General features: G+C 41.1%; 2 protein-coding genes across 5 annotated transcripts; one reads left to right on the forward strand and one right to left on the reverse strand.

Moving 5' to 3' along the window:
- The first annotated feature begins 25,438 nt into the window (after positions 1-25,438).
- On the forward strand, positions 25,439-39,456 carry MSH6 (mutS homolog 6). Its single transcript, XM_031504224.2, has 10 exons — positions 25,439-25,536; positions 27,028-27,230; positions 29,637-29,809; positions 30,943-33,475; positions 34,767-35,032; positions 35,581-35,698; positions 37,834-37,923; positions 38,445-38,599; positions 38,762-38,961; positions 39,302-39,456. The coding sequence occupies exons 2-10, from the start codon at positions 27,071-27,073 to the stop codon at positions 39,381-39,383; spliced, it is 3,777 nt and encodes a 1,258-aa protein (XP_031360084.2). The 5' UTR covers positions 25,439-25,536; positions 27,028-27,070; the 3' UTR covers positions 39,384-39,456.
- Positions 39,423-108,823, reverse strand: FBXO11 (F-box protein 11). Of its 4 annotated transcripts, none has more exons than XM_077781930.1 (23): positions 108,480-108,823; positions 73,893-74,020; positions 73,694-73,775; positions 69,062-69,206; positions 67,703-67,832; positions 66,595-66,678; positions 66,375-66,507; positions 61,193-61,299; positions 60,993-61,104; positions 55,954-56,060; positions 55,731-55,868; positions 47,643-47,860; positions 47,248-47,333; positions 47,072-47,166; positions 45,915-46,037; positions 45,727-45,812; positions 45,260-45,336; positions 45,008-45,151; positions 43,998-44,108; positions 42,744-42,851; positions 41,341-41,449; positions 40,832-40,930; positions 39,423-40,756 (listed from the first exon to the last, which is right to left on the reverse strand). In XM_077781930.1, exons 2-23 carry the CDS (start codon positions 73,998-74,000, stop codon positions 40,627-40,629), a joined length of 2,532 nt encoding a protein of 843 aa, XP_077638056.1. In that variant the 5' UTR covers positions 74,001-74,020; positions 108,480-108,823; the 3' UTR covers positions 39,423-40,626. The 4 variants fall into 4 exon arrangements, with proteins under 4 accessions (XP_077638056.1, XP_021395855.1, XP_021395854.1 ...); XM_021540180.1 differs by having other exon boundaries at positions 69,062-69,203; positions 108,400-108,823; XM_021540179.1 differs by having other exon boundaries at positions 108,400-108,823.
- Between the last annotated feature and the right edge of the window lie 35,356 nt (positions 108,824-144,179).

Genomic DNA, 144,179 nt, shown 5'->3' on the forward strand with positions numbered 1-144,179 from the left:
GAAAAAGATAATAGTTCAAGAATCTGAACATCAGTTTTGGCGAAATCAAGCTGTCAGTACTCATTAAGAGCAGGCTGGGATCTGAAAGAACTAGAGAGTCTTTCCAAATAGGAAAAATTAAAAACTGCACTTTGGTGAGTGCTTCCTTGATGGGGGACTGCATTTGTCAGCATCACACAAAGACAAAGGAGAGGGATTATTGTGTTCCTGGAAATTTTTCATCTCTTGCTTGACTGAACATGCCAGGCAGCTTGAACCTCTGGGTGTGCCTGGACCAGCATCCAGGCATTCCAAGTTCCCATAGGAATATTGCAAAGGGAGGCTTGGGCTCTCTGGAATGGTGTGGCTCTTCTTTTATTCTCAGTGCTGTCGCAGAGCGTGACAGGACAAGGCCCTCCAGGATCCCCAGGAAATGTCCCCTGTGAAGATGGGACCATCCCATGCCTGCCAGTCTGTGGCTCCTTGAAATACCTCAGGAGCATCTGAGCTGACACAGTGGGATGCACCCAGGAGACACTACCCAGTTTCTTGCAGCCCCTGCACTGTTTAAATGACTTACATTCCTGTCAGCTCTTGCACTGGTAGAGCTGTTCTTCTGTAGGAACTTTTAGGGAATACTTTAAATCCTTCAGTAATTTTATGGTCAAGGCGGTACAATGCAGTTATTTTAGGTTCCAGCTCACAGTGCCATACAATTACATCAGATTCTGCATTCTCATGAAAAAGAAATTGCAAGTTTCTTGCCCTTAAAGAAAGCTTTAAGCTTTAAAATATGAAATTGATGCAATGTTATGTGCCTGAAGCCTGAAACAAGAGCTCTAGGGAGACTGATGCAATGTGATATGCTTGAGAACCTGAAATGTGCTCCAAGGAGTGTGAACTCTTGTATGCAACTTCATTTCATTTCATATTTATTCCTGAATCTGCGGTCCCAGAAAAAACACTGACAACCATCCCTGCAAAGAGCAGTGAAAAGGCAGGAACAGATAATTGTGGAAAGCCCTGCCTACTCACTAAGTCACTGTGCCCTGAAAATTAATGTAAGCATCACAGGTTACCCTGCTGCTCTTCCTTCTTCTCTTGCAAAAAAAGAAGAGGCTTTTATTTTCCACTGCTACTTCCACCAGGAGCAGAAGGCTCCTGAGTAGAGAGTCATGGAAGGCTTCTTGGCAACACTTATGGACTCTGAATTATTTTATTCCAGCCACCACATATTGGGAATGTCATTTAATAAAAGGGTCTAATGAAAAGTAATGTTGAAAGTTCATGAATGTTGCAAAGCTTGGTTAACTGTTATTTTTTCTGTGTAAAGAGCCCTGGAAGTACACATGGGGATAAGGGAAAGCTGAATCTGTCAAGAAACCGTATTGCACAATTAGGCACTTAAGGCTAGCAGCAGAAAAAAGCCAGGACTCTGCAGAAAAATAGAATTAATGAAAGCCATTCTTTCCTTTGAGCCATAATGTTATAAGCCTGCTTTACTCCTATTTTACAGAATTGGCTCATCTCCATTTTTTAAACTCAATTATGTGATATAACAGAAAGCATCATCTGGTCTTTTGGTACCTGTTACTATTTTCATCTGTTAAATCATTGAAGTATTTTTGTAATTAATAAAGGCCTTTAAGTGGGTTTTAAGGTGTGGGAGGGCCCTCTTTGGGTAAAGCTGTTGTAATTGCTCAGCTTCTAATCAGCTAACAGTAGCTGGTTTGAATATTTGTGATCCGACAGTGTAATCTCAAGGGACTGAAAATAAGCCACTTACTAGAAGAAACCATGACATTTAACTGACTGAGGTCTCTATCCCACTGTGAACTCAATATAACCTTTGGTATACTACTGGCTTGCAGAATAAAGAAAACCTTAGCAGGGAGTTAAAAGGAAATAGAATGGAAGGAGGGAGTCATAGTAAAGCATCTGGAATATGAATAGAAACAGAAATATAACTAGATAATATACCTAGATTTGAATGCATTTCTACTTCTCCCTACTTCTCTCTCAGTAGCCCCATTTATCTGGCTACAATTCTGGGGAAAAGAAGCTGAAATAGAGATGCTCAGACTTTTTTTTTTTTTTTTTTTTTTTTTTTAGGAAATAAGTGAAATAAATTGTCAAACAATAGAAGCAGAGAGAATGGAGACAGCAGTGTAGGCTACAGCCAGATTTCCTGCTGTGACTTCAGTTAGGTAAGAGGTTACTGCTGGAGCTCTGCACACCACCTCCCCCTCAGTGCTACTGCCTCTCCAAGATCTGCAGGCGTCTCTGAACATGCAGATTTGAGTTTTGTTCTCTGACTTTAGGGAGTCGCTGAGTGTGCAACCCTGCCAGCAGCTCCAAAGGCAGCACTGCTGCAGGGGCAGGAGCACCCACTCAAGGATCCCCCCTTGGGGTGCTAGTGACCCCAAAAACCCAACTCAGCTGCCAGGACAGCACTTCTGACCAGCTCCACTGGTGTCATGCCAAGCCCAGCAGATTTTTGCTACTCCAACAAGAGCAGAATGTGACGCATAAAAGCTGCAAACAGAACGGGAGCGAAAGTGCATCAGTTTGGGGGAATAGGAAATGAAGGAGAAAAAGTTAAGAGGAAAAAAAAAAATGAAATGAGACAGAATCTGGCTCAGATGTATAAACCATCTGTAGTGTGTATCAGTGTAGCAACAAAGATCACAGAATCACAGAATATGCTGAGTTGGAAGGGACCCAGCAGGATCATTGAGTCCAGCTGCTGGCCCTGCACAGTGTTCTCCAAATGCTTCTGGAGCTCTGTCAGGATTGGTGCTGTGACCACTGCCTTGGGGAACCTGTTCCAGTGCCCAGGGTGAAAAACCTTTTCCTGATATCCAACCTCCACCTCCCCTGGCACAACTTCAGGCCTCAGGTTCTGTCAGTGGTCACCACGGAGGAGAGACTGACAGCAGTACGAGCTTCCAGGGCACGTGGAAGATGAAGAGATGACAACATGCAGTGGTTTATTTATAAGCAAGACCTGCTCCAGGGGTTCAAAAGGTTTCAGGCTACCAGAGGAGTCTTTGGCAGTACTCTGTGCTGCACAGGTTGTCAGTGAGTCTCCACATGCAACTCAGGTTTAGAGAGGCTTTTTTTGATCTTTAAAGCTAGAAGAAACATTGCATTTGCCAGATAAATATCTCCTCTCTAAGATGCAGCACAATTCTGCAAAGAAATCCCGGCTTATTTTTTCTGCCTGAGTGTGGATCTCACGATTTTGTCAATAAACCATGAAATATCTCAGTTCACCCTGCACAGAGGAGTGTGAATGGAGGTGCTGGGGTGAGACACTGAGAGACCACTTGAGCATTAAATCTTCCAGTTGTGATGCTCTCAGGATACCTGCTCCAGTGGGAAAAACAACTGCTGAGTGTTCTCTCAAGAGCCAGTCGAAATGTGGGAGGGTGCTTAGCATCGAGCTAGTCCTCAGCACAGTAATCCTATAAATCCAAATAAGTTGAGGGAATAAAGAGCTGTTTTTCATTACTTGAGAGCCCCCTGTGGCTGCAGATTTGGCAGCAGCATCTGACTTCATGTTCCAGAAATCTCACAAAAAGTCTTTATGGTGGAAAAGCAAGGCACATTAGATCCCTAAGCCTTTAACACATATTTCTCATCATAAACCCTAGGGGGTTTCTGTCCTTTTTGCAGGCTTGTGGATTAGTTTTGAATGTCTTACATAAAGACTGTAGCCTAGTCCTCCATATTATTGCGCCCTCAATGCAGACTTGCTTTTTATCTCTTACAGACAGTATTGGCACCTTATTGGCAATCAAAGCACTTGACATTGTGGGTTGGCTTTTACACCAAGAGGGAAGGAGTCTTGTGCCAGCCCAGTTCTTTTCTGCTAGTCACTCCTTGTTATCTATTAAGAATCAGTACTTTTCAAATTGGCTTCCACAGTTATGAGCCTTTCCAGCACAACACAGCTTTGAGATGTCATTTGGACTGGGCTGGTGACTCAGAAAGAAGTGTGTCTTTGCTAATTCACAGTTTATTCTGTATTTTAAAAAGCTCCACAGAAGGGGCTGTCACTGTCTGTGAGAAGAGACTTCTGAGAAGTGACTACTCCCTGTCATTTCATGACTTTCACACACAAGTAAAAAGCGTGTTCTCGCCTCTATAAAATAAAGGTAACATGAGAAAACTTTAGACTGTGCCCAGGAAACCTGTGAAGATGAGCAACTACAATTCTCCCCAGTTTAAAAACCCCTTAGTCTGGTACTGAGCTCACCTGCACTGGGGTGACAGCTTTACTGAGCTGCTCTTAGTACTGTAGGGATTGACCAGCCCAGAGTTTACTGAAGATGTGGAATACAAGAATAGAAGAACCTCCTGGCTGGGTCCAGCTGCTGGGACCATCCAGACCAAATGCTGTGTCTCCAGCAACAGGAGAGACCCCCAGAGGAAAGTACCTGAGCTTGGGCACATTGTGCAGCACATTCCCTCAGCTGGACTGGGGGCTGTCCTGGTTTCAGTTAGGATGGAATTAACTTCCCAATGACTGGTACAGGGCTGTGTTTTGGATTCAGAAGGAGAATAATTGTAGTAGCACACTGATGTTTTGGTTTCTGCTAAGTCATGTTTATCCTAAATCAAGGACTTTTTTTTTTTTTGTCCCATGCTCTGCCAAGGAGGAGGTATGGAAAAAAAAAAGCCTGTGAGGGGGCATAGTTGGGACAGGAGATCCAGGCTGGCCAAAGGAGTATTCCACACCAAACATAATGCCCAGAATATAAACTAGGAGAGTTTCTCGGAAAAGGGAATGATCTGAGTTCAGGAATGGGATGTGGCATCAGTCAGTGAGTGGTGAGCAATTTTATTATGCATCACTTGTTTATTTTTTTCTACAATTTAAAAATCATTATTATTTACTATTTTTATTATATTTTACTTTGTTTTCAATTATTAAACTGTTCTTATCTCAACCTAGAAGTTTTATTTTTGAGTTCAGACCTTGCTATGGAGAGCAGTACATCTTTCATCTCTTTTAAACCCATCTCCTGTTGTTTTCAGTTAGTGTCCCTCAGCCCCCACATTGCACAACTTGCTGAGTACCAGCTCCGTGTCCAGCCTAGAGTGACTTTGTAAACCTCAGCTACATCCCACTCCTCCTTCTCCTTTCTACACCAAACAGCCCCTTTTTGATCTTTCCATGCAAGGCAGTGGCTCCATCCTTTGAAAACCTTGTTGCTGCATCCAGTGTCTCTCTGCCCATGCTGAGGTGCTGGGAGCAGATCTGCCAGCAGGCAGAGCACAAGCTGTGGGTTTGTCCTGCTCCTTTGTGAAGGCACCCAGGTGCCACCAGTTCTGTTTCCAGGACCATTTCTGATGGTGTTTTGTTGCTTTTCTGGCTGTTGCTGTGTCCTGAGCCAAGGATTTCAGTGACCTGCCACTGGTGGCTGCAGGAGCCCTTTGCCAAGGGCTCTAACTGCCTCTTTGGAGCTCAGTTTTATGTGAGAGTGACTTGGACACACAAAATATACTTTTATCTGCTCTAAAGCATATCTGCCACCTTTTTGACCTTCATCATCTGCCACCTTTTTGACCTTCAGGGCCTTGTTTGACTGCTAATCTCCACAAACTTGGGGATATTCATTCCACCAGCCTGCACAGTTTGAGATGTTGAATAAAGTCTGCCTTACATCCAGTTTCTGAGAGAGCTACTGTTGACCTTTCTCTGCCCTGAAAATGATGGTTTTGCCTTTCCTTTTTCTTTCTTACCCCATAATCAGACTTCAAACCATAAAAGCCCATGGAAACCTAGTTTTTTTAATACCTTTTAATGAGGAGCCTTGTCAAAGGCTTTTTGAAAAGCCAAACATATCATGTCTACTAACAATCTTTCCTGTAATTCACAAAATCTTCCTTGTCCTTTTAAGTCATCAACACACAGGATTTCCACATGAGAAATAAGTCCACTTGGTTTCAGAATTACAGAATTACAGAATTACAATACAACTTAATTACAATTAAGTGGAATACTTTTATTTCTCAATTCCACTGTGCAAGGAATAGTCCAGGTTCCCCTCCCACGTGATGCACCTGCAAGAAGAAGGTGAATGACAGAGCCTCATTTGTTTACTGGCAGATCAGAGATTTTCTAAAATGAGACCTAAAGAAGCAAATACATTATTTATTTAAATTAAGAAGTGGAACAAATATATGGGGTTTAAGGGGTGATTATTTAAAGTCTGGTCAAAAGCATAATCTGGGCTTTCACACTGATCAAAACAGAAAGTAACAATGATTTTAGGTCAAACAAAATTGTTTTGAAATCAAATACCATTATTTTGGTATATTGGTATATTTTAATATACTTTCATGCCATCTTAAATAGTTAACTTCAAGGTTAAGCATTATTTTAAAATGAAAAATGGCACACATCATTAAAATGTATTGTACTTTAAAAATTTTAGGATGTTTTCTGTATTTGTTGATGAAACTTACTAGCCAAATTCTGGTCTGGATTTACAAATAATTCCAGTTGATCCAAAAGTGCATTATCAGCAAATGAATTTTTTGTATGAAAAATTTCAGCAAACTTTATATACAGATCTCCCAGTTTGTAACCACAAACAAAATTCTGTGTACTACAGTATCATGTGTTCTGACTGCATATCAAACTACAACGTTGCAATTCATGCACAGAGAAGTCTTGTTTGAAAGAAATTCACACTTCTTCCTCTCCAAACTCAAACTGCTCCTCTCACACCTTCCCTGACACCTTGCTCATGCTGACCCATGGTACAGAACTGAGCTGGGTTGGTGATTTGATGCTCAGAGGGCTGGAGCCCCTCTCCTGTGCAGCCAGGCTGGGAGAGCTGGGGCTGTTCAGCCTGGAGAAGAGAAGCTCTGGGGAGACCTCAGAGCACCTTCCAGTACCTGAAGAGAGCTGGAGAGGGACTTTTCACAAGGGCATGGAGTGACAGGACGGGGCAGTGGCTTCAAACTGAAAGAGAGCAGGTTTAGCTTAGATATGAGGCGAAATTCTTTACTTTCAGGGTGGTGAGACACTGGCACAGGTTGCCCAGGGAAGCTGTGGATGCCCCTTCCCTGGAAGGGTTCAGGGCCAGGTTGGATGGTCCCATCTTCCATCTGGTGGAAGATGGCCCTGTCATGGGATGTTGGAACTGGGAGATCTTTAAGGTTCCTTCAAACCAAAACCACTCTATCATTCTATGGAATTGCAGTAATTCATTTTTAGATGTCAATCCTCTTAAAAGCCAGCCCTGTTTTGTGCCATAACTATTTTCCTGTCCTTAAATCTGAAAATCCCTGGAGTGTCACCTCTGAATATACCTCATACTACATCTAAATTTTGAAAAAATTTACTTATAACATCTTGGAAATCCAAGTTACAAGATGTTACCATTGATGCTCAAATCAAAAAGTCAATCAGAAAGGGGAATTTGCACAGGGTGTAATTGTGGTATGAAGTCACAATCAACTATGTATGAATCTCTCTTTCAGAAGACAAATGCAGGTACTTAGTGATCTAACCACATGCCTAAAGGAAATTTGCATGCCAGCGATATACTCTCCAGAATTTAATAATCCATATGCATCATTAATGTGCTACTTAGCAAACCTAGGAAATATAATTTCTCAGTCAGGCAGAATTTTTCTTAGCTTCATTTTTTTTCCTGCTACCTCACACTACAATTCAAAATGAACAATCATCTAACATTTTTACTTAATAAAAATTAATTTTAAAATATTTTTAGTGTTGGTAGGGGAGCTCTTGTTTATCACACAGCAATTTGGGGATATATTGAACAGTAGAGATATTAACTGGCTTACCTTTTACCAACAGCAAAAAGACTAGGGAAAGTGGGGACAAAAAGTTAAGACTGTCAAAACATGTAAGCAAAGAAAAAAAGATAATTTCAGCACAGAAAAAAAATAGAAACATTTCAAAGAATCCACTACTGACTGTGCTTACTGTCAGGATTTGAAAACACCATAAGAGGGATGCTCCCCCTGCAAACTTCTTTACAGTACTATGTAAACTTGTAATTTTCCTAAAAAAAGATTACAGAATTCTGCAATATTACTGTTTTGGTTTGACTCATAAAATCTTTCTTTTTTAAACAAAACTCTGGAAGAGGGGGAATATTGAGCAATCAGGCTAACTGGTAGCCTCAATGTGTTATACAGGGATATGAGAAAACACAGTTTATAATATTGTGTAAAGGACAAAGAAAAAGCCTATAATTTTTTCCAAATTTTTTTTTCTTTTTTTTTCCCTCTTTTTTGATTCTTAAATGTCTTTAGAAATCCAGATCTTGGACAATAATAATAATAAAAATATATATTACTGCAAGACACTGCACCTACAGGATCAGTTAGGGATGGTGATGGTGGGGCTCCCTCTACTGCAGTATCCTGGATGGTGTTGCTGGTCCCTGCCTCGGATCCTGGCCTGAGAGAACAGAAGCAGTCCTTTAAATAAAAACACACCCACCAAACAGTACACCAGCAGATTTTTGCTCACTCAGAAATAGCTTTATGATTCTCTGGAGCAAGTCACAAAGACTCATTTCAGGCAGCAGGGCTGGCAGGAAGACACAGACACTGCTTAAAAGAGATTCAGGTGCAGTTGTTGCCTTGTGGCTCCTTTGAGGCAGGGAGGTACCTTGGAGAGATGGGGTATTCCTCCAGAATCATGTCTTAAGATTCCTTTCCCTCCTGCTTCCACTGATTTCTCTTCTCTTTATTCAACTCCTTTCCTTTTTCTCTCATATGTCCTGATTCTTCTTGTCTCATTTTGTGTGTGTTGGGTTTTTTTTTTTCCCTTGCTTTATTATTTTGGGTTTATTCATTTTGATCTTTTTGTCTCACTACTTCTTTTATGGCAAAATGCTTGGATAGGAGTTGTTTTTTCTGACAATAGCATAGACCATTGCCACAAAATCTTTAAAGTGGAGAAATATGCACTGGCAGCTCAAAAAGAAACTGGTTCAGCATCCTGATGCTGCATTGTAACAGTGCACCAACATCATGAGAATTAAGCATTAACCACATCCTTCCACCCACACAACCATGGGAGGAAGGCTGCTGGGGCAGATCTGTGCCCCATCTCAGTGTGGTGTGACATCAGTGTGGCCTGATGTCACATCCCTGTCCTACACAAAGCTGCACTCAGTCAATCAGGTGGAAGCAAGAGATGAGGGCTGGGGGCTGCACTGAGAACTGATGTGGGAAATGGCTGAATGGCAATTGGACTTTAGGCAGACCTGCTTGAAATGAAGCAGTGAATCCAGACCTGCTTTGCAGGCCCCTGGAGTGACTGTAGTGCTTGCACAGGAGGTCACTGCTTGCACAGTGAGGCTGTGGAAGTGCTGCTGCTCTGATCTTGGCACTACCAGGGAACATCTGTGATTTGAGCTTGCATCTGCCTGTGTGGTGCAAATAACTGGCAGAGGAATGGACCACCTCCATCTGAAGCAGGTGCAGAAGGTAACAACCATCCAGCTGGTGGATGGCTGTGAGCACTGAGCCCTTGTGCCCTTCCCAGCCCCTCCAGGCAGACCCACTGGATGAGGTCCAGCTGTCCCCTCAGGCTGTCCCTGCCTACAGGTACTTCCAACAGCTCGGTGGAGAGTTAATGGAGACAGACTCTCCTTTGTGCACTTCTGGGAAGTTGATCCCTTTTTGGGAAAGAGAAATTTCTGAATGCAACACCTGGTGTCTGTGTGTACAGACACTAATCCATACCCATGGGCACACACAGTAGATGTACCCCAGGAGGGTGCAGGACTCTTCAGCTGCACAGTTAAAATCTCAGGGTTTTTGTTTTTTTTGGTTTCTTTTTTTTTTTTTTTTTCCATGAGATTCACAACAGATAACACCTTTTGTGAAACCTTGGCTTTAAAATTCCCAGGATTACATGAGAATTTATTTGAAAGGAAGGCAAATCCTTGACTTTCATTTTTCCAGGGAAATATTTGAAAATTAGACCACTCAGTGCCTTGGACTGAAAAATCACCAGGCAAATTTAAAAGCTCATTATATTTTAAAGACTTGTTATTTTTTAATGCCCAGAGTTGGCAATGTAGCATAAGTCTGTTGTCAGCTCACAGATTTTACCTAAATTAGATACTAAAGGACTTCAGCAGTCCTTACAAAAAAATATGGGGCCATCTGTTACCAAAGAGTTTCTTCTAAAATTACAAATCTCCATTGCAAGTGCTGCCCAGCTGTAATTGGCTGTGAGGTAAGTAAGCCACCACCTGAGGGCAGAGAAAAACACAGTGAACAGAAACTTCACCCAGAAAATTATCAGATTTTACTGCATCTATTTAGTCATTTTTCCAACACAAGATGCTTCAAACTAATGAAATGCATTTTCCAGGCATGGAAAAAAAGACATGCAAAAATATTTGCATTAAAAAGTACCAATTCAATGAGCTCGTTTAAGTGTGAAGCAGGATTTTCTCCAAGAGACCCTGTGTTAAGATTTAAGGAAGAATGTAGGAGGAGACAGCAGATGCTCAGAGACAAGTGAAAATTATTTAGGTGTACTTCTATTAATACAAAACCTGCACTGCATTATTACTACGAACACAGGATGTTCAGGACACGTGGTAACAGACAAGTCAAGCAGTGACGTGGGAGTCTTCTGGCTGAAGTTGCCTTCCTGAAATCAGGAATAAAAGAGAATGTGTCAAACAGAAGACCATTAAATGTGAAGCTGAAAAAAAAATATTAATGAAAAGGAAGTGTGTAAAAATGAGGCCTTGTTTCCTGTTAACCTTGTGGAAAAGTCAAATTTAGTGATAGAGATTATACCTTAAATGATGCACGAATGAATGTCACAACTATAAGCTTTAACTTCTGAAGTTCAGGCAGCACTGACAGCATCAGACTTGCCATGTAACCTCCCAGCCACTCTGTCAAATTTGTGAAAAGGAGAAATATAGATATTTGCTGTCTGGCCCAGACACATGAACTCCCATTTCTGATGAAAAACACAGTTCACAGGTTATGGAGTCCCATAGACAAGATACTTATTCATAAGTATCTTGATCATAAGATCAAGATACTTATTCTTGAATAAGTATCTTATTCAAGATACTCAGTTCTGCTCACAGAGAGATAATTATCCCACTACAATTCAGCAAAAATACCTAAAACCCTGCAATTTTTTTTCAGAACTATATACTTTATATGTTTTTGGCACTTGTGTCATACATACAACGAACAGAGGTGATGCCCATCATTTTTTAACACCCAGCTATGCTGTGCCATCAGGGTGAGCTGCAGTGGGTTCTGCAGAGCAATGGAGGAGCCCATAGGAACTATGGGGACTGCTCCTCGGATGAGGAAGAGCTCCAGCAGGGCCATCCAGTATCTGAGGAGCAGAGCAGCCTGTGTGGGGTCTGCATCACACCAAGGGGCTGCCTGAATGTCAGCCTCAAGGTGAGCACGTGAGGACTGGCTGCACATCCTTCTCAAGATTTCACACGGCAGGCTACCTTCTCTGTCCTGGCAAAAAGCCTGACGTGTGTCCCTTCCAAATTCTCCACAGGAAAACAGACAAGAAAATGCTGCAGTGATCCTAAAAATGAAATTTGAAATAATGGTTTTGCTCAGTGCAGACCATCAGGGCTGCAACTGTCAGTGCAGGACTGCAGAGTTCGATGGTAATACAAATGTCACTGGATTGTGACTGGATTGTTGGCTTTAGCAGGCAGTTAAAGGAAGGGGTGGAGGAGGACACCTATTTTTATTAGCTTATTTTAAATATCAATCAATCTTAGGGTTTTTTTAATTAAAATAGAAACTTGCTTGAGAAAGAAAATAATTTTTCGAGCTGACCTATAGAAAGGATTAGTGTATTTGGCACTGTCCCTAATTTTTCTTTATGTGAAATGAATTCAGTTTTAAATTCTCTTCCTCTCCAAAGTGTGTATGCCAGCTGCACAAAACGATCAAACAATTCTGTACTGGAGGTAAATTGTTCCCGTGTCACTCCTTGCCTCACTGCTTCCCCAGCCTGCTTAACTGCCACATCATGAAACAGCTGCCATCCAGGTACACCTCATGTATTTTTACTTTCTTTTTACCACTACAATAGGAGATTATGAAACTGATTTCAGGTTGTAATAGAACTTACTATGTACCAAAACAGTTATACCAGCAACTGTTTTCAATAATAATTATTAGGGACCCACTAGAAGTGCCAGCTTTAGCATTTGATGCTTGGATATTTTTCCAAATATTAAAGCAGCATTGAAAAATAATGAGCTGGACTTTATATTCAGATGTGATGGTATTTGTCTGCAGGATTTGCTGCTGTTTCTGTTCAGTTATGGTGGTCAAAACTTTGTGAAAAGTAGGAGGGGGATGAGGACAGATTGATAACCACCTACAGCTCAACACCTTACAGCATAACATTGTCCTCACGTCTGTGAACAGCAGCTTGGTGGAGAACATAATATTAGCAGCCTGCATGTCTTCCTTCTCAATGAGAAAGAAAAGAAAAGCAGCCCCAAGAGGAGCTCTTGGCAGGGACTGGAGAAGCCTGTAAAGAAAAGTAAGAGCTGCAGGAAAAATTAAATAATGGGAAAACTTGTGTCTGAAGCATGTAAAGAGGGATACGTTGTATGCAGCAAAAAAAGGGAGCCAACCACAGAGAGCATCCTGCACTTGCGAGGGGTGGCAAACATGGTGTGGACAGGAGCAAGTGAAGTGACACACAGAGCACTGCCATGTACAGGAAGGAGAACGGATCTACCACCATGGAGATGAGCAGCATGAAAGCCCTGGTAAATCCATGGTGAGCTCTCAGCCTTCACGTTTTCCCTGGTTTATATTCTACCTCACACAGCAGGGAAGGATCCCTGCTCTACCTTGGGCCAAGCATGACTTGTTCCAAGGACAGGTCATTAGTGCCACCTCAGAGATCTCAAGCCCTGTCTCCCTGGAAGATTCGTGTTATGTGGCTCCCAAGCCCATCTGCTGAAAAATAATGTGATGGTGAAAACCAAGCTGCATTAAAATAGCCGTGTTATAAAACTGAGGCATCTTACAGAGTGAGCTGCCAGGTTAGAAAAACGAGTTTTGAACCAGCTCCTTAGTGCACCTACAAGCACACAGGCAGTGAATTTCATGAAAACAAGCTCCTATTAAGCATTTGAAATCATGTTGTGAGTACCCCTGCCCTTCTGCCCTGCTTCACAAGCATTAACCTGACCATGATGGGGAAAATTCATTTCTAGATTCACTTCAATCAGTGAATTCTCGACTGTCACAAGCTCAGTGTATGCATGCTTAAAAATGCAGTTACATAAATACAAAACTGCTAACAAACCAGAAACTTCAGGAAAGAGACCTCTCAGAGTATGTGCACAAAGAAGTCTGCAATAAAGGGCTCAGAGTAGTACTTCTAATGAGCTATTAATTTCCACTAGGATGACTGGTTACCATTTCCTTCTAAAAGCATACTCATTCAGAAAAGGCTCATAGTTAAACTCTCTCTCTTGCTAGGAAAACCAGTAATCACCTGAGGTCTGAGTCAGAGGGTGGATTTTGTAAGGACAGGACTCACTGGGCACAACGCTCCTCCAGTGTGAAACTCAGAGCACCATGTGACAGCAGAACAAGCCACCTCTCCCCATGTCACCTCACCCTTGTCCCAGCCTGCGCCTGCATCAGAAAAACAACTTTTGGACGACATTTCCCCAGATTTAGTGCCAAAGTCATTTGGCAAAAGATCAGCCTCATATAAGGAACAAAGTTATAGATTTAAAAAGGAAATAAAGAAGCCTCTTCTTGTTTTTTTGCCACGTTTTAATTAGTGGGAACCACTATTCCTTCAGCTCTCTGAGAAGTATCTGGCGGGGATGCAGGAGTGAAGCCTTCAATGTGAGCATTCTGGTTCTTCATCCCCAGGCTGCTTCCCAGTTGCTTCTCTCATGCATCCCCAATGTTGACAGGTGACAAGTCTGAAGCAAAAGGACATAGGAATGCAAAATACACATAATTTATTTTGCAGCACCGATTTACAGATTCAGTGCTGGGGAAAAGCTTGGAACTCGTTTAACCCTATCCATCCAGCTCTAATTTTTGTCCCTTGCCCTGACAGCTGCAAATATCTCATGGTACTTTATTAACAGACCATTGGCATCATCAGTCTCTGCAGACCTTTAAATCAAAACTCTTCATTTTCCACAAGAGATCATCTGATTTAAACAGGGATTGACTCAGGGAAATTCAATGCCAGGTGCTATACAGGTCAGACTCTTTGATTACAGCTGGTTTTTCCTCTGGATTTGCAAGATATTTTTTCCTTGCATATTGAAATTATCAGTGAAAAATTCACAAGTGTTCATACTGTTAATAGAAGCACAATAAAACAGAAGGCAGGAAACAGGATAACTGTGGGTGGCTACTACACTTTGAAATAGCAGGAGCATCTTGAACCCAACAAAATCAGCAGATGAATGTTCCTGTTCTGTGGGAGCAGGATGGAATCATGGAGAAGAGTTTGATCATCTTCAGCCCTGGCCCATTTTTATTTTGATTCCTGCCTTTTTTTTTTTTTTTTTTTTCCTTTCTGATTTTTTTAGGACATTCTATTATTATGCACAGATCTATACCATATCACATGAAAAACTTCCGAATTGGAGATGCAGTCTGTGTGCAGTTCTGGTTGAGAATTAATTTCACAGGTTATGTTTAGACTCTTCTGGATTTTTGAACTCCTGTTTCTGGTAATTCTGCTGCATGCTGTTCCAACAGCTCTCATCTCACTTCAGATCTGCTTCTATAAGAAGGCACAATATAAGCAAAGCATCCTAAAATGCCATTTATTCAGAAATCTTACAGTTCCATGTCTTCTTTTTGGTGCTTTGTCATGTTAAAAAAAAAAACATATTTGAAAGGTTTTAGTCATACAGTGACATTAAAGGGACCCTAAATAAACATGCAGTTCTTGCTTCATTTCTCACTGCTGTACAAACTCTTCTAAAACTAGTGCAAGGAATCTGCCTGTCTGCAGATATGCAAAAAAGCAAGCAAAGAGGAAATTAATCATCCTCTGCTACTAAAATAAAGGTGGTTTCTCAGCCCAATTACAGGACAATGAGTTGCTGCATGGAGTCTCTGATTTACGTATGCTGGATGGTGACAAGTGGTAAACCTAATCTGGGAGAAAAAATGCCCTTTAAAAACACTTTTAAAACATGCTACATTTTTCCAGGACTATACTGCGGATGTGACAGCTTGGTCCGAGAGCAAGAAAACGAGATTCGTTTTCTCACAGTGGACTTGTGAGACTTATTAGGGAGTCGTGGAGAAACAATAATCTGTTAGTATAAACAACCTGCAGGTGGTGTTTTCCTACGCTGTTCTCCTGCTCTTCTCAAGGACTGTTTGTGAAAAAGATGTTTTTGTTAATTAGCCAATCAAGTGGAATGTGTCAACACTGTCTATAAAAGAGGAGAATTTTTGCATTAAAGCTGCTGTTGTGCAAACCAGCTTTCTGTTGAAATCTGTGTCACTTCTTGTTCAACGGCGACATCTGGTAGCCAGCGACATGTATGTCACTGATTGGCCTCAGGGATCATGGGGCAGATGGAGATGCCCAGGAACCCTGCCAGGATCCCGTGGTGCCTGTGTGGTCCGCTCACTTTCAGACACCCCCTGCTCCCCTGGAGAGGTAATGACCTTTCCCTGCGTCCTTCTGAAAGAGGCTGAGCCCACGGGTTTTGCCCTGATAGCTTGGGCCAGTGGGTGGGGATGAATCCCCAGCTGGTGGACAGTTTGTGCTTTGCTGGGGTTGGGTGCTGGTGTTTCCGCGATGGGGAACCACACTTCTAAAGACGAGTCCGTGGTTTTCTCCATGTGGAGTAACTTGGTTTCTTCTAGGGGACTCTGTGTTGAATGATTCGCTCTGTGATTTGCTAGTATGGGCCTAGGCTCACGATTTCCTGGCAGGTCTGAACGCTGCTTTTAGTCCGACCCTGTGGGAGGCATTGGGCAACCGGCTTGCAGAGGAGTTTTCTGGAGGGGATTTCACCGTGTTTCGACTCCTGGCTGTGTGGGAACCCTTGTTCAATGCCATCCCAGCCTGGGACAGTGCATCAGAGAGGGAGAGTTCAAAGGGTGGGGGTGGTACCGGCACTTTGGGGAGAAGGTCATCAGACCAGCTGGCTACCAGTTTCTCTCCAGCTGCCAGCTTCTGTCTGACTCCACGTGGGTCAGTGGGAGGCATGGAGACTCTTCGCAGAACCCATCCCTCGTCTAGAGATTGTGTTCCACCGACAAGCCCTGATCCCTACACTTTTGGGAGGTGGCTGTCTGCTCTTTCTCTGACATCAATGCCACCAAGAGCAATAGCCACATCTCGGCCGTGCCTGGAAGACGGGAGTTCTCCATCTCCGCCGCTTTCAACCCCTCTGTCCCTGGCAGGTTGGTTCCCTCTTTCCTGTGAAAAGCAGCCAGGGGATCACTGCGGCGACCGCCCCCCCTTTGCCCCCACTGCGCACAGGAGACACGGGGTTGGCTCTGGCATCAGCGGTCGCCACGAAATCACTGGTCACCCCTTGCTGTCATCCACGGGGCCTGCGTGGCTGCACCAGCCATGCCCATCGTCAATGCCTGTCGGCGAGTGCCCGCTGCATCCGACGTCATGCCCCCGGCCGGTTTCCCGCTCCTTTTCCATGGCGCCTGCGCAGGTGGCAGCGACTGTGACCGTGAATCACACAGCGGGGGCTGTGTCTTTTTTTGTTCCCCTGCCTTTGGTTGCAGGGCGGCTGCCTCCTCCTCATCCTGGCACGGTGGCCAACTTGGTTGACTTAATGTCTTTTGCACCTCCGCTGGTGCAGCCCCCCTGCATCTAGGCTTGTAACTAGGTCTTCGGTTTCTCAGCCTGCAGTTGGCCTCTCGAATCCAGACCCTTTGGCTGATCCCACACCCACCGTTAGCCACTGGCTGTCCTCCCCATCCCTAGATGGGAACCCGGACAATGATGACGGACAGTGGCCAGTCCCCTGGCCGGGGCGTGTCCCGGTGGTAGACTGCTGGCACCGACAGGTGGAATAATCATCCATAACCTCTGGACTTTGCCTCCCTGTCGGGTGACTGTGCGCCCCAAGAATCCCCACAGCTTTTGGGATGCAGTTAAGGCACAAGCTTCATAAGCTGGGGGTGGGGATCTGTTGGGCAGGGCAAGAAGACCACAGTGTACAGCTGATAACACCACACTTGTCTCAGGGGGTGGGGCCACAGGTGTCAGGTGGCTTGTCTGACGTCTGAAGGAGGGGCACGGATGGTTCAGGAGGACCATGTTCTGCCACAAGGCGAGGTGCAAGGTCTTCCTGTGTTTAAAGCTGTCCCAAATGCAGGACACACTGACAAGCATAGTGTGATTGCCTGGCAGGTGATCCAGGATCTGTGAGACCAGGCTGCAAAACATGGCCTTAGCTCTGAGCAACTAATGGAGGCTCTCAGAGTGATAGCCTCAGACCTGCTTGCTCCATTTTATATTAAATATATTGCTCAGGCACTGTTCCAGTCTGTGCGATATGCAATTTTTATGAAGTACTGGACACGGGCTGCTGCAAAGGTTGCAGCAAGAAACAGGCTTCTGCCCCAGGGTAACCCTAGTTATGGTCTGGGGGTGGATGCTCTCCTCAGGGAGCAGGCCTTTTCCAGCCCTGATTTTCAGGCTACCTGGGACTCTGTTGTTCTTGAGCACTGTCAAAGTGTAGGATTTGGTGCATTACCATTGAGGTGGCCTCCCCCAGGCCCCAAAGCATAATGATAATTCAGGGACCAGGAGAGCCTTTTTTTCCATTTGCCAAGAAGCTTGCTGCTCCCTTAAGGGAGACCTTATTCATTTGGTCCGGTTCAACTTGAACAGTGAGTGCCAGAGGATGGTAGATGCTCTTCCCGGTGAGCCATCGGTAGCAGACATGGTTGATGCATGTATCAAGACAGGTGCTGGTTCCCTCTGGTGGTTGCTACACAGCCAGGCCAGGTACCCTTAGGGGGTGGACAATGGAAGACGAACAAAAATAAGGGCAAGAAAAAGCAAGGTACTCCCAAGCCAATAGGTACAGGTGCCACTTTCTTGTGCTCTAGATGCCTAAAGGCAGGTCATTATTCAAACCAATGCAAATTTCACACTAATGGTCAGCCTTTGGTAGGCCCCAAAACAGGAAGAAGAGCGTACAGGGGAATTGCACTCTGACACAAGTGATTCCTCACAGCACAGTGCTGGCTCAGGTTTGCTCAGCCAACTTGGAGGCATCACCCATGGCTCTGCTGGTGTGGGTGTACATACCGCTGGTGCAGTCACCTTAAGTCCTGTCATGAGCATAAGGTTCCTTTGGACATGTTTGGACCTTTGGGACAGGGAATGGGTGTGCTGCTTGTGGGGAGTCTAATGTCTAATCTAATGTCACCCACCGAGGAATCTTTGTTCACCTAGGAGTCATTGACTCTGACTTTTCAGGTCTGGTTTTTGCCACGGTTTTCACACCCTCTCCCCCTGTCACTATTCCGGCAGGAACTCAAATTGCTCAACTTGTGCTTTTTCAGTCATGTGTCCCCAGGACTGACCTGCAGACTCGTGGGAGTGGTGGCTTCAGATCCATGGGACTGCCACGAGCCTTCTGGTCTGTGACAATTTCCACTCAGAGACCCCAGATGGTGTGTACCCTGGCCCTACTGGGTGCCTACCCATTGAAGATCGAGCTGCAAGGTTTGATTGATGCGGGGGTGGACATGACTATCATCTCCCTCTCAGTGTGGCTTCCTGCATGGCTTTGACCCCTGTGGGAACATCCATTGTAGGGGTGGGGGGTCCAGCACATACCTTGATGAGCCAACACCTCGTGCTCATTGGCAATGCGAGTGGACAGGTGGCTGCAGTTTCACCCTATGTTGCTTCAATCCCGATCAATCTGTGGGGGACTTCTACAAGTCCCTGGAATACTCCCATCTTTGTGATAAAGAAAAAGTCTGGGAAATGGAGATTGATACAAGACCTCTGGAAGATTAATGTGGTGATGGAAAGCATGGGATGGTCTGCGTCATTTCTTGCTCAACAGTGACACTATACAAATTAGTGTATTAGAATATGTGATTTTTAGCAGCCTACCAGATTGATTATATTTAGGTCAGAATGACCTCAGTACTCATAAACATTTTGTCATGGTCGTATTTTTCTAAAACATAACATTTTCACTGGTTGCCTTATTTGCAGCGTTCACCTCATCCTTAAATCCTCCTTTGGGGTGACTTCTGAGAAAGGTCAACATTGCCTTCAGGCCTGTCTATATCAGCATGATGAAACTGCTCCTGTGAATTGTTCCACCTCACAGTCTAAGACTGGCCTGGCAGCCTCTGTCACTGAGGTAAGGCCTGCAAAGCACTTAGGTTACCTCTGATCACCTCACCTCTGTGGAGACCAAGTCAGCCTCAGAGAAAAGACACACATTAATCAAATGAAGTAGTGGACTCCTCTTCCCACTCCCCAGAAGCTATTTGCAGGCCAGAGTGAATTCACGTTTTTTTAAATAATTACTAGGTGTTTGCAGCAGCCCCATAAAGCCAGTTAAATCCCATGATCTTTGTCCACAGTAGTTTCTTGTGCCAAAAAATGAAAACAAAAGATATAAAAAATTCTTGAGAAATGTGTATATAATAAAGGAGAAAAGTGAAAAGTGTTAGAGTTGTCACAGTGGGACAGCTGCAAAAAATTGGGATAATGAAATTGTAACAGTTTAGTTCAAAATGAGAAAATTCTACCTATAATAGCTAGCCCTTGGGTTTTTTTTCCCCCACTTTAAGAGCTTTCTCTTAGCTCTGGAAGCAAATTTGTCACTCACCTCAGCAGACACATAGAGAGGGATAGTGCACACAGCTGGTGCTTCCAACACACACCAAAGTGAAATTTCCTAGACTGCTCTTGACACTGATTCTCACACATAAAACTCTCTTAGCAAATTTCATCTGGAATTTGCTTTTGAAAGCTTTTTTCAAAAGTTTTCAAAAGTTTTATACCAACGTTTCAAAACTTTGATATCAACATTTTTTGTTTGCCTTGAGGACCCAGCCCGTGCCTGAGTGATGCTCCCTGCAGCTGTGCCTGCCTGCAGCCCTTCCCCCTGGACTGACCCTGGATTTGATCCATGAGCTCACCCTGCCTGGGGCTGTTGAGGAGACCAGGACCCTGTGCTGCCCACACAGCTCAATGCCCATGTGGGGAACTCTCGCGCTACAACACCAAATAACCTACGCACTCACTCTAAGATTTAAAAGAACAAAAGGAGGAAATTTTATTTCTGACCTTGCAATATATAGAATTCTAAAAGTGATAGTGGACTGGAGGATGAAATTGTCACCTCTCCAGCCACACTGGTGAAACCAACTCTATTAATTCTCTCTTCCCACATAGAAGGATGTAAAACAATCATTATTTACACAAACAGTGCATGAGAAACTCTAGTAGAAATATGTAAACATCAGAAAACATAGAAAACTTTTAAAAGAACCTTAAAACTTTTAAAAGAACACAGTGACAGGGAACCAGGAGTGAGTGGTGTCCCCCAGACTGGCACCAGCGGTATTTAATACCTTCAGCAGGGACATGGACAGTGAGATCAAGTGCAGCAGCAGCAAATTTGCAGGTGGCACTAAGATAAGTGGTGCAGCTGATGTGCCTGAGGGACAGGGTGACATCCAGCGGGACCTGGACAGGCTTGAGGCCCGTGAGAGTCATGTAAAGCTCAGCAAGACCAAGTGCAAGGTCCTGCACAGAGGTCAGGGCAAACCCCAGTGCCAGCACAGGCTGGGGGATGAAAGGGTTGAGAGCAGCCCTGCCATGAAGGACTGGGGCTTCTGGTGGATGAAAAACTGAATGCTGTCCCTTCCAGCCCAGGTAATTTTGTGATTCAGATGCTGGGGGTCTGCATCAGCTGGGTCAGCAAAGGCTCTGCCTCTGCCAGGAGCAGCCTTGCTCCTGCTGCTCCCTAAGCCTCATCAATTTGCTCTTGACTGCACCTGGCAACTTCAAGAGCAAGACCCCTGACACAAGGAATGACTTTTTGTTCTTGTTAAATGCATCTTCCAAAGAATATTGAGAGGTAGCAAACAGTACAGAAGATAAACAACCAGGCACCTGGCTTCAAGAGCACTTTGCTTTTCTGTTTTAGGTATTAAGTATCCTTCTTGATATACATGACTTCATTTTTTTCCAGAAAGACCCCACAATTACCTTGTAGCTTTTTCCTTATTCCAGCAACTAACAATATAGAAATGAATTCTTCTAAACTCTGGATGAAGGCCTATGTATAGCAGATGGTCACTGAATAACCTAGAAAAGCTAGGTATAGCCAAAGTTGTTTCATTTCAAAAATGTTGAGCTCTAATCTTGAAAAAAAACCAAATCCGTTCCATTTCCACTGTTTCTAGAATGGAAAATGCTCAGAACCACTTCAGGAAGCTAAAAAGCTTGGTTGAGAGCTGTGTGGGAGTATATATGTATGTATTTTCAGGGGGAAAGAGAGGAAAAGAATTATGATAAATACAGCATTTTTTTGTGTTCAGCTGAGTTTCGTGTGAAGTCTGTACTACAGAAACTTTATAATTCCCAATGGCTTTCTCTTCAAAATTAGGAAATTTTAAAATAGGGAGGAGGATAGAGAAGTTCGTAGAGTTTTCAGTAAAAACACCTTTTGTAACTTCCTATCAAACAACTTCAGACTTTCATGTTTTAATTATTCTAGAACCTACCCTGCTGAGATTGGTGGAAAACCAAGTAGAATTATGTCTTTTACTAGGGAGAAGATGAAGACCCTGTCCTAAAAAGCCCCTCAGCTTCAGTTAGTGTGAATGGCTCTACCAGGCATGAGTGTGGATGGAGAAATTGGCACCAGGAACAAGCAGGCTGAAGAGAGGGATGTGTGTGCCAAGCAGTAGCATCTGAGTGTCTGCCAAGAGCTGATAAGCTCCAGAGACTTCACAGTCCTGCTGAATCCACAAAAACTGATAAACTGAGCACAGTTTAAATCTGCCCAATCTGTCCAAACCCACTGGCATCAGCCATGGGTGTTGCACAACGCAGGCAACATCCATGAAGGATCCTATATTCAAAACTTCAAAAGTGTCTATCTATGGATATGGATATATAAAACACACACACACACACACACACACACACACACACACACACACACACACACACACACACATATATAAATGGTGAAACAAAATGATCTGGAGGGACTTCCTGATGACATCCTGACACATCAATACACACCTCTGCTTTTAAGTAACCAGCTGGGGTTAGTCTCCCAACTCCTGCTCCACCTGTCAGTGCAGATGTTTGTGAACCATATGAAGGAATAAATGAATGCAGTGTGTAAATGTATTTGTAAATTAAATATTTCTATTAATAACAGCATAACAAAAGATAGCTAACAAATGCTGTTGTGTTCTGTGTTTCCCCCAGCCTGATGATCCCAGAGAAAAAGGGGTATACAACAACCCATTACTGCAAATTTAAATTTCTACATTTTTGCAGCTATCACCTTAGCAAGGGTGTCCAATGTTGGATCCAGACTTTCTAAATGACAGACTTAGGTGTGTTTCCAGTGTGACATTTTTCAAGTGGCTGTCACCATAAACGGAGGCATGCCCAGACACAGACACGGGGACACCCCAAACCTGGAGAATGGGTATGGTGGAATGGGACATTAAAAAGTTGCCAGGCTCCTCAAACTTTTGAACCACGTGGTCTGTGAAGTTTAAGGTTCACAGTCTCTTCTTGAGACATTTACAGTGTTGTCAAATCAGTAACCTGCCCCTCTTCTAGCAGAGTCACCAGGACTGACTCATGCTCCTCCCAGCCTGAAGAAACCCCAGGGCCACCAAACTCAACCCCAACAATAAAATGACTTCTGGGCCACTCATACTATCTTGGCTCAGGAGGCCACCAAATTCAGATGGCCCTTCATGTTTTCCTGTCAGCTCCATTCCTCATATGAGCATACAAGAGTAATCTCCAGGGAGAATCTATCAGGAGTCTGTTCAAAACAGTCTATCTTTAAATCTGAGCCTGTTTTCAGCATTCACCCAAGTTTTTCCCCTTCCTGTCTCATCCCATCTCCCTGCTTCTATCTGCAAGATGGATGATCACTGTCATTTTCCAGAAAAAATTAAATTGTGCTGACTATTTACAGCAAAAAAATTGACAAAAATGAGTCACCCAAACACTTGTGCAGGTACTGGTCCTGGTGAGTGTTTTTGATAGGAACAGCAACACCTGCTGAGGGGGGAACACCTGCAGCATGTTCCACTTCCATGCACTCCACAGGCCACATGCAGGGGAATCTGCTGCACTTTTCTCTGGAAAATAAATGCCTTTGCTTTTTTACTTCAGTTTGAGACACAGACCACATCAGACTGTTTCTGAATTCAGTAGATGACAAGTTAAATGGAAGTTATGCTTTGATGTTAAAAGCAAATAGTTCTTTTAGAAGGAACAGACTTTCAAAATTCTTCCATATCGGCTGGATTTGCAGGACCTCTTGTGGTTAAAGCCCTAACTTGCAGTTCCACGTTTTTGCTGGCGGTGGGAGCGCACCTGTGGCTTTGTCTCCTACAGCCGATCAGCAGGGAAGGAGATGCTTTGACCTGAAATGTCAAGCAGCAATGTTAGTGACAGGAAAAGCTGTGCTAACTGGCATCTGGAGGCAAATAATAATTTGCAAAGTAATACTAAGGAAATAATAATTATTTTTATTATAATATTTGCAAATATTATTTGAGGGTAACACAATTTTATTATAATATTTGCAAAATTATAATAAGCAAATAAATTTTCTGTGGATTTAAGCTCATAAAAATAAATTGTTCTTTTTTGTTGGTCCTCCTGTATATCTCAAACATACCAGCCAAGAACCATGGAATGGAATTGTCTTACAGAGTCACAGAACCACAGAATACTCCCAGCTGGAAGGGACCCACAAGTATCATCGAGTTCCAGCTCCTGGCCACGCACAGGACAGCTCCAAGAGTCACACCACCTGTGCCATGTGTAATAATGCATTAAAAAATTGCTTTTAAAGGACACAGCCTCACCAATTCATATGAAAAAAAAAAAAAAATCATGGGAAGTGATCTTGTTATTTAAGCTGCCACTTCTTAGCTCTGCTGTGCATCTGCAGTGAAACCGGCTGAGAAGTGGGGACAGCAACTGCCCAAGCTTCTCCTGCAGCCACGTAGCAGCTTCTCCTGTTCCCACCACAGCGCTGCAGGGCAGGAAGGAAACTGCCCAATGCCACTGCCACAACTTCTTCTTCCCTGAGGATGTTTTTCTGGGAAGACTGCAGCTCATGCAGTCACACCACTGACCATAACAAGCCCTGTGGCCCCATGGCAGGCAGGGAAAGGGATTTGGGGGCAATAGCTGTTGTCTCAAAATATATTTTTGACTTGGCATGCGAGAGGCCAATCCACACACAGAGTTGAGGTGTTTGATTTATTCTCAGTTCTGCACAGAAAAGGGTGCTGGGTGGCAAAGCCACAATGCCAGCACAAAAACTACCAAAACCTTTAAATATTTATACATTTTATTAAACAATTGCACAAATGTTCACTGGCTAAAAGTTACATAGTTTTCTTATTAATTAGTATTCTGTCTTCTGGTTATTAATGATTGTCTCGCTTCTCCTGCTGACTAGTCCCATACTCAGTCTTCCCCTTCTTTTGGGTCAGTGGTTTCTTGGGTCTGTGCCTTGGTGAGATGATGGTCACCATGTCCCCCTGCCAGAATTACATTTTACCCAGTTGGAGCTGGTTCAGCACAGTTGCCGAGTTGTCTTTATTAGTTTCTTCCTTATCTTTGGGGTCCCGCCAAATGTCCTCGTGGCCCATAAATTCTGCATTCTTCGTGGCCACTATCAGCTGCACATCGTTCTCCCCAGGCTTTGTTAACCTCCCCTGAGGTGGGGAGATCACTTCGAGCCCTGAACCTTCACAAGGTAACCCTACCCACAAGTCATTGTCTTTTTAACACCCGGACATCACTAAGGGGCTGTTCCTCAGCGGCTGTTTCACGGGTTAAATCCCCTTCCCCGTTGATTAGGGCAGGAAGCAGGCGAAGATCAGCCATCCCGAACGTCCTTCGCACGGAAGTTTCCAGATGTCCCGGCTCCGCAGCCCCCGGGGGCAGCGGGACTCAGGGGCCGGGCCGCCCCTCAGCGCTTCCCGCCAAACCCGGGGGCGGGGCGGGGCGGGGCGCGGCGCGCGGGTTTGGCGCGCGGGGCGGCGCGCGCTTCCCGCCGCGGCCATGTCTCGGCAGAGCACCCTGCTCCGCTTCTTCCCCAGGGCCGCCCCGCCGCCGGCAGCCGGCGGCGAGCCCCGCGGCGAGCCCCGCCGCCGCTCCTTGGGGGAGCGGAACGGGCTGCAGGCCGCCGGCAGCCCCCCGGGCGGGGCGGGCCGAGCGGCGGCGCGGCGCGGCGAGCACGGCGAGAAGGGCGCGGGGGGCGGCGCGGCCGCCAAGGCCCCCAGGTACGGCGGGGACGGGGAGCGGGGCGGGACGGAGCCGCAGCCGCCGGCGGTGCGGGCGGGACCCCGGGGTGCCCGTGTCGCGCCCCGCCGCCGCCGCAGCCCCCGGCATTCCCTGGCTGTGCTCCCGGCCGGGCCCGCGGCCGGCCCGCAGCGGCCTGTGCTCCCGGCGGGGCCGGGCGGCGGGACACTGGGACGCCCGCGGGACGGCGTTCTGCTCTTTGGAAGTGGTGTCGTACTTGTGTGTCAAATTTGCCTTCCGTGCTGTATCGATGACACAGTGGTCAGGCTGGAAGGGGCCCCAGTGGGGCATCTGGCCGAGCAGTCATCCCGGAGCACATGGCACAGCATTGTGTTCAGACGGTTCGAACATCCCCGGTGAGGGAGACTCCACCTCTCTGGCCGGGCAGTTCCAGTGCTCAGTCACACACGCAGCCAAGAAGCTCTTCCTTGTGGTCTGGTGGAACTTTGTGCTCTTTGTCTCTTGTCCTAATGCTTGGTATTACCAAGCAAAGCCTGGCTCCGTCTTCTTGGCAACCCCTCAGTTATGTATTTGTACATATTGATCAAGTCCCCTCTCATCATCTCTCCTCGGGGCTGAACAGGCCCAGCTCCCTCAGCCTTTCCTCTTAAGAGAGATGCTCCATTCCCATAATCATCTTTGTTGTCCTCTGCTGGACCTGCTCCAAGAGCTCCATGTCTCTCTTGTGCTGAAGAGACGGCAAGTGTGCCACATATCAGCAAACTGAGTGTCACTGGTTGTTGGGCCGCAGCCTGCAGGAGCATCCCCAGCCATCATCTGTGGCACTGCAGCAGTGGCTGAGGTGAAATTGCTCTCTCCTCCTTCTGTGGGAAGGAGGAGAGAGCAAATAAAAGCTGCATTAGGTGCTTTGCAGTGCAGGTAGAGTTTTTTATTTATTCATTTTTTTGTAGCCTGAGGGGTTTTTAAGTCTTACTCTTTTCTTTAGGTGCCTGGTTGAAAATTAATTTCTACAGGAAAAGGGCATGTAGTGATGGGGCAAGGGGGAATGGCTTCAAACTGAAAGAGAGTAGGTCTAATTAGATATTAAGAAGAAATTCTTCACTGTGAGGTTGGTGAGGCACTGGCACAGGGTGCCCAGAGAAGCTGTGGATGCCCCATCCCTGGAAGTGTTCAAGGCCAGGATGGATGGGGCTCTGAGCAACCTGGGATAGTGAAAGGTGTCCCTGTGTGTGGCAAGGGGTTGGGACTAGGTGATCTTTAGGGTGCCTTTGAGCCCAAACATCTGTGATAAAGCTCTGTCCCTGTGGGAATCCAGCAGAATTTGGAGGAGCAAATAAAAAAAGGCATTGGTGGTGGTATGGGAGAACTGTGTAATCCAGGTTGCACCCCCTGGGAGGCTTCTAAAGGCCATAAGAGGGCAAAATGCTCAGCAGCAGTGTGCAGTGACATTTATGAAGAGAGCTGTTCCAAGTGTTTGTGTTCCTTAAATGACACATTTGTTATCTCTGCAGTGTCTCCTGTGAGTATTCTCCTGGGGACTTGGTGTGGGCCAAGATGGAAGGTTATCCCTGGTGGCCATGTCTCATATACAACCACCCCACTGAAAGAACAATTCTCAGAGGAAAAGGAAAAGCCACTCGTGTCCACGTGCAGTTCTTTGATGACAGCCCTACAAGGGGTTGGATCAGTGTTAAATACCTGAAGCCATATAAAGGTAAGAGGCAGAAACAAAACTGTTTGAAATGTAAATATATCACTTGTTTTGGAATATAGGATATATTATTCTCCATAGAGAAAGAGCAGCAAGACCAAGAGTAGAATTGAACATGCTTTGTGCTTTGTAAGAGACAAGTTTTTGAGGGTTACAGGTACATTTGTGTTGATACAGTTCTTGAAACATAGAACACTAAGCCCTTTCGTGTATTGGATTAGAACAACTAATTAAGAAACCTTAAAGCTTGCTGAGTTTGGAGATACTTTCTTTATTTCAGTATAAAAATTATGTAAAAGATAAATCTAGTATTTCCACTTTTAGCCCTAATATCCTTAATATATTTGAGTGTAAAACGCAGTTTTTAAGCAGCTATTTAAGAACTGCAGTATTTCCACAATTAAAAGGCTGGGTCTAGGATATTGGGTTAATAAAATTAATTCTGCTGCAGAAGTGTTGCTTCTCAGCAGTGCAGCAGTTTTGTAAATAAAAGATATAACTTGAGAATTGGGTGTTGGTGAGGGCAGTGCTTGTAGTTACAGATGAGAGTTGGTGTTTGTGATAGTGAAGAAATGACATGGCTAACTAGTGCAAATCAAATGTAATGAAGAGTTAATGTTTTGCATAAGTCTCACTTTTTAAATAAACATAATCAGTTTTCCCCTTTTTTTCATAATTTTCCTGTTGCTGAAAACTAAATAATTGTCTGTAAACTGTTCTGTTCGTCAGTTACTTCATATGTAATACAGTATTTCTGATGCCCTGTAGGATTTGCTTGTGTCACTGAAAAAGACTGAATTTAAATAGTTTCTCCCTTTTAAGAGTCAGAGTTCCATCTCGTGACCACGTGGCCACGTTTTTGTCTCTGTACTTCAGCATACTGCACAGCAGCCATAGTTTCTAATTAAAATGGTAATATTATTGACATGAGTGTTATTAAAATTTATTGCAAGTAAATTGGTCCATGGTTATATGTATCTTTCCTGAAAGTATTTGAAAACAATCAAAATATTGTGAGAGCTTGTAGTTGCATGTAGAAGCAAATACAGGTAAGGGAAATTTGTTTACCAAAAGAAAATCACCAAAATGAAGCTTAAGCACAGATATACAGGTCTGTCACAGGAGAAGTGTTGAATGCAGAATGGAGTAAAAATATTTAAAATACCTGGTTTGCTTTAAATTCAAACAAAAAGCATCTTTGTATACAAAGGAAAGGTGTTAGAGTCTTTGAGTAAGAAATTTGATAGGTGTCTTGGGTTGTGTTATTTTTTGTACCTGAGTAAATGTGGACAGCACAGGGCCAGACCTGTAACAGGTGGGCATGAGGAAATGGAGGTGCATAGCAGCTGGTTAAGTGAATATGCAGGTGTTGCACCCTTGAGTGTGCAGATCAACTACATGAGAAGATTGTTCTTCTGACGTTGTTCAGTCGCATTTAATATTAATGCAAAATATTTTTAGACTGCCTCATTGCATTTGGAAAACCAAAGGGGAGATCTGGATTGTTAATGTGTTGCCTTTGTGCTGTAGAAGCAGCTACTTGTAACTCCCTGCTTTGCTACTGCAAACTCGGAGTTGATAGTGAGTAAGGATTTTGTTTGAGTTGTTTCTGGGGTGTTTGGCCTCCTCCAAGTCTGGTGCCTTTGCCTGCCACTGGTTTAGAGCTGAAGCAGTGATGGGATTCACAGGAGTGGGGAAAAGGATCTGAAATCAGTCTGTGGACTGGTTGGCTTTGGGTTTGTGTTGTGTGCAGGTGGTGGCAGGAGGGGCTGTGCAGGAGGAGGAGGGCATGGAGCAGTTATTAATAGCAGGCTTTGTTCACTGCCCTGTAGTGTCAGGCTGAGTGGCCAGTGTGATTGGCCATCAGCTAATCTGGCTAATGGGCTGGGGCTGCACTTAGAGCAGCAGTTGGAGGCCAGAAGAGCTTTGAGGTCTGTGCCATAGCTGGCTTGTGCCTAGAAAGTGGAGATAACTCTGGCTGAACTTACCTGCCATTGCTAAAACAGCCCTGTGGTCTTAGTCAGGTCTGTCTGCTGCACTGCCAGTGTTGAATTCAGTACTGACTACAGTCAGTGTGAGTCAGAGCTCAGCCTAGGAGTGCTCACGTGTGCTAATGAGCTACAGAAATAGAAGCAATTCTTCGAGTGTTCATGTAGGTAGGCATTTCATTTGTGAATGTGTATTCTTTCCCCAGGGGTAGTTCATCAGGATGAAGGAGTGATAGGTTGCTGTATTTAAGATGTGGTGGGAATGAGTGGTAGCAGCACAGAAGTTTAGTTATCTGAATATGAATGCTAGTTGTCTGAATACATTTAAAAGTGGTCTATGAACACTGGCTAAATTCTAGACTTAACAAATATTAAGTCTAGCATTTGGCATTTGTTCTTAACAAATCTGTGTTTTTTACAGGTTCATCAGACAGGGAGACAATGAAGGGAGGTATGTTTTACAGCACAAAGCCTGAAATTAAAAGAGCCATGGTACTGGCAGATGATGCCATGAAGAAAGATAAAATCAAGAGGCTTGAACTGGCAGTATGCAATGAGCCTTCAGACACAGAGGAGGAAGAGGAAGAAATAGAGGTAAAATGTTTCTTAATTGCTGTCATTTGCAGAAATATTGTTAGAACTTAGAAGCTGTAACTTGGAGCTAAGCATGGAATATCCTGCAATTCTCTGGTACAGTAATCACAGCTTATCTCCTCATATGTATCCATTTGTCTTTTTTTTTTTATTGCTTCTGTGTTGTCAGGTCATATGCTGGTCTCTCATCTTTTCTAGTTGGAAACACAAGTCTGTTTGGTGTCCTGTATGGTAAGGACTGACCTCAGAGTCTACTTAACTTCTCTGACTCTCTTCACTCATCACTTCCTGGTGACCTACTTTTTCACTCAGAAATGCTTTTTTCTCACGCATCATTTTATCTTCGCTATCTGCTATTCATAGTCCAAGTTGCCCTAAGTTTGATCTGAAGTTTTACTGTGTCTTAATGTATAAATTTATAGCCTTCATCTAAGGCATTAAACTGAATTTTTGGGGCCCACCCTCATCTTGTGGAGTAGCATTAAAATACCAGTTCTTGCACTGTTAACAGCAGTCTTGGTGGGGTAACTAAAAAGTGATGTTTTATTCTACTGTATTTGTGTTGTCTTGATTCAGCTATTATTTCAGTAGCACCATATGCCTTGGGATGGATTTCTTTGGAGAGAAATGGTATGAGTAAACTGTCAGTGGGGTGGTGTTTTCCCTTAGCTCATATACTCAGTCTCCAGTGTGACAGTGCCCTGAGGGACAGGTCCTCAATGCCACTTCAGGCATTGTGTGCAGTGGCACTTTGTACTCACTACAGTCCCTCCACTGCTGGTTTTCAATTAAAGTTTGAGGCTGAAAAGGTAAATAAAGAAGTGGCTTTTCTTTCTCCTACATATGCCATATTCTTTTTTGTGTAGTTTAAATGCTTTGTTCATCAGCATCACATAATTACAGTAATGAATGAGTCTCTAAAGAATACAAATAAGAGTAATTATTTCACTGGCCAGTAGCAGTTAGTTATCCAGAAAAAAACTGACATCTGTTAAGATGGAATTGACTGTGGCTCTGCTGTCTCTTGCTTGAAGCATCATAAGTACTGTGTTATTGCACATTTTTGCACTTCTTTATGCAGCAGTATCTTTGTAGCCAGAATTATCTACAAACAAAATAATTTATTTTTCCAGGAGATGAGTGAAAATGCATCAGGCAGTAGTGAAGACTGCAATAGTGAGGAGGACGTGAAAAGCAATAAGCGAGTAATGAGCAGGGAGAGAGCTGTAAAAACCAAGAGAAGGAGAGTGTTGGATTCTGACAGTGACCACGATGGCTCTGATGTGGAGTTCAAGCCTGATGGGAAAGAAGCAGCAAGCAGTGAGGAAGCCAGTAGTGGGGTGGATGAAAACGAGTCTTCTGACGCAGAGACAGAGGCAGAGAGCCCCATAAAAGTCCCTGCTAAACGAAAGAGAAGAGAGGTGAAAAAGCCTGCTAAAAGGAGTAGCCTGGGAAATGAATGTTCGGAAACACCCAAAAGAGCAGCAACAGTCTCTTCAGAAGCCAAATCTAAGCTGACATCGTTTGCAGCACCTGAAAGTTTTGAATCTCAAGCAAATGCTTCCAGTGGAGGCACTGGTGGCTTCTCAGTGTGGGAACACGAGAAGCTTGACTGGCTGCAAGAAGGGAAGAGGAGAGATGCGCACAGGAGGCGTCAGGGTGACCCCGATTACGACCCCTGCACTCTGTACGTGCCCGAGGATTACCTCAACAAGTGCACGCCGGGCGTGCGCAGGTGGTGGCAGCTCAAGAGCCAAAACTTTGATGCTGTGATTTGCTACAAGGTCGGAAAGTTCTATGAATTGTATCACATGGACGCAGTCACTGGCGTCAATGAGCTGGGCCTGATCTTTATGAAGGGCACCTGGGCCCACTCAGGTTTTCCAGAAACTGCGTTTGGCCGATTCTCTGACGTCCTGGTGCAGAAGGGCTACAAGGTGGCGCGCGTGGAGCAGACGGAAACGCCTGAAATGATGGAAGCACGCTGCAAGTCCAAGGGCCAGTCCACCAAGTTTGACAAGGTGGTGCGCCGGGAGATTTGCAGGATCATCACCAAGGGAACCAAGACCTACAGCGTCATGGACTGCGACCCCTCCGAGAACCACAGCAAGTTCCTGCTGTGTGTGAAGGAGAAGGAGGACTCAGCCGGGACGCGCGTCTACGGGGTCTGCTTCGTCGACACCTCCATGGGGAAGTTCCATGTTGGCCAGTTCCCAGACGACCGCCACTGCTCCAGGTTTAGGACTTTGGTAGCTCACTACACCCCTGTGCAGGTGCTGTTTGAGAAGGGCAACCTGTCTGTGGACACACAGAAGATACTGAAAGGCTCACTTGTTTCTTGCATTCAGGAAGGGCTGACCTCGGGTTCCCAGTTCTGGAATGCATCTAAAACACTAAAAGTCCTTCTCGAGGAAGGATATTTCAAGGAGAAGCAGAATTCTGAAAATGGATGTTCTCTGCCCTCTGTAATCAAATCTCTGACTTCAGAGAGTGACTCCCTGGGATTAACTCCTGGTGAAAACAGTGAATTAGCTTTGTCAGCTCTTGGGGGATGTGTCTTCTATCTCAAAAGATGTCTGATTGATCAGGAGCTGTTATCACAGGCAAACTTCGAGGAATATGTCCCTGTGGATATTGCTACTGCAAAAACCATGAGTTCAGGTAGTTTGTTTGCCAGAACTGGCCAGCGGATGGTGCTGGATGGAGTCACCCTGATGAACTTGGAAGTCCTGCAGAATGGAACCAATGGAAGCACAGAAGGTACTTTGTTGGAGAGGATTGATTCTTGCTGTACACCATTTGGGAAGCGACTCCTGAAACAGTGGCTCTGCGCTCCACTTTGTAACCCTAAATCCATCAATGATCGTTTGGATGCTGTTGAAGACCTCCTGGAAGTGCCAGATAAAATGTCTGAAGTCAGTGAGTACCTCAAGAAACTACCTGACCTTGAAAGACTGCTCAGCAAAATTCACAGCATTGGATCACCACTCAAAAGTCAGAACCATCCTGACAGCAGGGCCATCTTCTATGAAGAAATCAAATACAGCAAAAAAAAAATTGCTGACTTTCTGTCTACCCTGGAGGGATTCAAAATAATGAATGAAATTGTCGAATTCATGGAGGAGTTTGCCAGTGACTTCAAATCCAGAGTGCTGAAGCAGCTGGTCACTCGCAAAGCCCAAAATCCCGATGGCCGCTTCCCAGACTTGACTGCAGAGCTCACAAGGTGGGACACTGCCTTTGATCACAACCAGGCTCGGAAGACAGGGGTGATCACCCCCAAGCTAGGTTTTGACCCCGATTATGATGGAGCACTAGAGGATATCAGAGCTCTCGAGGAGGATCTTCGGAGGTACCTGGATAAGCAACGCAAGCTGCTCGGGTCCAAATCCGTGCAGTACTGGGGGACAGGCAAGAACAGGTACCAGATGGAAATCCCAGAAAGTGTCATATCCCGCAACCTGCCCGAGGAATACGAGCTGAGGTCCAGCAGGAAGGGCTACAAGCGCTACTGGACCAAGGAGATAGAGAAGATGCTGGCTGCGATGGTGAACGCCGAGGAGCGCCGTGACGCCGCCCTCAAGGACTGCATGAGGCGCCTCTTCTACAACTTTGCCAAGAACAGCAAGGACTGGCAGACAGCTGTGGAGTGCATTGCTGTGCTGGGTAAGAGCTCTGCCTCCTGACACACAGTAAAACTGTCCCTTGTGCTGATGAAATCTGGTCTGGGGAAGCTCAGTCCAGCTCTTGTCGTTTGAAAGCTCTTGGTTGTGGTAGCAATATGATAATCAACAGTGATTCCCTTCTTTCCTTCCTGTTGCTAAATAGCAGGACATTTGCTGGGACTTGTGATGTTTGCAAGGTATTTCTCCATTCCTGTTGTGTGGCTGTAGATGTGCAGCCAAGTGTTTCTCCCAGTTTGGTGTAGCCTGGTAGGCCTCACGGCTTCCAGAGCCTTGTGTGTGGATTGGTAGCTTCTTATTAAATGGAGGTGTAAAAATCTAACCTGCTGGTAAATTCCTTTCCATCTGAGCAAGATGCTTTCTGGCCATCCTTTAAAAATAAAAGTGCTCAGTGTCAAGCCTTGAAGAAGGCTTCCCCAGATCCTCCTTACATTTCTGGGGTAGAACAATCTCCTGTATTCCCTTCTCAGGACTGGCATACTTTTGTGGATTTTCTGCTAAGATGAGGCACTCTGGGATGTCTTTGTTCCAGGGAAAAATGAAAGCACTCTCTGAATGCCACTAGAGCAGAAAAGGGAGGGCAGGCAGGCAGGGAGTGTTGGCTGGGAATGGATTTGCTGGGAGAGCTGAGAAGCAGTCACATCAGCTACACCACAGCTCAGGGCAAGTGCTGAATTTGTTCCCAGCAGAGAGGAATTCAGTGTCCAGGCTCAGCTGTAATGTGTGTACATAAAGCCTCTAAAATCATGAATGGTCTCATTGTGTAGGTGATCAGTTTTCTGAAACTCGGGGCTCAGCTAACTGAGGGGTCTTGTGCTGCTGTTTCCTGCTGGACACACAGAGTTTTAATATTTTATACAGTTTTCCTCTGGCAACTTTGAAGCAGAATTAGGGTTCTTCACAAAGTAATTCACTGTCACAGAAGCTGATTTCCTCCTTACTTGTTCTAAATGAAAAACCAATGCAATAAAGTAGTATTTTATCATGTACTTTTGAAATTAAATTATGTGGATTTTAAAGACTTTTGAACTAAAAAAGCTATACAGGAGCATTTTTATAATGACGTGTAGAAATCTGGAAGGAATGAGGAAAGACACTGTAAATATTCCCACCTTTTACTTGTTCTGGAGCCCTTTGTGGGTATTTCTCTCATGAGGAAAATGGAGTAAAATAGAAAATTGTTTCTACAAAATTGCTGTTCAATGAGTAAATGAATTCCAGTGTATGAAGAAATTTGAAAGTGTGACTGACTGGGATTTCTCTTAATTTTCTAGATGTCTTGATGTCCCTTGCTCACTACAGTCAAGGTGGTGATGGACCTCTGTGCCGACCTGAAATCCTGCTGCCTAGGGATAATGCTCGTCCCTTCCTGGAACTTAGAAATTCCCGCCATCCATGCATCACAAAAACTTTCTTTGGGGATGATTTTATTCCCAATGATATCGTGATAGGCATCAAGGATGAAGGCAGCAGCAGTGAGGGCTCCTGTGTGCTGGTAACTGGCCCAAACATGGGTGGCAAATCTACTCTCATGAGACAGGTGATTGTCATGTGTCCTAGGGTACCTCTGGGGTTTGGGTAAGGGAATTACAGGGCCTGGCTGTCATGGGTGTCACAGGAGGTCCCAGAAGTGGCCTTCATGGTGTGCAGCAATTGCACAGGCTGGTAGAAAGTGCTCACATTCAGAGATTTTCTGCTTTAGGGAGGGATAAGTTTTATTTGTTCTAGGAGAGCTGGTTGGGAAGAAGTGATAGAGTATCATTTCTCTTTTTCAAGGGACTTACCCAGGACTTGACATCAGTTAGCAAAAGATGCTGCTGCAGGTTGAACAAGATGAAACTAGATATCAGCAGGGAGGTTGCTTTATAAACACTGCTTGCTGTGATAATTTGTGTTTTGAAGGCTTTCAGAGTAGTTCAGTCCTGCCAGAGATGCTACTGCTGCAGCCTGGAGCTATTAAAGCAGCAGGAAGCTTTATGTACTCCAGTCCCTGTTTTAGGGGAAACACAGCTTCGTGCCCTCGCTGTGTGTGTGGAACTGAAGCTGCAAGCACCGGTGCCAATGTGAATGTCCCTGTTTGCTGTGCAGGCTGGTCTCCTGGTGGTCATGGCCCAGCTGGGCTGCTACGTGCCCGCGGAAGCCTGCAGGCTCACACCCATCGACCGCGTGTTCACGCGGCTCGGCGCCTCCGACAGGATCATGGCTGGTGAGTGCCTGACACAGCTGCACACCAACTTCCTGCTCTTGCTTCGAGTGGCAAGTTAGGCAGGGGACAGTATTTTTCAAGGAGAGCTGGACACTCTTTTGTTGTTCAGAGTGGAGACAGGATTTTACTTAGGCTTTATTTTTTTCATGTGTGCGTCCGTTTGATTTTTGACAGACGCACGGGATCAACTTCCTTATGAATTTTAATATGAAAAGCCTAACTCCCAGCTGGATGTAAGTCTGAGGAACATCTTTTTTTAGAATTGATTATATTCTGCTCTGATACCTTTTTGTAAGTGTTCTGAAATAGGACAGTGATGTTGGGGCAGCTGTTGTACAGGAGTTGTTTTTGTACCTTCTTGTAAGGTCTATAGTAGTCCCTTGTTTCAATCAGAATGCCTTATGTTTGAAATCTGATTTCTTCTGATGAGCAAGAGAGGCAAACGTCCTTCTTGAAAGTAGTAGTTGACAGTTCTTAGGAGTATTTAGTTCCTTTAATGGAGAAGGAGACAAGTGGAGGATGACAAGTGGAATGGTAAAATCTGCCAGAGGAGATGGGCAACGTGCCACTGGGCTAGAAAAATAAAATGATGGTTGGGGTAAGAGTAGTATCACTGCTCATTAAGGAGAGCACAGGTTTTCTGTGATCTCTCTGCTGAAAAATATGGGTCAGTGAATATGAAAGGAGTTAAGCCCACTGAACTTACTGCACAGAAAGAATTTGGAAATTAATCATTACAAGTTCTTAATTAAAGAAAATATTTACACTTCTCCAAATCAAGGCTTTTATTTGCTGCTAGAGAATGTTATTAAGGCTTTCTTAGGCCAGCTCATCTCCATTTGGTTTACTTTCAATACAGGAAGAAATCAAAAGTGTGGAAGAATACTTAAATGCTTATGGTAGAGATGAGATGGGCCCTTCCTTCGTGTGTGATGGTCTAGCAAAATGTAACATTTTCAATCTTTTTTTAAATTAACTGAGGAGTGTACTTCTGATTTGGCATTTCAAATTGTGAGGAGGGTGAACACTGCAAAGGAGCTTTGAAATCTGTTCCTGATGCATTTGTTTGCACAGTGTAGATAGGAAAGCACAGGAGAAGTTGTTCCACAGCAGTCACTTTGTAATGGATGTCAGCAGGACTTTTATGAAGCTAATATTTTCAGTAATAAAATTTTAGGGCTTTATTTTCTGAATAAATGGTTATTCTTAAATATTGTTAAAAACCTTAAATCTTGGTAATTTCTTTAAATAAATGCAGAAAATCAGGATTGGTGGATGCTGCATAATAATTCATGTTAAAAAACTTACGTTAGAGCAAAGCATTGCTCATGCAGCATGTGTACAGGAAATAAATGCTTGCCTTTAATGGAATAAATTGCATTAATTGCTGCTACTTGTGATTATTTGTAATGATCTCCACAAAGAACAAGTAAATCCCAACTTTTTAAAAGTGTGGGTTTATCATGTGGAAGGGTGTGAATAATTGTGTACTTCTGCTCACCATCTGCTATAACAAATTTCAGATGTAAATTTCAGGCCTTGTGTTATCTGGGTTGCTGAAACTCCGATGAGATCCTTGAGCCTTAGCAGCAGAATATTGCTTTTGTCATACTTCATTTGAGGAGAGACTGTACAAATAAAGCCTTTATTATCCAAATAGTTCCCTCCTGACATCACAACCAAACCATTAATTCCAGTCTCTCAGTCTTTGATTTTTTGCCTGTTTTTTTTTTACTAGAAAGCTACACACACCTTCGGCCTGTCCTGTGCATTCAGAGCAAGAAATGGACAAAAATTCTCCCCACTGTAGCCTTTGTGCCCCTCTTTTTGTCCAGCTGCTACTTTTAACTGGTGCTGTTAAAAGTAATCAGGTGTGTTCCCTGAAAACTTAATTAATTGTGCTTGTGCCTATACCCGTACTCTACAGGAACCAAAACTTGTTTTTTCTTGTGAATGGGAACCTGCTGTTTTCACACTGAAAAAAAAAAGGTCATGTTTTTGTTTATCTTCAGTTTGCTATTGAGTTTCACTTTAGCTTAACCAAGATTCTAGTGCAGATTAAATGAGGTTTTAGTTGTGGTTCTCAAATCTGTGACTTCTTCATGGCTTTTTTTTTCTTTTCATTTCCTTTAAAGGTGAAAGTACCTTCTTTGTTGAATTGAGTGAGACTTCCAGCATTCTGCAGCATGCAACAGAGCATTCCCTTGTTCTCATGGATGAACTGGGTAATTGGATTATTTTGTAATAGATGGAAGCTAAATCTTGCTGCAAGAAAGAAATACTGGCTGCAAGGTTTTTGGGCTGTCTGAATGGCAGCCAAGTACACAGAGCCAGTTTCATCCTAATGATGCTGGTGTTTAAGTGGTGTCTCAGCCTCTCCAACATGAACACATCCTGGGTGCCCTGGGAACTCATCACCACCTCCCACTCCCAGTCATTGGTACTCTATTTCCAGCTGTGGTTTCCTGCTTTTGCTTTGCATAATTATTTGCAGCAAACCTCCGGAGAGCAGAAGCATCTTTTTTTCTGCAGTGCAGAAGAGGGTGATTGTTATGGGGCTGACAGCCAGGTCACCTTCCCCTGGTGCTGGTGGCTCTCACCCCTCACTGCTGTTTGTTTGTCTTGCACACACAGGGAGGGGAACAAACACACTACACATGCGTTGCTGCATTTGTCTGCAGGGTGTCTGTGTCCCCAGCAGCAGGTGAACTATGGACTGACTTTACTGTGTCCCTTGTGTCCCCAGGCAGAGGCACGGCCACGTTTGACGGCACAGCCATAGCGAGCGCCGTGGTGCAGGAGCTGGCCGAGAGGATCCAGTGCCGGACGCTGTTCTCCACTCACTACCACTCCCTGGTGGAGGACTATTCCCACAGTGGGGCCGTGCGCCTGGGCCACATGGTACGTGTGTGAGGATGGGCTTTTCCCTGCTGCGGTTTCTCCTGCTTTTCTGTGCTCTTCTGCCCTGAGAAACGGCTGTTTTGGGAACAGGACATGATGTCCCTCCCATGCGTTTCTTAGGCTGCAGGTCAATATTGTGAATTCTAACTATGCTCTTCCCAGGCATGTATGGTTGAAAATGAGAGTGAGGATCCAAGCCAGGAAACAATTACGTTCCTGTACAAGTTCATTGAAGGAGCCTGCCCAAAGAGCTATGGCTTCAATGCGGCAAGACTTGCAGATATTCCAGAGGAAGTCATTCAGAAGGGGCACAGAAAAGCCAAAGAGTTTGAAAAAACAACCATCTCACTGAGAATATTTAGGTAAGGCTCTGGGTTTCTGCATCTAAGTTGCAAATGGCTTATAGCAGCCCATCTTAATATTTGGGCAGTGGTTTTTGCTCATTTACAGCATGAGGGGCAGTTACAACTACTTCTGTGAACCTTCTGGGAGGGAGTACTATGGGAGGGCAGAGATATAAGCAGTATTTTAAGCCTTGGGTCACTGTGCCAGTCTGAATTTGCACACAGAGGTGTTGGGGATTGCCACTGGCAGCCTTCACACCAGGCCCAGCATCCGTGTCTCCTAAAGCCTTTGCAGAAATGGCAATCTTAAGCTCTGCCCCTCAGTGTCCCTGTCAGTAAAGGTGGTTATTTCCCTCAGGTACCTGTGCCAGGTGGTGGATGGAACAACATGTGATGCAAATGCAGTTCGGAAACTCATGGCGATGATTGACCGGCTTTAGAACTCGCACGGTTTCTCAAGAAGGTGGGAGCAGACAACATTATGATCTAATAAACTTTATTTTTTAAAAATGACCATTTTTCCATTGTCTTTCCTAGGAAATTAAACCCTTTAATTCATACCTACCCTCTACATAATGGTTATTGAGTACTCCACAATATATTAAGTCTAGATGTTATGGTACATGCATACACTTTCAGGCTGTTGATTACCCACTGTCACCAATACACATAAATGGAAAAAAGCTATGAAACTGTATAGGGCTGTATATATACTTGTCTCAGCTTCATTAGAGCAGGAAATTGCTGTGATTTCCAGCAGGTTATGTAAGTAATGTCCAGACTGTTCAAAAAAAACTATGAACAGAGTAAAATACAAGACTGTTTTGAGGAGACTTTCTACTGTGTACTTTAAAACATAGTAAAATTTCTTTCACAAAACTTAGTTACATGGGTACTTTGTTTTATAGTGCATTATAGTCTAGGAAGTCTCATTAAAACACTCGCTTTTCTTTCTTTTGTTAGGGTGGTTTGAGTACAGACTATTGCTGGGGGAGGGGAGGAGATTATTCTAACTTCAGAGAACACCAGAAAAATTGCTGGATATAATTTAAGATTAGTGTTTTCTCTTTCATAGAAAGAACGTACATACTGGGACATGAGTACAGTTACAGCAAGTCTAGGTGTGCTAACAAAACAGGACACATTCAAGTACAATAAGATTTTTTGCTTGAAATTAGAAACAAACTACATGAGATTAAAGCATCAAAATCATATTTCTCAATCTGAATAAATGTTAAAAAATCAAAAGAAATGCAGAAGTGCTAGCTCACATTTTTACCATGTTACAAAAGCGATTGGTACCCATGTCCATAAAGGCAGCAACAAAGAATGCTGCTTGTCTACAGAATAGTACTACTGCAAATTGGACTGCGTTTCAATGCTACTTGTAAAAACACCAGCTCTCAGAAGTTGGTATCTGTACAAAATTGCAGCTTATTTTTCTTCACTTCTGTCCCTTCAAAGTCTTTTGTTTACACAGTAATGCTAAAACGCCCAGTTCTGTTATCCTGAGTCAACATATTGCCACTTTCTTTTTTGGTAGGTTGAGCTCCATAGTGTCAACACCTCACACATCCGCTTTAATACAGTCTCTTCCTGCAGAAATGGGCAAGTGTAACTTCCTCCAAAAAAAAAGTTTTAATAGTTATGACATTAGAATGGCAGGACTTTCTGAAAAGGAATTCAGTTGTGCTGCAATGTATTAGATTCTATAGGTGGAGCAGAGTCATACAGTGTATCTGTATCGTGTGTAGGCTCTCCGGCAAGTGTACAGGGATTGGACAGTGTTCCAGCACCACAGTCACAGAAAAACCTACAACACAGAGAGACAGCTTAGTGGCCATGCCCTCCTGCTCTGGGAGCAGCCCCATGCCCTCTGGAAACGTACCTATCATGTCTAATGAATTCTACGTCATGTCCTTGATGGCACTTCTTGATGCAGTTCACACAGATGGCGTTACGGTCTGTGGTGTTGCAGGTGTGACATCTGGAGGGAAAAGCAGCACGTTAGGCAGGAACCAAAACCTGACCAGCTCTCGGGCAGTGCTCCGGAGGCTGGAGGGCCAGAAATGCACTGAAGGAAAGAGGGTGCACAGGACTGTAAAGTTTGAGAACTTTACACAAACTTGGATTTCACAGCACACTTTTTGTTACTTGTGTCACCAACACAGTTGTGCTGTGCAACACCCTGGGCTCAGGTTCACAGAAATATCTGTTTTCCTCACACCCAAAGTCAATTACAGAAAATGGGAACTTATTAAATCCTCTTCTATTGCAGCTGAGGAGGAGCACACGTGTGTTCACTCACACCCAGCAACTGTTCCAGGGGCCTTGTAGGAAGAGAAAGGGGTTTTTCTTGGAAAGCCTTGCTGTAGGTGGTGGGAAGGAACCTGTTACCTGTAGAAGTCATGCATCGGGTAGCTGGTGTAGCTTGAGATCTTATATAAACACTGGCCTCTACTGACAGCTTTCTCTATGGCATCTTGATTGTTCATTATTTTGTTATCTGTTGGGGGGGAAAAAAAATCCTGAACTAATCACATCTGAATCAATGACTTTTTTTTTTTTTCCTTGAGGCATTGAAGCAAAGGGCCCATTAGGAACAATTAGTTCTATACCTGCATTTCAACTCTGGCATTTAAGAATATAAAATCCTCAATGTCCACATGCCCAGAGTGCCATGCACTCCTGAAGCAAGTAACACTGTTCCTCTTTGCACACATGGCATGAAATACCTGATAGCCTCCATTTAAATACTCTTTTTGAACTTGGCTGTTAATAAATGCTAAGAGAGACACAAGCATTCCTAGCAGGTGTAAGTTTTCTGCTGAGGTGCTTGAAACCCAGTGTTTGAAAGCTTCTAATTTACCATAATGCCTTTCACACACCCTTTAGAAAGAGGAAAAGAATGGCTCTTTCCCCAGGAAAGTTTAGGAATAAAATACTTCCCAACACAACGGAAGTGGAAATTAGGTCTGACCAGCTCCAGTACTTCAAAGATGTGTCCAAGGCACAGTGAATTTGATAATCCCCTCTGTTACTCAACTATCTGATCTTCTGTCTAGTGCCGAAGTGCATCTCAAAAAGTTCTGCCCACTCCCAGCAGCATCAGAGCACTGAGTGATGTCATCGCGAAACCCAGGTGCTGAGAAGCAGGGAACCAGAGCTTGTGTTTTAAGAGGCACAAATCATCCACAGGAAAGGGTTTAACAGATACAGGCAAGTATATAGAACTCCTGCAAACTGAACCTTTTTAATCTTAAATAACCTCTTGGAGCTGTCTGGCATTCAAACCATCATTCCCATCTTGTCCAAGAGGATCCTGTCTCATGCACATTTTCCCCACTATACAAGGGAATTTTATATATGCGAACTGTTTATATTTTCTGAAAAAACATATTTGGGATTGAGAATGTTCATGCTTTTAGATCCTAAAAGCCAACTGAGGCATTTTTCTTCACTGGAAATACATTTTTGGATATGTAGGAAAAAAATACTTTCCATTGTACTAGATCAGAATTGGAGTCTGAGATGGGCCAAAGATCAGGAATTGGTTCAGAAGTGATTTTCAGATAGAAGAGTTGATCACAGTTTTAATGTAACAGCAAAACTATAAGTTACCTTTGAACCCATCTATTTGTCTAAAAATCTTAACACAGCTCAATGTGGCTCATTACCTTCAGCTGAAACTTAAGTCACAACTCTGCTTAAGGTGGTACCAGCTGTGTGCCACACTGGGTGCAAAGACCCAGCAGCAACAAACAAGTGACCAAACACAGGCCAGGGCGACTCGGGCTCACCTTTCATCGTGACATTGACACCAGATGCTAGAAATAAACCTCCAAAGCGGTTGTTGAAAATCTGATTGCCTTCTAATGTTGCAGTCGCATGATTTGTTATTTCAATACCTTCAGTGGGTCAGGGAAACAAAGGAGAGAAAAGAGAGTGGCAAAGTTAAACCCCTGCTGGTTGTACATTTGTACCTCATCATCTACAGCTTGGTTGGTTGGTGTTTTTTTTAAGCCATCATCAACTCAAGGGGAAGAAAGAAAAATACATAGCTACAAAACTGCACTGTAATTTGTTTTAAAACTGAGGTTTCAAATGCAGCTGTTGAATCCTTTCAAAGAGCTACAGCTGGCATGCATGGTTTCTGGGAGGAACAACACACTACTAGTTTATCTGATAATAAAATGGTACTATGACCATGCTTATTTTCAAAGGGAATATGATTTTTGGGCACTTAGAGCTGTCATCTTCATGTACATTTTAAAGTTCTTGTGCACATACCTTACCCTTTTAAAAATATCTTTCAAAAAAAGTTCTCAAGATGGGCACCTAAAATTAATTTCTTTAATTCTTAGCTTTTATCAGTAACCCGTGTCTTCCAAGTCATTTGTCCAGGACTGCTCTTGACAGCAACCTATCCTTCCCCCCCACCACACTGAAACAACACCTTTAGAGGCTCTTCTCAGAAAACTTGCTTCTTCTGAAAAAAAGATGGGAGAAAACTCAAGAATGCAATTTTAATTGGAATGGAATGGAATGCAAGTTGTATGAAACTGTGATGATTAAACAGTAAAATTGAAAAAAATCACTGTTACATTCTTCATCTCTTTTGGAGAAAGAAACGCTCATTTTTACAATTTTTCAACTTTGTGGAGTGTGAAAGTTGAACTTGAGATGCAATTCAAATCTCTTCAAAATGTGTATTTGCTCAGTTTCCTAGGTTTTAAAGCAGTGATAAGATATTCATATGAGCATCCAGCACATCAACTACAAATGTATCCTAGACAACTACCAATTGCTGCTAAAATAAAATAATGAGAAGTATTTCACAAAAAAAAATTACAAGACAGAATATGTGTCATTTCCCAACATGCTGTAAAATACACCCTGACTACAGTTCTGAATTCTCAAATGACTTTTAGAATACACTGAAGGATATCCCAGTCACTTTTAAAACATCTAAATACCATGGGGTAAAAAAACCTAGAGTAAGCCTTGTGAAGAGTTCACGCCAGGCTTCCAAATTTGATTTAAACAGCACAAACCTGCAGCAAAACCATCGAATATTCGGTTTTTCCTTAGCACAGGGTGGCTATTGGTGCTAATAAGAACACCAGCTTGAGCATTCCTGAAGATATCATTCTCTTCCAGAAGACCTATGGCAGACCAACAAATGTTACATTTGAGCTTGGGAGCATTTCCTGACCTGTAACCTTTCTATGAAGTATTTTCAAAGGCTCTTATGTGTCACAATCCTGTTAGTAACTCCTTTCACATGGAGAATATGCACCAGTAGCACTGACATCAATGACACCAGTTAAAAGTAGCTCTCAGTGTATAATTTTGGAAGTGTATTTTTTCAGTACACAGCATGGAATTTGCCATCATAGGCACCACTGCAGAAAATGAAGTCTTTCTGCTTTCCAAATTTTTCTTTAATTTTTCTAACACCTCTCTTGTCTTCTAAAATGAACAAACTCCCAAAGCCAAGCATTTTTTTATTATAGGACAGGATTACTTTAAAATGCTGAGTTAAAACTAAAGCTCACTTAGAGCAAGTGATTATCTACAGAATATCAGAAGCTGATATCAGGACACAAAACAGTCAGGGGATTTCTGACAGGGACCACTTCTGCATTTACAAGTGTATAGAAGATTCCTTAAAGATCTGTGGGTCTTTTCCCCCTGAATCTTGGACAGTCTGGCAGAACTTAAACAGCTCAGGTGCATGACTTTGACTACCTGACTTGAATCCAACAAAATGTTTCAGTGAAATGGCAAAGCTTACAAAAGCAAATGAGATAAAAGGACTGTCCTAAGCAGCAATCTAACAGTTATCTTGGATGAGATTAATTACCTCTCTGCCTCCCACAGATTTCAGTATTACTAATGTAATTAAGGCTAAAAAGCATTAGGGTATGTTCGCTGTAACTATTTTATCACTTCAGAAGACAAGAGCTGTGTTCCTAAAGAGCACTTTAATAGAACACTGCTTAAACTGAAATTTCATTCTTATCCAGAACATTCAGTGAAAAACAGTAAGGGAAAAAGTTACCTCTTCCTCCATTAAATATACAGATGCCTCCATCTCTTCCATCATGGATTTTATTTCTTCGTAGTGTAGGATTACTGTCAGTTTTAATCCATACACCAGCCATTGCATTATCAAAAATTTCATTGTCTTCTATAAATCCAAGCCCTAAAATTGAAGGAAGAGTGGAAAGAACAAAATCAAAAAGTATAATAAATGAGAATATAACACCACAGAATACAAGCAATTCTGGATAAACATGGAAAACAAACCTACCAGAATTATAGACAAGAATACCACCATTCTGACCACCCCAGATCTTGTTGCGTCTGATTTTGGGGTTGCTTCCAGTTCTAGAGTGAAATGTAAGTAAAGAAGTAATTTAAAAGTCATTAAAAATAAGTAATTTTTAGTCATTTACTATATCCCAAGGCCAAACATCTCAAATACTTCTAAAGAAGTGCCCCATGGATCTCTCTGCTTAAAAGTCTTAATAAAATACAGTTCTTTCCAAACATGCAAACATAATTTAGCTTTACAGACTTCAAGGGCCACATATTCCAGTCAATACCCTGGCTGTATTTTTGGTAACTTTCTTGTAGGTTAAAGCAGAGGGTATTCAGACATACTGGATTTCAAAAAAAGTTATTTTTATAAACAAAATGACAAGAACAGCTAAAAAAACACAATAGAGCACATAACAAGCTACGTCTGTTTTGGCAGAAAATCAGAATAAACGTTACCTTATCTGAACCCCTGAGTACATGTGATTATAGATGTCATTGTCTTCTAACACGCCATGTCCATTGTCGTAAAAATAAACTCCAACCTAACACATTGAGAATTATATTGTTAATTCCAAGATAATGAGGCATAAAACCACAGGACTTTCTTTTCTGTGGCCCTCTTGTAACCACAGAGCAAAACTCACTTGTTTCCCACTGTGTATTCTGTTTCTCCTCAAGACTGGAGTGCTCCCTGTTGTCACCCAGACTCCAGCCAATGTATTGCTGTAAACTTCGTTTTCCTCTATCACACCTTGTCCTTTTTCATGCTAAATACAAGATGGTTTAAGAGTTAAGAAAACCTGCTAAACACCAATACTCTTTTTTTCTGCTGTATCCATCCCTCCCACGTCTGGCTTCTTTACTGTAGCAAAGTAATTCCTTTCCATTTGAGTAAGCTTTTTTGCTCTTTTTTTTTTTTTAAATAACAGCATATCATGATTTTGAATATTTGCCATGAAACAAAGAACATCCTGCATGTAAATCATTCTGTTTCAAGGCTCTGCAGTATTTGTAAATGTCTGCTGGCTGTTGGTAGGAGAGGTGCCTCCCCAGTGCTGTGCACTCACATGAAAGCCTCGGCTCATGGTTCTTAAACCTACACCCAGCTCTGTCCCCAAGATGGACAAAAAGCTGGCATGGCTCAGAAGGTCACCACATGTCTGGGCCCAGAGGTCAAACAACAGTTTTCTCAGTCAGGGGAAGAAGCTGTTCTGGTCAAATTTACTCAATGAAGAGATGAAGCTGCACACTTGCAGCATTAGCTGGACCTTAGGTAACCTTTGGCAGAAAGACACATGGTTCTGAAAATCTGGTATTGCTTAAGGGAACCTGACAGCTCTTTCAGTTAGCAGAGCCCTTGCACACGTTGGGAATTGGGCTTTATTTCCCACTTTTTCAATGCAACAATTGCAATTTCTATCATCCTGAAGGTGGTAAAAAAAAAAATCTTCTCTGAGGATAGTGATAAACACATTACATTCCAAAAGAGCTGAACAGACTTTTTTTAAAATGATGACACACTATGAAAACTAAGCCTTTTCAAAAAGCTATCAACCATGCAACAATAAAATTCTGTAATCTATTTTTAAATATTTTGCTCTGTAATAAGAATAATTTAGTGGCATTTATAAAAACCCTCATCTTTTAAATACCAGCACCAGCTTCAGTCTCTTACCATGAACGTGGTTTCTAACATAAGAAGCTAAAGCATTGTAAGCACAAACATTTCACATAGGGCACTTTTCCCCTTTACATTTCTAAAACAGAACACAAGTCTGTGCCTGTCCCAGGCTGCACTTACTACATAAATTCCTCCATGTTGACCATCATGAATCTTGTTGTGTCGAACGATGGGACAGCTGTTTGTTCGAATCTGTATTCCTGCTAATGCATTACCTGTCAATAAAAGTGTTATTTAATACAACTTACACATTCATTTTTCTCAGAAATCAATATGCAGCAAAGAAATCTGCTTACCATAAATGTCATTTCCTTCAATAAGGCCTCTTCCATCACCAAAGATATAAACACCACCTTGATTCCCATTAAAAATTGCATTTCCCCTAAAAAAAAAATCAGCATTATGAAATTATTCTAATACATTGTACAATACCACATATGTAGATAGTGGCCAGGACTGTACCCCATCCAGATTTAAAATAAAAACTTATGTTCTGTTGCTTTGAGAAAGACCTACCTCTAAGTGCACACACGAATTAAAAATGGAGTTCAACTGAATACAGACAGAAATTTCATTTCTACATATACAAGAATATTTACAGCTCTCCATAATTAAATTAAATTAAAGTACAATTATCCCATCTCCATCAAATCTCTTCTAGGTAGTAAAATAATAATGAGAAAAAGAATACCTTATTGTTGGGTCACTGTTTGAGGTAATCCAAACACCTGCAAAGTTGTTTGCATAGATTTTGTTCTCTATGAATTGTCCTCTTCCTTTTTCATGCACATAGATTCCTCCAGTCTGGCCGTGATGGATTTCACACCGCACCACTGTTGGGTTGGCATATGCTTTCACTTCAAAGCCTGCTATCCTGTTTCTGTGGATGTTGCAGCTTTCAAAATAACCCTTAAGACATAAAACATGCAGTTTCCTGTAAAAGTCCTTTTTTAAATGAAGGTTATTCCCTCCCCTTCCCTCCCTCCCCTTTAAATTTAATCCTCATTTAAAAGGAAACAGTATCAAAATTGACAACATGTAAGTACTTATATAGCTAATTAAAACAACTACTGACACTATATAATTTCATTTTTCCAAAAATAAAATACTATTTCAAAGACACTGTGTTTGCATTGCTATTTATGACTACTCATGAAATACCAAGAAAAAATGGCAACTCTAGATATAGCACATTGAACAGGACTCAGTATCAGGTTTCCTCAGCAGCTCCTAAGGATCAGACTCCTTTCAAAAGCCATAAAGCCCACAAGCCCAACACAGGAAGGAAAGTACTATGGAGAAAACTACCTGCTTGTTTGCAGACCAGGAACTATATACATTAAGCAAAAATATTGTTTCTTTAGGAAGAAGTGTGCTAAATTTCTTTGAAACCACTGATCAAAATAAATAATACGAATGTGTGAATTCAGTAATTTTTCCAGGGTTGGACTGGTCTGAGTGGCCAAATGGTACAATTTTTTATTTTTTGCCTTTTTTAAACAGTCTACACTGAGACACGGTAACAGCTGCAACAGACCTAACAACACAACTGTTTTTAAACAGGAGCATTATAAACAGTATTGCTGTGGGCAGGGAAAGGCCACTGCACAAAGCCATCCCAGGCCTGCTCCTTCCATACCAACCATGCAGCAGCACCATGGACTGGCCCACCTGAAAATTCATCTGGCAATATAATGGATTCCTGCTCAATGATTTCTCTGATTCTGCTTCCAGGGCCTTGCTAAATTACTGTGTCAGCCTTTTCATGGCATTTTCCTCAACATGGTCCTAGAACATTTTAATATTCAAATTCCACCTATTCTTAAGGTGAACATCAATGTATTTCATGCCCAACCAGAAAAATAGAAACTAAACTGTAAGACAGGAAGCATCTCTTATTGGAAATGGCAAACAACCACCAAGTGACGTGCTGTTATTTGTGGATGGCTTAGATGCAAGCTCCTGAATGCTTCAAACCAAAACTGCCTCCAGCAGGCACCATTCTTCCTGTAGCCACCTAAGTTAGTTATTTAGACTTGCTCATCATCAGACTTGTTATATTTGTGCACAAAAAAACCCTAAACAACAAACAAACCAACCCCAAAACCAAACCAAACAATTAAAATTAAAAAAAAACAAAAATAAAACAAAACACACACCCACCCAATTCCTGCTACTGCCCAGAGTCACTGTATTCCATGCTCACATGATCTACTACAAGGAATGCCTGTTTCACTGTGCTGTGAATTGCTATGGGACTCCATCAAACACTGACTACAAAAAATCAGAAATACATCCAGTTTAACAAGGAAATCAAGGCAGCATGCTCTTCTCCCTACTCTGAGGATTGCAGATCTCCATACTCTGAGGATTTGCAGTAAGGCAGTACATGGATTAAAGATTCTCCAAAAAAGTGCTATCCATGTGCATAGCCTGGCTCCTCAGACTTCTCTGGGTAACAAAAATCAAATGGAAGACACATTCTGTAGATATTCAGAGTATGTTTTTTTCAATAATTTTTAATAAATTCAATCCTAAGTGAGTCAAGATGGTTTCAGAGTTCTCAAGGAAGCTACATACTAACAGACAGAGGAATCCAAAGATCTCCTCAGAAATATGCCTTCATGCCAACAGGCAGTCTTTTGACTTCTTATCCTGAAAGGAATTATTTTTTTTATCCCCTAATTTGCACTTAAAATGAAGCTCTCAGAGAAACTTACCTAAAGTGACAATTTGGTATATAGAGGCAAGCCTGATTCTCCTGATGGAATATACAATTTCAGTTAAAATATTACTAAACATGTTTGACATATTTTTTAATTACTTCACACATTATTCTCTCTTTGAGTGCCAAATATGTTTTTGACTACAGCACCATGATAAAACAAAAGGGGTATTTCAGGTGTGCTTCATCAGTCATTTTGGATTCCAGGAAGAAGTTGCAAGCAAACAAAACAAACAGAGCCTTTCTCATGTGGCCTGCAGGATCTCTACAAGCTTCAGCAAGCACCAGTATTTAACTTGAAAAATGTTGGACTGCTGATTCAGAAGAAAAGGGGAATTTGCTGTAAGCCTCTGAGAAGTAAACGCTCCTTTTCAAAGTGGGGGGAATAAAACAAAATAAATCCGTATCTCAAATTCTTTTATAAGCCTGACTAGTGGGTTGAAAAGTCAAGGCTTTTGGATGACTAAGATCCTGTAACAGTCAATATCCATGAAGAGAAACTGCATTAAGGAGCCCAGTCTGCCTTAATCAGAGTCAGCTTAAGCTGAAGGGCTGGCTTTGAGCTGATGCAGTTAAACCCAGTGGATTTCTGCTTCTGTTGAGACCAAGTCTGACCATCACCTGTGTGTACCACTGTTAAACTCAAGTCAGCTACACCAACAGAGCTGCTGCTTGTCAGAAACACATGCAATTCCATCATTCTGAGCAACCACCTCATCCCAGACTTCCTATTTCCTCTCCCTCTGTTTCCCAAGACATTCTCTGTTGATACCAACAACTTTTTTGGCCCCAAATTCACCCCCAAGAAAGGGATAATACTGACTTCAGCCTTTAAGATACCCCCAGGCAATCCCTGGTATCTTTTCAGCCACCAGAGCCACACACCTTCAAAAGGCATTATGGTGCCTTTGAACTCCAGCCCATCAAAGAGTCTGGTGATGAACTTGTAGATCCCAAAAAATCACATATAGCTTCAGGAAACATTTTTTCTTTAGAACATTAGGGAGTATTTTTTTAAAACCCAAAATGTGTTTCCAAGTATGGAGTTCCATGACCTGTTTGCTATCCACAGTGTCCACCAACACTGCTAACACAAAACTTACTGCCAGCTCCAGCAAGGTATCACCATCAGACACAGCTGCTCCTCTCAGCACACTCGAGCTGCCCAACCCTTATACTCAGTCCGGCTGTTGGGCACCTCAAGCTATTGAGGCCAGGAAGTCTGGACAGAGGAACTGCAAGCCTAATATTGCCCCCAACTCCTTCTAAGAATGGTTTTCAAGTGTGCTGGGTGTTTGACTTGTGCTTTGTGGTGGTTTCTGGTTATAATTCAACAGCTAACAGAAGAAGAACCTGGAGTGCCAGGATTGCTAAGGAAAAAAGGCCCCTATGATTACTAAAAAGGAATAGAGGATACATGTGGAAAAAGTATTACAATCTTACACAAAACTACCAAGTAGCTTACTGCTTGAAAATCCTAATATTAAAAAGCAGTTCTGTACATCAAATTTATTTACAATCCCAGGCAGAGCATTAGCTGTGGACACAAAATGACAGCCACACTGATAGCATGTGTGGGCAAGAACACTGCTGCAGCCTTAGTAAGATCTAAGCAGGTGAAGGAATCAGAAATAAACACAACAGCAACGATAATGCTGATATTCCCACCTGGCACACTCTGTACAGAAAAAAATGTGATCACAAAGACTGGATCCTACACAGCTGCAAAAGCTCAAGACTTTTTATATCAAGATTAACTCAGTGATTGAATTTGGATGCTTTTTTCTTTCTACATATTGTCCAGTCTAACAAACATGGCTCTGAAATGCTTTAGAGTTAAAACTTTCAACTGATGGGATTTTCTTGCTGCTTTTCTTCTCAGAGGATTTCTACCCCCTTTATTTCTAAAAAGGCTTTTTTCCTTTCTCTGTCTTGAAGATTACAACATTACAGAAACACAGAGGTATTTAATATTACTGTTTGAACAACACATGCATTAAAAGGAAAACATGTAATTGTGTAAGATTTAACATTTCCCAAATATTTATTGTCTCTGGTATTTTAAATCAGGTAGGAAAATAAAGAGAGAAACAAAATTTAAAACAAAAGACAACTGGAAACCAATATAGAAAAAGAGTAACTGCCTGTGATTATAAAAATGTGCCTCCAAATCCTGGAAGGGACCTGATTTGAGAGCACATTTTACAAAAATTCAAATGCAACATAAAGAAAATCACATCCAAGATTCAAAACAAACCCTTTATTTTTATGCACAGCAAAAGGCAATTGAGTTTTTAATGAAGTCTGTATAGAATCTGGCATATGCTTAATTTTTTTTTTTTTTACTTTATATATGCATTTTTAAAAAATGGTCTGATTTGTAGTATTTAGAATACAGAGAAATAAACTAGGAATGATCACCCAACTTAGACACATGCTGCTACATTTTTATTTCATCAGAAAGAAACCTCCCCAGGCTTCTCATTTGGGATCAATGAAAATGAAAGCTGTTTCGCCTAGAGCTCAGTTTTAAACTGTAAAATTAGGCTTATTCTTACATTAAATTGGAAGTTCTCCGTTGTGTGCATACAACTATAAAATACAATTTATGACAGATGCCTGGTAACTCATCTCAGGCACCAGAGAGGTCAGGATAAGACACCCAGGGCTATCAATGCCACACTGCATTTTTAATGCCAGCTTGTTACGTATTTGTCACAGCACTAAGGCAAATGTCAGGATATTGCCAGTTTAGAAATAAGAGCTTTAAGTTTCTACAAGTTTCAAAACACAAAGAAGAGTCTGAGAGTATGAAACTGAAAAACAAAGCACTCTTGAACGTTTTGGAGACAGCACTCCAGCAGAGAAACCCATGGGAAAAGAACATATAGGGTAGGAATTCAGCACTGGAATCCACTTGTCCCACTTCACAGCCACAAGCAATACAAAAAAAATTACAGAAAGTAACAGAAGTGAGAGAAACAAAACTACAAAATCCATTGCTTTGTTTAGGAATATAGGATTTGTATCTGAAGGATACCACGTCACTTTGTCACTTAACGAGCATATAAACACTGCCAATGATGTAATCTCATTGACTCTATCACTAGACATGATAAAAAAGCAGAAGATGCTGCCAAAGCAGACTTTGACACATGGGGGGACTGAATCTTTCAAAGGAGTTTATGACTATGAAATACTTCAGTAATATTTGCAGCTGAGAGAAATACTAGTCACGCATTCTCTTTAATGTGCTACTGTTTCCCTTAAACAAAAGGGAAACATTTATTTCTATTCCATTTTGCTTGTGATACCACAGTGATCGCAGCTCTGAAACAGACATTTCATTGGTAAGAAAAAAGATCAAATACACTTTTATTTAAAATTAATCAAGTGAATTCAACCTGGACTTTTATTTTTTTTAATATTTCAGTACTCATATATTTAATATTTATACTTCAGTACTTAAACAAGAAACAGCTCCTACCTAGATTTTTCAATTAACCCTCAAACCTACACACAGACACCTTGCAGGAATTGCTGAAGTACTTTCCTTTACCAGTTTTTCTATAGTTGAAATCACGTCACTCTAAGTTTCCAAGCCTAAGTCTTGAAGGGATGTATGCATCCACTGAAGTGGATCAGAAGTGCTTATACAGTATGTTATCACAGCTTCATGCACTCCAAACAATGAGATAATATAAACCAAAGACATCTGCCACCACTCTTTGCAAACAGCCAAACAACACCATCTCTACAGGACAGAAAATGATGTAAAGCCATCCATGAGAAGAGGGCTGCCAGCAGGGCTTTCTCAGCTGGTGCAAACTTGCCCAACACAGAACGAGTATAGTCCTTAGGATGTAACCATCAGAGTGGAGAAAAGGCACCTACCAGCAGAATCCCACCATGTGGGTGTTTCACCTCCACTGGCAAGATTTTATGCTGGCAGCAAAATCAACATTCCTGTGACCTATTTGCCTTCTACTGAAACCAGAAAACCACAAATCCAACAGCTACAACTAGCACTGCCTCTATCCTTTATCTCTACCCCTCAGCAACGTGAGCAAAGAGGAGAAAGGCCTCACTAGATTGCACCCACAGTGGATTTCCTGCTAATGCTATTTACAGTCTGCCAACTCTCATCAAAAACCTGAGTAGGACTTGCTGATTAGTTCTGGATTAGAAGTTGCTGAGGGTGCACTTGATCCTAATGTCCGTATCACTGATGAATGGTACTGGTCTCAATAGAGACCACTGAGGGACATGATTTACCCACTGGCATCTACCCTCTGGATGCAACTATCCAAACAATTCCTCATCCACTAAACAGTTTATCCATCAAATCCACATCTTTACCACTTAGGGAGAAGGATGTTGTAGGAGAATGTGTCAAGGCCTTACAGGAATCCACATAAATGACATCCATAGCCCTTCCTTTCTCCACTGAGGCAGTCACTCCACCACAGAAGGTCACTGGGTCAGTCAGGCAGGACTTGTCCTTGGTGAAGCCGTGCTGGCTGTCCCCAGTCACCTCCCTGTCCTCTATGAGCCTTAGCACAGCCTCCAGGAGGAGCAGCACCATGATCTTCCCTGGCACAGAGGTGAAGCTGGCAGGTCAGTACCTGTCAGGGTCCTCCTTTGTGCCCTTCATTGAAAATGGGTGCAATGTTTCCCTTTTCCCAGTCACCAGGGACTTCACCTGACTTCCATGACTTTTCCAATCTCGTGGAGAGTGGCTTAGATCCTACATCAGCCGATTCCCTCAGGCCTCTGGGATGCATCTAACTGGGCTCCATAGGCTTTTGAACATGCAGGTTCCTCAGGCAGTCACAAATGTTATCCTCTCTTACAGTGGGAGTGACTTTGCTCCCACTGTCCCTGCCTTGAGGTCCATCCAATAAAGAGGTATGGGAAGACAGACTGCCAGTAAAAACTGAGGCAAAATGCTGTTGAGCACCTCAGCCCTCTCTGCATCTCTTATCACTGCTGTTACTCATGGGGGGTGGGGTGATGTGCTTTTGTTCTGCCATTCCTTTTCTGAAATACATACCTGTAGAAGCCTTCCCTGTTATTCCTTGCATGCCTTGCCAGGTTCAGCTCTATCCATGGCCTGGCCTTCCTGATCCCATCCCTACACAGTTGGACAGTGTCTCTGGACTCTTCCCAAGTCACCTGTCCTTGCTTCCACTTCCTTCTTGCCCTTTAGTCTCAACCCAACAGGTCTCTTGCCTTACACCTGGGCATCAAGAGCTTTTGCATCCTATAGAAAGCATCCTTAGAGATCTGCCATTTTAAGAGTGGCTAAAAGAAAACTGCTTGTTTTGCTAGCTGGGCGTGGGGAATTGGGACTTTGCCATTCAAACAGGAAAAACAATGATTTGGCACTCCTTGGAAGACATGCAGAATATCTTCCTAAAACAAGTAGCAAATCATCTTCTATTTCAGAGACAAAAAGCCATTCTATTTCAAGTGCTTTGAATGTCATTTCTCACTACTGTACATGTACTTGGAAATGATGAGCTTCACTGCACACAAATAAATATATTTATGAGAGAAAGCCTGAACTCTGATACAAAATTCTGTGTTAAAATTCCACAACTAATTGCTTGCTACAGAAGTCCTCTTCCCAGAGAGTATGTACATACGCTATTTCAGAGTTTTAACACTAAAATAAAACTAAGTCTCCACAAAGCATTTTTTCTAATTTCTAAATCATCCAGCACCTTATTTTTGTTCAATTTCAAAGGGAAAAAGAATGAAGTATAAATGTAAGCCTACAGTTTACATCCTGTTTCAAGAGGTATTTTGTCACTGCAACATAATACAATGTAACAGGCTGCCAATCAACCGTAAAAGCTTGCTTAAACCTCTTGCAGCTAAAATTGTCTCTCACTTAAGGGCAAGAGAACAACGGCAGGCAAATTTTAAAATATCTGTTCATGACTAAATACATTTTTTTAAGAAACTTTTCTCCAATGACAGGTAAAATTTGAAGATTTCAGTTCTACACCATCTGTATTTTTTTTCTTCAAAAGAAAATGCATAGGTTACCATTCCGTGGTCAAAAGTGAAAACGCCAACGTCACGTCCGTGGTGAATGTGATTCCGTCTAATAATGGGATTTCCATGGTTTTTAACCCAAATCCCTGCTAACGCGTTATTGGATATCTCATTGTCCTCATATATTCCCTGAGAAATAAAAGTGTAAATTAAGACAGGAATCAAGAACAGTAAACAACTTCATTGAAGTAAAGAAATTAATATGGAAAATTACCTGTGCATGGTCTGTAATATAAAGTCCAACATTTTCACAGTCGCTGATGTTACAGTGTTTAATAGTAGGACAAGCTCCCTGGCCACTAACACATACTGCAGAGCCAACTGGAAGAAAACAGTACAGTTACCATAGCTTCAAAGCATAGTGTATTTATAAATAGTCTGGCAGTGCTTTTGCAAGAAAAGTTAGTGTGAACTGATATTTAAAAAAGATTTAGTGTGCACAGGGCCAAAGGATTGCAAGCCACTGGCAGAAAAACACTAATGTCATCATTTTGCAGATGCAAAAACCACGGTAGGAGTCACTTTAAAAGCATCCTGCCAAGGTTAAACAGCTGCCAGGACAATGGTTTATATAATAATTCATGCTTATGAAAGTCCTCACTCATTTATTTGCCTGTGTTAGACCCACTGTATACTGAATGTTCACAGCAGAGTCCAACAGAAATCTAACAAAATTCTCTGCTAATTACTGCCTTGTGCTTCCCTTTAAATTTTCACAACTCAATACTTCAAAGAGGCCAAACAAGAATTTTGTAGCACACAAAGACACACTGTCTACCCAATACTCAGCAGGACAGAGACACACAATCTCAAGTACAGAATAAACATCAGAAACCAACAGGTCTCTACCCAGCTGAATTACAAAACTCCCTGAATTATTTCAGCTACCATACCATAACCAGAAAATAAATCATTTCCAGGAATCTAGGACTCAAACTGATCAGGACTTCAGCATATCAGCTCAATTCCCTGAACTCCATGAAGTATGACAACACGAAATTCTGCAGCCACTAAAATCAACAGTGATTTCTGAAAGGTAAGAGCCCATCTCAGGGAACCCGGCCTATGTAACACATGTTCCCTACAATTAAACACCAGTAAATAAGCAAGCCAGTACCTGCTCTGTTAATCAGTTTTCACATATCCTTCTAGCAAAGCACCACAAAGACTATGCTTAAATAATTCACAGACTCATTTACAAAGAACTTATTCCTTTTTTATTCCTAAAGAAATTATTTTGATTGTCTAGTCTGACCTTATGAATAATACAGGCTATACTAATTCCCTGAATTAAGTCCTGCTTCAATTCTACCAGCAGGAACTTCAGCACATATCTTGTAGAAACATATTTAAATTTTGATAACTTTAGGATTCCCAGCAACTGAGAAACCAGCATAAAGCTTGTTAGCTGGCTAGAGGGTTGCTTCCTTTTAATTTACGCTTTAATTGCTCATCTGAATTCCTCCAGCTTTGGCACCCAGTTCTCTTTGTACCAGTGTATGCCATACCCAATGCACACACACATTCAGTGCAAGCAATTTGCTCCTTCAGCGTTCTCCTTATTAAAGTAACAAATTGCAGTTGCTGTATTTTTCACTACAACCAAAGTTTTCTGCTTTACCTTATATGACTTTTCATTGAACAGTTTCTAAATTTTCCAACATGTTGCTATGGACACCAGAAAAGAGCACTTTATTCTGAAGCAGGACCAAGCAGAGGCGTTAACATTAACACAGTCTCTCTACTTCTACTCAGTATTCCCACAAGTGTAACTAAGGATCACATCAGTTCTTTTGGCCACTCGACTGCATGAGGGCTCACATTTAGCACTTTATCCACAGTGACTCCTTAAGCTTTTCCCAGCTTTCCAGGAGAGATGTTTAGCACTTAGGAACAAAATCAAGTTGTGTGTAACTCTGCACTTTGTCAGACTAATGTGAGTGGTGTTTGACAGTCCACCTACCAGGAAGGTCATAGCAACCCATCCTCCTGGTTATTTTTAAGACTGTAGTTATATTAGATTCATATTGTATCTATAATACTCTATAGTAAAGTCTAAAGATCTCATTAATATGGATCTTATTTCTCCTCTTCAAGTCAAGTCATCTTTGAAATAGCCACCAAAAAAAAGCCATGACAGTTACACTGAAAGTTATTTTTCATCTATTTGGTGTAGGCTCTAAGCATTTTGTAGAACTCTAATATTTTAAGGCACTATGTGATGATGTCAAACATTTTTCAAGGATCGGTGTAATTATACTGGGACTGTTGCCTTCTTTCAGTCAAAGAAAGCAATCAAAAATGCCAACAGTGTAGTGCAACCACTATAACTTTCTGTGAATACATACTAATTTGATTCATCGTATATTTTAAATTCTTGATTGACCAAACCCCTGCATTTACACCTCATAATTTTACCCAGGATCAACAGGCAGTACTCCTGCCATACTTCATCCTGGGTATCTCTCCTCTCCCACCTCCCCCAGGGACAAAGACCATCTCATCGAGGTTTCAAGCTACCACTGATACACAATAGGAAGCCAGAGAATTTCTTAGCCCGTTCTTTCTAAACTCCTGCATGATTTTAGAATGTCTATTTTTACAGCTGTTTAACCTCATCCACAGTTACTGTCTAGAGTGGAATGTGTTTCATTATCCCTCTAGGGTATGAGGGCATTTATCATTCCTGCCTATTCTCATTAAATATGGGACAAAAATTACACAACACTTTGCCATTCAAATGTTTCCATTCTATGATGGATCAGCATCACTGCTTTGTTCTCCAAATTAAAACACAAGCACTGTCTCCTCTAGACAGATGCTGCATCTTGTCTTGTTTATCAAGTTATTTGTGGCAGTAAAGTGGTGTGTTTTTATTTTGGAGGGAGGCCCCACAGTTTCCTTCAATTGCTAATTTCCTAGTTGTATTAACAGTCAATAACTTCTTTCTTGCATTTCATAACTGCTTTCACTCCCCTCCCCTATTTCTTTCTGAGATTGAGGAGCTATGGATTTTTTGAACCCAGTGTGATGTTCTAAATGCATACCTCTATCACATGTTGCTTATTTAAATGAAAGCAATCTTTATTCTGACTCACTTCACTGGACTTGAGTACTGATTGTGTGAAATTAGTCCTTTTGGAGTACAAAGTACATGTAGCACTGGTTTAAGCTTTATTTTGTTCACTCAGAATATAATGATTGCACACACTTCAGCAATATTAGTATTTTTTAAAAAAGGAACATTGCCATCCACTACTACTTTTATCCACTGAGGTGAGGGCTCACACAGATTTCTTCCACAATGGATGCAACAGAACCTCTAGACTCAGGATCTTGCCATTTAAACTTTATTTGAAAATATTTCAAAAGATGCTTTGTACTGGCAGCAGGAACCTCCAGCTTAATGCATTTGCACTTACATAGCTCCCATCTTTACATATGACATACATTAAGAACTTTACATATGACATAATGTAGAAATATGCTTTAATGCAACTTGGAGATCTACAGAAAGGATATCAAGCATGTGCTAGGAAAGAGGTTTTGAATGCCTATGGATCAATACTTCAGAGATGTCAGTTATCTGGAAACAGTAAATGCCTTTTCTGGAAGACTGCCATTCTTCCTCCCTTTTTACACAGTCAGTACTTCCTGAGTAGGGAATAGCAAGGCTTGGTAGGATTAAAAAGCCAGTAAAACTGATAATCAATAAGTGATGATAGTATAGCCTACAAACAGCCTCCAAAATTGAACAAAAATTTTAATTTTGGAGAAGAGAATCAACAATTCAATACAGTAAACATTCTGAAATCCAGAGTTTGGAGGGAGCAAAACTTCAAAATTCTCAGAAATGGAAAGTGGTGATGAAAAAAATTAACAAAATATAATTTTCATTAACAACATTCACAAAAATATCAGGATCTGATAGCCTATATAAGCACATTCCCATATGAAATCATGCAGCTCTTCAAACTACTTTAATATTCAAGTTGAATGTGGTCTTATCAAATTCCTCTCACTGGTTATCAGGGTCGCCAGTATTGATATATGGCAAGTTCCAGAACACTTTTTCTTTTAATATTTTGATTTCCCAGTATTAGCATTAACACTGGGATAACTGGGATACTGGGAGCAGCTCGCTGTCCTTTGCTCCTCTTTTATAATTTTTAACATTTCCAAGTATTCACTGATGTGTCTCCAATAAAAGAAATGGTGATGCAAAGCACAGAGCTGCAAAGCAGAGAACTGCTTTGATCAAAAGCAGTGGTTTATAGCCCAAAATCTCCAAGAAAGCTCATCTTCCTCTAGAAGGTACACACCAGGAATCCTTCCACCATTCTCATCATGGTTCCCTACAGTATTCTTCACAGGCAGTACCAGAAAAATGTAGTTTTTGTATCTAGTTGCAAGAACTCTTTTTCTTTTTCCTTGCCTTTTATGTTGAGCTGAGCAACCTCCATGCACAGCCTGCTGCATACATCCATTCCCTCTCCCTACCTGACCTTGGAGAAGTTCACATGGCCATTTCCACACGACGACTCACTATCTTAATTCTCCTGAACCTCTTCTGACACTCCAATTCCACTTCATCTGGTTGTGTTCAAAGATGTTCAACTTGCCAAGTCTTGTGTCCAGTGATTACAAACTGCCATGTCTTCCTGCTGGTGACTGAACTGCCATCCAGCTCCTCACTTCCAGACACTGATTCCTTCTTTCCTCAACCCAGACTATTAATTTTTCCCAAATCAGGCAGTATAAATTCCTCACTCTGATGGTGAAATGAGTCTTTCAACACTTCTGCCTGTAGAGCTACTACTCATCCTCTGAACACGTCAAATCATTCCACTCAGAAGTGAGCTGAGCTTAGCAGTTGCATCTCATGACTGTTCAATGCCATCAATTCCAATACTGAATATCAGAGCAAACCCCATGAACAACTCCCATGTGTAACACTTTCAAATGTCCCATCGTGCCAGCTCCAACTATACACCAAACCCAGGTATGTTTATTTAACTGTCACTTCTCTACTTCAAACCAACTGCCCCAAGAGTCCAAACAGATTCAAACAGAAAACCAAGTACACATTATCACAGAGGTTTTGGACACAAAGAAGTCACTCTAACAGTGAAGCTCCAAGGCAATTAAGGCTTGCAGACCTGTATTGAATACCTGCATCAAAAAATAAAGATATGCCAATAGTAATCATACTCAATTTGTTGTGTTTCTTCAAACAATAAAAAGCCCACTAACCTGTACAAGTACTTCGGATAATACAGTGATCTATAATTGGACTGCAGTTCACGGTAATCTCTAAGCAGTGGTGTGCATTGTGGTGCTGAGCAGATTTGTCATCAGGGTTGAACTGAAAAGGAAAAAACAAATGTTGTATTTAACTGCTCAAGCATTAAAATAAAAATTTTACTAGATCTGCTTGTGGGTGAGATTCTTACCCTGATTGTCATATATCCAACATAGGCATCTTCAGAACCCTCCATAAAAACGAAGGTGGAATCTCTAGTGTTTTCTATTATAACTTTATCTGCTACTTTTCCAGGTGCTGCAAAGAAAACAATTAAAAAGTTTTAGCTTATGCTGCAGAAAAAAAATCCTCAACATACTCACAGAATTCTGTTTGAAGCAACAAAGGAAAATTAACACTATTGTTGGCACATAAATAGTCTTCCTGTCAAAAGGATCTTAGAAGGAAGTTTCAAAGATAATTAAGAAACTAGTCTTTAACTAAGACAATCTGACACCAATTTAGTAATATCTAGTACTGTGAGGAAAAGCCTCCTCTTTTACAGAGCTAGTTTTTGACTACTACATACAATGAACTGAATGAACAGCTTAAACATGGGCACCAGGCTAGAGGCAGTGTAACTCTGCCCCAAGTACAATTTCTTCTGGTATTCCAAACCATTTCATTAATGCTAAAAGCATACATTCCATCACTGACATGAGTCACTATTTACTAATCTAGTTATGACCTACAAGTGACATCCCCACACTTCTTAAATGTAGGATTCAGAGTCTTGAATTGATATCCTCATTATTCTTTAGGAAAAAAACCTAAAACTTATTGAATTAGATTGAACTATACTACTGGCAGTATGTACAAAAGTCATGAAGTGGTTCACTTGCAAAATGCTATAACGTGTCACTTGATTTCCCGTGTTAGCAGTGAGACTCTGCCTGATTCTTTACCCTTAATCCAAAGGCAGGTGATGTTTACGTTGGGATGGCACAAGCCAGCAGAGGGAGCACCAGTTAACCTCAGCCACTCACTGCAATGAATTCAATGACGCTCATTCACAAGCAAGATCGTTTGTCTAATTCAAACCTGCACATTAAACATGCAAGCCAGAAGCAGCCCTCCCTCAACACAGCAAATATAAAGGTGGAAGTTTCACAAACTATAGCAGATAACTTACCTGATAGCATTTTAAACTGTTCCCAACTCAACACAAACGTGAGTAGGTATTTGCCCTAAATTCTGTATTTTATTGAAAAGCCTACGCACAGGACTCCTCAGAGCAGATCCTTTTCTGTTGTCTGTTGACATTAGTACAGACAAGCGGTATGTCCTTTATCACTCTGGCAGAAAGATGTCAGTCAGAATGAGGCAACATTTACATTATTATCCAGCTTGTTCTCACTATCTAAAGGCCCAATCTCTGCTTTCATTACTGCAGAGCTGCAAATATTTTAAGGTAGTCTGGCTCTCCCCTACAGCACTTAGTACTAGAGAACAACTAAAGGAGGCTTTGATGAGGAGTTGCGTCACCATACAAAACATATTTCCGTGGTTTCGTAACACTTCTATATATTCGCCACGGTGCAAATGCAGTGGCATAAACAAATCTGTGTGTTTCAGCACATGGAAAGGAACAGCACCACAGTACGGCAGGTGAACCAAACCCAGGAAATAAACAGAGTCCCTAGGAGGATATGAGAGCCATAACTCAGTATCAGAACTTTCAGGGTAGCACAGAAAAACTGCGCTTCACATTGGATGATCTGAAACACTATCAAATAGATTTGTGGAATTGTTTGCAAAGCACTTGGATCATGTTCTCTATGGACACCTTCCTCTCATCGCACGAGTTCCTACACAAGGAGGAACTTCCAAGCTGGGAAGGTCCCAGAATGCCCATCTTGGAACATGCCAGTTAGTAAGATCACTGCACTTAGATTTCCCTAGGAAAACAGTGAAGACTTCCTTAAGCATTAATTTCATTCCAAATGCACCAATGAAATTCTCTGCAACATTCTACTTAATCTTTGTAAAATCATCATTCAGAGAAATCTCTATTTCAGCTTTTGGCTTAGGCCACTTTAGAATAAAGAAAACAGTGTTAGAATTGGAAACGGAAGAAAAGTGCCATTAATTTTGTAATCAAGCAAAATACAGTTCCCAGGAATTCAGTTTATTGGGAGTTTCAGTTTAAGGGATTCATGTTCCCCAGGATCACAATTCATGCTCAGCTTAAGGACCATGGATAGACCATTCAGAAATAATGGAACAGAAAGCCTACACTAAGGGACTGTCTAAAGAAATATACATTTACTGGATATTGCCTCAGAATTACTTAATTCCTCATAAGGAATAAAACTATTTCACTTTTCCCTGCATTAGAAGAAAAAAAATCACTACCTTCTGCAGGACCTAACTGTGACCCTGTCCAACTGTAGCAAGCAAAAACCAGATACTCTTTTAGATCTTACAGTCTACAAGATGTAAACCACAAAGGTCTAAATCAGTCCAAAATAAAGCCTTCAACTCAAAGCTGCAGAACGGGTATTTGAAGAACTTGGGCATGTGAAAGTACTCTTGCGCTGTGAAATAAAACATCCAATTATAATAGTTTTCTTACAATTTTAGATTTTCCCACCCTTAAAATGACAATAACCATTCCTATTGGTTTCACTATTTTTTTTTCCTTGACTGAAGAATCTTTTGATAATCTGGTTTCACTTACTTGCATATTAAGTCAAATGGAAAATGAAGGGAAAAAATGAAAACTGTAGCTCTGAAAATACACATTAAATAAAGATTCTCAGATCAGGACATGTCTGTACAGCTGCTGAAACTCAGCAATTGGGAGATTTTGCGTCTTGAGTGAGTCTTGAGTGAGATGAGCACTCCATGGAAGGCTCCCATTCCTGCAGCAAACACACCCCCCTCTCTAACCCTGGAAAATATAATTATTTTTAAAAATTCAAAGGTATTTCTGTCTGCTGAACCAGATGCAACAGTTTTCTTGCAGAACCTCTCCTCTTGCTTCATTCTTGGCAATTCAATATGCCAGAGTACTAGTAATACTTCCAAAGCCTTCCTTTTGAACCAACTCCCTCCTCAGATTTCGGGGAAGAAATAACCCCAAAATTAAACAGAACAAAACATTCAGAAACCAGGCATTATTCTATAAGCACGTTTTGCTTATGTGACCAAGCAGAAGCTTCTTCCAAGTTCAAGGTATGTTAAGCTGCCTTTCTAATAATGTTGTGCTTCTTCTGAAGCCAGAAGAATAAACTATTAAAGAAATTTGAGTAGAAATGCAGAGAGATTTGGTGCTGCCTTAAGCCTACCATTCTGAAAAGCATGCCAGACTGAACAGAGAAGAGGTAGTTCTCCAAGGCTTAGTGGTTCACTTTAATTTGTTTTCTTTTCCAGTCAAATGAAAATTGACTCTCTCTACAATGTCACTCACCATTCAGTAGAGAAAGTCCGAGGAAGTGAAGTCAGCAGTGCCAAAAATTGAAATATAAATACATCTAGCATTGCTGGATTCCTCTTGGAGGTTTTGTTCCCCAAGACAGCTATTCTGTTACAAAAATACACAATAAAGATCCCTGGCTTTTAAAGGACTATACTTAAGATAACTGTTTTTCTGAATAACTTAGGTTAATTCCAGAGGAAGGGAAAGGAGATGGCTTTTCAAAACTTGAAAGGAGACGGAGAACATGCAGAAGTTTACCCAGATATTCAAGATGGCATTTCAAGCGTCATGAAGTGACTGGGAAATCTTTTATCTTAGGACAGTGCTGATCCAGTTTCTCTGGTTTTTAAACACTTCATGAATATGACCTGCCCTATTTTTACTGTAATCCTTTCTTCCGTAAAACAGAAGCCAGGGGTTATTCGTCTGTGGCCACATCTCCATTAGCAAGCACTGCAGCCTAACACAGGAGTGGTACCACAGAGGGAACCACTGCTGAGGATCAGCCACCCCCAGAACATGCTGCAGGACAGGGAGGGGAAAAGGGACTGACTTTGCACTAGTCCTCACCAGGTCCCTTTGACTGAACACACACTGGCTACTGAAGGGCAGTAAGAGTATTCCAGGAACATGTCTCTTAAATTAGTCTCATCCAAAAGGAATCCAGTTTGTGCTCCAAAAGCTCTCCACAACACAGACCAAAGCACTGTAAGTGGGCATGTTCAGAATGTTAGCTCTAGAAATGTAGTCACAAACCGACAAACTCACATACTAACACAGCCACATCTTGCAGATCTGTGGGGACAATTTTTCAGAATAACACTGGTTTTGAGCAATGCAGTCAGATTGTTCCATTCTCCCTGCCAAGGCTGCAAAACCCAGGCAAGAAGTGCCAGAACAGTCTCACCCAAGAACAAAACAGTTGGTATGAAGAACAGTTAAATACCCAAAAAGAGAGACTTTGTAAAACAAAGAACATATCCATAGGAAACACACCCACCAAAATGAACAAAAATCCCCACCCTAACAAACAAACAAAAAACCCCAAACCCACCACCCTCAATAAAACCCACAACAGAGTAAACCCAACCAACCCAGAGACACAGCTTCTCAAAAACACAAAACAGCAGGTAATTCACTTCTAGATCACCACAGGTGCAAGAGGTCTGAGACTCCTTAACCAAAATCTCTACCAGACAGTAATACAATCTGAATTCCTACCAGTTATATGCTACACTGGGAATTAGCATGCTCCTAGTAGTGACACGAAAAGCAAGCAGCTCCACAAATATCACAATTTGCAGCCTGGTATATTGTATTACCTTCCTAAACCTTTCCTATTTACCAAATCTTATTTCCTTCTCCATAAAGGTTCCTGTTCAGGGGAACAGTTGGGAGAGAACAAAGGAAGAACCTCTAGTCTCAGAATCTTTCTGCTGGATGCTTTCATTTCCTTCCTCAAGGTGGAATCATGATACTGAAGAAAATAGGACAGATACTAATTTGGGCTTGTTGCCACTGCTGGTTTCTACTCTGGAGATGGGTTTTATATATATATATATACATATATATATATGTGTGTGTGTATATATAAATAATGTGTGTATGTGTGAATGTAGAAGTTTCAACTGCAGTCCTATTACTGAATAAGTTTTCTGACAAATTCCATTTTTTTCTCATAATGAAATAAAAAGATAAATTAAGTTACTGAAAACTAGCAAGCAGACAACAGCACTTCAGCCTGAAGCATCAGCTACTTTTGTGTTAGTGATGCTTGTACAAAAAACACTTATTTGCTAGGCAGATAAAGCAAGATGGGATTTATACTGGATATTTAATACACCTGAATATCATGGTAATTAACATGGTAATTAACACAAGTTTGAGACAGTGATGCTCCCATGTTACATACCTGCACCAATCATGGTGATTGGAGACTCTATATATATCCATTCATCAGTATATATACCAGAGTGAACAAAGATAAGTCCATCAAAATGAGCTTCTTGAACTCCACCAAGAGCATCCTCAATGGTATCATAATACTGGAAGAAAAGTAAGAAATTTAGAGTGATGTCCATTTCATTTACATAGGTATATAAATATTTTTAAGAACCACTTTATAAACATACCAACATATTTTCTCTTCCTTTGTATCTTGCAGGATTGCTGTAGAAGTGCTCAGCAAAACCTGGCTTTACATGTGCTCCTTTGTACTGAAACAAGGAAGAGAGTTTGTGAGCAGCTTGCAGACAGGTGGGCCTGAATACACTTACAGGAGATCTACTAATTCCCTGATTAACAAGCCATTTGCTGATACCAGTTTGTCTCCGGAAGTAAGGATCATATACTGACCTCCCACTCTAGGCACACAATTTGAAATGACATCACCAAAAAAATGTCTGAGCCTAAGGGAATGATTAACTAAGCCAAGAATCCAACTACTTACACAGCCATAAGCCTCAAAACTGACTGAAAAGCTTCATACACATGAAACATTCCAAAAGATTTGTCCTTACTTCCATCTCTTCATTCTCTAGCAGTTTGCCACAAAAACTGCATTTATATGGTGAGGAAAAGAGAATCCCATTCCTTCACTAGTGATTGAATACTAAACAAAGAAGCCAAGTCAAGCATTTGTCCTCAATGCACTTCAAAAATTCATTAACCAACAACACATGGCATTGTGTGATACACTCACATGGATGTTTATTTCCCTTATGTTTTCCTAGTATCATGCACAGCCATTGATTCAATACCTTTGAAATGTTGGATTAGAGGTACAAACACATTCCTTCCTTAAAGGAGATTTTTTTACCTCCAGTCAGGCCAGCTACAATCACTATTTAGCCCAAGTGATATTACCAATGTGTTTGGTTCACCAGAGGAAGATGCACAGAAATCTGATAACCAGCACACACACTGGTTTAGTGAGATATGGCAACAGCATCTTTCACATTGTGAGTCTCAGACCATGACAATCTCATACAGAAATTTCAGTGACGCAAAACCCAATACAGCAGACCTGGATACTTGAGGACTCCACTTTAGCATGTGGTGTCTCCCTAAAGTGTGCCTCAAAACAGGAAAAAAGCTATGAATTCCCCCTACTGCATAACACCACAAGAATCTTAAAGTCTAAACTCAAGATAATTACTGTTGTCAGCCACATTTCAGAAGTTGGTGTTTTTACTTTTATAAATACCCATGAATTTGAATATAAATTAATAAAACTGTTACCAGCTGCTGGAAGCTTTCTTTCCAGGGATTTGGATGTTCATATTCTTCTGGATTAATCTGATAAAATTTACCAGGTTCAGGATGCATCATTGGACGAGTGTACTCAAATACTTCCATATACAATCTTTTCCTGAACAGAAGAGAAAATTAATGTGTTTCTGATTACTCTTCCATTTTAATACAAAACCAAAGGCTAAAACCCAGGATTTTTTTGGAACAGAATTTTCCAGTGACAGTGAATACAACCAAGATCAGCACCTACCATGTAAAAATAATTTTTTTGTACTGACTTTTGTGTTTTTTCTGACAAAAATTTTTATGTGTTTTATAAGCCAAGAGAAAAAGATCTCAACATGCAATTTTCATGAAGATACTTAAGTAGTTACATATACTATTTGTGAATCTAACTGTACATTAACTACAGCAATAACACTTACAAAAGCTAGCAGCACAAGTATAACAAAACTAAGACCAAGCATGCCACCTTCCTCACCTTGCCAAAAAAAGACTGAAAAATGCATTCACTGAGAACAAGTGATGCACTGTATTCCAAAAAGAATTCATCAGTGAACAAATTACAGTGGTTTAAAAAGAAGAAAACAGCACACAGCAGTTGGACTCTTTTCATTAGTGCCAGAATGCAAATAATTGCAGCATCTGAGCCTGCTGATATTAAGCCCAGACTTACAGGATGACACTGAATCACAAAAGTTGTAATTCATCTGACAAGGCATCCCCTAAGCTGTCTTTAGGACAGGAAAACAGGGTAGTTATGTTATTTTATTATTTTTCTTTTAGTCTTAATCTTTACTTTTAAAACAAAGCAGCTCAAGAAATAGGCTGGTTTCTTCCCTTATAAAAAAATAGAAATTTAGTTCTCATGTATTAAAACTCTCAATAACCCAGAGGTAGAGCATACTCATATGGGGGAAAACAGCCCAAGTATCCAAACATTAAACAAAGCAAACAAAACTCAAACCAAACAAAAACTCCATTTAAGTAACACTAGACAAAGCTCACATCTAAGTTGAAGAAATGTTTTCTTCCTTCTGTATGAAGTAACACAATACCCATAGTAGCCTCAAAAAGGTTAAAGGGGGGAGAAGGAATGGTAAGTGAAGGAACTGATGTTTTTTTAAAAAGACATTGTTTAACTAGTATCTACACTACTAGAGAATCAAGTTTTACTGTTTAATACATATAATACAAAAATAATGCTTAACTAAACCAGGCATAATAAAATACAAGTGGTTTTCCATCAACAAATTGTAACCAGTATTTCAATTTTTCTATTGTACTGGCATCTTGAGCAGCACATCTAGTATTTCTCAAGATAATGAGGAATAGCTTTTCACTTACCACAAAATTGGATCATTAGCCAGCTCACTGAAGCGTTTACACACACAAGCTGCTCTACAGAGATCCTGCTCCAGCAGGTAGGAAAAGATCTTTAGAACCACTTCATCTGGCAACTTCTCCTGAAGATACTGTTCTGCAGGTGCTGCTATTAAACAGTAATCAATAAAAGGTTATTGACATATCTAGTGAGTTCAAATTCTGACTGCAAAAGATTACCAACTTGTCGCTTGAAAGATTCCCATTTAAAATGTCAATTATTTCAAAGCAGCCTTTTTTAAAGCTTGCTTCTTCTAAAACCAAAAGCAAAAAATCCGACAGAAGTTACAGACTTCAAGTCTTCTTTCCAAACTTCTTATTTCACCTTTTCAATTGGAGGAATCATTCTGCAAGCCAGTGCAGATGCTAAGCAGGCGACTATGTGTGTTCCAGAAATGCTGGTTTCTCACTGCTATTAGCTTCATTGTGGTTCAATTAACCCACATTATCTATACAATAATAATAATACAGTCCCAAAGCCAAAAATGTCTGCAAATGTTTTCAAATACAAAAGAATTTAATCAAAGGAGTCACTCTTTGGAAGAGCTGCTAGGAAGACTTCCTTGTTCTCCCACAATGAACACATTAGGGAAAGAGGACATCTGGGATGTAGGAAATCAACAGCCATCAATAACGCCCAAGTGTACTCCTTCCACTTACTCCCATTTATGTTCTTCATTTTAAAATTAAAAATCTAAACCAGAAGTAGTATTAGTCTTGCCAGATGCATTTCTTCAGAGAGGCTGGAGAAAGTTGTATTCTCATACCATTGTGTGGAGACAGGAGGGCACTTTGTTAAACCCTGCTCATGGGCACATGGACATTCCACATACAACACTTCCTTTGGGAAAGCCCTGACTGCAGTCTGTGCTCTCACCAGACCCTCCTGGGGCAGGAACCCTCAAAGCAGGCAAGTTCTGTTTACAAAGGTCATTTCTTTGGCTAATGCCTTCAGTATGCTCTCTATGATCCTAAAGGCACAACCACACAGAGCAGCTTCCAAAGTTTAGAGGATGTGTATGCAAAATTACTCTTGAAATGCATCACAGGATAATTGGACATTGCTTCTGAATTAATCTTTTTGTGGTAGCCTTCCAGTTAGATGTGACTACAGTAGAAGACTTTCTACTGTCTTACTGAAAGCTGAAATGTTATATTGCGGATACAAAACAGTAAATCTTCCCAAGTTTTGCACAACCTCTCTTCTCCTTTTAACATACAAATCCCTGAGACATAAAATTTAAGCAGTTACTTCCATAAACAAACTGCAGGTTCTTTTCTTCCTTTATCTGTGTTAAGACCTTGAATAATTTTTTATTGACTGGAGAAGCTCACTAACACAGTGCCCTCCCACTGCTCCAAAGTTCATACTCCTGTTTTCCTCCCTATGCTCAATTTCAAAATTAAAATTTTAATCCAGATGTGTTTCCTTATTGCAGGGGACAAGGAATGACTTTGAGAAAGTGTCAAAACACTTGAAATAAAAATAATAATAAAAGTTTTAAAGCCTCAATTAACCTTCTTGCCCCTGCAATTTTTCAAGTTGCATTTACTCGGAAACTTAGGCACTGCTTTCAAAATGAAGACTGATTTTACAGGTGTTTGCTATCCTCACTCAGTTTTATTCAAAATCCTGCAGAAGTCAGCAATTTAATTTAAATTGCCCTTCTGCTCAATTAAGCAGGGCTTGATTTGAGATTTCTCCACTCAAATCACTGATACAGTGATTACCTGGTAAAATTCTCCAGTATAATTTGAAAAAGCTAATTTGCTTCTTAATGTGAAGACTTCTCTGTATCCAAGAGAGACCTACATGCTTTTGTTCTATAAATCCACACTTCACATCTTGGATATCTTTTAGCTATGTGTCAAAGCAAGGATGTAATCAATGTGTTCTTCCTCTCAGTTTACAAAAATGAGCTAAAACAGTTTTCAAAGGTTTGTCTGGCCACCAGATCAGAGGAATTTATATGCTCCCACTGCTGACAGTTTCATGCTTAATTGATGAAGTCAAGGTAATGTACAAAATGTATACTCATATTAAAAGAGTCCAAACCAGTTTTCCAAATAAGTGTCAAAAACAGACAAGAATAAAAATAAAAATGAAGTGCAAGAGGTCACCACCAATCTTCATCTTTGCCCTAATGTAAGTTGACAGTTGAACTTTTTATTATTTAGTGAGTTTTAATATACTGCACACCTGAAAGTTAGAAACATAGCTAGTTATGTCATTCAGTTTCCACATATTCACAAAGCTAATTCAGTTTCAGTTTTGATCATTTAGCTGATAGGGAGTAGCAAAGTAATACCAAGACAAAGAGCAGGGAAAGAGGCCTGAAAGTGAATTCCCTTCTTTGTACAAAGACAAAGAACACCATCTCAATAATCCAAAATTGCAAATTATGTCTTGTATGTTGCCTTTTTTGTCCATTTTAGGGGAGAAAATGGAGACAAATAGCTTTTGCTCCATAGGGATGTATTTAGTAAGCATCTTTTCTTGTTAAGAAGCAGAAACATGTCAGAAACATAGCATATATTGTTCTTGGGAAAGTATCTCAGGAAATCAATAGTAGAAGAAAAAAATCAATTTTAAAAAAGTCAGTAAGTTCTGTAAGCTTATGCATGCTCCTAGTGTACAGAACAATCAGTGAGTGAGCCAGTAACCTCAAGTCTCAGAATGTACTGCAAATCCACAGTTCAGTGAAAAGAGAAATTTAGAACAGCAACACTCTCAGCAGAACTAACTCTGAAATCAGTATTAAAATACATGTTTTTTCAACTCCTGGCTTCACTCCAGTTGGAAACTCTAGTTGACTGGCACTTCTCCTTTCAACTTCACTGAATCTTCCTCCACTCAGTCTATACAACAAGGAATGGTTTTCCATCAAGAAATTTCCTGATTTCTAGTCCCATGCCACATTTCATTGACAGTTCTAAAACAAATACCTATACAGCCCAGAGGACAATACGGTCACCACTCATGACAATCCAAAAAGTCTCACATCTACAACTCAGTTACAACAGCTGTCATTGCCTATGCCAACAAAAAACACGAGGTGAAAGGGACTGAGTGCTAAAATAAATCTCACCAGAATCAATATTTGGACAAATTTAGAGGAATCTCTTAGAAACTCAACAGGGAGAATAAAAAATAACCATCACTCATATTGGGAAAGAGATTAATAAAAATGGTTTGAGGAGGACAGTCCTTTCTTACATTACAAGTGTTTTGAACATGGTCTTAAAAGTAAAATTGTAAAATCACTGTTTACAGTGAGTCCTCTGTTAATTCCATGATGGAGAAGCTTCCACAATACCCGTACTTTCCCCACATGAGCTCAAGAATTTAACAAATGGAATGCACAGTGAAAGCGTGGAGAATTCCTCAGGAAATCAGTGTCATTCATGCTGGAAAGTTACACACTCTCACTAAAGAAAGAGGGAGAAGAAAAGCACAATGACAAACACAGCAAAGAGTGAAAGAAATGGAAGAAAAACTAAGAATTGTCAAGAGAAACACAGTCTGTAAAAAGACAACTCTACACAAGGCTCCAGAGAGCTAATCAGGAAATTAATCAATGCAAAATGACACAGGATTATGTCCAATTGGTTCTGGCTATTTCAAAAACATAAATCTGAAGTTAAATGGTTCTTAAACAGCTGCTGAAATTAGAGTTATCAAAGCAGGGAAAGGACAAAAAATTATGCTATGGAGAAAATAAGAAGCCAGAAAGAGCAGACCTCAACAGAAGACATGAAAACAGACCCAAAGTCTTGTGCCAGCTGCTCAGCTTTAAATCACAATATTAAGGGAGACGTGGACTAAAAAAAACAGAAGCAAGAAAAGCTTCCCACATCGATGGGAGCTGGCAAGCGCTGGTGTTGATTTTCCAGGCAAAAGTGACAGCAGATCTCTTGGAACTGAAGAGTGTGTCAGGACACAAAAAAGAATAAAAGCAGAGAGATTGAAAAACTACACAGAAGACAGAACAAGCAGGGAGTGTGTGCCTGTATAAAGTGTATGCACATAAATAAAATACACACGATACAGTTATATATACAGGTATTGGATATGTGTTTATTATAAAATGCACATTTACCGCAGATGTGTGCAAAAATCTACATACATTGTGTATGCAGGTATATTGGTTTTTATTTGCAAACACACCAAGTCTCTCCCTCTCTGCACAATGAAGTGTTATGATGACATAACCAAACTACCCCTAAAAATGCAATGGAACAATGCCATCGGTATGAGAAATGGTAATTAAACATTGCAGTATTATTGCTCCTAACAGCAGCTTAGATTCAACTACATAGCACTGTGAGAACAATAAACAACCAAAACATGCCTGCAGTGAAGCAGACAGAACAAAGGATCAGATTCTAAAAATTCTGATTAAAATCATGCTATCAAATTTGAAGATCAGAACAAGCCTGTAGTTTTGTTTTGGTGTTTTTCCCCCACTACTGTTTCTTAGTTGGAGAATACACAGAAAACTAGTTTGAGGATAATTTGTTTGGGAGAATGTGTGACATTAAAATGTCTCTAAATCCTTCTTCTCCCTTGCCCCTTTTTTGTACAAAAGTTATTACCTGATAAATCCTGGGATTTCCCAGATACTCTAGCACGTTTTGCTCGGTGACCAAAGTTTTCAGTAGCTGAAGTAGAGGCACCCTTTAATGAAATAAGTAAGAATTAGTTCAGTCATTAGCTAATTTATGAAAAATACTATCTAGTTTCATATTCTTGAAACAGTAACAGCTCCTTTACCATTAAACCCAAATAAGTTACCTCCATACTGCTCTTTGTAGGACAAGCTGTCCTTTTAGGTAGAAGAGTTTTTCTGCGAAGTTGGTACGGGCTGTTTTGTGCACCAGGACCCGATTCTTCTGCAACCATATCTGCAGGTACATCATCATCTGCAAACAAAAAAAGAAATTCAATAACTGGAATTGTAGTTTTGCTTTATACCAGGGAAATGCTACAGAAATTTCCAGGTAAGTACATAGTCAGAAGGGTGGGGAGGAAGTGCTAGAGAGCAGAGTACTTCTAGTGAAAAAAAAAAAGGTCAGAATATCACAGCATACAAATCTAAGTTCCTTCATGTATACTTTATCCAAACACACACAGAAGCTACACCAAAAGCAGCTTAAGAAAAAGCAAAACCCCGGGCTTCTGATTTATCTGCAAGCATTTAATTCACTATACTAATTCATTCACCTCATTACTTCAAATTTTTTACCTAACACTATCAGCAGAATGAGGAAAACTGAAGTGTCAATTATTAACTAAATGTTATCAAGAAATCCTTTAGTAAACATAACACTTAGTACAAAACTCAAGACTGAGTTTTCCTCAAACATTTTGGGAATAGATCAGGCCAGCACACAAAACCTTCTGTAAAATGGAGGTAGCTTTAAATATATACATTCACTTTACCTAAATTACACTTGAAAAAGTAAGAGCATATTTTCTTCCTGCCCTTTAAAAAAAGAAGTGCAGAAAGTGTCATGAGTGTAATTCTAAAGGTTTTGATTCATTATTTTCAATTTTCCCTGTTCATATATTTATGGAACATCCTTGAAACAAGCAAGAAATAATTACTCATCACTGCATGCCCTATAACTAACATTACATTATAAAGCTGCAAGAATTTTAAAAAGGCCAGAACAAAAAGCATCTAGAAAATAAATTAAAACCAACTCCACTTAAGAAAAATATATACTTTCTGCAGATGCTTAACTGTAAGAAAACAATTTTGCATTTCCTTTTCATCTTAATTGCCTTTTTCTTCTTAAACTGGGCAAAATATAATGTGAAAATAAAAGCAGTGCCACAGAGCCAGCTGTTTTCCTGAATATATTAGGTTGAGGAGACTAATGTAAAAAAAAAAAGGCAACAACAAAAAATAACCCAATATGCCACCAATAAAATTTCCCTACTCTTCCAATACTACAGTAATCTGTTTTAAAAACAAAGCAATGCAATTCTGAAGTGACTCACTCACATTTCAAAATCTTAATCTCATAATTTTCCTAAAGGTTTCTGGTTTGGGATTTTTTGACATAAATTACAAAACATTGTCCTTATATTGGATTACACATACCATGCAGCCTCAGCTACTACATCAGTGAAAAAAACCACCAAAACCCCAAACTATTTTTCCCCTTTCTTAACAGATATTTATAAATGGCAACCTCACCATGTGCCACTAGAGATCACAACACTGCCACAACATCCAAATAGAGGACAGAAGCTGTGCAAAGATGAAGTTCACTGGTGATGTGTATACCTCCACACAGACTCCTCAGAGCAATAGAGGAGAGCTTCATCAGTTCATTAATCCACCTGAAAATTAACCTGCAAGTACCCCCATGGTCAGCCTTCAGCCAGCCCAGCAGCTGGTCCAGCTCAGCACAGCTACAAGACCACATGACTGGGAAGAACCACCAACAGCACAGGTTTCTAAGGACAGAAGTGAACTGTGACATTTCTATCAGAACACACCACTTTTTAAAAGAGAGCCATCTCCAAAACGTCAGCTAGAAGCTGGCTCACACTCCCTGACTGTTGCTTCCCAGGCACACCTCGCATCTGACCACTTCACTACCTAGGAAAGATAAGTATTTATGAATTATGCAAAAAGCCTAAAGGTCATTGATAGACGAACTGTAGTGAATTTTCCTGTGAAGGCATGTATGGCCCAGTGGGGAATCACTGCCTGTGGGAGGTCAGTGACCTCAGAGCAGACTCAATGCACACTCATGATTCAGTCACTTGGTTTTACCCGTTTCTTCACATCACAGATGAAAAACACCCTCTCAATTTAACAAGGTAGGCAGAGACAGAAGCTGCTACAGGAGAGCTCCCAGCCTTTCCCTGGCACGCCAGAGCAGCAAAGCAGCCGTGGGTGTGAAGCAGGCCCTGCCAGGAGGAATTCAAGCCCCACCACCAGCCCCAAGGCTCCCCACAGCAAAACACCCAAATGTACTCCAACACTGCAGCAGGGATCGATTGCGCAGCCCTTGTTTCTATTTTAGATTTGATACAGTAACTATTATTACTGTCACTAATATCCCCCATGGTGTCTCAAGCCCCCCTCTGCTCCCCTATTTTGCATTGAAGACACAAGATGACTGTCAGAACAGTTGGGTTTTTCCCCCTGTTCTGGATAGTCAGTACAATAGTTCAAAATTGCCACATAAAACACAGCAACAGCACAATAAGCAAAGATAACAGGGGAAAAAATAGAAAGCAAAGCAGAGAATTTCACTCTCAGTAGGGTGATGGAAAGGGCATGGATAAACCCCACTCAGGTCTTCAGAATACCACCCCTGGAGGCCACAAAGGACAGAACATATCACTGCTGGAAAGAGACAGCAGAAGCCTGTGGACTAAAATGGAAGGAAAGGTCAGTTTGGTTGAAACACTGAAGGACTGGCTAAGCAGAACAGAAATATATTAATTTTCTTGCAGTTTGTTGAGGAAAATGGCAGGAGTCCTACTATAACATTGCTCTTCTAGCACAGATGATATTAAGGGATATGCACACATCACAGCAGGTATCAGAATAATTAAAATCTTCCTTTTTCCATGTGAATACCATGGAAGACAAGGAAGGGTACCACCAGCAGATTTTACCACACTTCTGAGGGGCTTCTGCACAGATTTCTGCCACTTCAGGAGTAACAACTGATTCTATTTTCCTAGATGCAATCTGTAGTTACTGCCAAGTGAAACAGTACCAGGAGAGCTGAAGGTCTTGAGTGACCTGTAAGAGCAGCAGCCTTGGTGCTTGGTTTTAGCATTCCAGATGCTCCCTGAAAACCCCGGGCAGACTAAAGCAGCTACACTGGGAGCCTTCAGAGGGATGCTGCTCACAAAGTTATACTATACTGCACACTGCCCTTCCTTGAGAGCAAGAAAACTCTTAACCAGACTGCAAGAGCTGTATTTTGAAAATCCTTCCCTATAAACACTTCAACATACACCTGCTTTAAAGCAGAAATACCTGTTTTAAAATACAGTGCCTCCAAAATATTTTGCAAAACACTATTTTAAAGTGCAACAATATCAGGCAGTAACATACATAAAAAGCATTATAATCAGATTTGTTGATGATAGAAGCATAAAAGTCAATAAACAAATTTGGAAGAGTGTGAGTGTAATATTAATATCATCATACAAACACCTGCTGAAATGACTGCCAGATGCCGTCACAGTTTCAACCAAGTCAGTATGTTTGCAGTTTTTAACAGATTAAATTAAGCTGAGACTGCTCTCAAATAAAAATATTTACCTGAATATTTTACACCAATTATATTGTATAGTAAGATAAAATAATTTCAAATAATTATATAAAAAAAATCATATTTACTGAACTTCATTACTCTGACAGGTCAAAATCTAAATTTAAATTAAGAATTATTTCATCTGATAGTTTAAAACAACTCATGAACCTAAACTGTAACACCATTAGCTTTAAGACCCACAGAAGACCAAAAAGGACAAATAGAAGAAAAAACTGCCATTCTAGCAGCTACTGTCAAGAGTGCTTTGTATTTCCACAGATGCTGTGGAAGTTAATACATTAAAATAAAGAAAAAAATACACAATTGATTTCTTTTGTTTCATGAAGACATAAGTTACAGAGAAGTAACAAAGTGCTTTCAAGAGCTATTTGTTAAAAAATATACACACCTAGGTCACTTCTAGAGAAAATTTATCATGTTCCAAAACACATGCACATGGTTTCGTTTCTACCTTATATGTGTTCAGATAGCATTTCCAAAAAACATTGTAACGATAAATGACAACAGTAAGGTTGATAAATTCTTTAAAATAAAAAGGAAAAAAGCTTTCAATTCCCCCAATAGACTCATTATAAAAAAGGTGGGAGAGGGTCCCAAGGAAGCAGTTCATAAATTAATCAGCAGGGCTTGATCACTTAAGTTTTTACTCTTCAACATCACATTTTTGTGCTGGTTTTCTCCACCTTCCCCAAATGGGACAGGAGGAGCAAAACCAACCAACCAAACGATTTGTAGTCAAGAGAAGCAGAGTCCTGGGCGTGGCAGGTATTTCCAAACAGACACAGCACTGAAATTGCTATTGCAGACTGGGAGAAAATCTGGTGAGAAATCTAACTAGCCAGTTTTCAGACACGAAAATCTGTATCATATTGAGAGTCGATCTAGAAGAGCAGCTCTGAAAAATAAAGCAAATCCAGACTGAACCTATTTGAATGAAGCCATGATTCATTTTGCCTATCAAACAAATTTTAACAGGAAGAGTTCATTATGAAAAATACTAACTAGGTTTCATATTCTTGAAAAAGCAACATCTCCTTTACAATTAAACCCAAAGAAGTTACCTCCATACTGCTCTTTGTAGGACAAGCTGTCCTTTTAGGTAGAAGACTGTATTAAGTAGAACCAGTACTTCAGAACAAAATAATAAATTATTAAAACAAAAATATTCCAACACTGTCCATCTTCATAACTAGAAGAAAACACAAATTAAGTAACTAAGATGCTAACTGATACAGCTCATTTGCTCTGGATTGAGCTCATCTTGCCATAAATCTGGCAATACCTGTATCAAGCATCCTGCCAGCCTGTGAGATGACAGCCCCAACTACTTGATTGGATCCACTTCTGGATTAGCTCAAAATTCCAACAGAGAAGAGAGGATGACACAGATTTAAGGGAGTAGAGAGGAAGGAAACCCCCAAGAGAGCTAACAATGAAGGCAAATAACCTACAGAACAGAAATTCAAGGCAGTTCTGTATTTGCACTTACAGCAACATCTCTGCAGCAAACTGCTGCCCCAAAAAACAAGTAAACACACTCACCCACCATTTTTCTTTAAGGAGCAAATCTCTGGGAGTGAGCTGTTAAATACATGCATTATCAGTAGCATGACTGACACTCAGCCAGTGTCCTTGAAAGCATTCCTAACAAGTGGCTGACACCTGAAAGCAGATACAGCACCAAAACATGAAAGATACTGAATATAGAATCTGCACATACTACTCTATCTCAAAGCAAAGGTTCCTCACACCAGTAGAGAAATGTTGATTCCAGGCATCATTTAAGGATTAGTTTAAATTATAGATGGCTTAAGGTTGCCTTTGAAATGGAGACCATTCACTTTTGAGAGCTATCTGAGGACCACTCTGAAGAGGAAAAAAAAAAACACTAGGTAGGAATACCACAACCAGAAAAAGCAAGTGCACCCCCAGAAACTCCCACCTAAAGCAAACAAAACCCCTACAAAATGGAGAAAGATGACATGCAAAGTTCACAGAGGTCAGATCCAACACGTCCTAAAGGCAGAAGCATTGTGATGGTTCTGGTCCTTTACAGTCAAATTCCACTTCACCACAGTGGACTTGAAAAAAAAAGGTCCATAAGAAACAGGAGGCATGTATACAGCTATTCCATTTTATGTTGAATGTCAAAAACAAGGTATTAAAATAAATAGCTGCAAACTCCTTTGCTCCTATTACCAGACCCTTTAATAAATACTGTGATATATTTTTAAATTATTATAGAAAGAAACCCTGCAGTATTTTTCAAGCATTATCCAGAGCAGCTCAGCTCACAGAATGGTAAAATCTAAAAAGTAGTATTTTGTGTCAGGTTCTGATGGCACTGGTCAATGAGAAGTATTAAACTCTGACTGGAGACAAAGCTATTTGGAACTGGAAAAGACCCTGCAAGAAAAAGATTCTGAGTCAGAATTGCTACTCAGAATAGCAGGCTCTCAGATTGGAAAGGAGACACACCTAACATTAAAAATGTATGCTTTCTTAAAGAATACAGAAAGATCAGACTTCCTGAATGCCATATGGAATAAAGAGATTCTGCCTTCTGGGAAGAACAACCAGACACAGTAACCATTACTGACTACTAGAATATTTTAAATATACATACAATTTCTTACTGGCAATAAACCAAAGATCTACAATGATATGCAAAGCACACTGTAGCTCGTAACAGTTTATCAAATAAACAAAAATTGTGTGGAATACTTCAAAATTTTCCTGTATTAAATTTATTTCTTAAATTGAAAGAGGGGGGGAAAATTATGCTTAAACTGTGTCACAGTAGTTGTATAGAGTAAAATTTAAGAAACACACACCACCTTCCACCCAAAAAAAAGAGAAAAAAAATCAAACAGCACTTTTTCTGCATTTACATTTTAAGCTTTTAAACATCAATACCTAAATAAGATATCTTATTACTCTCTCTGGAAATAGGTTGTGCAGTCACGATGGCCTAAAAAGAGTACGAATAGATCAGATGCTCAAACTCTATCTGTATTTATCCAGAAGCTCATGTTAATTTTACAACATATTTAGAAGTATTTTCTAAGAGAAGAAAAGAAACTACTTCTAGCTACACAGAGAGTTTCTTAAAGCTGACATTATTTCTTAGTGTTATTCTTAGATAAAAGTCAATTTCCACGAGATCCCAAGAATCTGATCTTTTCTCCTCTTCAGCACATTGTGAAGCCCACTACAACAATCTTCACACAGGTCACTCAAACCAGCCAGGGAGACAACACTCCCTGAAAGGTCTGCTAGGTCAGCTGGCACCTCCAAAATGCTGCATAGGAAAACATGGTTTACACAGCAAAGCAAAAACTTAAGTTCTTAGAGCTGACACAAAACAGACTAATAGAAAAGGAGACAACTGGGAAAGATACACTGGCTGCAAACCCAAAACTTGTCCTCATCGATATTTCTTAAAAAAATAATCATCAGTCACAAACAGCTATTCACATCTTTACACATCATTCCCGAGGGAGCTCACAGTCCCAAACCACCTAGCACAAAAAATGTGCTAACACCAGTTAAAAAACCCTCCAACTACTATGAAGAATATATTCCTTTTTAAAAGCCAGAATCAAAAAGTGATAACGAGGATTTGATGGAAAATTCTGGTTTCTTTCCACAACCATGTCTCCAAAAGAGATATTTAACATCAAGTAAAAGACTGAATTTCTTAAAAAAAAAAAAAAAAAAAAATCATTAACATGCATAATTTTACTAAGGCACACAGAATAATAGTGCAAGTACCTGCATACGTGAGCTACTTGTTAAAAAAATCATTTTAGAGAGAGAAGAAAAATACCTTTTTCTTAGAACAAGCAGCTGTAACGATCAGCACTAACATTTCTACTGACAAACTAGAATTACAAGACAAATTTTATTTTGTTTTTTTTTTTTTAATCACATTGTTTCCCACACTGATGATAACTGTATTATACCACAATCTATAACATTTAGCAAAGTAATAAACAACTCTCCAGGTGGCTGCTGTGCAAGTATTAAGGGAACTTCCCTCCCTGCTTAATAGGCAGCTTGACTTCTGCTCTGACAAGCTTTCATTGAGAAGGGACAAGGAACCCTTTTTGGGTGCATTCCTCATTAAGAAAGCAACACTTTCAACACTGCAGCCTTGCTGCATGGTTCCTTGATACTACAGTGAAAAAGCTGACCAAGTAGATTTTAAGGTTCAGAAATACAGTGCTAAGAGCCTTTCACTGTTATATTTCTGTATGACACTAAATAAAATAGACTATTACTACAAGCTGGTTTTTTTGTGTATATTGTGACAATTATACTCAAGATTCCAAGTAGGACAAATTAAAATTTCTACCTGGCCATATCACTTCATTTGTTAGGGCAGTCAGATTACCAGTCTCAAAGGTCATCTCCCTCTCTGGCTGAAATACAGCAACTTTCATCTTATTAGAAAAGCACAGCCAGTGAGAACAATAAAAAACAGTGAAATAGGTTCAAGTACTGCCACTTTATTCTGACCAAAAAGATGTTTCTGATCAATCCTCATACTTCAGGCAATACTTAACAGTGCCTGAACAAAGAGGTGAGAATGGAACCATGTAATCACACCCTTGGAGCCTACAAAAAAATTCCAAATTCCCATTTTACCAGGAAATAGTGTCTCCCATTTTACCAGGAAGTAAAGTGTCTCTCAGACAGGAAGGAATTACAGTTTCTCCAACAGCAATGCCAAAGTCACCAGAACATGTAAACAGAGGAATTGTGGAATCAGCCACTGGTACTTAAAAAGGCAAACACAACCCCCATCAAACATACAAACCAAATAAACAAACTATCAAAAAAAAATGTATTACCAAACTCAGAGAACTCACTTCCCTGAACAATGGTGTCAGTCAAATTGCTGGACATTACCAGGATGAAAACCAGCCTCCAAAACTCAGGAGGAAGACGTTATAACAAGCATATGTAAAATTAATATGAGATACTTATTTGTGAGGACAGATTATTTCTAATAAGCAGAATACTATGAAGCAGAAGCCTTCTTTAATTAGACTAAGTCTGGATATTCTTGATACCAATAACTACAGGAAAATAATTAGGAGTTTGAGGTTTCCTCTTTGTATTAACTTCTGGCAGCAATTATTTTCAGCCTCACCTCCTTTAGCACTGCTGAACTGAAAAGCAGGACACTATTCATTTCTTCTCTAGCTGATCTCCTGCTATCTTTGAAAAAGTCTGGGGCAAACCAACAGTCTAGGAATGAGTAAATTCAATTAGAATGCAGATTTCACTTAACACATCCTCAGTTTACCCTTCCAAGTTTTCTACACTCCATGATGGATCCATTTACAGAAATCTTCACTGATCCATGGGAAACCAAGAAAAACATGGCGCCTCTTGAAAGAGCAATAAAACAACTCACAAGTCTCAGTATGAATTAGCAGTATAGCAGCTATTCAAGCATAACCCCTGTAAAACACAATCTCCGGGCACAATCATTTCACCCACTTTTCAGGAAATGAAAGCCTCCCACAGATTTTTGCTGTCATGAGCCACATCTGCAGAACACTGTTGTAACACAGGCAGAAAAAAATACATATTGCCTGCTACTAAGTGTAGTAGCAGATTTGGAGATACTTGCCATACAAAGCCATCTGCCTTCTGTGGACTCTCCATGAGAAGTAACTGACATCTATCAATACATTGGCCCAGCTGAAACCTCATTACATCAAAGAGCAGTTTTGATGAACCCTAGGAAACTCCTGGTTTAGGGCTTCAGAATTAAAAGAGCTTCTGAAATGCCTAGCACCACAAGGAAAGGCAGTCATGCATCTATCTTGCAGTGGCAAAAAGGCTAAGAAAAAACCAACCAAAATAAAAGTCCAGACAGTTCTTTTTGTGTGCTGGGTTCCAAGGGGCATAGTCAGAAAGAAAGAAGCAAGAGGAGGAAAACTATATTAATAATATTTTACAGCTTACTGGGTTTGGCCGTCTCTCTTCCCTCCTGTACCAAGCAAAGTTTCTAAGCTGACCACTAGGCTGTAAAGAAGCAGAGAAACAGCAAACAGTCCAGAGGAAAAAATATGGACCTTGTAACCTTGACAGATAGCTGGGAGGAAAAAACACCTTGTGCTAACACTCCTCACAATTTTGGATGTTCAAGAGCATGTCTCTAGAAAAAGACAACTGTGCAAACTGCAAAAGGAAAAAAACATCTTAATTCTGCTACTTTTTTTTTTGGCTATTTCCCCTTACTATTATTCTGATATCAAACAAGCACGCTACATTTTCCTGCTGCCCTAGTACTACAATCAACACTTACACAGAATTTCAAATATTACAGCTGAAAACAAAACCTAAAAGAAACTCCAGCACACACACCCCCCAAAGAAACTGAAATACTACCATAAGAACACCATAACTAACAGTATCCTGAAAACATAAATATATTACACTGGAGAGGAAAAAAAATTAGACACCATTAGTTCCTGCCAAATTATTGCTCTTTAATTCACCAAAGAGACCCCTTGCCATAAGACATAGTTATTTTGAACCTTTCAAGAAAAGCTATTTAATGAAAATAATATACAGATGTGTGTTATTATGTCAGAAACATGCACACATAAAAAAAGGAAAGCAAGCATTTCTTATCCTTGAATTAGTCAAAAATGTTGTATCTAACACACGTCATAGTAAGGCTGAATTTTACAAGCCTAACTGTGCCAAGGTTTGCATGCAGTCACTTACCTGATCCTTACTCTGAAAACTTCTCAATGACTGCTCCTATTATTCTATTCCTTAAATTACCAACTCTGAGGTGCCTGTCAAGAGCAGGAAGGCATGGTTCTGTTTAGCTTCAGGGAAATAACTGAGAAAACAACGTGTGGAACCATAATAAGTGCCAAGTATCATCAGGGTGCAGGAGGAAAATACTTATTTGCCAGCATATATGTTATTAAGATGGGTTAAGAAATCTGTCATCAAACTATAAAACACCAGTGCAGTAGTCAACATCTGATTCAAACCTAAATTTGTTAAGAGCTACAGCAGAAATAAGGAACTGCTGACAACACCAAAGACTGTAGGACTAAACTCAAGCTGCTTTGAGAAAAAGTAAATCCTACACAGAGAACAACTAGCATTATTCAAACCTGTTCTGGGAGATAAAGGCTAAATACCTTTTCTACCAAGTTTTACTGTATCAATACATTATTTAAATACAAATTGGAAGAACAGGACCATCTGTTTTCCACTGCCAACATGTGCTGCAAAACAAACATGAGGAAAGTTGGAAAGAAGGTTTTGTATTGTACGTTCAAGGAAATTGCAGCACAGGGAGGACAGTCTGTTCTTCCTTGCCCTGTACACTAAGGATGTCTTAAACACCTCAATCCAGAAGTTACTGCTCTTGGATATCTGGAGAGGAAAATACAATAAAATTACGTCCTCATTTTATTAGAAAACCAAATAGTACAGTTTTGATACATTAATCAAGTTTTCAGTTTTTTGTTTTCTCTGCCTTTAAATAGAATGTTTTTTAAACCAGGTTTATTTTTACAGATACACACTTCTTTTTTCACTGTGTGAATTCTGCACACATTAAGTTATCCAGCCCACTCCAGAGCACTGCACAAGCAACCACCCCTCAACACTCAGCCGGTTTTAACGTTCCTGTTTTCAACTGCAAGGAGAACAGGCTGTCAATGCTGACTGATGATGTATCTTTGCCATTAAAATCAGTATCATGCCTTAAATGCTGCATCAATGAACTTCTATAAGCTTTTTTTAAGTAGCTATTAAATTTCCATTAGTATTTTCTATTACCACTGTCATCTCACATTGTGAGGAGCTGTTAGACATATATATATCTATACATAACCCCATATACATGGGTTTATGTATACATATATCTAACAGCTGTGTATATATATATATATGTTCATTCAAACTTCAGAAATGTTTTAAATGAATAACAACTGATTTTGATTTCTGCTTTTGGTAAAACTTCAGCAAGTAAAACACTGACAACTGTCAAGGTGCGTGGGTGGTGGTGGAGGGCAAAAATCTGTGTATTTGGCTGTTAATTATGCCTTTTGGTAATTAATTACACTAACTGCAGATACATTTTTCCTGATAAATTCTGAAGTTAAATGAAATGGCTGCATAATTTAAGAGTTTCCAGAATGAGACTTTCTGCATTGAACACTCTCAAGTTTAAAAACACAGATGATGCCCTGTATCTGATGAACTATTTTCAATTACTGACAATTTCATTTTAAAATAAATCTAGCTTCTTTTCTTAGTATCTCTCAACTGTTTTTCTTATGGTCCCAATTTGACTAAAGCTCTGTTACACTACTGAAGTGCCCATCTTAAAAAAAAAAAAGGCCTTATAGACTCCTCCTTGCCAGAAGTAGAAGCTTATTATTTCCATTTCAAATTTATTCTTAACAACATTAAGAGGAAATAAAGTTCAAGCAGGCAGAGTAAGCTTAGTTACCTGAGAGCAAGCATAAGTCACAAAATGGAAAGAAACTACTAATTTTTTTGGTTTTGTCAAAATAGACCAGAAATACTGACAGTTTTCAATAGGGTTGTTTTTGTTCTTCCACAGTCTTTTTATGTCTAGTCTTTCTGTATATCTACAGCAGAATCCTGAACTTTTTGTTTCTTAAACAGGTCCTCCTCATGCACCTGAACTCCCATTTTAGTTTCCCAAATTCGCTCATTTTAAGACCAGACTGAAGGTGGGTTTTGCCATTTATTCTGTCTCCCTTTTGAAGGTCTGAGCCACCATACTTCCTACAAATCTGTTATGCCTCAGTATGGTAAATTTATATTCAAAAAAGTGTTTTTAGATCATGTGCATTAACTGTAAAAGGTGTTTGAACACATGCAGTAAAAAGCAATAGGGAAACAGTATGGTTGAGGAAGAGCCCAGTAACAGCCCCTTCCATCCAGACTCTCAAAGCCCTTCACTACATACAGTAATCCTGTGTTGGGAGCCACTGAAAGACATTGAAACAGCCATCAAAAAATAACCCTACACTAAAACGCCACAAGAACCTAAAGAGGTTTTAAGAGCAATGTTGTTTCTCATTATGCCAAAAATCAGATAATCTAAAAGTCACACATAAAGATGGTCAATTTTCTCTTTTCATGTCTCATAGTTTTGTCATTATCATTAACCTCAAATGTTTCCTCTTGGCTATCTACACCAAGAAGTGTATTTACAGACCAGGGCACTTTGGAGAGTCAGTGGACAAAACACATGCTGAAAAAGAGAGACTCAATAAACTTATTTTTTGGTTATTTCACCTACATTTCCCAATTTTTTTTTCCAAAGAAAGACTCAAAGAAATTGAAAGACTGATTAGAAAGTATTCAAAGATGTCAAGATGTGGTGTGACAACTACCCCGTGGTGAGGTTCCCCTTCATGCCTTGACTTGTGCCAAGTATCCCTTCACCCTCACACCCCCAACAAGCCTATGTAGTTTGATCTTGTCCCTTTCAATAATTTTTAGTGTTGATGAAAAGTTAAACATGTACAAAATAGAAATGTAGCTCTGTGTGTGTATGCAGAGCTGTCAAGGCATTCTTCTGGAGACACATTTGACATATACACAAAAACACACTATGGGAGAAGAGTCACAGGTGTGCAGACCTGAAACAGTTCTGAACACACTGATCCACCAGAACAGATAAACACCCCTTGTTTAGCCAAACTAATTTTACTTAATGTATCAACAGACCACGTGAGTCACAATACCTTGGTTGAAGAGGGCTGCCATTTCACAGTACTAATTTATTGTGGTTTTTAGGTCATCTGACTATATCTTCAAAAAGTTGCAGAATAAAGAGTATTAAGAAGGAACACCATATTACAAACAAGACAGATGGCCAACAAACCTTCAGACAAGTTCTGTATGACAAATAATCTTATAGATAATTATCTCTTCTGCAGGACAAACTGCTCAACTATTGAAACTAGAAACAAAGACTTCCTTGGCCCAAAGCACTGTAGAAGTTCACCGAGTTTACAGCTGTACACAAATAAGGTGAAAAACCATTTAAACACTGGAAGGAAATCAGAAATAGATTTCCATAAGGAGACTTTTTTTGACTGTGAGGGTGACTAAGCAGCAGCACAGGTTGCCCGAAGTTTGTGGAGTCTCCAAACTATGTGAGCCCTTTCCAAGATGGCCATGGCTTTGTTAATGTGGCAAAGGAAGAAGGCACCATCGGAGAACAATTCAATCACTGCTTGACTCCAGCATTCTCATCAGGTAAATGTTCTCCCATTCCTGCTTAACATTCCAAGACCTGAAGTATTTACCCTCCAGATTTCTATTACAAGGTCTTACCATTGGCCTTCACTGAAACTCCAATCAAACTGTTCACTATAAAACATAAGTTTGTAGTACTTCAGCATCTCAAAAAACTCAGCCCATTGGAATTCTGCTGAGTACTCCACACTTCTAAAAATCCCAGACATGGTGACATCAGGACAGGAAAACAGGCTGTAGTATTTTCAATCACACATGTAAAACTACACTGCTACATGAATGTGGGTATTTTCAACACCAGTGTCACTATGTTAAGTTGTCAAATAATCTGTATTAAAACATACGTTGTCAGCAAAAATCCGTTACAAAGAAATACTATTTTAAGTTAAAGCATCCTCAGAGCTGCAATTTCAAGATTTGATAAGAACTACTAAAATATAACTTGTTAAAGTAATAGAAACTACCTCCTTCTCTTAGATTTCCATAATACATTACATCATTCCTTCCCAAGTGTCAGACTCAGTTTCATTTCATCATTATCCTGGTCCAAAGGTTTGAGAGCAGAAAAACACCAGTGCTGTGCATTTTGGCCCAGACTTAGGCTGTAAAACATCCCAGGGCCCTTCTATACACTTGACCAGGCAAGTAAGGCATCACCAAGTCTTTATCCATTTGTTTTTAAATAGACAGTCTTTTTGTAAAGGGAGAGCAACTGATAAGGTATTAGTAACAAAAAGCTGTTCTAGTGAAGCAGCAACATTTCTACGAAGTTGAATGTTGATGAGTAGAAACATCCTTCCTTTTTAATTTCTTATAATTCAATCTACAGAAAAAAAATCCAAATAGGTCAGTCTCAAAGCCAACATGCAGAAATCTTAGAGGAGGACTCAAGCTGCTTCTCACCTTTCCACATTAAAGAGCAAAAGGTAATGAGGTATTAGTGTTTACCTGGAAGACCAGCAATGAAGGAAACAAGCCGCTGCCTGACTGTGTGATCTTGTTTACACTGCTCAAACGTGGTTATAACTAAAATAAAAGCTTTGATTACAGAGCTACAGGAGCAGATTAATCCCTTACTGCTAGAGCTGAGAAAGAAGGGAAGACAAACTCCAAGACATCCATCAGACCTTTGTTTAACAGCATTAAGATTTCAAAGTCTGCCCTGCTAGGGTGGTAGCAGAGCAGGGGTAACCCCCCCACCTCTGTTCAGAAGTGAAGCCTCCCAGACACAGTGAGCTGAGCAGAGGCCATAGTCCTGCCAGGCAGGAGCCCCAGGGTTGTGCCTGGTGGTGAGCTCTCCCGAGGCTCAGAGAAGACTCTGGGGTATCTGCAACAAGCTACGCTCTCTTCCCACTCCTCCTCTCCCCATCTCATCCTCTTCAGTCATTTCTGCTCACACCAGGAGGAATAACATCCAAGCACCATCTACTTAAGGGTGATCTTCAAAATAGTATCTATCCCCCCCCACCCCCATGTCTTTCACCTGGAATGAGGTAATACTTACACTATTACTGTACACCATCTTTGATAATCCTATGAATGCTGCTGGTACAGAAAGAGATAAACCATTCTTTCTCCATATTATTAAGTGCTCAGCAGTTACAAAAATAAAATTAAAAAAAAAAAAAAAAACATCAAGCAGTGCTACTGTGCCAATCCATGGTTTCAAGGACCTTTGCAGCTGTAAATTGAAGTATGCTGGAACACATGCTGGTTGAACATGATGAAAAACTCACCTGCTAGACAAGATCACAGCAGCTAGAAAGTCAGAATATTAATACATTCTACCTCCTACACCTTCACTCTAAATTGCAGTCAATTTGCTAAAAGCAAAGCCACACACAATCACTCTCCCTTACAAAGTATGTTCCCAAACTAATGAATCTACAGGCTGCACTAAGATGGTTATATAACATCAGCAAATTGAATTTATTTTCCAGGCCCTATTTTCTGTCAGTCTTTGTAATCATCACCTCAGTTTCAGCTTCCTTCATCAAGTCATCCTGTCACAGTTTCACCTGTTGTGAATTTACTAATCTGACACACCTGCAAACTACTCAATTGTTCCACTGTTATTAATGTACAGGAGCATCTGGAGACACAGCCAAGGCAGTCACTTCAAACACTTCCAGCAGAGGGGAAAAAACCCAAACCTACCCTGAAGAGCTCATGGGCACAGCTGCAAGCAAAGCTAGAACAGGAGACAGTAAGACAACATTGAGGCACAGTGAGCTTGTTTTCACATAGGCTTAGACTGGTGTGTTGACCATGCAGCGCTTTCGGGTTACATGAACAATGTTCACATCTCTTTCCCTGCTGGCTTGCTTACAGCCATTCCTTCTAATTGATAATCTGGGATGAGATGATGGCACATTGTTTAAGAACTTTACACTTGAAACTTGCTTGAAACTGCTGGGGCCAAACCAGATCTGGCTGCTGCTATCTTGCAAGATCCACCCAATTCATAAACTAAAGGATTAACATCTTTCAAAAGTAGGTGGGGAGGATTTAAAAGACATTGCTGCTTATATTCTTTCACCTGCTGACGCTTTCAGACATCACTACTGTAAAGCAAGGGTAGAAAAAGTATTTTCTATGAACTCATTTAAATACTACTAAAAATTACTGGTGAAAATAAAGGAGAACCTAGTGAACCACTTTCCAATGTTTGATCGGAATTACTTTACCTTGTGTTAGCACTTAGGAGGATATCAAATCTGTACCAAAGGCCCTTAATTTCATTAACCACCCTTATCCCATATTTTTCTTTACTGAACTGGACAAGTATACAGTCACACTTGTTACTGGGCAACTGCAATTTTCCTAGAGGAGCTACCTCCTCCTTCCAACCCAAAGGTACCAAAACCATCTCCATGTCACTCCTGTGTTTCTGAAACACTACTCCCAAAAGGGCTTTGGGCAGCAGTTAAACTGGGAAGAAAACACATGGCCCATGGTTTCTGTACTCCCAGGTAAGGGCTGGAGAAGTGGACATTATCCAAACCCCATGAATCCAAATGCTTGCAGCCAGCATAGCTAGAAGGCAGGCAACAGACAAATACACCTTGAAGAACCCTGTCACTGTCACAAGGAGCTGCTTGACAATATTCTTTTCTTTAGATGTCAGAGCATATGCCACCACTGATGACTAACAAGTACGGAACACAAAGAAATTTTGGTGCATCAGTCAAACCATGGCTGAAAAACTATGAAGCTTGACATCAAATCAGGCTGCTACTTTTGAAGTGTAGTACTTAACAGTCAGTGAATTATTTCATGCCAGTTCTTGTGCATTTCTGATACTGGCACAAGATGAGAAACAGGCCAGTGACTGAACTATGATGGAATGAATTTCTACTTCCATATGATGGACAATAGACACTTGTAGCAGATGGATCCACTGCACTATCTAAAGTGATATTCTGGGAAAATATTATGGCAGTTGGAATGTCCAGTTATAACCAAAAATCAACAAGTAAACAAAGCTGAGACATCACCGTAGAGATTAGCTTCCCTTAACAGATGCCTCTAATTTGCCACATGTAGGAAAATATTTCCAGAAAAATATACTCTACTTTATATCTCAGACTCTCAAAGGACTCACAGGAGGCCCTGTCTTTGGTTGAGGAAAGTTCAAAACTCTTGTCACACAGCAAGAGCTACACATGTGTGCACACATATACTAGCTAATTAAAAACAAAGTAAAAACCAACCTTAAATACTTAGAAGAATAAGAGTCATAACCACTTCATTCTGCTCTGCCTTTTCACATTTCTTGTATAATTTAATACTGGAGAACTGCAGTGCTTCAGGGAACACAGGTCAATGCCAACAATTCAGCACCAATCTAGTACTAAACATCACTTCTAAACACAAGAGGTTTTTTATTGACTATCTGGCATCTTTACCTTGAAAGGAGCCTCTGAAGTGTCCAAGTGTTCCTAGAAGAAAACCCTACAAGCAAAGCAGCTACAGACTGATGATCCTGTCTTTACACAGTCACTCCACATCCACCTTCTCCACACACCAATGCTTACCATAGGATAGCAAGACCATAGATGCAAACTCAGAACAACAAATCACAGTTGAATTTCAAATCCTACACAAGTAGAATGGGAAAGACACTGTCCATTTGCAAGCACAAAAAAGCCCCCCATTACACAACTACATTTATGTAGTCTGTGAGGTTTGAAGTGCCAGCACAGACACAAGCAGATTCAGTATCACTAGAGACTCAAAAGAATCCTGCATGAGTTGTTAAATTGCAAGCATTCAAAACATTTCTAGCAAGTGAAATGTATTTTGTGCACTCAACTTCAAGTATGCCACAAGGGTCATGAACACAGTTAAATCCAGCCTACTAAATAAATGGGTATTTTCCCTCACTGAACTAAAACATACAATACTTGTCAACTATTAATTATACTGCATCAATTACAGCATTCTTACATCTCTGTTCTAGAGGCAAAACTTGGATATTCTCCACGTTATAACATGTATCAAAGATAGATTATAAGTGCATTGCACTTTACCATGTTCCCCTTGTATTTTGGTTGAGCCCATGGAGTATTAGTCATCTTCGCTATATTCAGGCTCAGCATAGCTAAAAAATTGTCTTAAGATGTATTCTAAGCAACTGTCAGATTGAATTTTTGACATGTTTATTCTCAAACTATGGCTAATTTAAAAAACAAACTGTTCATATTCTCTAGGTTGAATGGATACACTAGCATTTTTTTCTGTAAGTTTATTTATTGAAGTAATTTGTTCACGTGCAATTTTATGATTGTTTTACACAGAATACATATTTTAAGCATAATTATTTAAAATACTGCATTATGTCCCACCATTCTGAATTTAATCAAGAAGTTACCTACAGCAACCTTTACTTATTTTCCTCCACATACACCAAAATCCATCCTACATCTAGATGCTGTAAATATGGTGGTTTGGGTTCACTTTCTGAGGTTTAGTTGATTACTGAGGTTTTGTTCACAACTTCACAAAGTAGTATTTTGGTAGGAACGAGTGCTGCTTCCGAGAACTTTTACCTTAACTGAAATGGGCAATCTAGCAATCCATATTCCTCAAAAAGCACAGGCACTCTCCAGAAGGAAAAGTCCACAAGCAACTCCATGCCTCCAGCAAGAGGCTGGTGGCTCCTATAAGCAACATACACCTGTTCCTTTTAATTAAACATACAGAGAACTAGATCATGCAGGACCAGATTGAACCCTGGTAGAAATACAGAGTATAGAAATTACAACTTAGATACTTTCTGATCAAGTGCACTAGTCAAATACAGTTGTGAGAATGAAAAAAATATTAAGTATTTATAGTAACCTAGACTGAGAGAGTAAAAGTCACTTTAGAGCTCAGACTAGATTTGTTGCCAGGCAGTAAACTGCTAAATGCATATAATTAAGGACACAAAATCAGTATTATGCTAACAAGACTTTAAGAGCAGCACTTAGGTGAAAGTCTTCTGTATTCCAAGGGCAAGAACCATCCATGCTATACATAGTACCATCTATTCGTCAGAAAATGTCATCATTCCTAGGAACACAGTGAAGAGCTATGAAATAACAAGTTCTGAAAAATTTGTTAATAACATTTCACACTTGAAAATCAGAGTCTTTAATCTTAAGAAGAAAAATAAAAGAAGTCATGTGCATCTCAAAATCAAAATCCAGTTTGGCTATTTAAGCTTAGATTTTAAGACAAAAGAAAACCCTTATTAAAATATTTTATGTTCCTTAGGAAACAAATGGAAAAGGAGAGAAGTTTTCCCTTAATGAAAAGTAACCAATTGTGGCTGAAGTACTGAAAACCTTCAGCTATGACAGTGTTGGGAACAAAATCTTACAAAGTGAAAACTTCTAGAACAAACACAGCAATAAAACTGTCAATGACAAGTGGCAAAAAGATCTGGTTGGTGCCTTTAGTGGACAGAGGTGCAGTTATTTTCAGTACAGATCAGTTCAAAATTAATTTTCATTTTTTATAAAGCCAAACCTTACTGTCAAGTTGCTCCCTGCAAACACAGAAGACTTCTGGTTGCCCAACAAATAATGGACTTGAGATATAGAGAAGGGACAAAGTCCCACCCACCACCACATTCTTCCCCATTTGATCACAAATGACACTGGAGACTGGAGGCACATATGTATTAAAACACAAAAACACTAAAAAAACCCACTAATAAATACTAATACTCCCCTGCAATGGGACAGGCTCAGACAGGAAGTCCCTATATAAAATTGTCTCTGATGTGTACCTACTGGGGAGCATGGTGCCCAAGTAAAGATCATAAGCAAGGCAACTAATCATGGACTTGAACATCTCAAAATACAGACAGTATCAGTCAAGTTCTTGATCAGAAATAATTACACTGGAAGTAATTTTGAAAGTGCCACTGAACTTCATTTTGCCAGTACAAATGAGTACAATACTTTGTCAGTGCCCTTTCTGGACAGTTGTAACATTTTATTCCAAGTCATTACAACTTTATTTTTTAAATCAACTTTGAAAAGTACAGAGAACTAAATTTCCTGCAAATCTGAAGTAATTATTAACATCACATGTTTCCACCACATCTACAAGCAAAAAAAAAAAAACCCCGAAAACTGCTTTCCTCTAGCAAACAACATAATTTAGTAGAACAGATATAAGGAGAATTTAAATTCCAGACTGTTCTCTGAGTTACATGTAGCAACGAGGGGATGTCTCAGCCACATTGTATTGCACATTCATAAGACTTCAACCTTAACAGGCTGGAAGCCCTACTACTTACTCCTAGACATGATTATGAAAGGCACAATCAACACTGTGACAGATTGTGAGACCAAAATATGGATTCATACCAGAGCGAAGTCAATAAATGCACGTTGCACATGTTCCCCTTGAAAATCTCTGGTCCAATGGACGGAGAAGTGGACAGAAGTACATAAAGCACCCTTATGCCAAGGGCAGAACATCAGCTGTAGCAGTCCAGATTACCACTGAGTATTAGGAATCCATTTTTTCAATTATGCTGCTTCCTAGCCTCTCCCCCTAGCACATCAGAGGGCTGTATGGCATGACCAAGTTATAGCAGGCAGAGCCAGTGTAAATGCTGGACTTGCTAAGAGTTTGCAGAACCACTAAGCTATTAACTCATGCCTAGTCTTGAAAAAACAAGAGCCAGCCACCAAACAAAAAGAGAGGGAGCAGTACTTCCCCTTCTGATAAAAATATTCAAAGCTTTTCAAATTAAAAGCCATACACTGTTTGAATGACAACTGCAGCGTTTTCTCCAACTACTTATTTTCCCCAACAATTACCTCTTATAAACTCACAGTCTTCCTCAGATAAAATGCTACTAATGTTTTTTTCTCTTTCTGTTCACAGCAACATGCCAATATGATCAATACCGTTAGGAGTTCCCATATCCCTACTCAGAAGCCTGTGATAAAGTTTCTGAAGAACCAGAGCAAAATCTCAGAGTTTAAGTCTTCCACATGAGCTGTAGGTCATCTCTCAATGCACTTCCTTTGGTATTTGTGCTTTCACAATGTCACACTGCATTTCAGTAGGAATGTGTAATTTTCTTGTGCCGTACGTATGGTTCAGTGCACCCGCAGGCACACCTAGGGCTTCACAACTGTCACAATGTTGTATCGCAAAAGCACAAAAAAAAGAGTGTATAAGGGCACAGAATGCAAGTTATAAGAACATTATTTATTCTCACAGACATGCCCACTGTTTCTCTTGGGATTTTTTTGAAGTTAATTGCACAAACAGTTAAAACAAGCCTTCATCTCTGCCTTACCCACAAATAAGGGCTTTGACTGACACACACTAGCAAATAAAGAAAAAAAGAAGTCTGCCAGGCAAAGCAAGCCTCAACCCTGCCAGCTGCCCCTTAGAATGGAAGTTGCTGCCCCAATGCCAGATGGCCATACAGCTCATGTGGCACTGCAAGAGCAGCTCCAGTTTTCAATCCAGCATAATTAAGCCAACCAACTGCAATTCTCCTTTACCTTCATATGCTGCCCTGAAAGATTAAAGCACCACCAGAGCCATATTCTAAGCCATTCAGTGATCCCTGCCTTGAACAAGGATCAGCTGGGTGCACAGGACAAAGGGCAACTGAGAGCAACAACTCCCAGTACACCCATCCAGATTTTAGCCTGGCACAAGCTGAGCACTAACTTAAGTCCAGAAAGAAAACAGGTACTGGGAAAACATATACTGAGAGACACCATGTGGTTCACAACTGGAGTACCAACCACAGGAACCCAAGGACATCATGTTAAATTCTGTGCTTTGCCACAGATGTGGTTCCATCATAAAAGATGCAACAATTTAAGTGTGCAATACTGACAGAAAGGAGGGCGTGGAACTTTTTCCACCAGCTCCCACACACAGTGGGAGTGACTGTACAGGTACACAGTCATTAAAATAAAGGAAGAAGCAAAGCATTGAGAAAATCCCTTTTAGTAGCCATTTGCAAGCACACTGCTGAAAATATCAGTGAAACTGTGCCTACAGACTTCCCTAGTGACTTTGGGCAAGTTATGCCATTTCCTCATGCTTTCGTTTTCCACTGCTGATGTCAGAACAATGGTACATCAGAACATCCCAGGTGTGCAATGAGACTTACAGACATGACTGAAGGCCTGCAAGACACCTGAGTTCTGCAATGCAAATATCCAAATTAGTGAAACAAAGGAGATCCTTTACCAGTAGCTGAAATTACTCCAGGCAATCGCTAGTGACAGAATAACAGATATTTCCCCACGTTTACTCCAACTCCAACACAAGACCTTCAGGCAGAAGGGAAGGAGTAGAGTGCACTGATTAGTATTCTTCTTACATCACTGAATGCTTGAACAGCTCTTTCCCAAGTAAACTCTGGGCTTATACAAGAATAAGGATTTCTGTGAAAAGATCAGAAAGTCAGGAACCTTCTGGACTAGAAACTGCTCATTAGTCTTACTCCACCCACTGCAGTGCTGTTACTAGAAATACTAAAAGAGGAAACAAAGAACCACTGAATTAGTCCTCTCACTTTAAAAATTAAATCTGCACACATGTATACAAAGCTACTCTTAAAAGAAACTTCTTATTTCTTATTTAATTTAAACTCTTAAGGTAATTAAGTCTACTACTTAAGTCTTAGGGATTGTCTCTAAGAGAAATTTTATCTAGATGGGGAGATTTTTGCCAGCTAGGTTTTCAGAATTGGATGCTTAAGAATTGTCTCTATATACACAGTGAAAAATACCTGACAGGGAGGAGGAAGAGGTAAGACTTGGGAGGAAATATATAATTTATCTGTTTTAATAAAAAAAAAGAGCAGGCTAATTTTTTTTAACTGAGAAAAATACTCAACACAAGCAGGACACCACATTCTTAAACGCTGTTCTTCTGATGCCTTTGCCCTTTCTCAAACCACACACGGATTTCAAAAGCTAGACAAAATTAATTTTCAGCAATGTATTTGGCCATTTCTGTAGCACTTCTGAATTTGGAGAAAAGACAAAATACATCCCAGAAATCTTAAGGAAATCTTAACCAGGCTCAAGCGGTTACCCCAGCCACCATAATGCACACAGAATTTATATTATTGCAAAACAATCTTTCTGCCAACAGGACCCTACGCATGTTACATGAAATGAATTTTAGTTAATGCTTAATACTCAGTATATATATAATTTTACTGACTACATCTGCAGCAAAACATCATAAAGATAAGAAATTGTTTTACTATTTAAAGCCTGCTCATTATGAAAGTGGTAATTATTTCTACCATGCAAGTAACAAAGAGTTGAAAATTTCTGCCTTTCACAGCCATTACAGAACCACTTCACCAGACCACCTGTTTGCTAACAGTGGTAGCCCAGAGGAATGCTTAGGGCCAATGTTACTGATAAGGGAAAAACACTGGGCTAACAGCTAAAGCATATTTAGTCTGAAAAATCACTGTGCCCAACTCGCCATGATTAAGGTAACATTCTTAATTCCACACAATTGTGCAACATTTCTAGATCTTACACACACACACAAAAATACACTGGCAGCTTGTTGCACTCTTTGTGATACTGGTCATTGAGTCAACTGAAATTAATGAAAAACTGTGCACTCAGTCTGCTGGGATTTACCCAAGAACATGGCAATGAATCCACTCTCAGCACCAATGGATAACAGGTTTGTTTGGCAGGTATAAGGAAAGAGAGGAGTTAAAAATCATGCTTTTTCCACACACTACCTACTTTTATCTTCCATTGTATTAAACAGCATATGAGCAACCCACAGCAGAGAGAAAACTCAAGGCTTCAGTTTCTAAAAAAAGTTATCCAGAAAAATATAGGCTGAAAAATTAATGAATTTTTGAAATTAATTAATGAAAACTGGTCTTGAACTGGAACACCACATACCATTGGGACTGAAATTTTAAAATAAAAATTTGTTTGAAACCAATTTTCTTTTCTCTTTTCCCACATTTTTACAAATGTACAGATTTCAACGTTAGTATGACCAATGCATTTTCCTTTAAACTTATGTATTAAAGTTAGGTTGTCTGTAACTGAAAAATCAGAATAATTTCACCTCCTCTTCTTTTCTGGCATTTAAAAAAACAGTTTTAGAGGAGATGAGGCTGTTAGTAAACATTATTTCCTGTTTAGATTTTTAATGTTAACAAGCTCAGATGTTCAAGCATAATTTAGACAAAATGGGAGATCCAACATCATATTGACAAGTACTGTGATGAACTGATCTTCAGAACAGAGCTTCACTAGACAGACACCCACTGAACCCACTGGGATATGCCTTTTTCAGTTACTTTAACCTTTCAAATTAAGGCAAAATTTGACAATGACTAAGAACCTTACTGATAACTGTCAAGTGTATCAGCTTGTGTTGATCACAAGCTGCTGATCAATGAGAAGCTATTTGGCAAGATATTAAAGGTTCTAAACTTGTTATCAAAGGCCACTTGAAATTGCTCAGGTATGACCCTTTATCACATTCACACCCATTCTTCTAGTCATCCTGACAGCAACAGTAGCCCAAAGCACTAATCCTCTCTCCTCCCACTGATGCTTAGCTGGCCAAACAACTTGTGTTGAAGGAGGTTCTCTCAACAGCAGTCCAAGGCATGTACCTTAGAGGCTCAATTATTGTAGAGCTTTGCTGAGACTTAAAAATGGAACTAGAGGAAGCTCCAAATGGATCTCAGTACAAGAGGGTTGAAATTAGATTATTTTTAAGGTCTCTTCCAACCCAAACCTGTGCGTGATTCCATGAAAAGTGATTCTTCTGTGATGGAAAAACGACCACACACTTTCATACATGGCAATTGCCCTGGACCTTCATTCTTCCAAGGTTGTAACAGATGGAGCTCAGCTATCTCTTGTCCCTACCCACAGTCTCATCTTAGACAGTTGAAGCCAACACAGGTCCAGAGAACACAAACCTTCAGAATAAACTCTGGCTTATTTTGAATAACTACTCTTCAAAGACTGTGGATGAATGTCCAAGAACACCGTCACAAATTTTACCACCTTCAGAGAAAGGTGAGGCATCACACCTTGACAATGATTAATGTAACAACCATCTAAGAGTTGTAGTTCTTCTGTCAAGACAGCAACAACTGAAGCAAATAGTAAACATTAATTTGAGCAGCCACTACACACAATTTACATTGATGACCCAACAGCATTTGGGTCACCTTTCTGGCCTCCTACTTTCCCAATTGTCAGAAAAGGCTTATTTAGACAAAAGAACATTCCATTTTGTCCTCAGCTCTTAGAAACCATGATTAAAATCTGAAGTTTTTCCATGCTTCTGTAGCATAATGTTCTTTCTAAATGTACGTTGACAAATGTAACTTTTTAAAGGTATGTTGATAAACTTCCCAACTACTTATTTCTCACAGGACTACAAGTCTGCACCAAGACCTATGTCTCAAATTCCAATTAAAGAAGAAATTTACACATTTCCTCTGACTTCTCCAAGTACAAGAAGCTTGGGAACTGTAAATTTTACCCAATTATCTCCTAGAAAAAACACTTATTGACCAAATAAGAACGAAAAAATAGGAAGGATACTTTATAAACACACAGGATCAGTAATGCAGTAATTAAGTAAGGAGATTAATCTGTATTAAAGAGGAAATGGAATAGAATCAAGAGACAATTCTTAGTTTCTCTTTGTGAGCCTTAAGAATTCAGTAAGGCAGCAATACAGGACCGCTATATCACACTACTGAAAAATGTTTTCCCATAAGCATTTAAGTAGTGTTTTAGGATTTTAACAATTATTGATTAACCAGACTGAACTGGATTTGCTGTTGCAAAATAAAATTTCAAATAAGAACTAGGCACTAAAAAGAAAATCAATTGTTTTACCTTTCATGTCATTTCAGATCAAATTCAAGTGCCATTTGTAGCAAATGGGAATGTTTTAGTTAGCCAGGATTTCAATAGCCTTTGAATGAGAACATCAAAAATTGTTACTGCAGTGTTAGAATTATTTCAATTACCAAGCATCATCTGAGAGAAATCACACGCTTCTTCAAAAACAAGAAATAAGTATACCAAGATACTGTGAAATAAACTTGCTTTATACGTTTGTAAGTGTACTAATAAAGCTTTGTACGTTCTGCTGAAGAAAAACACACCTGGCAATTTTTAGGATAGCATCTTTGTAGGATTTATTTCTTCAGAAAGGTATGGTCTCAAAACCGCAACAATACAGGAAGCTGGTGAAGTCCTCATCCTGCTGTTGTACAGATACAGCCAAACTAGCTGAGAGACAGAAACTGCATTATTGTTTTAGCCAAGGCTCTTCAGTACGTTTAACAATCCACATAGAGAAGGGAGTGCCTTGCAAGAGCATAATGAAAGAGGGTCAAGCTAACTCAAATTACCTTCCATTTGCCACGGGCTAAGAGCATACACATGAACAATTACTGTGAATCAGACACCACAGATCAGCTGACATACGGTAACCTGTCATCCTACAATAACCTGTCCAAAGACAAAGATAGCTTGAAATTTAGACCTGCTACAACTCACCCATATTCAGAAAGCAAGACACTAAACCCTGGAACCTTTACTTCTGGATGTGTAAGCTGAAAACAAGTAACAGAAGAGAACCCACAAGTGAGAGCCCTTAAAGTAAACAGGCTGTTTCCAAATACTACAAATTGGGATTACCAAAAGGAAATAGTTACTGTAACATGACCTATTAATGCTAACCAGCTCTTCAGTATAAAAGCATACACACAGTATGATGACCATGAGACTGCAAATTCAGCTCTTCTGCTGGCGCGGACAGTGGTTATTTAAAATAAGTACAGGAATTCCAAGTATAGTTGTTGATTAGGCCTTGTTGCCATGTACTCGCAATTCAAAGTATGACAAAACCCAAGCTTTTGTTTCCCAATCTCTATCAACTCTCAGGAGTGCTCGTCCCTCAATGCTGTGTGTACTGACCAAGCTCAATGCAGCCATCAGCACATAAAAAGTGAGGAAAAGCTCTACAGGCTCTACCAGCACTAGACTAGCACTCACATGGTACAGCTGAATCAGTTTTTTGGAACACAGAACTGGTTGTGCAAGAAGATAAACACTACTATTATTTTGATACTGGAATACCAGTGATATCCGGTATGTATGGGAAGCATATCTATACAGGATTCTGTGGAATAACCTACATAGAATCAAGGTAGAGCTGCTCAACAGAAACAAACCTAAGAGCCTGAGTGACAAGGTTTCCAGGCAGAGCTCAGCTATGCAGCAGTTTGAGCTCCCAGAACAAAGCAGTGCCTGAACTCTCACATATAAGACATCAGAGGGACCTGACAAACCTGGCAACGGAATGGAAACTGCAGGTTTCTGTTACAACGAACAGTAGGTTTCATTGTATGTCCCACAGCAAGGAGCAGAGCACAGTGCCCCAGCAGCATTGCAACAGCTCCTCTCAAATACACAGGACTGGCACCAGGCACTGGGGAAGGCTCCAATCCCACAAGACAGCCAAGCTGATCTAAGGGTGACCTGCGAGGGCAAGGGCCAGTCCCCCTGATGGCCACTTCTCTTACGCATCCACCCTACCCTGCAGTTAGATAGCTCCAACAGCTAAATTAGCAGGTAACAACTCCGTGTTTTGGAGGCTTGGTTTCTGTGCTGATATGGTTCAGGGAGCTAAGGGTGTCAAAGCAAGGCAAAGGCTGAGCATGAAGTTAGAAGCAGGAGAACCAGGACAACCTCCTTCTCTAGCAAACAGGCCTTACAATTACGTAGCTCTCTTGGAAAAATGCAAGTAAAGGAAGTCTCTCGGAGGACAGCACAAAAAATAATCCCCAAAAGCCTACTGAAAGAACTCCAGGTTTTATAAGTGTTCATTGCCTGTTTATCCTAGCTTCCACCCACAAATTAATAATTTTAAGAACAGGCAGCAGTAGAATCAGGAAAACTGTTATTGAGAGGAACCACAATAACTACTATTCAAGCTATCTTTTGTGAAGGATTCCATATTCATAGATTTTAATCACCTCAAGAAAAATTCATTAAACTTTCTAACAGAAAGTACAAAGAACAAAATAGAAGATGCCTCTAGAGCATCTTCTTTACTCAGGAACCTACATCTAGAACTTACTTTTCTACAAAAATTTAAAAGCAATAATATACTATAAAAGTAGAATTTTGATGCTCCGTAATTTCACTGCATGTTTTAATTTGGTTTCTTTCCCTCCTCGCTCCTTGGCCCCCACCTCATAATAACTGAAATAGACAGACCAAAAGACTAGATTATGTTCAGATACTACAGCTTAGTATCATGAGCAAGAATCACCAAGTTTTGCTCCCCTTCCAATCCAAGTGCTTAATGCAGAAACATTGCACAAGTAAGAAACAAAAAGAAATACCTAATAATCTGAAATCATGAAAAGATTAGGTAATGACAAATTCAACTGAACAAACCTTCCATTTTCTCAATTCCTGTTAGTTCAGTCAGTTCACCTCTGCTTTTTTTTTTATCCATATGTCGTGCAGCTCTGGGTTAATTTTCCTCTTGCATCTGTTGTAATATGCAAGACTAAGTATGTTTAATCACTAACCAATGCAACCTAGAAACCTTACAGAAGCACACTACCTCCTCTTCCTAGCAGATCAAACAGCACAACCTGCAAGAGGAAGTTTAAGTGTTGCCACAGGTGATGCACGTTAACAATGCACCTGGTGCATCCTCCTTCCAATCAGCCCAGTGACCCACAGGAGTGTGTGGGCCCAAGGAGATGTCCTGGCTGCAGTGACAGCCCCTGGGATGCCACTTCTCTGTGTTTGTGAGCTCAGTGTGCTGAGCAAACACACGGCACAGCAGTGGCTCTGCACAGGTGCTGCACATTCAGCACTCGCGAGGCACACTGGCTCACCATGCTGCAGAGGGAGCTGCCCATGAAAGCAGGCTGCCAGCCTGACCTTCCCAGGCAGCTGCTGGCCTGACAGAGCCTTCCTACTGCTCCAATTCTATGCATATACATCAAAGCCTCATATCCTCATATTCAGTGCACAGAATGTTTATTTATGCTCAACAAATGAGATGCTTCATGCCTGCACACCTGCAGTAAAAGCTTGACATACACTGCACAGCTTTGGTCTACTCTGTAGCTGTGATTGTCCCAGGAAGCACCAGAGCAAGGAGGGGGGCACAGAGCATAACCTTCCCCCAAAGCCCAAAGATATAAAATAGACCTATGGAGGAGGCTTCATTATGTCTTAAACCACTGAGCTCCAAGTTTTTTTAACACAGAAAGTAAAAAAAGATTTGATATTTCTGGGAAACTATAACTAATGTTAATAGCCTTTATGATTGATTAAAATATATCAAGACTATAGGCAATGAACGCTACTGTGTATGCCAAGAACAAACACACTTGATTTTGATCTCTCGAAATGAAATACAAAGGTTTAGCATAGGTTTAGGCACTTGTCCTATATGAAGGACAACAAAGGTACACTCCTTTGTATTCCTAATGCAGAATGAGGCTTTGGGAAACAGAAATTGTACTTGAAGAACCAAGTTTATAGACTCTAAACTTTTATCTGTAAGGTAGACTTTGGAAACTTTTCATTGCAGAAACAATTATATTTCCATATGTGAATATATCTTTTCCTAGCCCATGACTCATTTTCAAGAAAAAAGAGAAAAACCTTAACTAGATTTCTTTCCATGTGGAGCAACTGATGCCCAATTTGACTTCTTGCCCCAAGGGATGACCCTACAAAAACTGAAACCCATTTAGTTGCTTTGATGCAAGTCTGTGCATTTGCTTCAGAATAAGAATAATTTAATTCAGTTACTGTTATTGCCCTTCACTCACCAAATAAGCCTTTTGGTGCACATACTAAAAAAAATCATATATAATCATGCACGTGCTTACACACATACACTTGAAACAGCCAAATAAAGACTCATTACCTTTCCTAAGATATTTATCTCAACATTACAAAATTCAGATGTCGTGAGCAAGAACTCTTAGTGGAGTTTAGTTTCTACGTGTTTGCTTTACACAGCCTAACCCACTCTTTTTCCCAGCCCGTCAAGTCCTTGTGTCCCCTATACAGACAAATGACTAATTCAATTACCTTGTGTGCTGACAGGCCAGCTGGTTGCTGCTTCTTGGCATAGGTAGAGAGGGTGAGTTATAAATGTCTTTCCCTCATTGTCTTCATCCTCTTCCCAGCCAAAAAACTTAACTTCACACCCCTTTGTCAACTTTGGCTTAAACGAGCCAACAAGTTCAGAAGCTGCAGAGTGACACACAGACTATATGGGTGTATGTATCTTGTTTTCACTAGAAAATAGATTGGGGTGAGGAGAGGAAGCAAACTTGCAAGGTAGGTTTACAGCGCGCATATATTAAATTTGCCTCAGCTCCAAAAGTATTAACCCAGCTTAACCCAATCTAAAATGGAGCGGCCACAGTCCCACCACACCCACAAGCGTTCAGTGTTATCCCTTCCCTTGTAGCAGCACTCGTGTCAAAAATCAACCTGACGGGAAAAAAAAAGGCAGTTAGTGTTTGGTGCAGGCAGCACGGAGCCAGCTCCCTGCCTTGTCACATGGACACCGCCACCACGGCCCAGCAGCGCGCAGCACCGTGGCAGATGCAGCTGGCTGCTTATCAGCACACGGGAGCCGACCCTAAGAGCACTTAGTTATGGACAGGCAGCTCAGAACCTCATTAGTACTACAGCCAGTGATGTGCTGGTTTTACAGAGGCACATATGCACTAGTGGAGTTATTATTTTGAGAAGAACAGAAATAAGAAAAAAAATATTCATATGATAGCTCTGAGGTCAACAATTTCAGCTGCATTCTGGACAATATCTTTTGGTCTTTTAAAATAAATGTATAACCTTGACTTCTTCCTAGCAAAACTAGCCAAACCTATACACTGAAGGAAGAAAAAACCAGCACTATAAGCAAACATGGGAATATGTAATCATAAACATTGCCAAGTCCAGATTTTCTTTTGGGCAGACCCTTGTCATAAAGAAAATAAAAGGACACATCTTTTCTATATCATTCATGCAGAATTGCAAAACCACTGAATAAACCAATGGTAACCCCACTGGTGACTGGGGAGAGATCAGGAGGGAGAAGGTAGGACAGAAGTGGCATAGTGTAGCCAGAGTGGCTAACTTAGATGGAGGGAGGTGTGAACAGCAGAGCATAAGGCAAAACATCTTGGGAAGTGTATCCCGATGACATCTTATCTTGACTGTACAACACAGTGAGTCTGGGGGAGAAAATGTTTTTATCTGCAATCATTTATGATCTCCTTCTCCACTAATCAGAACACAGGTACATAGGTATTGCTCATCAATTGTATTATAGACAGCATGGTTATATATTCATTTGATTTGCTCCTACTACATACTTAAAATGAAAATCACTTCAGTATAAAACACAGCTTTGCATGATTTTTAAATTCTTATAAGGAACCTTTGAGGAAGGATTTTTATAAAAGCATTTTTTCCCAGTGATCTATTTATTAACAATAGGCATCATAACTTGATTTTTACCCAGTAGTGAACATGTAACAGCTGTTACTCAGTTGTAAAACACTGTCTACTTACAGAGCATTAAATAATAAATAAAGCTCAAGACCTAGTACATGTTTTACTAAGAAATCTAATGATATGAAACAAGAAGTTCCAAAGATTAACCGTGAACTGTATTATCAACTCTGTCCCATGATATCTGTGCCTTAAGTACAGAGCTGTAATATGAAGGAGGAAAGAAATTAACAGTAACAAAAAATAATTCCTGTTCAGTCATAGCTGCATTCACAGTATTAGGAGGTTTTTTTTTTTTTTAACAAATTTAAATCTGAGTTCAATAGAAACCATTTCCTAATAACTTATACTGATTCTTTTGTGCAGCTTTTTTTAGGATGACCTACATTGCTTGGGAATAAAGGTGAAAAAAGTCAACACTGATTTGCATGGTACAGTCTAACCCCAGCACACTGGCTTTTAATTTAGTAGCATTATTCATCAGCCTTTACTGCAATAGCCCTGCACAAAACGACCAAAGTCACAGGTAAAACTGAAATTACCTTCCAGATACAGTGGATCAGACCTTGCAAATCCTGAGATAGAACGGAAACAGCACTAGAGACACCCCAAATGCAGATGGAACACTAATGACAAAAAAACCTTAATGCTGTCGATACATTTTTGGGCAAGTGGGACCTAGCACAATTGACCTTCAAAACTGCAAGGAAAAAGCTAGCAGTGATCCACATGGAACGGTAATTTTCACAAACCATGGAATTTGATTTTGTTATAATTTCATCACCACTGAATGGTCAACAGCACAGAACAATGTGGAAGAAAAAATAAAATTAGGTGAGTCTAGAGTTCCAGAAATGTCAGGGTAATACAAACACACTGCAGCCTCACATTTTAATAGAGAAAGTTTCTGCCTGTATCTTTAGCAAATTAGTAACATATGAACAGCGGCAATCCAACGTAAAACTGAATAATAATCACTGCATTTAATCCATAAGCACATCATTCTGGATGCCTTTTATAAGTTGTATTTTCATCTGTTTAAAAGGCAAAGTAAGCCATGGGGTTGGAAAAAATCCCTATATTCTCCAAATGGAACGTCGATGAAGAAGACCCTTTAGTGCACGTCTTTGAGAGGAAGAAGTTCTTTTTTTGTTGTTGTTTTGCTTTATTTTCCGTGTTGTTGTTTTTCTTTTAAATGTCAGTATACCAGAGAAGTCATTTTAATCATATAATTACTGAAAATTTTGGAAGGTTTACACAAGACCCATAATTGGGCATAAGACATCACATCCTCTGGTTATATACACAGCAATCTGGTCTGGGTAACATTCTTTGCTCTGACCAATGTGTGCGAGGGGGAGGCGGGGGAAGGAAGGGGAGGGAGGGGGAGGAATGGAGAATTAAAAATACTTCCTCAGATTCAATTTTCTTTACTTCATTTACTTAAAATGTTCTGATTGCATAAAATGCACTAAAATATTTATCGCGACGCATCTCCGTGGTTAAAATATCTTGTTCTCAATGTGATATCATAGATATTCAAACAAAAGACATTTAGCTGACAATGAAGCCCTTTTTTTTTTTTTTTTTTTTTTTTTTTAAATTTAAAAAAGGCATTCGTACACCTAAGACCGCACCACGGATCAGTCTCCTTTATCACGCCGGAGTTGTGACAGGTAACGCATAAAAAATTAAAATCCAATCCACCAGATAAGACATGCAAAATGTCTCCTCCAATCCCACCCCCATCTCGCCTTAGAAAGAGAAAAAAAAAAAAAAAAAAAAAAAAAAAAAAAAAAAAAAAAGCCCAGCCACCACCAGTCCTGCACATTCGGAGCACACACACAGTGGCACCCCCAGAGCCACCACTGGGGCGACAGCGACAGGCCCGAGGGGCCGCCAACCCGGAGCTCCCCCGCACCCCTCTCCTGGCTCCATGAGGGGCGAATCCCACCTCGCCGCTTCCTCATGCCCTCACACAATGGTGCTTTCCCCCGCTAGCTCCGAATTGTCAACATTTTCACGCTAGGCCCCGGCCGGGCAGGGCTGGGGCGCGGGCGGCCCGAGTCCCCGCCGCGGCGCGGGGGCCGTGCGGCCGGGGGGATCAATGGCCGACGGGCCGCGGCCCCCCCGCCGGCGCCGGGGCCGGAGCCCGAACTGCGCAGCAGGCGCGGCGCAGCGGGCCCGGCCCCGCGGAGCCTCGGCCAGACCCGGGGCCGCCGCCCCCGGACACCATTTCGGGGAAGGTGCCGCCGCAAGCGGCCCGACACCGTCGCCTCCCCCCGCCCCGCAGCCCCCCGGGCGCTCTCCCCCCGCGGCCCTCGGGGCCCGGCCCGCCGCTCCCCGCGGGAGGCACCGGTGTTCCCGGGGGGCCAGGGCGGCTCGCCCGCTCGCGGTCCCCGGGGACGGGGCGGGGGCTCGGGGGGGGCGTCCTGTCCCGAGGGGCCGCGGGCGATCGTCTCCCCCCATCCCCGGCCGGGGAAGGGGCCGAGCCCCCGCCTCCCCCCGAGCCGGGGCAGAGCCCGAGCCAAACAAAGCGCGGCCTGAGCGGGAGCCAAGGGTGAAGCAGCCTGGGCTTTTCCTGCCGGTCCCCGCGCAGGGCGGGCCCCGAGCCCGGCTTACCCCGATCCCCGGCGGCGGCGGCGGCGGCGTTGTTCCTCTCCTGCTGCTGCTGCTGCACCGGGCGCGGCCTGGACACTCGCCTGGGTCTCCTGTTGGCGGCTCGGACCGAGTTCATTTGCCGGCTCGTGTGGGCGGCGGGAGGGGAGGGGGGAATCCTCCGGCAACCGGTGCCTCGGCGGGGACGGGGGCACTCGGAGGGAGCCCCGGGGCGGCCGCCTCGCAGGCGCGGGCAGCAGGGAAGGGCGGGGGGGAAATCTCCGGGCGCGGGTCCCGCTGCCGCTGCCGGCTCGCTCGAAGGCAGAGGAGCCGCCGGCTCTCTCAGCGCTGCTGTGGGGGACGATGGCGCCGCGCCCCCCCCGTCCCGGCCCCCGGCGATCCCGCGGTCCTGCCCGGCTCAGGCCCGTCGCTGCTCCGTGGCAGGAGGAGCCATTGACACCGCCAGGGACGCGCTCGCGAGCGGGCGGCCGTTGGGCGGCCGTGCTCCGCCAATCGGCTCGCCCGACACAAACGGCCGGAGCCGGCGCGGCCAATCTGTGTATCCGTACTATCGGTGCGCGGGTTGGGGCGGGGCGGGCGGGCGGCGCGGCGCGGGGTGGGGCGGTCCGAGTCCAATAAAAGGCCGGGGCCGCCCGTGTGGAGCGGCAATGGCGGCGCTCGGGCCCGGGCGCGCTGGCAGCGGCTCCCGTGAGGGGCCGGCGCGGCCCAGGGCAGCCCGGAAGCCGCCGGGCTCGGCGGCAGCAGGCGGGCAGCGGCGGGTCCCGGCGGGCTCCGCTCCGGCCGTGTGTGATGAAGGAGAGAGGGCGGGCGTCTGGCGACGGTGCCTTGTTGTGGTGCCGTGTGCCTTGGTAACCCTGCCCGGATTAGCCGTGCTGTGGCTGCCGGCTCGTTTCGGTTTCCTGACTGGTTGTTAACTATTTTTTTCCCTCTGGATTTGTGTGTATTTTCTCGGCTGGTGTGCCCAGTCGTGTTTGTGCTGCGTTTTGATAATGCCCTTTATTTTGGGCTTTAGACAAGTGCATGAGGCTTTTCCTCCTTTATTCTATTTGTTGTGTTGGTGCTCAGCTGATGGCCTCAGAGCAGGGAAGAGAAGTAAACGGAGCTAGCTGTGATCTTTTTCCTTTTCAGGAGTCACATAATAAAATGGATGGCACAACCTAAGCAGTGAGGAAGAGATCATCTCTTTGTGGGGTTGCTCAGGAATCTGCTTCTAATGTTGTGAAGGTGGGTTTGTGTGGAGTCCTACTTAAACTAAGCTCTGGGAGCTTCTGGAACCAGGGCCCTTGTCTATGCCTGAAAAGTAAAAGAGTGTTATGTGGTAGAAAATGTAAATAAATGATGGTAATTAAAAACACATTAGGTATGAGCTTGTTTCAAGCTGACTAATGAAGGTATAATAATATAGCTAAAGTAAATGACAGCTTTTAGAAAGAAGCTTTAAAAAACACTTGTGATTTGAAAGGAAATGACAGTGACATTCTAATTCTCAGTTCATATTAGACCAAATATAAATGTATGAGAAATCTCAGTAGTTGTTAAGGAGCACTTTTTAGACTTAACATTTTGTTGCCTTAAAGAATGACTGGAGAAACAGTGGAGGATGTCTGAGAGAAATAATTCTTGCCAACTTCCCTGATATTAGAGGAAGAGATAATGAAGTTAAGCTCCTGTGAGAAGACTTTTGTAGGGAAAAAGAATATAAACATCAGTCTGTTTGGAGGCAGTTTCTGTCATAATGATTATTGGCTATGTTACTGAAGATTCTGTAGAGCTACATAATTACATGTAAATATAATTGAAATATTTTTATTTTTGGTAGTAGCATTGTGAAACTCTGCTTCAACTCTTGAACAGGAAGAATAACCCTACCCAAGTATTGTGCTGAACTTACTGTGTCATGGTTAAGGGCTTTTTCCCTCCTCACTAGGAACTTCTAATCTTTAAACTGGAGTATTTCAACTATTTGAATCCCTAGCTGTTCTAGTTATGCTCTCTTCGCCAAGCAAATGAATTCTTGGTGTCACAAGATTATCTGAAATTTCTCAATGTAGGTATACTCCAAAAGTTTAGTGCTCTTAGTCTTTGAAAGCTTGTTCAAGGATGGATGACAAGCTGATTTTCACATACAACCTTCAAGAATCTAAAAGTTCTGATACTAGAATAACACATTATTTAATTGAAGCAAGCTCTAAACTTTCTTAATAAGTCTTGCACTGGTTTGAAACCGAATGGTCTCTTGGCCTATAAAAACACTTTCTGTAATTAGCTCTTTAAGGTCCAAGGTGTGCCTTCACTGACAACCAAAATAGATAGAGGGCAATCTATAGATGTTTGGGATAAATGGTCCGAGTTGATACAATGAGAACCTCATGCTGAATTATACAGACTTGATTCAATAAATTACTGGCGCAGAAAAAGTGATTCCTCTAAGTATTCAGTGTTTGCTTACAAGGCATGGAGTAAAGAAATACTTGCAGTACTCTTGTCTGACATTCTTGGCTGTACTTCAGAAGGCCAAACAGTAGAAAGCCTGAAAACTCATCAAAACATTATTGACTAAATCTCTGTATCTCTTCTCACAGCTGTTAAATGTATCCTGTCTGGGACTTGGTCATAATTTCAGGTTTGTTTGTCAGTCTTTAAAATGTTCTACTCAGCCATCCTGTGTCTCCCTTGCTGCTGTAAAGCCTCTGAGAAGGAAAACACCATTCTGTGATAGAAATGGCATTGAAAGCCTAAATTAATAATTGGGGCTTCATTGTGTTGACCACTGTGGAGGTGCTTTAAGCTATCCTGTATGATGTGCTAATAAGCCATTCCTGAATGTGGGTGTGATTTATACTGGCAAGATAATTTTGCCTTTGTCAAAACAGCTTTTTCTTTATTTAAATTGGGAAGAGAGGGAATGGGAAGTGGAGCTAAACTGTACAGTGATCTTTTTACATAATTGTTGACAATAGAAATGCTTGCTGGGCTGGTTATGTTGGCCACAAATCACCTTTTGGTGACCCTTGAACAGCCTGACATTATGAACAGAAAAAGGTGTAAGACCTGGGTGAAGAGCTTGCTTGGAGCATTTATAGCATAAGCAATTTGGACAGAGTTGTCAAGTGCTAGCTCATCATATTCAGACCATCTTCTAAGCTGCACTGAACTTCAAATGAGTGTCTATTTAAATGTTAATGATAACTGGTTCTCTGTTTCTTGAAGAGTTGGCTGTTGCTTTGAAGAGATCACCTTCCTTCCTGCATGAAGGAAGAGATGCCACAGAGTGCTTAATGATAACAGTAACTTGTTAATTATGTGTTAACATAGAATGGTTAGAGATGAGGCAGCTTTACAGAGAGATGTAGTGCAAGTTGTCATGGAGGGGATTCCTGTTTGTGAGGGTGATATGCAGAGACAGCAGGAACAACTTTGAGTCAGCTGACTTTCTCTAAAGTGAAGACAGTTAAAACAACTTAAATATCAAGATAGTGTATCAGTGTTTCTTTTCTAGAATCTGAGTATTGCTGTTAGATTAGAGGTGGTGGGGTCACAGAATAAGCAGGACTGGGAAATTACAATGAGACAGTGCAAAGTGGTAAATCAGCAAGGCTGATTGAGGCCAGGGTGATCTGCAGGAATCACCCCTATTTTATTCTATTTAATGTATATATCTACTAGTAGCCTGAAAAGCCTTGCTTCAGAACCTATTAGAAATCCTTTGAGTGTGGGGCAGATTCATTTAAGTTGTCATGATCCATCCTTACCCTGAAGATGTGGGTATTGCTTTAACAGTTGATCAAAACAAGTCTAGGATAACAGATGTCAATGAATCTGTGAATTACTTCTAAGGGGTTCACAAAACATAAGTAAGGACAGCCTTCAACTTGTATATGATGGCCTAAAGCTCTACTTCAAAATTATTCAGAAACAGTGACTTTGAAAATGGAAAAAAAAATAAAACCCAGTGAATTTTTGGCTTTTATTTAAGTCAAATACACAATATTCTCTCTAGCTTTTGCTTCCTAATACTTGTGAGAGAACAAAAAATATTTTGAGAATATAGTTATAGTTAATTATGCAGAGCCTTTACCTACAGTTTGTGGATTTGAACAAGAAATACAAGGAGTAATTTTTTTATTATACTTATTAATTGATTCAAATGGTTTTGCAAAGGAACCACGTCTCTCCCTCCCTGTATGGATGAAAATGAAGCAGAAAGGGCTGAAATGACTTGTCCAAGAGCATTTCCAGGCTATTAACAAGGCTATGAACAGAACCCAGGGTACAGGAGTCCTTACGGAAGGCTTTCTCCATGGTATCATGTTACTGCTTTCAGAAGTATAAGAATTTTGCCTATTATTTCTAACCATCTCATATGCTGTTAACATGTCTCTAGACTAAAAATACTGCATTGAAGATTTGGGACTGACCCAGTGTGAATTTCTGACTTGTAGGTCTTTAAACTTAGAGGGTTGTTTCTCCTGAGATTGCAATATGTGGACCTTTCAGAAATAGCTAATGATACCTAGAACTGGTTGAACATGCTTGATGTGCAGCTCAAAAATTCCAATGTCATTTTGTCACAATGTCTCTGACCCTCTGTTCCTCTTAATTGTGTTTTATAACCCATCTCATGCAGCCAGAATCTTCCCACTCTTGCAGAAAAAGACTCTTAAATCTCTCCTTTTACCTGGAATCCATGTCTCCTGAAATTCAGCTTGATGTTAGCTGACCTTCCTGGGTTGCCTTATGGGTGAATGTCTGTGGCTGGGATATTTTCTGTTGCTATACCAACCTGGTTTCTGCACTAAAAATAAAGACCTCAGGGTGGGGAATGTGTCTTGTTTCCTATAAGCTCACATGACTGTTGCAACATGTTTATCTAACATGTTAATTCTAATTCTGCCCTAACAAAAGCTCTCTGGAAACATGAGTAGTACTTCAGTTCCCATTAATTTTTTTTTAAATAAAAGTAACTTCTGAAAAAAGTCCTGGAGGGATTGTGTTTGAGTTTTAAAATATTATTAGCTGTCTTGGTAGAAATTTCATAGCTAGATAAATATCTGCACAGCTGCCTTCTGGATGTTTTGGGAGTATATTCAGGGGAGGGAGAGGGAGTGGGAGTATGGAGCTGTTTCAAGTATCCATACTATATTTTCAGCCCTTTTTTCCTGACAGTACCTAATGAAATTCCCCACCTTGGTCCTCTGGATTGTACTGAACTTAGGTGTTTCAGATAGTCTGAATTGATACAAAGCTTAGTTTTTAAAATTAATTAAAAGTGGGGATAAATCACATCATTTTATGGGTGATGAAATATTATTTTGACTTGGTGGTTCTCATTCACTCAAGGTTTGCTTCTCACTGTTCATTTTCAGACATGCATGTACAGATATCAAGTATGGGCTTCACTCAGTTTTTATTCCTTGGAGCCTACTTTTGTTTTGCACATTGCATCAGTAGTATGTCCGTATGATGAGTTCTGTCTTTAGAGCTGGGGTTTTCTGCCCCCCCCCAAGTAAGGCTGGTGGGTTGTTATTTATATTGCCTTGGAGAGGATGCAGCCTGAAGAGATCTTTCAACATTATGAGTTGAGTCAGGTCCCAAATGAGACATGTTTACAAGAGGTACATCCAATACTCCCAACTAGAAAAATCAATCATTTAATACCAGGAGGCTGGAGTTATGAGGACCTGGCTCCACATGTAGACCTAACAAAGGAGAAGAATGGCTTCTTTATTATTTTTTTTTTTGCTGGTTTAGGGTGTGGTTCTTCCCTAAAAGTATCTTGGTGGGATTCTCAGCTTGTCATTTTTACAAAGTACTTAAGTTCCCTGAATCTAGTCTATCAGGCCTAGAGGGGCAGGAGCAGCTGGGGACACTTTGCTTCACTTTTGTTATGAACAGTTAAACATGAGGAATCCCAGTCTTCAATGTGTCAAACAGTTGGCAGCATTGTAGAGCATCCAAAGCTGGGGTGCTTAAATGGGATTTGGTATCTCCATACAGAAAGGGGTCAGTAGTGAGAAGTGATGCTGCTTTCAGTCCTGAAGGCAGGAAGGCAAAAGTGGTTTCACCATCAGCACATGAATACAACTGCCTTCACTTCCAATCTGGAGAGCAGGTGGGTGTGGATTTTATTAGTACTGACAGTTTTAACCCTAACAGCAGCTGTTTTTGTTAACTGGTGGGAACAAGTTCTTCATGGTAAAAAGCGACAGATTACAGTTTTTCACTTTGCTGCCTGGTAGATGGATATAATTTTAAATGTCCTACTCCAAAGCTGTATCCTTTTCTACTCTGAGTTCTCCTAGTATAAAAAGATTGGATCCACCCAGGAAAAAAGTGTGTAGCATATTGTGTACATATGTCTTGCCAGCTTGCTTTTCTAGTTTGAGCAGGTAGAAAAGAGGAAAGTATGTCCTTTTTCTCCATCTTGCGGTCTCAGGTGGATCTCTTGGTTGTGCCCTATCTGGTAAGTGGAGGTAAGGTCTAATTACTCTTATGACCAATAGCTACTTAATCAAGAAGTGTTATTGGAAGCGTTTTGGAAGAGTATTTTGCAGTTGGGGTCCAAATTGCTGTTGCCCTTAAGAAGCAATCCTGCTCTTTACAGTCACATTTTTGCTGCCCCTACCCTGTACCCTGTTCTGTCAATGAGCATTTCTGCAGTAGCACAGTCAGGCAGGTCAAGGAGGTAAAATGACTGCAAACGAATCCAGCTGAAGGCAGGGCTTATTTTCAGACATGGACAATGGTAGTACAGAAAAGAGGGAAAGGATGGCCCTCCTTCCATGCAGGAGGCTCACTGTGATCCTGGAAGCATGCCTTTAGTGTTTCCCTGGGCCTGTGGTTGAAAGTCATTCCTAATTAGATCTGTTGTACTGGAATGCTCTCAGCCCTGGCTGTGCTGCTGTAGGAGCTGTCTGGGCTGCTGCTGAAGCCCCACGTTCTGCTCTGTGGTTGAGCTGTGCATCCAGGCAGGTGGCAGCACGTATTTCAAAGTAGGGAGTACGCAGCGAGTAAGGATTTAAAGCTACGTAATGACTTCAAGCAGTTAATTTCTCTCTGTTGCCACGTGGTGGTGATGTTTGTTATTGCCTTCAAGGAGCTTTGGACTTTTACTGCTGAAGGCATGTGACAGATAAATTGGCAAGGAATGTCTTACAGGCCAGTACCTATAGGTGACTTTCTCCAGTGCTGCATGGTTTGTGCATTTATCCACATGGTGATGAGATGTTTGCTTCTTATTTCTCCTCCATTTCCCATGTACACATTCCTACACCTCAGCAGGGTCAGCTAGTGAACCACAGGAGGCGTTTTCCTAGCAATAACTGACAAAATATAATAAATTTCAAGGGTAGCATGCTGCAGGTGTCACTTTTTGAGTCTACTCAGTTGTCATCTTAGGTTTTTCCAGATGAAGGTTTTCCTATCCCATCTTTATCACATCAAAGCTTGGTAGTGATCTTTTTTGATTCCCCGATGACCCTGTTTCTGTGGTGAATCCCTAATGTCTCAGGTTCTTACCATTATCTTATGTTATGCTGATAAGCAGACACAGAGGATAGATCATCCATTCAGAAGAATGTGTTTATAAATTAGATCAATGGCCCTGTAAAATCCTCTCCACCAACTCTTGGTGATGAGCATGAGTGTGATCTAGGCCTTAACAAAATGTATGGAGTATATGTAAATGCACATTCACTCTAAGGGTAGCTTACAGAACAACTGGTTTAAATACGTTAAATAAAATCTGGTTTTCCTCCACTTGGCTGTGTCCAGTACTACAAACTCAGATTTACTGAGTCTTAAATCTTCTCGTTGCTTAAGTTTTTATAGTTTTTACACAGCAAATCAGAAAAGAAATATGGGAAATCAGTGTTATCATATATTTTCAAGTCTCAGCTAAGATGAAAAGTAAAATTTAATAAATCTACTGTAATAATCTAGAGAATTTTCCTTGTAGGAATTGGATAAAGGGAAGTGATGTCTCTACGCTGTTTTATGGAAACAGATTACTGACTCATTCTAAGTTCATGTTCAACATCAGTTGAGAAGCTGTTACTCTAGAAGTTTATAAATGTTTAACCTTTGTTTTGTCATCTTCTTTTATTAATAGCTGATCATTGTCTTTGTTTTTTATCAAGTTGGTCATCCGATTACTGTGTGTGATTAAATGGATGACTTTGTCTTGTGAGCTGCTTGGCAAAACCAGGCATATTTTGATGCAAGTTGGGTTTTTTCACATTTACGTCTGTGTAGATGGCATTTCTTCTGTGAACCACTTTGCATATGGAATAATTAATAGTTGTTCACAACAAAAAAATGCAGTCAGGCTTTTTTTTTTTTTTAGTGAGGCAGAAACCAACTGAAAAGAAGAAGTATCAAATCTAATTTTCTCTCTCTATGCTTTGTTCCAACATGACATTAGGTGCAGTAGTCAGTGTTGGGCAGTACTGGGCCGTGACAGCTCAGTGCTGGAATTTTGCACAGCTCTGAACATGTTTGGGTGGAAAGGGAAGGTCCAGCTCTCACAATCCCGGAGTTTCCACAGCCTGTGTGAGCATCTTGACAGGTCACTGGTTCTGTTGCACCACACTCTGTTGGGCTGTGTGTGTGTAGGGTTTCCATACTCAGCCTGTGAGGTGTGGAAAAAGAAGGTGGCAGTCCAATCTATGAGTCAGTTTTTGGAGGTGTGGAAGAGCAGTCACTGAAGGAACATAAAAAGTGAAGGTAGGGCAATGGAATGTTTGGCATTGGTTTTAATTAGAAACATCCTGTTCATCACTCATATGTGAGATAAAAAAGGACAAATATCCATTACTACAATACACTGACAGAGGAAATATCTGTATTATAGTGAGCAATTCTAATTGAGCTGCCAAATATAATTGAATTGAAATACAGACTCTTTACCAACAATATTTCCCTTATTGTAGTGCATGAGTGAGAGGCAATGACGTATTTATTCCTAATCATTTTGCAACTGATAACTGTTGTCTAAAATCCAAAGTACTTCAGTACTAACTCAATATTAAACTTAGCAATTACCTCTGTCAGCTGAAAGATTAATAAAGCTCGAAAAACAAACCTTTCTTTCATAAACCCAAGGCTTCTTGTGCCTGTTCCCTCACAAAGGTACAAGGATGGCACTCGTACCATGACCTAGAAGAGTGACTGTGTAAATTAGAGGAGGAAGCTGATACTTGCAAAACTCAGAGCTGAAAGTTCTTTTAGGTTTAGGGGGAGGAGCTTTGTTCTTGCCGAGGGGGAACCAGCCACTGAACTCTGCTCACGTTCTCTTAGGTGTGGTGCTGTGACTCAAGAGAGGGCTATGTGCTGCCCTCTCTAGCTATGACTGCAGCTAATCACCCAAAGTGACCTCTCCTCTCCATTCCAGCACTGCAAACCAGCTGCACTGAGACTGTTACTCGAAGGGTTACTGGAAATTAAAATCTGCTGCTCCTGGATTTGGTTAATTAGCTGGCAGTACCTTTAAAATACATTTTTAGAACATTTGGACAGTAGTGTGAAGCATGCAGCATTTTCAAGGCTTAAAGCTTACTAAATTAAGTGAAACAATCAGATCCTTCCATATATCAAAGGGAAAAAATTGAGATTTAAATTCAGGGTGTTCTATATTATAAAACTTAACAAATATCAATATAAATGGGTACAAGTAATCCTTCCACACTCCAGTTGATACAAAAGACTTTCCTCACTTTCTATTAATGTCTCTATGTAGACTCAAGCTTCCTCTGAACCAAATTTTTTTCACTTCTGATTAAAAAACATGTGATGCTGCAAAGTCAATACTTTGAATTACGGTAAAGCTGTGACATGTCATACCTAAAAATAATGGTAGAGAAAACTCCTAATTTCTAAAATCTTTCTAAAATACGCAGACATTTTTGACATTATTCCGTTCAGGTCATCAAATTGTTACAAGCTATTGAACTACAATGTAAGACATAAGTTTTAAAAGAATGAAAAGTGCAGGAAGTTTGAATGATGCATTACCATAAATTTATTCATCTTTTTTATAATGCCTTCTTGGGGTACTGACATTTTCAGTACGTTAATTGTTCATAATGAATACTCTTGCATAAAACATTCAAAGGTAATTTTCTGAGGCCAAAGAATGACTAAAAAGTTATTCACTGAAGAGCAATCAATAATCTGTATCCAAAAGAACAGTGGTGGAATGCAAAATAAACTGATGTAACAGGTAGAGGAGTTTGCATATATAAAAGAATCTGCCCTTTTTACAGGTTTGATGCCCTAAAACAGAAGCCATAGTATTGGTGTGGACTGGTGCAGAGGCAAAATGATTATGTTCTAATCATGCTTCATGGAAGTCAAGGAAAAAGCCAGTTTGAGCAAAATATCCATATCTCTTGTGGCAGAGATCCAGGAGGTAGCTACCTCTGCTGCAGGTAATATATGATTGCTTTTGTGCTGTATACTTCAGGATGGATAATAAAAATCAGTGAAAATATGTTTAAAGGATATACTGAAATATTGGGAAAATAAATTAATTGATCTATCAGGCTTTTCCAGGCAATAGAGTTTAAACAACTTGTCAAATATTTCTTGGCTGTTACAGCCCCGCATAAGAGCTTTCCCTGGTTCATAAGGAAAATTAATGTGAAATCAATAATGGTATTTAAAAATTCACCAAACACTTCCCATCCAGTGAAAGTCTCACTTTCAGAGTGCTACTAATGCAACAGGCAGAGTGGGAAAACCTCAGAGACTTGACCTTAGTGATTAAAACAGAAGCCAGTGCAGATGGAAAGTGCAGTGAAGAGATGCTTTCAGAAGCAACCAGGAGGACCTGCCTACTTCCCCACAAAAACAAACCTCTAAACAGAGCCACTTGTGAGCATCAGCATGCAAGATGCAGTCGAGATGCTATGCTGACTTCCTGCTAGAAGATACAAACTGGCCTGAACAGCAAGCAAAAAAAAAAAAAAAAAAAAAAGTCACATAAGGGTGAAAACCACAACAGAAGAACTGTAAAATTAGTTTCCTGTAGCATCATAAAACTAATTTCAGACAACAAAGAGGGAACATTTGCTACTTTAGGTTGCTTCATTCTACTCTTGCAGAAAACCTGGGATCATTCTGGAAATGGGAAGAAACAAACCATAAATTAGATTTGTGTTTTGGTTTATAATTTTTAATAAAAGAACAAAGAGGAGTAATACAGTACATGGTGATTTTGTGGCTGTACCTGCATTTAGGCAATTTTTCTGTTAAAGGAAGTACATTGTAGTTACCATTTATGTAAATTAATACAATTGTAGTTACCCACCGTTGCCACATTTGATCTGTGAAAATAAATAGGGTTTGTCAGTATCCCCTCTTCTTCCCCTTCCTCCCCTAAGTGATTCAGAACTGTTTTCCAGCCTCTTGCACAGGGTTCTTCAGCAAGGGCAGAAGGTGAAGTGCAAGCCTGGGGCCTTTGGAGGTGGTGGTCTTTCCTGGAAGGCTGATGTAGTGGGCTGCTGCATCCAAGAGCAAATTCCAGATTTTGTTCAGTTTTGTCATCTCCAGGCACCCAAGCCCACGATCTCTCGGTGGTATTCACAAAAAAATATTAAAACATACTTCTTTAGTACTCATGATGATATCTAGTTTTGGGAGTCCACATGTCTCACACCTCCCCAAGCTTTTTTTATCTGCAAGAGTTAAAATTTTGTTTTTCTTTTTCGGTTAGAATTTAGATTAAGATGGAAGCACTTGACTCCCAATGCTGTGTCCTCAACCAGCAGATAGGAGATGCAAGATAGAATTGGCAGAATTGCATTGCTCTGAGCACTTTTGGAGACATATGCTGCTTTTCCCACTCCTGGAAGTAATCCCACTGATGTCTCATGATTATTCACTTGAGTCATGGCTGCAAGAGTTGACTTTTTGGTGGTTTGGCTTCCCAGATTTTAACAGAAGACCTGCCGGGTTGAAAACAGCGAGGATGCGTTTAACCAAAACCCAATGCTTCGAACGCCAAGTGAACCGCCTGCTGGCTTAGAACGCTGCTTGTAAAAGGAGACGTCTGCAAGGAGGAAGAGCCGCGGAGCCCGGCGCGGCGCCGGTGCCGGTGTCGCTCCGTGGGCACGCTCCCGGACAGCAGGCGGCGCTGGCCCGCGCGCTCCCGCCCGCCCGCTTGGCCGCGGCTCCGCCGCCCGGCCGGCGTTTGTTTTGGAAAGGAAGCGCGGCAGTCACCGAGCCAGACAGCAACATCTCTGCCCCGCTTCCGCCGGAGCGAAGTTTTTGGGTTTTTTGAGCGAAATCGTTCCGGGGAGTCTGGGTGTTGTTTTCTTGGCTGAGGCTGCTGCAGCGGGGCATCGCCTGTGTGCCACTGCTGAGCGGCGCTGCTGCCGGGTTCGTGCGCTCCGTGAGAAACGTGGAGCGCGGAGCCTGTGCCCAGCTCCGCGCTGCTTTCCTATCGAGGGTGTCAACAGAGAAATGGCTTTTCACCTGCCCCCCAGGTGTGCTCTCGCTGTTAAATGAGTTATTACATGCTGCGCCGTGAACAAATGTCAGACAACCTGAGAAAACTTTAATTTGCTTTGTCTTTTAAAAATACCATCAGTTTGTTTTTTTGGAGTGTTTTGGTTTTTTTTTTTTTTTTTTGCGGGGGGGTGTGTGTTTGTTTGTTTGTTTGCTTGGTTTTTGTTTTGGTTGGGTTTTTCATGGTGTTTTTTTGGGTTTTTTGGTTTTTTGGTTTTTTTGCTTTGGTTTGATTTTTAACAGAAAAAAAAAAAAAAACAAACACAAAAAACCCCAAAAAAACAACTAAATTCTGCCCATAGCAGTCCTTTACTGAGTTCAGAATATTACAAATGCCCTGCAAAAAATGATTTAAAGATTCATTGGATACTAGAGATGGTATGAAAATGATAAACATTTCTCAGTGCTTTCTCTAAATTTTCTGCAAAGCTTCTTGAACATTGGAATCAACTGACTCTAAGTAGGTTCAGTTTTCAGGCATGGAAAGTTGTTTTCTTTTTCCTGGCTGGTAGCGTTTTTACAAGAAGTGAGGACAAGATCAGGCAGATGGAAGAGGAAAAAAGTGTGAAGAAATTGTAAGATCAAAATCTTTAAAACTGCATTATTGGTTTGAAAAAATGAAGACATTAGTTGTGTGGCTTCTGTATCTAAATTACAGAGTGTTTTGAAAATCCTATTTTGGTTTTAAAAGTTGCTGCACTTATTCAGAGACTGCTGAGAATGAGGAGTATTGATAAGCTCAACTAAGCATTTTCATATGGAATCTATTTTCAGCCACATACCAGAAAATGTCTTTGTTATTTTTTTGAATGAGACCCTAATCTCGGAATGACTATTCATTTATCAGAGCCTTTTAAGTCTGCTATTGTGTTTCCAGTCAGATCCTTTCCACTCACTTCTTTTTTTCCTGTGTCAGCCTCTTACAAACTTGCCACAGGGCAAAGTTCGCAGTTATTTTCCAAAGGCACAAGGATTTCCCCTCTCAGGGGTGCACTTGGGCTTTATGCAGTGGAAGCCAAGCACAAATTAATGCCAGCTCTAATAGTTTGTGATAAAGTTTCTTGTGGTATATCATACTTAATAGCAAGCCCTACAATTTGTGATTTAACTTGTTAGCAATTCAAAGGCTTTTGTTTCTTATGCTGTTTAGTCAGATGAAATGGCTTAGTGGTTTTTTGCATCACCAGTGTTGGCACTTGTGTCTGTTGGTGTTCTTATTTAGTGTTGTGTTGGTTCCCACTTCAACTATAATTTAGTAATGTTCAAATACTACTTTCTAGGAAAAAAAAAAAGTTCTGGCATATGCAGTTGAGAAGTTGGAAAATGTGAGTGGTGTATGCCAAAAAAATCCCCAAAGAAATATAATTGACTCCTCTTAAAATTTCATTATTTTTCTGTTTTGTTTTTTTCTTTTTTGGCAGGCAGGGGAGAGAGGAGGGGTGGATTACAAATGTTGTAGCACTTCAATTCCCTAAAATATATTTCTTTTCACTTTTTCCAAGGTGTTCAAGTTTATTGCTATGTATTTTATGGGTAACAAACAGCTGAAATTCTCTCAAGGGATTAAAAAAGCACAAAATCTGTTTGTTCTCTCCTAATTCACTGTTACAGATTTTACAACTCCTGGTATCAAGAAGGATTTGTGTTCCTAGCCTTGATAGAAAGTGCCACCTCTCCATCCGTCTGCAGTGAGGATGTGCCAGCTGTCAGCCTGGCTGCCATTTCCCACCCTCTTGCAGCTGAGCAGAGCTTTTAATCAGTCTTGGAAAGTGCTTTGCTGACCCTTCCCTTTTTGACAGAGGCTGATGTTCAGGCTGTAGTTCCTCATGCCTTTGGATCTCTTGCTGGGCATTTGCTGGGAGCAGCAGTTGTTTGCCTGTGTCAATGACCAGCTAATAACAGGAGAGAGCAGAGGATGCATGGATCAGAGAAAGATCCAAAGCTGTCCTGGTTAGTGGCACCATGGGCCCAGATTGCTCAGTAATGGTTTACCAAATATCAGCATGGAAAAATAATCAATCAGCTTGTTTAGGTAACCTATCTGTTAGTGACAGATAAACATCTGCATCACAAAATGCAAGTAATGGGCAGGAAATCTGGGGATTTGTTGTGGAAGAGCCAGCCTGGTCAGAGTCAGCTCTCGAGGACAATGGCACCAAGGAGCCAGTGCAGATCAGCCAGAGCTCCAGAGACCTGCAGCCAGCACAGCCTGCCATTGCTTGTCCTCCTGACAGCAAAAGGTGACCTTTGGCTGATTCCCCTCCTGTCTTGCTCTGCTCTCCTCCTGCCATTTGGTTGCTTTGTGCTGTTGAAGTTGAGCTCCTGGGCAGGGGGAGGCTGCAAGTTCCATTTATTGGGTGTGTGTGAAGCCCTTGGCGCACGGGGCTGAGCCCGGGGAACATCTCCAGGCCTCTGCACCAAGAGCAGCTGTTATCAGTAACAGCAAAAACAACGAGCTGTAATAGAGTGTGGGAAGGGGAATAGCTTGCCATTACTGATGTCAGTTTTAGAGAGTAAGAACTGCATTTGTGTTATTACTGATCATTCTCTGGAGAGCTGTAAGCATCTCCCTGGATAGGGATCCAGTTTCTGCCCTTACCCTGTATAACCTCATCAGTTTCAAAACAAGATTTAATGTCATTAGAGCAAATTGGCATTAAGGCAAGGGATTTTGTCCAAGGAATTCAGGTTGTCTTTCTTTATTTTTCTAAGCATATGGCATCAGTAGGATCAATGAAAAATTTACCCAAACCAACTTTCTTCCCAGCTGTCTCAGGTCCAGCTTGTGTCACCTGTACTTGTGCTGCTCTCTGCTCTACTAAGTGGTAAACACTCTCTGAAACATCTTAGCATCCTTCAGGGTATTTTATACTCCCTTTGCTCAATTTCATCCAGGCACAAGGGACAATTGGGTGGTCTGCTTGATAACTGGAAACTTAGTCAGCTCTCCTCATATTTTCAAGATTGGTTATAGATTAATAATTCTTTCTGGTATTACTGTGAATAAATTATAACTGAACAATGGACAAGTGTATATGGTTAGCATTTCATTTTATGCATTTCCCTTCCTTTTCTGCAACATTTTTCTTTCCTGCGGTTTAGTATGGGTACCTACTTGCATGATAGATTGTGTCTGGAATTCCTGAAGGAGTGATTTAGGCTATTCTTCTCCCGTTGTCTTTGCTTGCACTTTAGCACTTTGAAATTTCTGCATTTCAAGAAAAGGAAGAAAATTCCCTCCAGTATGGAACTGCTTAGATTTCATTGGTAGTCTTTCAGTATTTCAGTCGGTGCTTTGTCTCCTGGTAGGTACAACTCCTCTGTAAATGTCTCTCTAAAGTCCTTCAGGATGCCCCCTAAAAGAATGTGGAGTTAATATGACTTGCAAATTGTTTTAACTGATTTGTTTATTGGGTAACCCGGGCTTAGTTCATTCTCCTTGACAAAATGCAATCAGTTGCTTTGCATCATTCCTCATAAGCTACAGTTAGAATCTTCTTTTGTTTTTCCAGAGAAGGAGCTGAACCCTGACCCCAGCAGTGCTTTGAAGTCTTCCCTGACAGACAAAGATGAAGCTTGAGGTATCAAAATGTCCTGGGAGGGACGTGACCCTTCAGTGAACAGGGACCTGATGGGGTGGGTTTGTTGCACGGAGCTGGAGATGGGGAGGAGGGTGACTCTGCATGGAAGTGTGGCTGCTCTGGAGCCCCTGTAATTGCAAATTGTAGCTGAAGGCAGGGGAGAAGCCAGGAGGATGTGTGGGGCAGTGTATAATTTCCTGGTGTCATTGCAGAAGATTAAGAAATATGCTTTAATGGGGAAAGGGGTTGTCTTTGGAAAAACATGGATGCCCATGTGTTTCTTGAATCTAAAAGAAAAGGAGTGGAAGGTTTCCACTATGGTATTTTGATTCCAAGAGAGACACTGGCCTTCATAAGAAGTAAAGAAACAAGGCTTACTGTTATTCTTTCTTCCTGTGAAACTTTCAGCAGAAGAAATAGAAAGTATGGAAAGGCAAATAAGAGGTTGTGATATAGAAGAAGATTAATTCAGATCACATAGCACATAAGGGTGTTCCCAAAGTTCAGGACATTCTTTTAGGAACATCCCCACATAAAAAGGAAGCATCAAATGCCTTAACCAAATTAAATCAGTCTTTATGACATGACATGTCTGTGGGCATTTAACATCCTTGCTGCAGCATTGTAACTGCACTGTCCTGTTGCATGGATGTGTCCCAAGCATAAAAGTTGAAGAGATAAACATTTCATCTTTATTGAAGTGTAGGCTGTATGAAAGATGTTAAAAAACCCTGGGGCTTTTTTTTCTCAGAGAGACAGTATACATGAGATAATGTCAGGTGCAAAGAAAAATTCTTATATTTGCAGTGAGAATATTTCAAGTGAAATGTTTCCATCTGAACCCAGGAAAAAGACAGAGGAATGATAACAGCAGATTTCTTGTCAGAGATCAGCTGTCAGAATGAGCAGATAATGCTTACTTAATGGCATCCAAAATAGAAATCCTCCAGATCAATCTGCACAGTCCCTATAAAAATAACAAAACCAGAAAAAATTAGTAATTAAATACTTGAGAGGTTTACAGTGACAAAATGCAAGACGAAATAAGGCTCTGAGAGATTAACTAATACAGAATAGTTATTTTGCCTTTTCTCTCTTTATTTCCCTTCCACACTTCTGCTTCTTCTTTTCATTTTTTTCCTAAGGCATATGCTAAGAATGGTTCCAGTGAGTCATTTCAGGCAGGTGAAGCAGATATCTAAGGAAGCAGCCTCTGGTAAATCAAGTGGGATCATACAGGTAGAACTGGAATTCAGTGGCCTAGGCTGAACATCCCTTTCTAACTGAAAGGCTTTGCTTATTCAGTCCCACAGATGCAGCATGGCAACAGGGATGTGACATATTGCTTATTTAGGGGCATGTGCCAGAAATTGTGAAGGGCAGATCAAGCCTTCTGAAAGAAAATCAAACCAATTAGAATCTTGTCTCATGTTTAATTAGCTTAAAACTCATTCTCTTATTTCCAGAAAGAAGTGCTTGTGGGAATGGAGGTACTTGAATACCAAATCACCTTCCAAACCATTTGGAATTCACTCTAGTGAATAAGATAAGAGTGGGGTTTGACTGAGCTTTATTTTCAGCTAAATTCTAATGCAAGGTGCCAAGCAATACAAACCTGTATGAGCTGAAAAAAAAGAGGAAAATCCTACTGGTTTCTGATATTGAGCCAGTCAGTCCAGCTACTACAATATCTGAGCATCTCAATCTTTAATGTGTGTCACTTCAAAACTTCTTTATGACAAAATTTTCTTTTAAAGGTCAAAATCAATTTCTTAAGGAGCCTCTCAGAATGTGAGAACCTATTTCTAAGAAGAGTTTGCATGCATATAACAGGTAAAGACATATAGCAATATGCTAGGATTTTTCTGATTTTTTTATTTATAAAATGTGTTTTTACCAGGCTCACAACCAGCACAAAATCAAATATAAAACTCACCTAATAAGCTGATAAAAAGCAGAACATCATCCATGACACTTCAGTCTGCCAGTTCTTATATTTTTCACCCACTTACACTGTTCTCAAGACATCTTTTTGCCTAGGGAAAAACACAAGATTTATAATATGCCAGGAAAGGAAAAAAATCTAGTTCTTACCACACTAAGGTGAAAGCTCCAAGTAAAAGGATCATCTCCCAACATATCCTTGTCCATGTTTATTTTAGTCTAATCTAAACTAGATTGGATTTTGTATATTTTTAGAGCATCTTCATCATCATAGTATTTGATCATTACCTCCTACAGACCACATATGGAAAGAGATACTCTGGTATATGGCTGGTAGATATTCAGGAACAAATGGGAGTCCAAGAGGAATAAGCCTGGGTGGCTAATGACATCTTTAATACTTGCAAGCAAATATTAAGTTCTGATCTTGCTTTAGGAAGATCCACACCTGAAGCCTGAGTGCTGCTGGATAATGATTGAGGAGCAGAATGCACCCACATTTTTTAGCTGCTCTAAAGCTGTAGTGGAAACTTGTAGCTGATCTGAGCTGTCATGGGATGAGTGGGTGGGGCAGAGCCAGAGATGGAGATGGATAGCTCAGGTATTACAAACCCCTTTGCTTTACATGTTTAATGAAGGGAGCACAAGGAGCATCTGTGCCTTGGCTGTGGAAGTGAAGCAGCTCTGAGGGGGCTCAGAACCCTCACAGAATGAGCTGCATGGAGCACTTGTGCCCAGTTAGGATGGGGGGAGAGAGGTGCAGTGCAAATCCATAGGAACATCATGGAATAATTTTTTGGCCTTGCACATTGTTGGCATGCAACTGCTCAGTGAATGTAGCCTTTTCAGTAGGCTGTGCAGGGCTGGGAAAGAAACAGCCCTTTCTAGTCATTTCCTTAATGGAACCTGGAAAAAATATGAAGTTGAACTCTGCAATGCCATGCTGACAAGCGATATAATATTCTTATTCATCTTTTAATCCTGTTCTTTCAGGTGTCTAATTTGGTGCTTCCCCTATTAACTTTCTCATTTTTTCCTGTGTGGTACATCAGAGGTCACTGTGCCTCTTGTCATAATATTTCCAGTTTATAAGAGGGCAGAGGGAGCAGAAAGTAACTACAAGGTATTTCTAAATCTTTCATCTTCATTTCTAAATCCTGTAATTTCTTTAAAGTACATACTCTCCTTCTTTCTTACCACCAGAAACAAGAACTTATTTGAATGTCAAACAGGGCTTTAATGAATCTCATAAGATAATCATAACAGCAGCTGTCCAAGTTAGTTTCTTTTAAAAATTCTGTATGATTTCACTTATGTTTTTAAGTGCTACCTCGAGAGTTTGCCTTTTCTTCCTCTCACACATCTCTTTGAAAACAGGGATGTTAATTTACTAGTTAATGCCTTTTAAGTGCTTCTTCACCCAAGATACTGAGCACAGCTCCTCAAATGTGCCAGCTGAAATGGAGCACGTACCATTGAGGAGAGAGGCACTCAAGTAGCTGATATTGCAGTCATGACATTGTTGATATAAATATTCAGAAATGCCTTGAAATAATGTTAGTTACCATTCAGCAAAGGTTGGCACCCCTAGAATGGTGATTGCTAAATATTTTTATGCTTTTTTGGTTTTATCTACCCTTCTCTGAGGAAGCACTGAGCACATGCAGGTTTTTTCCAGTACTCTACACTTTAGAAGTCTCTCCTACGAAGAAGGGCAGGTGACAGTAAATTGAAGTTTTCTTCTAACATCTGGGTGTCTTGTGCATCACTAGCAGACGCTTATGCCTTCCTTTAGGGATAGATGTCTGAGGGTGTTCTAAATTTGAGTCACTTAACTCACACATACATCCCAGTCCTAAACTGAGGATGTACAGCCAACATCCGAGGCAGTTCCTTCATGTAGGACTCCTAGCCCAACATCTCTGTCTGGTTCCCAAGTGACAGCTCCTAACAGCAGAATTACTTCAGTGAGAAGCAAGGCAGACAGCCAGATTCCAGGCTGTTCACATTGCCTCCTCCTCTCCTGAGCTTGCCAAGGTACAAAGTCCTTGCATAACCCAAACAATGAACAGCAAGAGAGCAGGTCTCTCTAAGAGATGGAAACCTGCTTGCACACTGTAAAGGTAGATTTAGAAGGCTTTGTAGTGATGCTACATGGTGATGCTTCCCATGACAATGTCTCTGCTTATCTGTTAACAGAAGACATCATTGCAAAGATGTAGCACTTCACTCCTGGCCAGCATTTCTGCAGTTGAGCTCTTATTCTATTTATTTGTTCCTGCAAAACAAGTAGGAATTAGTTTTCTAATAGTGCACTGATACTGTTAAAATTCATCTTTAAAATTTTTTCAATGTGTTTAGTGACAGGTTTGTTCTCAACGATTTTCATTCCCAGCATGATTAGTTACACAAATGGGGACATTTTTACTTCATGGGGACATTTTGTACTTCATCTTGCTTCCATCATACTGAGGCCTCATCCTGATGTCTTGTAGGGCATCCCTCAAGAGTGCTGTGTTTCACATATGCTTTTCTCAGAAGAAAAGAGGAATTTAGGGTTTTTCTAGTATCTCAGAGCTGACTGTCTCTAGTCCTACTTCACCTTTTCCCTTCAATTGTTTCAGATTTGAAAGTAAAATGCCACTAGTGACATAGGAAGGCTGCAGTCACTTCCAGCCTGTTCTCAGCACTGCCTACAGACTGATGCAAATTGGCACATTTAAAGCCCAGGCAGACAGCAGCTGTGTAATCCAGTGGCATTTCCTTCTAAAATTTTCTGCACAGAAGAGGAGCTTGAAAGGAAGTAACAGTTTGGGGAGAAATCCAATTCCAGCCCCAGAGGCAATGCTACACTAAGCAGTAAATCTTCTTGTCTGTGTCTACAGAACAAATAAGGAACTCCTGGCTTGCTGGCTCTGTCTCTGCAGCCAGGGAGGAGCCTGCAGACTTGCTGCCCCACTCTTCTGTATCAGAAACCTATTTGACCATGCTGCAATTCCCTGTCAGTGCACGCTCCAGGTTTTCTTTTCCACAGAAACCAGGATGCTTGCCAATGAAGGAGGATGGGAGAGATGCTGTGTACCTTATTTCAACCTGACATGGCTTTAGGACATGAGCAGAAAACAATACCAGAGCCAGACATAGCTTTTTTTTTTTTTTTCTTTCCCCAGCTTGCTAAGTATCCAATAGTTTCAGGCAATCAGACACTGTCTGATGTGAAAAACAAGCTCAAAAAAAAAAAAAAAAAATGGAAGCATCTAATTAATGCAGAAAAGTAGCTAGTAAACTGGGGGAAAATAGAGACTTAAAGCTAGTCAGTGCTGTAAAGTCACAGACACACAGCTTCAAGGTAGCAATGCCTCCCATCTAATTCCAGCACAATCTGTCACTCGGCTTGGAAAAAGGTAGCATGAGCACATTCAGTAGCAGAAAACACCAGCATCTATTGTGCCTGCACATCAGTATTGGAAGGATGATTTCTGCACGATTTCATTCCTGAGATCCCACTGGGGTTTTTTGCTATTCCTTTTTAGTAAGAATAGATCCACTTCTAAATTTCCCATTAAAACCATGTTTTTGATCAAAAATGCCGTTTCTACCACATGAGCAAATCTAAGGCACCAATCTTTCATAAGGTGATGTAAAAAAATAAAAAGTCCTGCATTTAGGGTTGCCCAGCCTGAGCTTAGTGTCCTTCAGCCTGTTGAGCTAGAAGGTTGAAGGCTGAATTGCTCCCCTGCCATCCTCCAATCTCCCCATTCCCAAACAACTGCTCCAACAGCAAAACATGCTGTTCTGGCTTGGCTGAGTCAAGGAGATTGCTGTAGGTGGTGCGTGGCAGTGACATTTTGGGAGAAGAAGTCCAACGTAGGAGGCCAGACCAGAGAGGAGACACAGAAACCCAGGCTGCAGCTCTCAGGAGATGTGGTTTCCCTGCGCAGCAAGATGTAATTTAACTTTGAGCTGTCTCAAAATAAAAGGCTGAAGGATTTTTCTCTCCCACCTCACTTTTACATCACATGGGTATTTTTCTCTTTACCAGTATCTTCAGACTTTCAGTTCCTCTGCCCAGATACAGCCTGTTCTGCTTCTGGGAAAATCTGGGAAAAGGAACTGCAAATAGAAAATACATCTCCTTGTTTCTATCCACCTCTTCCCTCACATGCTTTGGTAAAAGAAAAAAGTGTAGCTCTTATATCTCTTTTTTTTTTTTTTTTTAAAGTCCAGATTACTTCCCTTAATGCTTTCTCTAGTGGTTTCAGCTACACTCTTTCCTTCAAGAAGAAACAAACCACTTCACATTTAAAAGTCACAATTGTCGCTTCTCTTTTGTCAAAAAGACTGAGCTCCTTCCAGGTTTAGAAATACACTTATATCTGCCAAGTTTTGTCAAACATTACCTTCCTTTAACAAGAAATATTCATAGTTTTTTGGATTAACGAGAAAGAGGAGAAACAGCCATTCAAGTGCCTTTTATAAGAGGGAACGTTCTGTATTTTCTTGGATGCAGACATGGGGGAGGAGGAATATGGAAAAAAAAAAAAAAAAGAAAAGAGCAGACAGAAATACCCAGCTGAGGGCCAATCTGAGTTTATAATTGGTATCAGATTCTGCCAGTCTTACTCATGTACTGCAATTCCTATTGATTTCTGGAGGTTCCTCACAGGGTAAGCTAATGTTTAACATAAATAAGTGTTACTGCATCTTGCCCTTGAGAAGTAGGGGTCGGGAAGTTCTTATCAATTGAACTGCCCTATTCCTGACTGGCAAGCCTGTTCAATTCAGGGTTAATTAACTGATTCCTTAAAGTGGAAGTGTTGTTGGAGGAGCATGATCATTACCATTTATATTCATTCTAATATGATGTATTCCAACTCCCTCTCCATCAGGTCTTATGGAGAATGATCTGGTGAAGGAGAATGAAAAGTCTTTGCAAAATGATCTTAAATTCTGCCAGATACTCTTAGTTTAAGTTGTCTGGCAGTGCAAGATCAGATAAAGTGTGAAAGGCAATAATGCATACATTGTTTATTCCAGCTTATTATTAAGCTTGTGTGATACAAACCCCCATCATTGCTGCTTGCTCACTTTTTTTACAGCAACCTTTGCTACCTATCCCACTCCAACGTGCAGGAAAGAAGCTTTGATTTGAATTTTACCAAGATGCCATGCATCTTAATAATGCTCTGGAGTGATTGGCATGGAGTCTGGGTTCCAGGGCTGGCTGCAGTAATGCTGCCAGGAGGTACCACAGCTACTGCTGTGATCTCTGAAGGGACCTAGCCACTCTGTCCATGTATCCTTTCCCTGTGTCTTGCAGTGCTTAATTTGTTCATATTTTCCTCTGTTCATTAATGTATTCTGTACTTTAAAATATTTTTTTAAGATAGTAATGTGTATTGTCTAGTTGAAAGATTAATCACAAGGAGGTGCTTGAGGTGGGAAGGCTTTTCCAGAGAGGTGCTACTCTTAATGGCAGTCTCCAGTAGGTCCCCTAGCTGTTGGAAGTGACATCCCCTAGCTCTTGGAAGTGACATTCAGCCAGACATGTGCCAGCCACACAATCTACCAAACCCTGCAAAATGCAAATATCAACATAAATGCATATTAAGTTGTTGTGTGCTAGCTCTTAACTGAAATAGAGAGTGGGACTTCCAGCAGAGGCAGACAAATAGCATTGATTTACACTGGCTAGAGGATTTGGCCCATCACCATCTCCTTACACCCTTCTTGGAGGAGCTGCAAACTAGATAAAGGCTTTTCCTGTAACATGGCAAGTAACTGTATGTTTAGGCTGACTAGTAATGAAGATTTATTAGTAATAAATATTTCTCAAAAATAATTTTGCTGGATAGCTGATTCCTCAGGTAAGAGCTACTTATTTAGTTACATCCTCTATCCTAGTCCTGCCTCTCAGGTGCATCTTCCTTCTCAGCTATCCCTTTGATATCGAAGTGGATTGTGAAGAGCAGCTCTGATGATCCAGGATATCTGTGTGTCTGATCAGTCTGTCTTTTGGAGGAGCTCTTGGATCAGCTGCACCCTCACTGTGCCCCTGGCAGCACCTCCCCTCAAGCCTGCCTGTATGGAAAAGGGGCAAAAGCCACTCCCAACACTTTCTGAAAAGCTCTAGTGTTACTGCACAAGTGCAAAAACAAATCAAAGCATGTGAAATAACATGGACGGTTCCAGAATATGTCAGCCTTCCTGCTCAAAGGGGGTGTCCCTGCTCTGTGCCCACAGTGTCCTGGGGTAAGGGCCACGTGCTGAACACCCTCCGTGCTGTGGCCACCCCAGCAGCTCCCAAATGTCCCCTGAAGTACTGCTGATGGTTTTATCTGCTTATAAAGCTGATTTTGTTTGTAGCATAATTTGATGGCAGTTTTCTTAGGCGTTTTTGCTGCTCTAATAAGTATGCTGTGAGTAAATCTGCAAGCATTCATATGTTAAGATAAAATTACTGGTGGTGCTCATCTCCCCCTGTGCTTCTGCTTCTACCTCCAGTAAATGCTTGAGTGCTTGCATTCCCATGTACAACATGTGCACAGCACCTGATCCTGCTTCTTAATTATTTTTAGCCCAATTCCCAGAGTTGTTCTGCTTCCTGCTGATGAATGGGAAATTCTAGTAGTGCTGTTTCATTTCACCAGCCTCTCAAGTGTAGAAATTACGGTAAATTTGAGAACAAGTGAGATTAGATTGATAGTTACACCTCCTTCTTTAATTAGCCAACTATGGGATCTGTGGAGATAAGGGAGGGGAGTAAGAATTTACCACGGTGAGAGCGCTGGAGGTTCTTTCTTCTCTGCCATTTCTTGTCCGTCTGTTCTCACTGACAGTAGCCCTTTTCGTGATGTGGGGTTTATTTACAGCTGCCCTGCCTGTGCTACATCAATGGTTTCCCTGACCTTGGCTCAATGATTATGCAACAGAGCGTTGTAAATTATCTTGTCACCAGAATCTCTATTTAGGCAAGTATAATCACTTCCTTGTAAGATCCCAGGCCTGAAACAAAAAAAAAAAAAAAACAAAACAAAAAAAAAAAAAAAAAACCCAAACTGCATAATAATGAGTACAGTGCGCTGTTAGGGATGAAAAAGCCCCTCTGCCATATGGAAAACTACCATATTCCGGCTCTGGGAACCTGAACGTCAGGGATCGGCGCGGAGTGCTTAGCAATCTCTGGCAAAAAGGTGTAAATTCCTGTGTGTAGCTGCCCTATAAAAAGCAGCGTGCCCGTCCTTCCTTTGATGCGGCGCTGAGCATCCGTGCCTCGCCGCAGTGACACTTGGCAGCGCTGCCATCCCTGGGTCCCTGGCAGCGCCGCTCCATATTGCGGGGTGCCTTCTTCGCCTTCTCGGCTCTCCGATCGCTGTGCCTCGCAGCCTGGCTTTTCCACAGCCACGGCACTAAAACACGGGACGCTGGCTCCTGCCAGGATGTGTGTCCTCGCTTGGCTTTGCCAGCTGGGCTGCAGGACATGGGAGAGGGATGGGCTCTGACAGGGGTGCCTGTGTCCGGCGAGCTCGAATCTATTTCAGACGCAGCACAGCTGCTAATGGCAAAGCTGTTGCTGTGTTTGCTTCGCTTCAGCTGGGGATTACAGCTTCCCTCCTTGTGCCTCGGAGTGATGGAAAATGTCCCTCCCGTGAAACACCCTTCGGTATATCTCTAGACCAACTCATCAGCAACTTCTCACTTCTCCCTCCAAACCCTTGACTGTAAAACCTTGGGCTGCTGAATTATTATCACTGTATCTGAGGGAGCCACACTGTCTTGTTCTTACTCGAAAGATTTTACAATTAAGTCCTCCAGCACAATACCTTCTCCTCTCCATAGTAACAGGGGAACTGTTATTTTTGTATATTTGTTAGGAATGTAGTTAACATTCACTGAGTAAACTCAGAAAGCAGTATTTCACACAGAATAATTATGAATATGGATTTACTTCAATAAGCTGTTGATTTTGCATGAATTCTGCACACTGTTTCTTAGGCAAATATGCTAATGATTGATGTGTGAAAATTTACTTTATTTTGGGCTTGTCAGACTAACTAACACAGTGATCCAAATCCAGAAAATTGTTTTCTTGCGCCTAAGGAACCAAAACAATTACAGGAATATTCCAGGGAAGTTGATTACTAATACATGAATCCCTTCTCTATGGATATGATGATTTTGCAGCAATATTTCCAAACCAAATTTACTTTGCTGCTGTCTCTTGGCATTGGTATTCAATCAAGTCCTCATGGCTGTATCAGCTGTACCAGGAGACCAATGGCATTAGAATCCTTTCACGTGGCCTCTGTGACAAAACCTGGGGACAGCACCATGGGCAGTGATGCCAATGGGCACTGAAAGGGGCAGTGCCAGAGGGTCATGGCCATCCCAGCAGGCACTGGGGAGCAGTGGGTGCTGTTTACCTGAATTTCAACCAGGCATTTGAGAGTCTCCTGTAGTATCCTGGGTGCTGAGCTGGAGACAAGAGGATTGAGAGTGAGGATTTGTGAAGGAATTTTGAATGAGTTAGAGATGGGACCTCTGAGTTCCTTTAGATGATGTAATTTATTTTTCCCATCTTCTACATAGGCAGGAAGGGTGAGTTCGGCTCACAGCTTTACCACATATCTCATAAGACCACAAGACCTCTAGTTAAAAGACATTTTAAGGATTTATTAACCAATAAATCACTGCCAACAAGGATATTTATGGTTTTGACCCAATCCCTAAATATTTTGTCTTATGGACCCATCGTACAGTGTAAGCTTTCTTAGCCAATCATGTTACAACACACAAACCTACTGTACTCTAAAACTCTAAACTTACCTCTACTTAGCTTAACATGTCTCTGCTTTAAACTATAAATCCACATTCTCACTCCCAGCACCTAAGTTTGGAAGTCTTTTCCAAAGTCTCAGATCAAATCCCGTGTTTAATTCTAAGCTTTGGCTTACAGTCCCAGAGCTCTGAGAGTTCCCTGCATTTTGGATTCCATCACTGAGCAGGAGGGAAAAACTGACTGGACCACAGGGCTCCAGGTATTTCATGCAGCAGATCAGAGCTGAAGTAATGACTGGTTACTAGTGGTGCTCTTCAGGGTTCACTGCAGGGTCTGATGTTATCTAATGTCTTCATTAAAGCTGGACAATGGAGTGGGATGAAACCTCTGCAAGTTCACTGATGATCCAAAACTGGTGGAAGAGTCAATGCACTGAAGGCCAGGACATTGAAGAGGGATGACAAGTGGCTGGAGAAATGGGTTGAGAGAAACTTCACTAAGTCAAATAAAAGCAAAAACCTGCACCCAGGAAGGAATAATGTCCTGCAACAGGATGGGCTGGGCTTGCTAGAATGCAGCTTTCAGGGCAAACCCAGGGGTCCTGGTAGACAGCAAGTTTAGTGGTGAGGCACTGGTATCGGTGCTGGGATTCCCGATGCAGGAAACTCCATGATATCAAAAAGCTAATTAATTTATTTATTATACTATGTTATATTATAACTATATTACACTAACAAGAGCTATCACCAACTAGAAAAACCTGTGAGTCTCTGCTGAGTCCTGACATAGCTGTGACCTAATTGGTCAATCAATCCAAAACACCATCACCAGAATGCAATCAAGCAATCACCTTGGGTAAACAATCTCCATACCACCTTCCACATGTGCACAAAAACAGGAGCAGCAAATAAGATAATAATTGCTTAGATTCTCTTTTTTCTGCTTCTCTCGCAGCTTTTCTCAGGAGAAATCCTGAGAAAGTTGTCTCTCTCTGTTCAGAGGACATGTGAATACCACACACTTGCACAGGTTGCCCAGAGCCATTGTGGCTGCCCATCCCTGGAAGTGTTCAAGGCCAGGTTGGATGATGCTTTGAGCAACCTGGTCCAATAGGAGATGTCTCTGCCCTTGGTGGGGAATTGGAATGGTGGGATATTTAAGGTCCCTTCCAGCTCAAACCATGGTATTATTCTGTACTGGGTCAAGTTCAGCAAAAGCCAGCAAGATGCTCGGGTTGCTGGAGCATATGGAGTACAATGACAGGCTGAGAAAGCTGGTTGTTCATCTGGAGAAGAGATGGCTCAGGGAATATCTAATTGCTCTCTGTAACTACCTAATAAATGATTATAGTCAAGATAGAGCCAGACTCCTCTTGGGGGTGTGCTATGAAAGGCAAGGGGCAGTGAACCCTGGCTGCAGCAAGGAGGATCCCTGTTAGATATAAGGGGAAAAACTTCATGGTAAAGATCTAGTGATAGAATAAGTGCTCAGAAAGGTTGTAAGCTCTCCATTCCTGGGTATACTCAAAACCTATCTGAATAAGGCCCTGAGTATCTCCATCTCACTTCAAAGCCGACCCGGTTTTGAGCAGGAGTATGGACCAGACATGAAAGCTGCCTTCTAACTTATTTTATGGGGAGTTTATAGCGAACACTTCTAGTAGATTTTGCATTTGGAAAACTACTCCTTTTATCTGTATTTTGGATATCTTTCATGTCACAGTAAATTCCACCAGAAAGGCATCCAAGGAATGGGAGTTTTGCCAAAGAAAATGAGTGCTGAGACTAATTTGTATCATGACAGTCTGGCTATGAATTTATAATTGTATCGCTCTAAGCCCTGACTGATTCCATACCTACGGTTAACATTAATCACCAGCTTCTAGGGATTAAAACCTTTCAGAGCTTTCATCCCCAGCTTGTGGAGGATGCAAACTGTGCCCTTCAGTGGGCAGCCACAGTCCCTGGTTCTGTGTTTGCAGCCTGCCTGCCTGCACTGAACGGCCTGTGAGTGGTCTGGAGATCTGTGACCGCTCTTCAGAGCAAGTGTCAAGGGCCAAACCTGCAGCCTGAGTGACATCAGTTGTATGTGGAGAACTATGCAGAGAACTTCCCAGCTGTCCTGAATATTAGTCATCAGGAATTGTGCTGCTGACATAAATGACAGCAAGATTTCACAGTTCCCTTCCCTTAAACACGTGCATTCAAATCCTACAGGCAGTGTTTAATGCAAAAACAAGTTAAATAAGCACGTTTGCACAAAAACACTACTTTTTTTGGTGCTTTTCTCTTTGAAATGTGAATTGGACTTTGCTTGCAAACTGAATTTAATTTTTCAGTCCTGATAATAAACCAGAAATAACTATCTTGATGTGAGTTTGTATCTGAAGGAGCATGCTTTACACTTTGCTCAGCCATTTCAGTGGCAGAACACCTATTCTTCCAGTTCTCTGGCTGATGTGCTCAATGAAGCATACACAGAGAAGTGCTCCAAATTGTTTATGAAGCTTTCTTAAGCCCACAGAGCTCATTCTAGTCTGTTTGTATGGCAAACAAATATGTAAGAGGAATTAAACTAGTGGGTAGCTGCATGTTACAAGATTTCTTAGCATGGCTGTATTAATGTGACTGATTGAGTACAAGATGTGTTGCTTGCCATTTCCTGGAATAAAAAAATGAGCTGTTGAGTCTTAATGTGCTATTCCAATTATGGTTATAAAATACTGAATCAAGTCTTTCTTTAAAAAAAAAAAAAAAAAAGAACCATTTGGATTTAAACAGTTCAACAGAATTAATAATGATTCCAGATGGGCCTGTATTTGGCACTAAGAAGTGTGTGAAAGGAAACATTTTCAACCAGAAGCTTGAATGATTTATAAGAGTTCTTGAGAGATTTTTCACTAGTAAAGATGCCCTTTCAGCCTCTGCACATTTGGAGCTAACAAAGGAAGTGACACTCAGTGAGTGAAAATCTTGGCATTGGTGAAAAACACACATATGTTCACAAGCAGAAGTGCCTGAAATAGCACAATTAGCAAAGCCAAGTTCTTGACACACTCTCAGCTCCTTGTTTCCCTATGAGTAAAAGAGGAAGAGTAGCAGTTCCTCACCTTGAAAAGGTACTGAAAATAGGAAATCCTTTGTGACCGTGGAGTAAATAGATACCGTGATACTGATACCTGTAGCAATATGGTGAGAATAAAAGTGACTTCTGCTTGCAAGTTAAACCATTTCTTAGGTCTGGGAGAGGCAAGACACGGAGAGAGGTCAATGTTTGACAACAATTATTTTAGTATATAATGTTGAGCAGACTAGGGACTACTTTAAGCAGCACAAGGCAGAGTTATGAGATCTTATCCAAAAATAAATACTATCTAATGAAATTACTAATTGTGCCCCTCTTCCATAGCATTCCTGTTATAACCAGAAAGTATTTAGCAGCCATTTAACTTTCTTAAATGCAAGTCATTAGTTGGAATTAGCAAAAAAAAGTTAGCATTGAGTGGTCAATCAGCCTCTTTACTGGTCACCGTGATTCATAGATTATATGAAGCAGAGAAACAAGGAAACCGATTACTCACACTTCATGTATTACATTAAATCAATTATTAATAGACAGCTGGGTATCTGACTGCCTTTTACTCTGTTGTGAACTTGTGGGAATGATGAGCAGCAGAGTAGAAGTTAATAGACTGCCCCAAACCACTTTTTTACCAATTACAGTGTTAGCCTTGTGTCACATAATGGAAATTACTGAACTTTGCATCCTGCCTCTTCTGTGATTTACAGCCCATTCCTTGATCAAGACTTTAGGGAGGATGTCTTTTGCAGGGGAGTGGAAATGACAACATATGGTTTCTATCTCATATTACATCCATTTGTAACCTGCAGATTTAACTTCTTTTCTTCCTATACAGGAGACATACCTTCCTCCCTCTGCCTTGTTGCAGCCAGATCCCAATACCACAGAATATGTCCTTGCCAAATTCCTCCCTTTTATTCCAATGTCCCTTTCCTTTATTTCACCACTTTAACACTTTCTGTCTGCTAATGCCAGTCTTTCTCTGCACATAAGACTGCCCAATTATTCAAAATTTCTGGGCTCAGGTTCAACAAGTCTGTTTGAAGATGATAGTTGCTCTGCACAAACACTTCCCTTCAGATTGGTGGTCCTGAGGCTTGTATCAGGCTCTCAATAAGAATAATCTCTAATTATTCTTATTAATGAATAAATGGCATTTTCCTTTACCTGGTTTAAAATGTTAAAAAAGTATTCCACACACAAGTGATTGGAGTAATTTCTTCTTAGAGCATCATGTGCTGACAGTCCCTTGGCTTTATCCTGTGAGTGTCAGAATCCTCATTAAAATTTAAAGGCAGATGTATTGTGATCAGAAATTTCATTCGCCAATCCCAATTGTTGAAAATAACGAATAATTAGCCTTTAATGTTTCATTTTTAATTGCATCTTAGTGGTTAAGCAAAATAGCTCTACCTTCTATTAATTCTAAACGTAAGAAATATTGAAACTGGTCCTTTCACTTCCTGAATTTTCCAGGCCTTCAGTTCTTTCCCCTTTACAGCTGTTTGGCCTTGGGAAAAAAAAAAAAAAAAAATAAACCCAACCCTTGCAGGCTGCATCTTGGATGTAGGAGAGTTTTCCTGTTGTCTGTGTACTCTGTGCCCTGCAGGTTGTGCTCCCTGCTCTCTTCTGCTTCAGGTGCTGTGAGCACAGGCAAAGCTTCTGCTTCATCCTCACCATGAATTTATCTCTTCTAAGGGGGTTCACAAGGTTGCTGAGATCCTTCTTGTTCTTGCCTGTTTTGTGCTTTAGCTAAAAATGTTGGTAGAGGATCTGATCATGTGCTTTTTCTTCTCTTGCCTTACTCATCAGCCGCTGTGGAGTGAAATGTATCATGTTGTTCACATGATACATTTCACTCTGTAACTTTTCCATTCAGCCAGTATGTTCCGATGAATCTGACTTTCTAGTGTTTGAACCAAAACTCATCCAAGCAGATGGAAAAATTTCTAATTCCCTCAGTTTCTGGGCCTCATAAACTTGGCTTGTCTCTGCAAGTCCTTGCACCTTTTGTGTAATTTTTTATAACTTTGCAGAGTCATTACAAAGTTTTCTAAATGTTGCCCAAATGAAATATCAGGGCTTCACACCCCCTCTGTGGAGCTGTAGATGAGCTAGAAAACTCTGATTTTTCTTTTTTTTTTTCTGCTGAATAAAATAATACTAAAGATTTGGAGTTAATGTTGGGCTCAAGCAGGCAGAGCAAAGCACAAGAAACTGCCTAGGAAATATAGGGAGAAAAGCCAAAACTCATAAACATTTCCTTTCAGGGAAAATAGGTTTTGAAACAATGTAAATAAAGACATTACCAAAACCATGTTTTTCTTCTAGGACAGCACTATCCAGAAAGGATGTTTTTTTCCATTTAGGAAATAAAGAAATCTGTGAAAAACAATCAAAATCTATCAGAAGTACAGCAATCTTCTGGACAAGAATAGGAACAATCAAATTAAAATTAACCTTTTGTTTTTTAAGATTGTAGGAGCTGTCTGTGGGGCTTTGTTTTGTTGGTTTTTTGCTTTTTGGTGGTTTTGGGTGTGGGTTTTTTTGTTTTGGTTTGGTTTGGTTTGGTTTGGTTTTTTTGCTCTGAAAGCCTCATTTTCTGCCAAAAGACCAACTTCAACAGAATTTTCAACCTATGTTTTTGTACACATTTGCATGAAATAGCAGATGCTAATGCTAGCATTTATTCACAAAAACAGCTTCAGATTTGAATGAGCCACTAGAAAAAATACAACCTTGCTGCTGCTTCTTGCTAAGAGACAGCCATCCTGAAGTTTTCCTGCATTTTTCCTGCCCCAGCCCACGATAAAGGTACGAGTTGGGACTTGAATCCTGCAAGACCCTGTGGCAGGCTGGGTTATTCACTTACTGATAGCTGTGTTGCAGCAGTGTGACACAAGCTTCAGGTCTGCACCTGCATGGCATTACTTCATTTCTGGGATATATCCTCCTATCCTTAACAACCCCTTATAAACCATGAAAGGCTTTTATCCATTCCTTGCTCATTGGGAAAGGAGAGGGTATTTCCCAGCCCATTTCTTGGTCTCTTAACAAATCCTTGCTGCTCCAGTGGGAGCGTCCCAGGGAGGAGAAATCAAAATGAGGGAAAAGGCTGTACTTCTAATGCAGATCCTGGGTCATTAAATAACTACCTGGGTTTGCAGGCACACAACACCTGTGGGAAAGGAAAAGCTACAAGCCCAAAATGATTATTTGTAGTATGATTTTTCTTCTAAAAGCACCATTTTGCAGCAGAACCACCCGTATTTCTGCTGTGCCAGAAAAAGGAGTTTGAATGAACTGGCAAATTCTAAAGCCCTCTAGAAAGCGAAGCTCACTTCTGCTTTCCCAGTTGCCTAGGTGATTAACATGAGACAAACAGTTCTTCCTATGGTTAGTCTTAAATCCATAAGACAAAGAGTTTTTTGGCTTTGTGTTGCAAGATGTGAAGGTGTTTCAACAGCAGGATTTCGCAAGAGCTGTCACCCTCCTCCTGTCCCTTTGCTTGGATGGCATTTTGCTGTGAAGGTGACCTTCGAGTCACTCTCTGAGCACCCTCCAAGCTGTCTTGGGGCCAGGAGGGGACACTGTCTCTGGGGGCAACCAAGTTCAGGGGGCTGTGCCTGTATGTCAAGCTCCCGGTAGTTAAAAATACCAAGCCACATGCAATTATCTTTGGTGCCATTAATGCCCTGCAAGCAGCAGAGGCAAAGGTGGCTGGCTTGAGAAAGAGCAGATTGCTGGGCTGGAAATCGGAACGCCAGGCTTCTGTCTCTCACCAAACCGTGCAGCTCTGGGCTCTAATTTCAGCCGATTTCTAATCCTCCTGCTATTCTTCCCGTGCCGCCTCTGTTTGGAGAGCAGGTCCTTTGTGGCAGGGATGGCTCTCCCTGCTGTTTGTACAGTGTTTGCACAATCGGCCCCGCTCCCCATGGATGGCTCCCAAACGCACAGCCTTGGGAGCAGCCTGCTGGGGCAGAAATCATCCTGTGACATGGTTCAGAAAAGCCGGTTCACAAAATGTGTGGTGGCTCAGAAAAACTGTGGTTTTCCTTCTCCTTTCTAAGGATTTCAGGCTGCTTGTAAAGCAGCATCACCAGGAGACATGGAAATGCTGCTGCCCTTCTGTGACAGATCAGGGAAGAGAACTCTAAAAATGTGGAATGAGCTTCTCCCCCTTATATAGCAAACAGGCTTTTTCTGCCCCTTTCTTCTCCCCCAGTTCAATATCACAAAGAGACAAAACCTTTTTCAAGACAAAATATTCCCTGCATGTCTTCAAGATTTTGCCTCCTGCTTTCTCTCCCTCTTCTTGGGCTGGCAGAAGCTGCCACATCTGCAGATCTGTGGTTCTCTTAACATCTTCACTTTCTTCCATGATTTTCCACTGACCTCTGGAAACTCTCCAGGGATTCCTGGAGCAAATTTTAGCAGAGGAAAAAGGGTCTCTACAGAGGCAGCTACTGCATGTGTGTGTTATACCTAATCCATGTCGAGGTTATAAACACCTGCATCCACCTAGCCCTATTTACCCACAAAATAGGAATTTTTTTTGTGAGACGTGAACATTGACACATTGATAGTAAGCAGATTTTTTTTAATTTTTTTTTTTTTTCAAATTGGGAAGAAAAAGAACATTATCACCATTCATTTGACCTCTCAGCTCCATGGTGGAGGAGACAAAATGGCACAGGATCTAGTCTAAAGATGGGCAAATAGAGGTGAGGGATTACAGTACAATTTGTCTGGCTACTAGAGAAGTCAGACATGAGGCTGGAGGGATTAAACTGGTGATGCTTGGGCTAAAGTAGCCCATCATCTGCTCGCTATCCAGGAGGGAAAACCATTCTCCTTCGGGCCAAAAACTTTCTGTTACACTGCAGAGCAAAATGGAGAGCTGCATTTTCCATCCTGTGTGTTGTGCATGAATTTGAAGCTGCTGCAAAAAAGGAGGGTTACCAAAAAAAAACAAAACAAAAAAAAAAAACAAAAAAAAAAAACCACAGAAAATAAAAATAAAAAAGAAGAAGTTCTTTCAGACATGTTTCCTGGGTTGTTGTTTGTGTTCGATGTTTTCAGCTGACGCCGAGTGGAATGAAGTAAACGCAGCCCTGGCTGCGGCGCTGTGTTTCCCTGGCTGGCAGGGACACCTAGTGGGTAGGACAACGTGCGCGGGTGAAGGCAGGGGGAAACACGCGGTCTTGACTTTCCATCAAGGGCAATATTTCATTTTCCGAGTCCTGGCAGTGCCTAATTGATGCTCATGTTATCCTTTGGAATTAGCGTGGAGTCGGGAGGAGTTTACAGCCAAACCTCCTTTAAGGAACAGAGTGCAATGTGAGAAGGTGATGCGAGCGGTGTTACCCAAACTGCTGCTAGCAGGAGCCGCTGCCAGCCTGGCTTTGTGCAATTGACTCTTTTGAAGGCTGACACAGTCACAATAACACCTACACGGGCTCTGCGTGAGAGCTGCCTGGGGCTGCCGTGATTCATCTCTGTCTGCACTTACGCCTTTCATGGGCTGCTGCATTGGGGCCACTTTCATTCTCTCGCAGACACCTACAAAATGACATTTATTGCTGCTCTCAGTGGGCCAGCTTCAGCAGGGAAAACCAGCAGGAAGCTCAAAAAGAAGAGGAAGGCAGTGTGACCATCTGCCTCCCCCAAACCAGCAGGGCTGTTCGGAGGCAGCGCCCAAATCCCTCCTGCCTCCTCACTGCTCGCAGCACAGGTCAGGCTTTGCTGGCCCTGTCCCTCAAGCTGTTTAGCAGATTGGATCCTTGATTGCATTCCCTTAACATGTGTTTTTATGGGAAGAGGTTGTTGAGTAATTTCTTTGTTTCCATTGTGGGGCTGTTTTTCCTGGCATCTTCCCAAGCACCTGTCTG

Source organism: Lonchura striata, chromosome 3 (assembly GCF_046129695.1).
Source record: "Lonchura striata isolate bLonStr1 chromosome 3, bLonStr1.mat, whole genome shotgun sequence".
In the NCBI taxonomy this organism is placed as follows: domain Eukaryota; kingdom Metazoa; phylum Chordata; class Aves; order Passeriformes; family Estrildidae; genus Lonchura; species Lonchura striata.

What these genes read in the sequence shown, in the direction of transcription:
- MSH6 (XM_031504224.2), top strand. Translation starts at nt 27,071, where the DNA reads ATGGAAGGTTATCCCTGGTGGCCATGTCTCATATACAACCACCCCACT. An exon ending in CTCCGACAGGATCATGGCTG is followed by an intron (nt 35,699 to 37,833) that starts GTGAGTGCCTGA and finishes TTTCCTTTAAAG; the next exon opens with GTGAAAGTACCTTCTTTGTT. An exon ending in ATCTCACTGAGAATATTTAG is followed by an intron (nt 38,962 to 39,301) that starts GTAAGGCTCTGG and finishes TATTTCCCTCAG; the next exon opens with GTACCTGTGCCAGGTGGTGG.
- FBXO11 (XM_021540179.1), bottom strand. Translation starts at nt 108,514, where the DNA reads ATGAACTCGGTCCGAGCCGCCAACAGGAGACCCAGGCGAGTGTCCAGG. An exon ending in AAGGAAGAGAAAATATGTTG is followed by an intron (nt 66,508 to 66,594) that starts GTATGTTTATAA and finishes CTTTTCTTCCAG; the next exon opens with TATTATGATACCATTGAGGA. An exon ending in GAATTCATTAGACATGATAG is followed by an intron (nt 40,757 to 40,831) that starts GTACGTTTCCAG and finishes TCTGTGTTGTAG; the next exon opens with GTTTTTCTGTGACTGTGGTG.